Raw genomic sequence first — 130,524 nt, 5'->3', positions numbered from 1 at the left:
AAATAAAGGATCTGGTATTAGTATGCCTACATGAGCTTTGATATCTGGTCTGATCCCCTACTTATTTCTGCCTGATCCCCTAATTATTTTGAGCAGTGTATATTAGTGATATAAATATCTGTATCATCAAAAGTAGTATGGAGTGTGTAGTAAGGGATGATTTCATTAGCAGTCAATTAACACTTGAGCAACTACATAAAATTCTATAGTCTCGTTGTATAGAGCAGAACGAGGTCTATTAAATGGTATAATATTATCATTGCAGCCTCAATAGTTCGCAAGATAATGTAGTTTCTCTACATATAAGGATCTCCTGACCTCAAAGCGTCAACGACTTACATTCGAAAACATAGAAATATTGAGCGTAATAGTATAACAAGTTGTTTGAAACCCAGCAAATGCCACGTTTACTTCCTAAACATAGGCGTGCGCACGGGGGGCAATTGCCCCCCCCCTTATCATGGGCGTCCGCAATTTTCCTCTACGCAGGGACAAGCAGGGCATTTTTCCATGGGGCATATTACCCCGATAATAGTGTTGCCCCCTCATAAAACACCACTTGAATTTGAAATTATCGCATTAATATAAATCAAATTATACGTGTGAAATATATACTTAAAGGTTGACATTCGATTTCTAAAGGGGAGGTGTGGCCATCCTTGCCCCCCCCCCTTCCAGACGTCCATGTTCTTCCTACATTATTGTGCTTTCACCTAGAAATTTAGTGGAGATGAATCTTATCGCCGTTATTAAACGATTAAGTATTTTCAACCCGCTTAAAGTTCAAAGCAACTAAGGAGATGGGGGTATAGTGGTGCAACCACAAAGGGGCAATTGCATTTCCCCTCCCCACATACATAACACAACAATCAAAAATTTACTCCAATCCCTGGTCTGAAATTATGTGCTTTTGTTGTTCCACCTCCCTTTAAGGGATCCACGTGTCTAGTCGATCCAGCCTCGCCCCCTGAGTCAATTCTCCCCTCACCACCACCCACCCCTCCAGAAACACCCTCGATTGCCTCGTCAATGACTTATCTAGGATCCCCGGATAGCTATGACCATTTCCCCACAGACTCCCAAATGGAGACACATATCCACCCCCTTCAACACCCCTCCCCACCAGACACGCCAGATAGCTATGACCATTTCCCCACAGACTCCCAAATGGAGACACATATCCACCCCCTCCAACCCCCCTCCCCACCAGATAGCTATGTCCATTTACCCACAGACTCTCAAATGGAGACACATATCCACCTCCTTCAACCCCCCTCCCCACCAGACACACTAGAAGTCCATTCGAATTCAACAATGAACCCGGAAGCAACTCCCTTCTGTCCAAAATCTAAATCACCAACTGGAAACAAACCCGACAATATCCAACTTCGAACGTCACATAACCCAGATTCTCTTCAACCCGAAGAAGATACAAAAGTAAGGTACCCAAACTTCACAAAGCCTATTATGATGGAAATAAAGAACCCGGACCCACCGGATCTCCCAATTTCCCCGATTGATCCCACCCGAATATATCAAAAGTTCGAACTAAATCTCCAATTAAGTCGACTTGAAGAAAAGGAAAATCTAATAACCGCGCTCCGCCTGCAATCCCGCATCCGGAAGTCGTGGACAAAATGCTCCTAAGATGCAGCAATATCCCGGTGGACCCTGATAAACTGCATGAATTATTAAAAATAGCATTTGGACGACGAGACCTAGAATTAAATTTGGAAGAAGTATATGCAGATTTTGCTAGGAGTCATGGAAGAGTTGTACAGAATTCGGCGAACCCATGGCCTTTATGGACCTCGGTAGTACGTCATTAATTAAGGAACACGAAAACAAACTGAAGATGCTGCAGGTAAACCTGAACGGTGCGGTGTTAGCGACTGAAGAAATCTTTACATACGCTAGAAACAATAATGTGGACATGCTATTACTCCAGGAGCCATATTTCCTAAACGGGAAGATGATCCATGCCCCTATTGGAGCAAGGGTAATATACAATCAAGACCAAAATACAAAATCTGCAATAGTGTCACTTAACAAGGCTACAACCATTTTGAAAATTGCACACTTTTCCGACACGCATATAAATTGTATAGAAGTAAATCATGGCAAACTAAATTTTATAATAGTAAATTGCTACTGCCAATACAGCCACAATATTGAAGTGTATACTGCCCGAATCAGGAATGCCTGCCTATCGTATTCAAATCAAAAACTGCTCTTAACACTGGACAGCAACGCTTCCTCTCCCCTATGGTTTGGAAAGAAAATAGATAATAATGGAGAAAAAATGATGAATTTAATAGCGGAACTAAATTTAATAATAGAAAATATTCAGGGAAATCCACCTACATATAGAGGACGAGCGGGAGCAAGTAGCAATATTGACTTAACATTGACAAATAACAGAATGTCGAAATTAATAGAAAATTGGATGGTGCATGATATGATCACAACCAGTGATCATAATGTGATCTCCTTCAATGTGAGATTAGAATCACCACAAGCAGAAATTGACCAACCAGCTCCGGCGTACAATTGGAATAAGACCGATAAGGAGATCTTACTCGCTAACATCAACTTACCAAAAAATCCCGGACCATGGAAGAGTACAGATGAATGGGCGAAAATTCTAACAAAAAATCTTCAGGTCGGAATAGCGGCTTCAACACCGAGAAGATTACACAATACCCGGAAAAAACCCTGGTCTACAAATCTCACCAAGCTTAGAGCCAAAATGCGAAACTCCAGAAGGCAATACCAGAAAACAAATATTCACAACAGAGGAGTATATTTAGAGGCATATCGCAGGGATAAAGCCCGCTACGCAGCGGAGCTGAAGGATTTTAAATACAAAAACTGGTGCAAGTTCGTTAAAAACAACCTGGAACGGGACAAGTGGGGATTACCCTATAAAATAATGACAAATAAAATAAAAGTAGAAGAAAGTATTACAACACTAAGAAAACCGGATGGCTCTTTTACAAGAGACATGAAGGAGACAGGAGAATTGCTACTACATGGATTGCTGCCGGATGACGAGGAGGAAACCGACAACGAAAAGAACAAGGAGGTTAGAACAAGCTGCAGACAATGTCCAAATTCCATACCCATTGTACCGTTCGAGCCGGAGGAGGTCATTGGAGAATTGGCAACTATGAAAAATGGTAAAGCACCAGGGCCAGACGGAATTCCTGCAGAAATTCTTAAACTATCCGCCCCCGAAACAATTAACTTCATAACGGCCCTGTTTAATTTGTGTTTGATTCGCAAGGAATTCCCTGCATCATGGAAAGAGGGAAAACTTGCCGTAATTAAAAAGGAAACCAAGAACGACGAAAAAAGTTTGAAGTCGTATAGGCCCATCTGCCTCCTCAATACTATAGGGAAATTATTCGAGAAAATGTTAAACAAAAGATTGCAAGACTTTCTAACCATGTGTGGCAACACAGGTAGCCAGTTCGGTTTCACAAAGGGCCGATCGACGGAAGATGCAATAAACGCCCTGAAGGAGGAAGTTACAAGATCAAACAAGAAAATAGTTGTAGCTATCTTCGCTGATATCAGCGGCGCCTTTGACAACCTCTGGTGGCCTAACCTGTTTCAGACTTTAAAGAAAATAAATTGTCCAGGCACACTGTTTCAAATTTTGGAGGACTATTTTAGAAATCGCAGGGTCTCCCTGAGGATAGGCGATAACAAACTAACAAAAACCACGACGAAGGGATGCCCACAGGGCTCAGTGTTGGGTCCTCACCTGTGGAATATTAACTTAGAACCTTGTCTTCGTACCCTGGGTGAGAATCCGGACGTGGTCAGAGTTATAGCCTACGCGGATGATATCGTCCTGGTCTGCGCTGACGACTCTAGAGCTAAGGTGGAACGCAAGGCAAATAATGCTTTAAAAACCTTGGGAGACTGGTGCAGAGACGCTAAACTAGAACTGTCGGCAGAGAAGACTAAATATCTTATCGCTAAAGGCCATCTTAGCACCAGCAGGAATCCATCCATTAGGATACTGGGATCAGCTATACAGAGATCGGTCAACTTTAAATACCTCGGCGTGACCATGGGAGAGGGTATAAAATTCGGAGAACATACCAAAAACATTACAGCAAAGGCGGAAATGGCGATGGGTAAACTCACCAGAGTGGCATCCCAACAGTTTGGCCTGAAACCAAGCACAATCGAAGCATATATCCGAGCAATATACTACTCCATTGTGACTTACGCAGCCTCTACCTGGTTTGAGAGTCTAGCTTTGAAAAAGAACGTCAGAGTTCTCAGGGCTTCTCAACGAAGAATATTGCTAAGAACAACAGGCGCGTTTGGAACAACTTCCACAGAAGCATTGCTAACCCTGACTGGACATCTCCCTTTAGATTTAGAAGTAAAATGGAGGGCGGGTAGATACTTTTTTAAGAAAGGAAATGAAGACAAAATGATCTCCTGTATAGGAAACTTCACCCCAACCCTGCATGAAATGAGAAAATCCCTGTTGGACAGATGGCAAGAGGAATGGAACAATGCCGAAAATGGGAGACGGACATATACCTTTATCCCGGATGTCCGAAGCAGTACACAGACAAAAATATTTCATACAGGGGGCCTGTTGCATCTTCTAACAGGACATGGACCGTATGGCAAATATCTTCACCGAATTGGCAGTGCCCTGGAACCGAAATGTACCTACTGCGGAGCTACGGAGGATTCTCCCGAGCATAGAGTCTTCTTCTGCCCAGAAACAACTGACAGGATCAAAACTTTGCGAAGAGAACTTCCTACGTTTGATATTAGAACACTTCTATGCGAGCAGCAAATTCAAAATCTGAAGATCTTGGCTGACGAAGTCTCAAAAGAAGAAAAGAAGAAATTCAACACACGACACCGTAACACGGCCCCCACAAACAGCCAACAAACACCGGAAGAACCTAGGAGAAGTGCGAGAATACAAAGGCAAAGGATCACCCCGGCCCTCGAGCAGGAGAAAGAGAATGATGAAGAACAATGAGGCACCACCAACTGTATCAAGAAGAAGGCACTACGTGGTATCAACTGGAAGACGGGAAGCCGCAGAAAGAAGAAGAATTCGTCCTGTTCGGATGCTAGGGGAAAAGCACAAAGATTATTTGTTGAGAGTGGCGGAAGCCAGGTTAAAATATATAGTAATTAAATAAAATAAAAATAAAAATTTAAAGAAATATGGTATGCTGGTATTCCAGCACCCGGTGACGTTGGCATTCCAATGTCTAATCTAAGCCCCAAACTAATTAACATCAAATTAAACAAGCACTATATTATTATTCATTTAAATTATTTTTATTCAAATTCTAACACTCAAAAAAAAAACAAAAAAAAAACAACAACTTAATTCACTGTATGTCATATAATGAAGATCAGAGTGTACCCATTTTGATCGACAAATTAGCATTTCAATATTGTTTTATTTTATTTTTTATTTTATTTTATTGTTGTCATACCTTATTTACTCTTTTGTACAATTAATATTAACTTTAAAATATTTCAAACGCAACTCAAGCTACATAAGTCATGGAATGAAATAGGAGGAGTAGGACGAACCGACAGGGATAAGAACACCTAGCCTCTGGGGTGAGCAATCTCCCAAGCAATAAATTCAAATAACTAAAGGTCCTCAACCTATTGCGATCTGTCCTTGGCGGTTCGTCTTGCGGCATGGATTAAACATACTATAGATTCCGGGAGTCCGGAATCCGGATCACAGTGCATACATAAAACAAGAAAAAGAATGTGAAAAGAAATAAAATAAACATAACTAAATAAAAATGACACAATTATACTAAAATATAACTATGTGCTGGTATCTGTGAAGACCACTAACAATACTGTAATGTGTAATTTGTGACTTGTAATTTACATATAATAATCAAATCACTGTATTGGGAACCATGTATATGTATGTGTCTTATATATATTTTTTTTTTCTTTCTCTTCTTATATTTGTTTTATATATATATATGTGTACTGTAGTAAAGGATAATTTAAATAAAGGTAGTGTGTGCAACAATAATTGGTGAACCGTAATACGAGCAACTGCCGTCCCAGTTTATATCAGAGGCACTGGGACATGCGCATACCCTCGAATGTATGCGGGTGGAGGTTAGGATACATTCGGGGGTTCCCCCATTATTGTACATCGAGAAATAATCCTAATGTTCGGCGCTTCCAATCAAGACGAATCGCTACATAGTCGACGACGCGAACAAGTTGTTCGTTCGTCCCATGGGAACGGCGAAAACCAAATTGATGATCTGGGAGCAGATGGTTAGCTTCTATGATCTCATGAAGTCGTCGTTGCATAACTCGTTCAAAAAGCTTGCTAAGATGAGAAAGCAAACTGATGGGACGGTAATTGTTGGCATTTTGTGGATCCTTACCAGGTTTCGGAAGTACGATGAGTTTCGCCAATTTCCACTGAAGTGGAAAGTAACCAAGCTTCAAGATGTTTGTAAATAACTTCGCCAAAAAGACGTAGCCCTTACGGGACAGATGCTTCAGTGCAGCTGGCGGTATCCCGTCTAAGCCGGCAGCAGAGTTGTTTTTCAATTTTCGTGTTGCATTTGCCACCTCGCGAGGCGAGACAGGTGGAACATCCAACGACGAAGGCTGGCGTTGAAGACGTTGGAAAGCAGCATCGACGATCAGTTCTGTAACAGCGTCATGAAGATCATTGTTTGGTTGAAACTGATCATAAAAATGATCGGCTAGAAGCTCAGCCTGTCTCTGGGGATCCATAATTGGGCCTGCAGGGCTATTAATGGCCGTCATAGTAGGCTGTTGACGTTGATTTAAATTACGATCAATCTTCCAAAATGTAGGATCAAGCTCTGTCAATTGGCCAAGTTTGCGATCCCATTGGTGGATTCGTTCACGGTGTAAGTATTGATGAAGATGACGCTGAAGGAGCATCCAGTCTCCCCGGTGGATGGGCGATCTGGAGCGATGCCATCGTCGGCGCGCCCAACACACAAGTCGTGTTAATATATACAAAAATGTTATATGTAATGTTGTATATAACATTCTCCGTCTTGCCTCGATAATTATTTATCTCCTGAAATTATCGTCACATTATTGAAGAAGACAAAAACCTAATTTTATCTCGTGCAAACTGAAAAATTTCCTGGGGGAGGGAGCTCGAACCCCTGATCCCCACCTTGGATACGTGCCATTAACAATAATAGGGTTATAGAACATTCTCAGTCTCGTCTCGATAATTATTCTCCTTAAATTATCGTCACATTATTCAAGAAGTCAGAAACCTAATTTTATCAGTGTAAACTGAAAAATTTCCTTGGAGAGCGGGCGGGGGGGCCTCGAGCCACCTGATCACTACCTTGGATACGCGCTATTAACAATAACAGGCTTATAGAACATTCTCCGTCTTGCCTAGATAATTATCTCTCTCAAATTATCACCATATTATTCAAGAAGCCAAAAACCTAATTTTATCTAGCGTAAACTGAAAATTTTCTGAAGGGGCGCTTGAGTCCCTTGATTCCCACCTTGGATACGAGCTGTTACCAATAACAGGGTTACCAATATTACCAGAACAAAGACACCACGCGTTAGCGTAACGAAGAGATGGGGAAATATTGCGAGATTTTTATACGCGTCAAGAAAAATTGATAATAATTATTTATGCGAGTTTACACACCATATATATTAGTTTTGTCCAGTGCTGGGCGATTGGGTTCTAAAACTACGAGATCAAGGTATCAAAAGTGGAGGGGGGCAAGGACAGTTTACTTTCCCCTTTATACATATTGGGCCCGTTCCGAAAGTCGCACGAGTTTAACGCGTTAAACGAGTTATGGTAACTGACCGTTCCATAAGTGCTTCCGTGCGTTTCGTGAGTTTCATTATGCTGTCCCAAAAGTGGCATTCCGTGCGTTTCGTGCAAGAACGAGATTCACCAAACGCACGGGTCAGGATGCTGGTTTGTTCCGTGAAAATCGTCTGCTCCTTGCAGACAAAGCGCGTGCTGATGGATTCAAACTGCACTAGTTCGGAAAATGTATTATAATTTTAACAGATAGCGATATGAAGCAACATGCACAAGATAAGTATGCCTTGACCGTTCTTAGAATGTGATTAAAATGAGTAACAGTGGCCATAATAGAGTTTATTTTTGCCATAAGGACATTCCTTCCGCTGACGCCATGCGGAAACTTTCTCTAAACAAAACGCTGCGCCTGCGCTTTCGCCTAGTGTGTCCCATAAGTCCGTAAAATAACTGGTTTCACCAGATTCACGAGCCCAGTTATTTTCGTTGAATGCGTTCGTTTCGTTAAGACTTTCGGAACGCACCCATTGTTTACCATAGTACGGCAACAAAAAGAGTGGGGCAACTCCCCCCTCACACGGCCCAATCGCAGCCACTGGTTTTATCTCATACCACCTGCATAGCATTACCATATTTACTTTTCCATTTCATGAGCCATGACAACCAAAGTGACGTGTGTTTCATTTCACATGTAAATTTCTGTTCCACTGACGTTCCCATAGCCATGCAGACGAAAAGACGACGAACGAATGCTGCGCCACCAAGCGTTATTTCTCTGAAGCTAATTTTCTGGCTTACTATTGGTCGAAACTCTAAGATATGGCATTGCTGTTTGTAAAAAAAAAATTCACTGCCCCTATTTACAGCGAACAGCAAAAGTAGACTGTCGCGCCATCTGATGACAGACGTGGGTACTGCAATTTTCAAGTCCAGCGATACGGTCTGATAATCTCCTTTGTCTATGGTAGAAGTTGAATTTCTGTGATGTTTGAAGGCGTATTTCTCAAGAACCAGAACAAATATCGCAGAGATATTTTGCGCAACATCATTTTTGTGTCATAATTCGAAAACTGAATGGGTTTAAAACGTTTTTTTTTTTTAATTTTGGTGTGGAAACGTGAATTGCTCATTATTGAACTTCTGAAGGGTTGAACGAAACTTTCAATTCGTCTGAAGAAGAAAAACTTGAATCGAATGTCTGTGAATGAGCATTAAGATTCTAAACATTAAACATATAGAATAAGAGGAAGGAAAACTTTTGGATTCGATTGTAGTTACAAAAAATTAAGTGCCAAAAGTCGTATAGATTGAACAGGTAATAAGTGCTCAATAACGTGTCTCACATCAATGGACATTTCTGCTCTAACCTAAAATATGATTTTTAACTATCACTGCATGCCATTCATTTTATATTAACGTTGTGCAAAATAGTTTGTGTTAATAGGAAATAGTTTGCGAGAAATTGGCCTTACAAGTTGTGCCAAATTGATGCTGTACGTCACGAAAACCGAACGGCCTCTGATTGTATAGTTATGACTAGAGCCCGGAAGTTCAGGCATTTATTTTCGTTAAAATAGGTAGGCAAAAAGGCATTTATAATGTGGAAAATAGGCACTAAAAATGAAAAAAGGCAAAATAAACCGAAAAATGGCACATTTGGAAGTCGTTTACTTTTATCTATAATTTCTGGCAACATGTTAAAATCTACATTGGGAAGAGCATTTCAAATGGTAAAATTTTCGTATCCCCAAAACGTATTTCTTCAATTTTACAGGAGAAAGTACTTACCGAAATGGGTTTATTTATACTTTAGGAAGGTCTTGGAAGTTTGCTTTCACCTCGTTGAAATTTTTTTGCCAATAAATCATGTAATTTTCGACATTAATGTCACTCCGATGCACGAAAGCTGTTCCCTTGATGTCCGTCTACTACGTGAACCAAATATTTGCGACCGTTTCATGACGTAACAACCGGTCAGTGTTTCCAAATGCGTGGTTTTGTAACTGTGTAACAATTCTAGAACGTAAATAAACATGAGTTACTGTTCATCATTTCTGATTACGAACTTGCGACAACATGACGTGCACAGGATCAGTGGCGTGCTCAATGTGAGGTTGATGGGGGATATAATTCCCCCCCCCCTTTCGCCCAGTATCTCTTAAGGCTATTTATGAATGGTTCGTGGGGCTATTTATGAATGGTTCGTGGGGCTATCCGTCAATGGTTCGTGGGGCTATTTATGAATGGTTCGTGGGGCTTTATATGAATGGTTCGTGGGGCTATCTGTGAATGGTTCGTGGGGCTATCCGTGAATGGTTCGTAAAGAATTTCTAATTTTGAAAAACAAATTTAACTATCTTTCCTAACTTAACAGAACCTAACCTAACCTTGCCGGGCATGGTTCGTGGGGCTATTTATGAATGGTTCGTGGGGCTATCCGTGAATGGTTCATGGGGCTATCCGTGAATGGTTCGTGGGGCTATCCGTGAATGGTTCGTGGGGCTATCCGTGAATGGTTCGTGGGGCTATCCGTGAATGGTTCGTGGGGCTATCCGTCAATGGTTCGTGGGGCTATCCGTCAATGGTTCGTGGGGCTATCCGTGAATGGTTTGTGGGGCTATTTATGAATGGTTCGTGGGGTTTTCGAACCCGAAAAAAAATATTTGAAAAACAAATTTAACTATGTTTCCTAACCTAACAGAACCTAACCTAACCTTGCCGTGCATGGTTCGTGGGGCTAATACGGTATTTATGAATGGTTCGTGGGTCTATCCGTGCATGGTTCGTGGAGTTTTCGAACCTGGAATAAAATACAAAATCAGTAACACGAAAGTAGGTATTTTTCTATGAAGGAGGTTGCAACACTGCATAACCACTGATCATGGACTACGCTAGTCAAGATTTCTCCGCCATATCACGTGCAACGCAAGCGAAAGCGAACAAAATAAAAATACTCATTATTTCGAAAATTGAGATTATTTGCGTGGAAAAAACGAAACGCGAAATAGAAGAATCCATACGAATGCAGAATATGTAAGTATCAATGTGAAAAATACGAAAATAAGGGAATTAGAGACGTTTGGTGGTTACCGAAATTTTAATTTTCAAATTTCTCCGTCTTGATTGCACATAACTACAAGGTGTTTTTTTGGAGCGATTTTACAATACCGGGAATTTCTCCATTTTGTTTGAAATTTGGCATACTCACTAAATTAGGGCTCCTAATCACGAATCTGAAGTTAAAATTTGGCGCTCACGTGTCAAACTTGCAAAATAAGAGGGTCAGTCATCGCAATCGACAATGCACAATTGCTCATTATTTATCGCAAGATTTTCCGTTTCAAATACTTAAAGAACGAGATATATATATATTCCTGATATTACTACGACACTAAAATTTTTTAACTATGTTTCCTAACCTAACCTAACCACACGCCAATGGTCCGTGGGGCTAGCCATAATTCAGGAATTTCTATACGTGAGCGCCAAATTTTAAGTGCAGATTCGTGATTAGGAGACCCAAATTAGTAAGTATCCGAAATTTCAAACAAATTGGAGAAATTCCCTGTATTGTTAAATTAAACCGTTTTTTTAATTACTTAACATTCATTGATAGTAGTCTGTCAGAGAGAATGTTTTTCATAATAGAAAATGATATTTCTACTTCGACAGAAGTTATTGGAGCATACATAAAACAAGCTAATGTAGCTGGATGCATTTCGGTAACAGCATTTTCACCTTTTAGAATATCACAAATTGTTTTCAATTGTTTCAAGTCCTCATTTGCACTCACTACCCGTTAGCACTTTTCCGCAACAGCTGACCCCTTTTCTCCTGGCACTTCCATCATCTGCTGCATAGATTCCTCGTACATTTTCATGTAATGCTACAAGGTCTTTTTTTTAAGTTCTGTAATTGTCTCTGGGAATGTACCATAATGTGCAAAAATAAACTTGAATAGCACAGGAGTTTTTTCACTTCACGAATTGAAGTCGCTTCATTTTCTGGAAGAGAATCTATCACCTCACTGATTTTTTCAAGGTTGTTAGCATAATATATAGCTGCTGATATCCAGGTTCCCCATCTGGTCAAGACTGGTTGCGGAGATAAACTAAGCTCAGATGCAACTTCCTTAAATTTTCGGGTTCGAGAGGGAGATTTCAGAAATATCTTCTTTGTGTTCGAAATCAACCTGTCCACTTGAGCAGTCAATCATGCACAAGGAAATGTTAACCGAAGGGCAATATCCTAACTGAGCATGAAATACATTTTTCTCCTTCAGCAATGTTGAAACATGCATGAGTTCAATATTACTTAAATAAGGCGAAAATTATTCACATAATAAACGAAAGAAAAATAAATGCCAACGACGTTTTTTGGGAGAAAAATAATTTATATACACATTTTTTTTTAAAAAATGGTCAAATTTAATTGAAAAAGGCATTATAATTAAAAATAGGCAGTGGGGTCCCAAATAGGCAAAATGAAAAGGCTTCTAAAACATTCGAAACAACATGAGAAACGTATATCCGGAAAAATTTTATCAATATATGCAGTAGATAAAAAGAGGCATTTTGCCAAACTTCCGGGCTCTAGTTATGACATTCTCGTTCGGCAGTGAACTCTATAGTGTGCTTAGCGCTCTAGAATGTGCATCAAATCTCCTGCATATGGCCTTGAATGGCTGAACAGCACCAGCGAATCACAGACGTGCGGCATTGCCTTGTTCCGTGACAAGGCATTTCGCTCAACCACGCTGTCTCTTTTCCGTGTGAGATTTCGATATGGCACCGCTGCAGTTTTCTGCTATTGGCTATCGCCATATGTAGGAGATTTGACGTGCACTCTAGAAATCCATCACAAAGGCACTCGTTGCTCCTCTTGTTTGTAACGCTGAATATTGACGAGGATTCTCTGTGATTTTCTAAATTAATGTTTCGATTATGACATGCGAGAGATGTACGAAAGCCAATTCCGGCAATCTAACACATGCAAATGCATTCACGGTAGCTCCATATTTTGCACAACTGATAAGAGGAGCGAAAGCAGCGAGTTAAGTTTTGCAAGGGATATTTGACATGGTGTTTACTTTCATCGACAGCTTACTCAAGATCATTTAATATTATTCTGTTGAAAGATTTTTCTCAGTAGCAATCATTTCTAATTTTCAGTTATTATTAGTAGTGCTGGTATTACTGCAGTGCAATAAGTTTACCTGAAGAAAAATGTCAGCATCTTTTTGCACTATGGTATCAAATCAATGTTTTTTTTTTTTTCTTGTTTCTTGTTTAGCTGAAAATAAATGTATGTAATGCAAATGAGCGTCAGGAAGGGTGGGAGTTCGAACCGGTCTGTTGACCAGCTCCCAGAAGTTGGCATCGTTCATTTCAAGTTAAAGAAAACCGAAAGTATATTATTTTTATTGTGAATAATAATAACGGAAATTAATTTCAGTTAGATATTATTCCAACTATGGACATTGCCAGATTTTTTTACTGGAGCTCAAGAAATTATAAAACTTGAATAGTAGAAATAATAACAATAATAAAAATGTTATTTACAATGATAACTATTATATACTAGTAAAAATGAACAGATAAGTGAAAAAGTTATTTCATATATTTTTTGTTCACATTTCACTCAGTGTACTAAAATTCACAGTTATTGTGTTTGTTATTAACATTTGCATACATCATTCACGAAAAGGCTGTAAAAGGTAGGTTGAAATTTTACTCATAAGGTTTATGTTGTGACCTCTCCCATAAAACTATAGGTTTTTGGAATATTGAAAACTGTGGAAATATTTATTTCTTGGATTAAATGGGAGAACATGGAGATACAACTTGGTTCCTATATTTTCCTTTAAAGTTTTTACTTTTTCTCCTTTAATCTATGTAACACACTTTCTGCTGTCGCTATATTCTGTTCAAATACTAACTAACTGATATTTATATCTCCTATTAACAATAAAATTAACAAGCTTTCTTTATTTTTCTACTTGAAATGAACGATGCGAATTTCCAATGGGGGGGGGGGTGCATCTGACTCCCCTCCTTTCGATGCCCATGATTCCAGCAGAATAATCTAAGTAAGAAAATGCGTGAGGTCAAAAAGTTGAGTTTAAAATGCAGAATCCATATTTTTATTATTTAATCCAAGGAATAGGTGGTTCAAGTTTTCAAAATTCAAAAATTAGATTTCTTATGTGAGAGGTCGTACTATATGACCAAAATTTACTCCTAACTTAATTCTTTTCTTGAAAAAGACTTGTGAATGTAAATAACAAAATATAGTACTTTCCATTTCAGTACACAGCCATTCTTTTGTAATGGACGTGACACATACACAATGTAAAAGTATTAAAAAATACACTAATTAAGATTTATATCCATTTTAATTATTTAGAAAGGTTGTACTCACTGAAATGTACAGTCACACAAATTGTCATGTCAAATACTTAACTGTATTTGATTTTATCTGATATGAAAGAGTTGTAATGGACGTGATGTGTAAAACACACTGTAATGAACATAGGGTTGGGTTTTCCATAGTTTGTTAATTGGACATACAAATTAACTGGTAAATATTTGTTATAGTAATGTTAATATGTGCTCTTTTAAGACTATAAAGTATGACCTGTTAAAAGTTTTGATTTCTTCTTGCGAAATGTTTAACTTTGTAACGGACGTGACAAAAAAAAGTGCATCATTTATAATGACAGTTTTTATTTGAAAAAAAAAACACTTTAATATTATGTAATACAACCTTGTATGTAATAAGAATATAGTTATACATAGTTGCAAAAGTTTAATACTACAATTCTAGTGAATTAACATAAAAGAAACAGGTCTGGGAAAGAGATTAGGCTACATTCTGCTAGTTATGGACTATTTCTGATTTAATAAGCAGGTTGAGTAACAAAAAAAAAAAACATTACACCTTTGTGGATGCTAGGTCTATAGACTATTTATGTTTTTCTCAGCACAGGTCGTAACTTATCACTTTTCTAAAATGTTAATTCTGCTTAAAAATTGGTACAGAATTCTGTCTCCAACTTTCTTTATTTGTAGCTCAGGCAGTATTTTGATTATATCCTTAAAAAGGATAATTTTTTCACATTCATCACTGATTTTGAAAACTTTGCCTCGATTGTCATATGGTTTTAAGAAAGTTACATTAACATCACCATCTTTCACATTGCTTTGGCAAACAGCCACATAGCGACATTCATTTTCTTTATGACTAGTGAGTTTGACCAGCACATAAACTCCTGGAAATATTTTATCATGAGAAAAAGAATCACTGTATTGTAAAATACTCAGATTAGTTTCATTGTCATACTCCATTTCATTGTCCAAGTCATTATTTCCAAAGCTTTCTTCACTGTCAGATTTGTCACTGTTTTTTACTACTTTTTTCACACTCATCAGGCTTCAAAATATACACTTTTGTCATCAGGTCACCACTAGGTTTACCAATGAGGATGTTTTTGTTGTCATATGCCTGGAAATGGTGCATTGAATTGATACCAGTTATTTCTGCAAGAATCAGCCATCTTTTGTCCAAGAGATTTTTGTAAGAATCCACTTCTGACTGAGAAACATAGAGAAGCTGTATGCCTTTGCATTTTTCATCCGCTAACTTGAAAAAAAATCATAGGGTGAATAAACATAGCTTCTTCTTCCTTGAACTTCTCTCCATACACTTCTCTTTATTGAGCCTCTGACACCATCAACATTCCCCTTGCCATGTCCAGAGGCAAAAAAATTCCAGTGCATCGAAACTCCAAAATCTGCTTCTGAAAAACACACACTAGACACTGTATATCAACTTTTAAATTGTCCTGCACAGTTTTCGGAAAAAACAATGATGTGATCCACTGATGGAGCTATGTTTCATTTCACTTATTATTGCCTTCATTAAAACCCAAACAGAATTCTTGGAATGGTTCAGGTCATCACTTATAACACCAAAGCTGTACACTTGGTCAGTGTGCCATATACAGCAAGTAAATATTGCCACTTGAGAGTGGCTCCAATGAGCGCTTTGAATCTCATCTTGCTGGATTAAAGAATAATTCTCTGCAAAGTTAACTTGCATTACCGCTTCATTCTTTATACTTTTCACATTTTCTTTGCAGGATTCAAAATAAGCAGATTGAACCCGTTTTATGTAAGTATGAGTTTTGAAGTCACGCAACTGTGAATTTAATGATATTATTAGCCTGTGCAGTGATGTGCAATTCTCAACTAGTTGTGGTCAGTTGTCTACATTCTTCTAGGGATGGCCAGATCCGGATCCTGGTGGATCCGAAATCCGGATCCTAAGATTTTTCTAATCCAGATCCGCGGATCCGGATCCATTTTGCCATCCCACATGCGCTTCTTTGGAAAGTAAGAATGTGCTTATAACATATTGTTACCTGCTAATATACATATATATATATATAATATACATACATACATACACACACATATATATAGTGTGTGTACGCGCGTGCGCGATTTGTAATTAATTAATACACTTACAAGGGAGGTCTAAGTCTCCCCCTCCGATTTCCATGAAACTTGGCAAGTGTATAGAGGCCCCCCCCCTCAAATGTCAAGATGAGGAGAAATTGAAGTGGGGATCTCACCCAAAAACCACGTAAATATGGCATAGGAAGAAACAGGCGACATAGGGCGCCTCTATCCACCTGCCAAATTTCATGGAAATCGGAGGGGGACACAGTGGTCAGGTGATCCCCACGTCAATTTGTCCTCATCTTGACATTTGAGGCGGGTTTTGCCCCTTAAACAGTTTTTTAGCCGAAACAAAAAAAACAACATGTATTTCTTCCTTTGGGCCCCTCTATACACCTGCCACGTTTCATGGAAATCGGAGGGGAACACAGGGGTCAGATCCCCTCTTCAATTTGTCCTCATCTTGACATTTGAGAGGAGGTTGCCCCCTAGAACAGATTTTTAGCCGAAACAAAGAACATGTATTTCTTCATATGGGCCCGTTTATACACACACCTGCCAAGTTTTATGGAAATCGGAGGGGGACACAGGGGTCAGATCCCCACTTCAATTTGTCCTCATCTTGACAATTGAGTGGGTTTTGCCCTGTAAAACCATTTTTTAGCTGAAACAAAAAAAAACACGTATTTCTTCCTTTGGGCCCCACTATACACCTGCCAAGTTTCATGGAAATCGGAGGGGGACACATAGGTCAAATGCCCACTTAAATTTGTCCTCATATTGACATTTGAAGGGGGTTGCCCTCTAAAACAGTTTTTTAGCAGAAACAAGAAAACACATATTTCTTCATTTGGGCCCATTTATACACACACCTGCCAAGTATCATGGAAATCGGAGGGGGACACAGGGGTCAGATCCTCACTTCAATTTGTCCTCATCTTGACATTTCAGGGGGTTTTGCCCCCTAAAACAGTTTTTTAGCTGAAACAAAAAAACACGTATTTCTTCCATTGGACCCCACTATACACCTGCCAAGTTTCATGGAAATCGGAGGAACACAGGGGTCAGATCCTCACTTCAATTTGTCCTCATCTTGACATTTGAGGGGGGTTTGCCCCCTAAAACCGTTTTTTAGCTGAAACAAAAAAACACGTATTTCTTCCATTGGGCCCCACTATACACCTGCCAAGTTTCATGGAAATCGGAGGGGGACACTTAGATAACCTCCCTTGTTAGTCTTACACTTTGTAATTATTTAACACTGCATATATTATAATGTTTTATTTTAATTTGTAAAACTGTAACTGTAGAACAATTGTATAATTTTTGTATAACATTTCTATCTTGTTATATGTGTTAAAGGTTTCATCCTGGAATGGAATGTCTCACATTTTTGTGCACGAGTGTGTTAGCCGATGCGTAGCAAAGTATTTTAGGAACAACGCTTGAAAAAAATTCTTGTAGGACTAACTAATTAAAAATTTCTTTGTAATCGAAGATCATAATACCTTTTAAGGTGTGGTAATATTATAATGGGATTGAGATACGAAACTCTCGGATCCAGATTTTCGGACCCGGATCAGGATCCGGAATTTTCAGATCCGGATCCGAAATTTTCGGACCCAGAACTCTCGGATCCTGATCCAGATCCTTTTGGCCATCCCTACATTCTTCCACTCCTTCCATTTAATTTGTTTCTGTAAATCCTCTGCTTCAGGCAAGAGGGTTCTGATATCATATGTACATTCATTACACACATTAAGCATGCATTTTTTAACGTCTGTGTCACAACATACCTCATTTAACACCTTGTTAGTTTTTGAAAAACAGGCTGCTTCCTTAGACAGTGTTTCAGTCATAAATGTAAAATTTGCATGCTTAATGCAAACACACACTGTGTGAGGCATATCACTACCCGGGAGCACATGTTTTGGACGTAAGCTATAAAACTTACTTTTTGAAATTTGGTCATGTGGATGCAGCAGTTTATATTCTTCATAGGCTTCGCCAATACCATTACCATGTGTCTCAGTTGGTATAAACTGCGTTTACCAGTGACAGGGTCTTTCAATGATTTTATGTCTCTTTTCCCAGGTGCTTCACGACTTTTTTTATTGCACTGGAGAAACTCATTCACCCTTTTAAGACAATCTGATTGAATCTTTGTTGGTCCAGTTTTCTTAGCATTCACAATATCCTTCTTTAATTCTGAACCTAAGTCTTCTCTTACCAGTTTTCTAATTATTGCTACCTTCTTAGTAGGACTGTTAGGTAATCTGTTTTTTTTTTTTTTTTTTTTTTTATTATTATTACTGCTTTGCCAAGTGTTCTTGGACTTTTGTATGAACCAAGCTCACTCTGACCACCATTTTGAATCACCTTCTTTCTTACTCTATACAACCACTGTCGTTCTTTATCTTTCTGCCTTTTTTCAGCTAACAGGTTTTTTTTATTTTTGGTCAATTCATTTTTTTCCTTCTCTCTTACTTTCCTCTTCCTCAACTTATCTTTCTCCAAAGAAGCCTTACATCGCTCTTGATTCTTTTTTCTCTCTTCTCTACATTTAGCCATTCTTGTCTTGTTGGGAGTGGGAGCCATAATCTGAAACAAAACAATAAATTTAGGACCAAATAACCTAAAATAACATTTAACATAAACATTTGTTGCAATGTTGAAAATTGGCGCTCCCCCATGGCACAGACGTAGCGTCATTGCCTTGTAATCAAGGGGTCCCGGGTTCGATACCCGCTGGAGGCACAAGTGTTTCGGATCCCACTTTAAACTGTAGGTCCAGTCCCAATTAGCCTTACTGTGCATAAAGTGGACTTAAAAAACACATGTTGAAGTTGGTCAGCTCCAGCTGGTTTTGTTTTTCAAATAGATTTTAAACCTAATAAAAGGTTGTTTTATTATTAAAACATGTTAAAAATAGGTACTATCACTTTTCATTAACAGTTTAATACCATTTTGAAGTATGTGGAAAGTTTTATTTGTTTGTAGCATAATTGAATCTGAAGCTCTGCTATTAGTTGCACATGGTGTTTATAGTTGAGTGTTGTTAATTCAGCCTCATTAGTTCTTGTATCCATGCATTTATTAAACAACGTATAGTTTTGAGTATATAATTGCATTTTAATTTATAGAAATATTTTTTTAGGTTAGGTAGGCCTACCTATTTTATGAGACATTTTAGTTCTATCTTGTATGGTCTGAAAACTGAATTAAATCTTATCTCCCAACAACAAATAAATTTTGAATTACATAAATAAAGAAAATTTAGTTGTAATGTTACAGAAATATGAAAATCAGGCCAGAAATATGGACCCTGCTCTAAAAGTAATTAAATAAGAGATAAATAAATATGGAAAACAAGCAAGAAATGTAGTTTTTTTTGTCACGTCTGTTACATTAAAGTTTGTCACGTCCGTTACAGGATTTTCACAGGTAATGCTATTTTATACAAAACAGAAAACACTAGAAATCAATAAACAATGCACATAACCCCACTTCTACCAAGAATCATTTACATCACATTATTAGGGTTGTGTGATATAAACTTATTCATGTTTTTTGTAACGGACGTGACATTAGTTGTTTTTTAATTTTTTATTAAGAAGGGGAAGATTTGTTCTTCTCCTTCTTAATAAACAAATAAACAGCTTAATACTTACATAAATCAATAACTCTTAAGTGTAAGCAATACTTCAGACATCAATATTTCTTCATATATCTGAGATCAGCTCACTGGATGATTTGATTATGTTCAGCAGTTTACAAATCAGCTGATTTTAACTCACAACTGATCACATCTCAGTGTTCCAACTTCACTGTAAGGAAATGTGATGAAAAATAAAATTAAATAACAAATAAATGCTTGAAATAGTTATTCTAGATTATTTGCTGCTTAACTATGCAGTTTATATGATATTTTAAACAGTTTTCAATTTTCTCTATGAGGTGTATGTTATAAAAGAATGGCTGTACACTAACTGTATTTGATATGCAAATAAATAAATAGTTGCCCTGCATATTCACTCATCTGGTGGACCGAATAGAACAGCCTGTCCAAGGAAGGATGTAATAAAATTATTATAGAAATAAAAAAACTTTTATTTTATTAGTTTATAATAGTTATTGTTGGGCAATAACAATCATAACCATTATTATTATTATTTTTAATGTTTTAACTTTTATCAGAGCCTGAACCTCCTCCTCCATCCAAAAATTTCTTGCTACGCCCATGGTAATGCACTACAATGTAATCAAATATAACAGTATATTTAGTAACTTGCACTTTTACATAGCTTTCACAGACTAATTTCATTGAATTTGAATTTAAAATTTTGGGTGTCAGCACTAAGGCTATTTTGCACCCGCCACATTATACGGGGTCCAGCCCCTTATCGTTACACATAACAACTCTAACGTTGCATAACTAAGATCATAAAATATTCTGACTTTCGTTAAAAGCTGAGACTATAAAGGAGCACTCAGCACAAATAAGGACAAAACACAGGACAACACAAACAAAATTATACTGACCAAGGGGCCATTTGCCAGTGCCTCGTTAGTCTGCAGTCCAGGGTGTACTATGTGGAAGTGAGGTTCACTATTGGGTGCACTATGTGGAAGGAGCACCCCTTACACCCCACCAATTTCATTGTTCTTGTAGCTTATCATCAGTGGCGATGATACATTTTTATGTAGTCTTCGCAAGATTTGCCAAACATCAGCGTCGATCTTTCAGCAGAAAAGGGGGGGGGGGGCACAATATTTATCTGCAATAAACGCCAAAGTCACTGCTAATTCAATGTAAAAGCTCATACCACAGACCTTACAACTACAAAACACACAATTCTATCCCATACGACAAGAATTATTAAATATGATGGAAATTAAAATGCAAACACCTCAATTGTTGCATTTAAAAGTAATTCGTTCACCACCAATGTCCTCTTAACAAGTGGAAATAGCAAACATTCGAGTGTGGTTCCCAGGATTTTCGAAGAGGGGGGGCTTACGTGTACTTTTTAGTAGTCATTCCTGAAATCCTCATTTTGCCATCTCTTCCTGCCTTTTCTTTCTTTTTTTTTTTGAAAGAATAGTGAGCCTAAGCAGAATTATGATCCTCACCACCCCTCCTTGAGCATGCCACTGGACACTCGGAAGAATCTTGATGACTCCAGACAAACCCTACAGTGGCTGTAAACATGGGCATGGATGCTGAAAAAAAGGGCTTGTTATGACCCATACTAGTATGGGGGATAGTATAGGTCGTTGGACCTGTCTGCCTGTTCGGAAGCATTCGGCTGTTCTTGGCACGTGCAGAGACCAGAGGGATTTGCATCATTCTGCGATGAGCTGGGCCAACGAACACCATTGCCTTCAGTAGGAAACTTTTCTGGAGGGTTCGGCGCGAGGGGTAGTACTGGAGCCTGATTTCAATGCGCTAAGATTAGCGAATCTCTTGCATATTTCAAGCTGTTTTATGCTGTTGCTTGGCTTATTTTGCACAAATATGCGAGTATTCTGACTTACTATTTTTACTGCTTCTCTAAAATATATAAAATTCAATATTTTTATTATTTTGCTTGGTCATCACTGCATCTCTTAACATATCATTCATGTGCCCTCGCCATGTAAATTGCACACAAACAAGTCATCTGTTTTTGTTTTTTTCATTCGTGGGAACATTGAGGAATATCATATTGGAGCATCTGGTACTCGTATTTGTGCATAATGGTGAAATATTTATTTTCCACTGTGATATTCACTACACTGACCAGCTATAAAATTCGGGCTGCTCTGCTCTTTTAACTCACAAGATGGAAACATGTTTTGGCACAGGCAACAAGAAATCTTGTTTGTAATGTTAACTCAGCAGAGAAAACTGTTGTAAACTCTGACTTAGTGCTTGCTTAGTGGTAACGACCATTTCCTGTTCTAGTACTTACGTATCTATTCCAATCCATTATCTTATAGCAAACACAGACACGTCCTAACACCTGTTGCCAAATTTCCCTACATGACCAAACAATCAATTAGGCCTAGTGCTTGGACAAGATCCAACAACTTTAATAATCAGCCTCCCAAAAGCAGCCAGTAGGGAAACAGGATTTTGTCAGGTAACGGTTCCAATTGTTTTATGATTAGCAAAAAGTGGCACAAGAAGTGAAGTAAAATAAGGCAAATCAATCAATCACTTCCAATACGTGATCGTGTAATATCTTGATTTCATCGGGAAATGCTTTCATTGTTATGAATTAGCAGACCCAGCTATAATAAAAATATCCCTAAATGCTTTTGTTGTTAGGTTATATGGGTCAGCTAGGTTATATGAGCCAGCTTTAGGGTTCTGAACACACAATATCTGTTAAGATGCACAAAACTTCCTTCAAGGTTCAGACACAAGTTATCTTGGACACTCAGAAGAAAAAATAAGATTATGTTTCCATGTAATTCAGAAGATTTTTCTTTTACATCAAACTCTAAAGAAAAGATAGAAATTCTGTCACAAGATGGATGGAAAAAATAGTGAAACATTCTTAAAGTTTGTATATGGCTACGGTAGATATATTGTACACAAAATGTGTAAACATTTGAAGTAAGACAGTAAAATGTTCTGATAATCACAAAAGATTTCTTCTTATCTAATGTAAAATGTTGTTGGCTAACTTGCATTCTATTTTATCATGCACAAACTTTTGGCGAGATAGTTTTTAATAAAATTTTGAAATTAATTTTGAGATCCCCGGCCGGTTCAAATCCGGGAACTTTTCTAACTATGGAAGTGGCCCCGGCGCCCACCCAGCGTTGAATAACATGGGTACCTGGGGGAAACCCTGGAGGGTAAAGGCAGTCAGGGGCATGATCCTGATCACATCACTCCCACTCACGACCGGATTAAGAAAGTGTGGGGCATTACCCCCACACGCCCTATACACCTTCATGGCATGGTGCTATGCACAGGGGAGCACTTTACTTTTTTTTTGTTTATCATATTTGACATGACATGTCAGCTATATTTTATGTTGTTTTTTTTAATGAATTTTGCTTTGCATCGAGCTTGTGCTCATCTGAGTGCTGCCTTTGACTTGTGCCAGGCTTCATTTACTCACTTTGGGAACCAAATGTTTTCCGTTGCTCCTCAAAATATCACATTTGTTCCTCGTCCGCAGTAAGAACCATCACCATCTGTAATTGTGTTACAGCAACAACGCCGTAATTATTGTAGTATACAATGGAATTTAGGTGTACAAATTTGCAAAGAAAGAAAACATGCATGCATGCTTTAGCCACTACATCAAATACTAATCAACTTTTCTTAGGCTTCTATAAAAACATGTCAATGAGAGTGATGACTATTATAGTAACTTACTTAATTTTTGTGTATTTGTGTTACTTAGCATAGCTTTACTACCATTTTTGACCAATCACGAAGATGAGGATGAATGATGATTACTAGGGAAAGGAACTTCAGGTAAATAAATGTTTTTTCTGCGATAAGATAGAGACCCTCATTTTTGCAAAAATTCTGATCATAGCCTTATATGTCAACACAGCAAATTTTATTTTACATAAAAACACATATTTTCCAGTTTTCCGTATGTAAATACATATTTTGCGAATTTTCATTTTAAATACATAAAATCGCTCATTGACTTCATCTACCTCGAAATCCTCGAAGGAAAAATGTTTATTCTCCCCACCTCTTTCATATCGAGAGTGCTAGGTTTGTTTTGTCTTTGAGCACCCTCGCTGGCAGACTTCTGGCACCTCGCCTACGATCCTATTGGGAAAAAATAGCTGTGAGTAGCTGGGGCTGGCTACACGTAACGATAGCAAGGCTTTTTAATGAAGCAATGCAGCTATTGTGGCCAGAAGGCATAACATTTGACAATGTTCTTCTCTTGACAGATGCTGCAGCTTACATGCAGTGGTCTTGCCGTTAGCTACCCCAAAATGGTGCACGTTACATGTGTCGCGCATGCGTTGCATAGAATATGTGAAAAGATAAGAGCTCTTTTTCCCAATGTCGATAAACTGGTTTCAAATGGGAAGAAAGTTTTTATCAAGTCGCCTAGAAGAATATACATTTTTAAACAAAAATGTCCTGAGGTTCCCCTTCCCCCTACACCTGTAGTTACGCGATGCAGATGTTATGCCCAGAACTTTGAAAAAAATTGTATCTGTTGTAAATGATCTCGACAAAGAAGAATTCTGCAAGAACTGTTGATGGAGCCCTCCTTAAAAGTCGAATTGGCATACATCTCAACAAACCTGTCCATTCTCTCTAATTCCATATGAAAGCTTGAATCGTCCGCGAACACTTTGGCAGCTTCCATTGGTAAAGTCCGTATAGTAGAAACGAAACTGAAAGAACTCACTGGATCTAAATGTCTAAATGTACAGACCTTTTGGGGAAAAACCAAGGTTTTCAAACATTGTGCCAAATTGCATGTGTTTTGGAAGGAGGTGAAGTAGAGGAAGAGGAAGCTTTGGAAAACTTCAGCGTTAGTGACATTTCGTGCTTCAAATATGCAAGAATTGTTTCTTGTGACGTGGAGCGATCTTTCTCACAATATAAATGCTTTTTAGAGATAATCGTCACAGATTTACAATGGAGAATTTGGAAAAAACTATGGTGATCCGCTGCAACTCTTCCAAAAAATAGGTCGCTAAGAGGTAATCATTTAGAAACTAATTTCAGGTGTTTAAAATGCATGTTATAGTTTGTTTTTGTTACCAAATGTTTTTATTTTTGTCACATATTTTCCTGTTTTTATCACATATTTTCAACATTTATGACACATAAAAAATAAATATTTCTGAGTTTTTTAGCACATAAAGTTCCGTTCCCTAATGATTACATGACACTGGTGAAGGGACACTCGCAAAGAACACATGGCTGACGATTTAACCAGTGGACTTTAGTGGCAAAAATCGACCATTTGTTGAACTGACTGCACTTTATTTTTGCAAGTTTTTACCACAGTCAACAAGCACATGTTTTGAAATTTGAAATGAACAAGGATTGTTCAAGGCAGGTCAGTGGGATACTATATTGTGTACAATACTCCAAGTTACAATCACAATTAACTAAGTGATGTGTGTAAATGTGACTTTCCGGCTTCTTCATTATAGGCAACATCCCATAAACCCTTTGCATTGATTATTTTATTTTGCTTTCTATGGTAGGCCTATACTTTACTTCCACTGGCTAATGTACCATGCATAGGATGCAACTCCTCAATATCACTCATAATAAACAGAAAATCAAATAACCTTTACTCGAAACACCAGCGAAAATTAAATCAATCTCATAGTGCAGGGCATGAAGTGTCGACTGAGCAGCTTAGGACAAGTGTGGCAACCCTGGAGTGCCAGGAGGGTCAAGGCGGCAAGGAAAAACTCTAACCCTCTTTAGTTTACTGAACTTTTTGACATGGCACTCATGCATCTAGATGGTTATGCAGTGTGACACCAGCTCGTCTATTTTGTTGATTTGATATCTGCCCCATTTGCACTATGTTCCAGAGTGCTGTAATGTGTGATGTGGGGTCACGTATTGCATGCGCTAAGTAATGAAATGAATGTTTAAAGCAGCAAATAGGGATCTGTTGAATCTTATGAATGTGAATACCACTATCCATCTATTTGGTTGAACATCATTACCTTGTAAAATCCTGATACTGGGGCCCACCTGCACTGCACAGTGTGTCAAAATTTGCAGCAACCTAGATGGGACTTCTGAGAGTGTGTCCTTGACTGGACTTTTTTTGTGGTATCATAGTTCATGAACATGTATTCAGATCTTTCCTCTACATTTTCGAAGTGTGCCAGCTCTCCCCTTGAGGAAGAAAATCATGCCCATGTGTTTAGTTCATATATTTATTTATTGGAATTTTGTCCTCTCGTAATGAGCTGTGCCCCTTCTAAATTTTAAAATTATTTTCTCCTATTAATGCACTATGTAGATACATAAACTATGTTGAGAGAGAATGTATGATGATGCCTCATTTGTATGTGTTATAAAAAAATCGCAACTAAAAATTCACATTCTTGTCTGTGGGAATTGCCCTTTGTGTGTTGGAACTGTTTGAAAAATATGAAGGAATCGCACACAAAATTCTTATTATGTTACGGTTGATTATGATAAGAAATTGTAAGAGTTAACAGTGTTGTTAGAATCCATATGGAGTACCATGGTTTTGGCTCACCCTGTACTTCTGCTATACTTTTCGTTGATAACTGTTTGTTTAAAAATTTGTATATATGTATATAATTTTTTATATTCTCTCAATTACTGAAATAATAACAATAATATAGCATAACATATCCACCTGTATTCCGTAATTAATTTTCACTACATTTTTAATTTTTGAATATACTGAGTGAGGATATGATTCAAGGAAATAAGAAACAAAATCTGTGCAGTGGTCTCTTTTGTCTTGATGGATACTTGCATTTATTGAAAATGTAACTGATGATTTTCAGAACAAGAATGGATGATTTCCAAAACCTTGCAGATGTGCAAATATTACAGACATTTGAAAGTTTGAAGAAGGAGCTTATGGCAGAACTTTCTAAATTGGCCAAATCAAGTCAAAATGATGCTATTCATTCTAGTGCAAGGTAAGTTGCATTGATGCTAGATGTATTTCAGATTTGACATTCTTATTCGACACATGTATTTTATTGCATTTATTGTTTTACATTCTAATAATTGTAAGTAGAGAGTCGATTTTGACTCGGTTTATTTCGTTTTTCAATTCTGCTACATTTGGCAAATCTCAAAGATGTGGATGAGTTACAATATGATGAGGAGGCATTCACACCCATGCCCATGCTGGGATTGAAGCCCAGGATTACTGACATCGTAGCATGCTCTGCTAACCATTAGGCCACAGATGTCAGCAAGATAGTTGATGAATACTGTTTTGAAGTAATATAAACAGCTTGTCAACATACAAAAACGTCAAATATTATCAACATGAAAAATGCATCGTGGGTAAATAGTTTATTAAGTTTAAAAGCCATGGTAGTTCAGTCGTTAGGGCATCTGACTACAATACAAGAGATCCTGGTTCTCCCGAACCCAGCAGCGAAGGACCATGATTTTTTCCACCTGTTCAAGAGTCTCTGGCACCCACCCAGCATCATATAAAGTGGGTACCTGGAGGAAACTCTTGGGAGTAAAGGCTGCCAGAGGCATGGTGCTGATCACATCACCCCCACCTTCGGCCATGATCAAGAAAGTGTGGGGCCCTAACTTCACACACCCTATACGCATTCATGGCATGGTGCAGAACACAGGGTAGAATTTACTTTTGCTCTTTTACTTTGAAAGCTAGATGACCTTGGGTTATTTTTTTTCTCACCAAGTTGATATCCGTGTTCAACAGTTAACTTATTTCCATGATCTTAGTATCATTGTGGCTGCTTTTTTATTGGATAACTAAATTATGATTGTGCAGCACAAGCTTGTTGTCTGATTTGTGGTATTAATATTTAAATGTGAGCCTTATTTGTTGCAAAAGTATTTATTCACATTTGTGATTTCATCAAACTCCTGTGTTTTCATCAGGAAACAGTGCAGAACAAGAAAAAATAAATGCTTTCAAAGTACATTACAAGACACGTCGATAAAGTAGTTAGTACCTGCTTAGTAAAGTTCTGAAACAGCTGTTTTGTTTGTCTGGTGACATGAAGCTAGACTTTGCCATGGAGGATGATTACACTTTCAGACAAGAGGCCTACAATTTTAAATGACTCCTCTGAATCTCGTCATTGACTTAAAATTAGCTTTTACATTGATGATTTTACTGTAAGGCATAAACTCTGTCCCAGAACATTGTCTTTGTTCTTCTTGTTGGTTCGCATAACCACTTTGGTACATGGGAAATAATGTAATACTGTTATTTTAAGTGGTTTTCATTTTTTTCTGGGAACTTTTATTCCAGTTTCCCATTACTTGCTCAAGCTTACATATAGACACACACAACCTTACCTGAGCACATGCTGAGATAAGGCACAGGATTATAAAAGTGTAATGGAAAGAGATGAAGGAAAATAAATAGAATAATAGCAGAAACGAACCAAATCTGCACAATCAGGGGACAGAAAGTGAAGAAAAATGCAGGGCAAAATAGAGCAAAGTGGCTGAAACAAATAGCAAAGCACATAGAAAATAAATTAGTTAAGTTTCCAGGGCCACATTCAATTTTCATCACAAAAGTGGAAGATTTTAACTTGTTACACTAGTTATAGAAAAAATGGAGGTCAGAAAGAGGAGGGACACAGGATGAAGGGAAGGAGAAGATACAATAAATTGTGACACCTAGGGAGGTACAGCAAAATGGGAAAACCAGATTTCATAAGATTGAAAAAGGGGACAAACTATAAACTCCCTATGGGGTGTAGTGACTAGCCATGCAAAGTTGTGTGTGTGTTTGGCTTGGTGTAAGCTACAGAATGTTCTGGAAAACCATAAAATGTGTGAACTAAAGTAAAAACCACTTAAAATAAGGATCGTTTTCTTGTGGAAAGGGGGAGGGAGAGCTTGGCACTTCAATTCGGTGGGAGAAAGTGGATGGTGCTATGCCATGCATTGCCCTTTTTTCGCGAGCATAGAGTAGGTAACTCAGGTTTCACCTGTCATGATGCGGGACAGATCGTCACTATTAGCCAAGGTGGCAGAGAGCTTGCGTATTGTTTCAAAAATGTAATTGCATCTGCCATGTAACTTTATGTTCCTCATTAAGTAGGCATGGTGTGACTGCTAATGATGTCATGCATTATGGATTACAATACATTTAGAAAATATTTGTGTAGTTCATCAGTGTTGACATGCCAATCATGCAGCATGAATTCATCCACATTATGCAGTATTTCATCCTTAATAATGGACAGTTGGCCAGAACATTCTTCATCATGGAAATTTGTCAATTGCTCTTTGAACTTCAACACAATTGTCTCACTGTGGAATCGTCCATCACCATTAAACTTCATGCTTTGACAGTGAATTTCATAATTTACAAATTTTAAGTTTGCAAAAACCGAATGGCAGCTTTGGATTCACTCTTGACAGTTTTTCAATACCATGATGCAACTTGCACAAAAGTAGGTAAATGCATAACTGAAACAGTATCCCCCACTAGTGGGCTGGCTGCAGAAGTCTTGGACCATGATATACAAGACTTGTATTTAGATATGAAAAATGCCTCTGCCATGCTTGCCTATGTAGAAAGATAGGTCCAGGTATCTACTCTGAGAATAAAAAGTTTTTCATATTAGGGGAATAAAGGGCACTGTTGATAATAAGATTTAATTAAGTTACTAAATCATTTCCATGAAACTTACTTGTAAATGTTCTATTCATTTTGTTGGGAGCATCGAGTTCCCAAGTGGATAGTAGCAGAGGCTACCAAAATTGAACATTTATAAGTAAGTTTCACAGAAATAATTTAGTAACTCACTCACGTCTTATTAAAACGTTTTTGTTCTAATAATATCTTTCATTCTTTTTTATTACGAAATTGGTACTATTTTCTTGACATGCCTCATATTAATGAGTATTTGATTTGAGATAAATTCATATACTTCCATGTCCACTTTTTTTAATGCATTCTTTCAAACAGAGAAGTGAACATAAGAGAAGTTATGAGGTGGGATTGTATTGTAGGAATTGTATTATTGAAAATACATTGTAAAGTTGCTGCCGTGTACAGCATGGATTTAAATTATGGAATTAGGATGGAGTAAAATAAAATTATGAAAATCCATGAAGTGGAGCCTGCATTCTTCACCATGTAGTGTATTATTGTGTTTAGGCATGGTATCAGGTCATTCCTGGATGTGCCTCAGTGAAATGAGGTACAGATTTCAAATTTGGAACTCCCTGAACCACCTCTAGATGAAGGAGATTGGGAGATGAACTAGGCTGATTGCTACCCCCCTCCTTGCTAGGTGTTCTCGGCCCTCAGCTATTGTTGTTTTACACAAACAGAACAAACACAGGTGCCCTGTAGATGGTGCCAAACACCACAGACAATTTGGTTTGATGTTGATAACGATAGGAGGTGGCAGAAGATTCAGCTGCCTATCGAGATATGTGTTGTTCTCTGGACTCGAGCTGACTTCTCAGCTTCTTGCTGAGAACGAGTACAGTGGAACTGTTGACTTGTTGCCGCCTGACAGATTCACAATTTGTTGGTGTTACAACACCGAAGCATTCACCTTGCCTCAGCCTGCCTTGTCCTTTGTTATGCATCCCCCTCCCCCTACAATACCCATGCTCCTAAGATCACACACACTCCATGCAATTTCCTCCCCCAGCTATAATACCAAGCATTACCAGCTCTCCCAACCAGCTCATGGCAAGAGCAAGGCATGGCCACAGCCTGCCCTCCTCTCCAACCAAACGTCAAACACATAATCTGCCAATGCTCCAAGTGATGTTGCAACACACTTCTGCCACTTGGTGGCCCAGCAGCAAACAAACTGCACACAGTAACAAGCCTGTTACAGGCTATACAGCTAGAAAACAAACTTGAGGCTTTATGTCACACAGTGGAAATCTTAGCACAGGAAATACAATGAACACTAATCAATTTCAAACCTGGCCTCCTTTTTATGGCTAGGGTAACAGCAACTGTAGAGGTTTCACACACAGTGTAAGAGATAATTTCATATCTTGGGGGGTTAGAGATAACAACTCATTCAGGGGCAACAAATACACAGTTTTCACAATGTTAATTTTTTTTCCATTCAAACCACACCACAGGGCTTTTGCAGTTCCAATAATGAAAGCAAGGAGATTTAAACTAAAATCTTGTGTGAATCAAGGGAATGTATCCCCATGCAAGGCAACACAGTTTCTATCGTTGAAAGAGAAACAATGTTTTTTCTACCTTCAAGCAGCACATGAAAAAATAAATATGCTGACCAAGGCAGTAATTTATTTTATTAAAAACATAAACTAAACGTAACGTTTCAACCTTCTAGCAAGGTCTTCTTCAGACTCTGTATCAAGTACAAAAGTATTTTTTTCATAATCATGGAAACAAGGCTTAATGGTGTTATAATTCAAGCACATGTAAAATAGTACTCCTCTAGAAATCATGATTGACAAAGTCAATTAGATTAGTATTTGGCCTGATCATTTAATTCCACCCAATCAAAAAAAATCAAATGCACAGTGTCATCAAAAACATTGCTGGTAATAGACTTTCTATTTCAGAAATGTTAATACTTGCCCTTCACATACGAAAATATAAGTGGATTTATTTATGTTTATTTTACTTCACTTTTCTGCCAATTTAGGCTAGTTGTGAAGATGGGGATGAGTGAAAAAATTGATAAACAGTTACAAACACGCATGCCCAGACTGGGATTCCAACCTGGGGCCACTGGTGTTGGGTGCTAACCACTCTGTCATGGGACCTGGTAAAAATATAAGAACTCTCACCCATTCAGATTTGTGATATCCAAAGAACTACCACCTCTCCTTGGTAATGGACTTCTTGAAGACACATAAATGCGACATTTCCATTAATACTAACTCTTAGATACTCAGGCCATATTGCTAACTGTAACCTGCCCACAAAGTCAAACACCTACATCATCCTTTATGTATCTGCTATATCCTTATACAAGGAAATGTAGCTTGCTGAACAACTTCATCATTTGGAACAATATATTTTCAAGAAGTTAGTGTTTCTCTTTATTGTCTTCTCCAACACAAAATACCTACCAATCGCATAAGAAATCGCATTACATGGTCACAAAATTATGGGTTTAAAATACTGTATACTAGTTTTGTAAAATTTTGGATGAAGACTATAAATGATGAACAATTATTGAGATAGTTACTAGAGATGATCTGAATAAAGAGGAGGGCGTCAAGGTGATCCTGATATGTCATTAATGCACCTTCCATTCCATACCTGTAGATTTTAACACCCAAATACAGCACTCTCGGTTCCCTGATGTCCACATTTTAAACAATACATCTGCAACAAGCCACATAGCTGCTGCCAAGAAACTGCAACCAACGAGGAAATTTTGACAATGGTCTAACCATTCTATGCCAAAATACAGCATTGTTGCATAGCAGAAAGTCATGTCACCCAACCACTCTCTTTACTTATTCTGAATTCCAATAATTGGCACCCATCCAACAACCAGACAGCAGAAAGTAGCACAGAATGGCCATGAGCACTAGCGCTTCACTTGGGCTTGAGACCAATATCAACAATACCTCACATTCTCAGAGGGGACTTTGTACAGTGATGATTTTAATTTCTGTCAATGGTGAGGTGAACCATCAAAACCACAGGTACTGACTGACAGCAACACTCGCTGAATGGAACAATAAGCTTCTGGTGTGGTGTGGAAGATGAGGCACCTTTGTTATTGGACTCATTTACAGTGACATTACCCTAAATATTTAATTCTTTCCTGGGAATGCTGCAAGAACGCTTTTACATTTCGAGTGTAGATGGCAGTTTCCTCGTGTTATTTCCAACAGGATGGGGCTTCATCATATTATGGAGCAAATGATATTGAATTTTTCATGTTCAATTACTTGGTTATTGGATTGTCCAGCATGGATCATCAGATGATATTCTACTGGATTTCTATCTTTGGGGTCATCTAAATGCCCTTTGTTACGTTGCAACAATGCATGACAACACCACCTGCAGTAATACATCCTCGAGACCTGTAACACTATTCCTCCACATGTTCTCATGAGTGTACATAACAATTGGACAAAGCACTTTCTGCTTTCTGGTTAGCAGAAAGGATAACGCTGTGAATACATCATTTTGCTGCACATCACATGATCCTTTTGATGTAGTTGTTTCAATTTTGTTCACAACTGTTGGAGCACACCACATATGGCAAATCTCATAGCAGAAATGATTTTCTGAGGGGGGAAAACTAGCCTAATCCGATATATCATTTTGCCCCTTTCCCATTAAAGACTTGATCTGAATCCAAGATGGCAGAGTTCCTTGATAATACACTTTCAATTATATATATATATATATAGTAACCTTGAGAGTAACAGATTGCTGCCTGTCGTTTTTTGATAATCAATATTTTTATAATTATACTTTCCTGTCTGATAATTTCAGTGATTATATATCATCTGGCAACAGAGAATTGGAATGTGAAGAGAAAGTTAATTGTACAAAATCACAGAAAATTCATAATGATGGATACAATTCTGTATTGGAATTGCCAAAGTCCAGCTTTTCCTTAAAAGCAGAAGACATGACATCAAATATCAAATGCGATATAAGAGAAGAGCACGACATGTGTGGAAATGTATTGGATAATATTGGTCCTGTGGTACTTGTGGATTCAAAACATGATATCATTAAAAACATAAATATTGAGGAACAGTCAGTTGTCTGCAAAGAAAGGGAATATACATTCAAGAGAGACGAAAGTAATTATGACACAAAGAATGAAGCCACAACTTTGTCTCTGATAAGAGAAGATGTAAAGCAAGAGGAGGATGTGAAATATCATGGTGAAGAAATCCCAACTATTCATACTGAAGAGGGAAATGTAATGAGTCTGACAGATATTGATTTCAAGATCCCAGTAAAAGAGGATGATAATACCAGGTAATAAACTATCTATTAATTTCAATGTAATACACTCAATATGAACGTTTCAGAAATGTGTGATGGATTTAAGTCATAATCACATTGAGCAACTTACAGATAGAGATATTTTAGTTGTACTTGAAAATTTGAATTGTCTCATCTCCATTCCAACTTGCACTACTTTTGTTACAAACAGGATATATCTAGTCAGTATTGCGGTTCTCTTAATTATTTTTTAGTGCATATCTCAGTTGCCCTGGGATATCACGTAATCTTTGGTGGCATCTCCTAGCATGTGTGAATCAGATACTATGAAACATGACAAGGAAAGCAATGCCTTTTTATGATATTCATTGTTATAGTTTCAGTTTGAATTGCATAACAAAATTTGATAATGACCTAGAAACATGCTGTTGTGCTCTACATAATTTTGTTTATGTTCATCATGAATCACAAAGATACAATACCTTTTTATTTTATTTATGGTTATAGTTATGAATGCATAAGAATATTTTATAATGACCTACAAGCATGCTGTTGTACTGTATATAATTTTGTAACAGAAGGAATAGCAAAGTACAACAAGTGCTGACAATCCTTTTTGAAATTATGGTCTACACAAAGAAAATCAAAATTGCTCATATTCACTTAATGTTTAATTTGTAATAAAGTAATTACTGTGAATCTTCTACACCATGGCAGTGCAGTCTTAAGGTGCAAGTTTTTAATCTGTCTACGAGACGTACACAGGTGGGACTGGTGGTCACCCACCACCATCATAAGGAAATTGATGAGCTATGAATGAGTAATATAAGTTAGTGATAAGGAAACCTACAACAATGACCCAGTTTTGTCGTGCTCACCATATGTCACCCTGCAACTGGTTGGATGATAATGAGGCGGACAGTCTGTAGGTGGCCACTGGCCCACATGGTCTGTTACATCACATTTTATTACAACGAATGTACAACCTTTATGGATGGTAAACAAGTCTTAAGTATTTCAATATAGCTGCTGGTATCTGAATGTAAACAGCTCAATATATTTCCTTATGTTCAATGAGAAACAGTTCCAGGTGGGCTGTAGCACTAGATACAATATTCTCCCCTCCCTCAAGCTGGTATTTCTATTACATGCATTACTTCCAAGTGTGAGAGTCATTCTTATGTTTTATGTTTCAAAGTCACAGTGTGGCAGGTTAGCAAACAGTATACTTCTTGGAAGAAATTTTTCAACGGAACATGCAGGCTCGACCAGGATTCAAACCAGGGTAATGGTATGGTATGCCAGAGACCTATGTTCAAGTCCTGATCGAGCCTGCATTTTCACTGAAAAATTTCTATGTAGTATACTTTTTATCCACAAGAAATTTCCAGGTTAAAATTCAAGAGCGTGAGATCAAGAAAGGCAGGGAAATGAGTTAGTATCCATCATCACAAATCCACTTACCATTCATATATATGTTGTTGGTAATGTACACCGTTTTCACTTCTTTTTTCTTTAATTACAGTATCCCTAATGTTGAAGTTAAGTAGCTCTACAGTAGAACTCCAAGTGAGTTTAAGTACATTTCATAGTATACAGTAAAAAGCATTTGATAACTAGATTTTGCCTACTAAAAACAGTATAAATTTCCAGCAGGATACAGTTATATATTGTACACATGGCACAATAATTAATCATATTAATTACTATAAGGGTGGTGCAACAATATTATAACTTCAATTAAAGGAGCGCTTCTTTGAGAGGGCAACACTATTAGGAGAAAAATATGAGTAGTACAGGTGCCCCACTTGACAAACCGAAATTGATGCACTTGAATTTATCTTTACAGTCATTACCATGTAAGGCACCCCAAAAATGATGCACCCAGTGTTGCCAACCCCTCCTGAAAAATCACCTAACATCTTTAATGTTATATTATGGTCTAAACAAACCTACAACTAGGAGTTGGCAACTCTGTCTATGACGGGCTGATCTTCAAACCTCCCACCAACTCAGCTCCCTTTCGTACCATAAACCAACCTAAACATAACTGGCAACCAACATTGTGTAGTCTTCTATAACCTCATCAGCATTGTCAGTTCATATTCTACAAGTCGATCTAACCTAATCGATGTTGTTGTGACCCTGGAACAGTGTGACCATAACCGTGATCTTACAAGAGTGTTCTTGCGATTTTAATTTTATAGCAAATACTCACAGGTTACGTGGCTTCATTAATATTGTTGTCTCATCTTGTGCTATGTATTTAGTCAACCTACAAAATTAGTGACTTGGCAATACTGTCAAACGCCTTCAAATGATGAGTCTTAAATTTCAGAAAAATTGATTGACTACATTAATCTTATAGGGACTCCTCTGTGCTTTTTTGGTTGTTAACCCGACTGTTACATATTAAAATAACCATGCCTATCAACCTGTTTGTCTTTCGAAATAATCAAAATCCAACTCGTGATCTACGAGGATTTCGAGAAGCTGCAAGGCACCATAGTGCACATCGAGGATGCTCTCACCATCATCAAAAATGATCTGGAAAACGTACACGAAGAGCTGGAAACCAAACTGCCGGGAATCAGGGACACTCTGGCCAGCATCCAACAGCAGATCTCCAAGCTTGAAAATCTGAACACAGAATCAGAGTTGTTGCATTTCCATCACTTGATCGACGACATACAGACTAAGTTGGAAACTTTGCAACAATCCACCCTCACCCAGGAGGTTATCACACAACTGCAAGAGGGCATACGCACTGGTGTGGATGCCTCCGAGTTGGACACGGTGAAAAAAGCTTTAGAGTCGCTCCAAAACACAGTGGCCACCCTGTCTACCTCGCAGGGACTGAAAAGCGTAAAAAGGTCTCTCAACCGAATACTCAAATCCGACGACATCAAAAACATCCAAATCAAAATTGAATTGCTTCAGGAGGCTGTTGCAATTTTGCCCACCAACCAGAACATCAGCGAGCTATAGAGCGACCACAAGGAAAAAAACCTTGGACGAAAAGTCCTCGCGCAGCTTTCCCTTCTTTCGTTCAGCTCGGGCCATAAGGTAACATGGCCCACTCTCCCCCTCCCCTCCCCGCGGGAGTACGACATACAGGAGTCGTGGGTCTGTGCAGGTTGTTTTGCTTGTGGTTCCACTATGCATGGCTTGTTCATGGAAAGTAGGACCCAGATCCACGACCTTGCAGCCCAGAGCTCCAAGTTGACCGTGGTGGAGAGCCTGCAGCAGATTATTGCCACTGTGAAAGAGCAAATTAGCAGCATCAAGGCGAGCCAGGATTTGGCCATAGCCAATTTCAGCAAGCAACTTTGTGATTTGACAGAAAAAAAGAGACTTATTGTCGACGTGTAAATCAAGCCCAGCTACAACGTTATTGTCCGTGCTATTGAGGAAGGTATGGATTTCGGTGAACGGTAGATTGGAGGACGTGGAGAGCGAGGTTTGAACCAACTTGAACACCCTGAACGGTCCACCGTACGGTACGCATGAAACCTGCCAATGTGACCAAGTCCGATGAGGTGCGATTGATCTCCACTGTTTACTGTTCCAAGCATCGACAATCTCAAGTCCACAATCGTCATCGAACTGTACATAGTTAAAACAAAGTGTTCCCGTTGCCCTTCAATCCGGATGATAAACTGTACATGCTGACTTCAGCCAAAGCCTATTGGTCATTGCCTCACACGACCCACTACCCAACCATGACTGTGACTATCATCGGTGACGAGCCTAAAATAAGAGGAGTGAAGTTGGGTCGATTTCACCCACCCTGAAAGTTGCGAGACCACCTATGCCGAAGATGCCACTCAAATCATCGGCATCGAAGTGGGTGACAAGCTGTACATAGAAAACCCGGCATGGTCTGTGGCCTGAAATTCCATCCAGGCCATATTCCTCTTTTCGCACCATGTCTAAGCAGGCCATTGTGGACAAACTCCACAAACCCGCAAGGTGCAATTACTTGCGATTACCGGTGGTCACCAAAAGCATAGACAACCTGTGGCAAGTGGATGTGGTTGAAATGAGCAGCGGTAATTTAAAAAAAACCTGCACGAAATCAACAAGGGTCGAAAGTACCTCATGACCATCATAGACATGTTTTCCAAATACACAAGGGCTCTACCGCTGAAAGCCAAAACTGGTGCCTGTGTTACGGAAGCATTCAAATCTATTTTCGAACAAGGTGCTAGATTACCATGCTACCTGCAAACAGACAACGGAAAGGAATTTTACCATTCGATATTCCGACAGTTTGTTCAAAATCACAGAATCCATCATTATTCGACCTTCTGTGACCTGAAGGCCAGCATTGTAGTACGCTTCAATCGAACTTTGAAACAAAACATGTGGAAACAATTCACGCTCCAGGGTAACTACACTTGGGTTGACATGCTGCAGGAACTCATGAACTACTAAACAACTCGGTCCACCATACAGTACACGTGAAACCTGCCAATGTGACCAAGTCCAATGAGGCGCGATTGATCTCCACTGTTTACTGTTCCAAGTATCGACCTACTACCAAGAAACCATAATACAAAGTAGGAGAGCAGGTGAGGATCAGCAAGTTCAAGTGCACGTTCACTAAAAATTGGAGTACGTCACTTTTCATCGTAGTTCAAGTCATGCCAGGAAGTCGGCACACGTATCTAGTAAAGGAAGCTTGCAATGACATTTTGAAAGGGTGATTCTACGAGGAGGAGCTCTCGAAGACGAAACATCGGGACGCGTACCTCAACAAGAAGGTTCTGCGCAGGAAATGTAAGAAGTTATTGGTCAAATGGCTGGGTCTCGAGGAAAAAAGCTGGATCGACGTGAACGAGGTGATCGTACAACGAGTGCTTGGGACGTGATGAGGCGACTGCCCGATTCTTCCTCACATCACTCTAGGGAAAACCGAGTTATTGACCGATAACATTCGCTGCCTCATCGTCGGACCTTCGGTATGTGGGAAGACAACGTTGGTCGTGGATTGGAAGAACAGGCACCTGTACATTTTTCTCCAAAAGCTTAGGGCAACATGTTTCTCCAAAAGTTTAGAGCAACCCAAGTATCGTCAGCTTGCAAAATTGTACGAGGGCCTGGGCATAGCCACGTTCTCTTCTGAAGTAATACCGCTGGTTCGCTGCCTCGAAAATTTGGTAGTTGTCTTCGACGACGTGATCCTGGAAAACCAGAACGAGATTCGTAACTTCTTCACCCATGGTCGTCACAGAGGAACGGAGTGTTTCTACCTTGCGCAGACCCTTTCCAAGAGTCTCAAGCATATGCTCCGGGACAACGCCAACCTCCTGTGCTTGTTTCGTCAGGATGCCACCAACCTCAAGCATGTTCATGACGACTATGTGGGTGCAGATTTGAGCTACAATGACTTTCCGAAATTCTGCGCATTGTGCTGGAACCGGGACGATTTTGGATTTGTGACAATCGACATGACAAGGAAACCGAATGATGGAAAATACAGGAACAAGATCAACGACTTGGTTAACATTGTAACATTGCATAAACGTTGCAACGTGGTATAAAAAAAAACATGAACAAACATAACATCCAAACAATGGCGAAACGCAAACTCGCAGACGACAACCTGACGCTGCGCAACTACCTGGCGAAACGGTTCAAGGGGCGGAAATCCGAGAATCGTGGAATTTACAAAGAGAAAAAGTGCCACGACCAACCTATCTTCGATGACATCAGCGGACTCGGTAAAGAAATCAAAGATGTCACCGAGCAAAACAAAGACTTAATCAACGAGCTCGTACCGTTCATTGCTCGAAATTATGCCATAACCACACCAATATCCAGCATTCACACTACTCAGTTCAAACTCGCACCAGGACCAAAACGTAAGGCCCTAGGAAGCACCTCTTCGGACAAGCTAGTCGAGTTGGGTCCATTGGCAAGGGATTACCTAAGCACCGAAATTCGACAAGAACGAGATGTTCGGATTGTACTTTTCGCAACATCTTATTTATTCGTAAACTTAGCAACATTCTACTTCGGCTCCAGGTGAGAGTAGCCAACTTTGAGTTGGTCCTTCCACTAGAGGAAAAACGCTGTGGTGGAAGGTTTTCAATTTTGCACTTTCCATGAATTTAGAAACTATAAACTGCTATTATAATACACAATCAAACAGAAATAATAAATTGCAAAAAGAACCTTGAGGAACTTTTACGATTCTGCTTGCTCGACTTGAAATTAGAGGGGTTTGAAACACTAAATTCAGTTCTTCTTCACCTGGAAGAAATCGCCATCAATTTTGTACAGAAAGAAGTAAATTTGTGAGGAGCTTATGAGACATTTTATTTACAACACCTTGCATAATATCGAACAGTTCTCAAAAAATAATATTTTTCACGACTTGTCCAGAAAATATGCTTGGAACAAACGAAGGTGGGAGTCTTCATCAACGTCAACATGTTTTTAAGGGCACAACATTGTCAAGTTAACGTAGAGCAGTTGGTTAGATGCTACTATCCTTATTTTTCGTCAAGCGAGAAAGGTCACGGGTTTAAATCCCACACTCTCCTCTTTTTGGTTTGCTGAACAGAGACCGTTGATATTATAATATTTAAGAAATGAATCTGATGTACACTTGAGGGACGTCCCTTCTGCGCATTTCCCCCCTTAGAAGTTGCAGATTTCCAGGATTTAAGGTTATAAATTATTTTAGTTATTGTTCATATGTTGTATTAACACACACATACTGATTAATTCACAAATCACATAAATGTATTCAGGAGCAATGTAATGTTGCTGAAGTTATGTATTGGTTATATTCTTCACTGACACCTAAAATATTGGTTATTTCCATGTACTAAACAAACAAAAAACATATACAGTTATGTTAAGTAGTGATTAGAGAGTGCATTACTGTAACGAAGAAGAGAGTTTAATGAGTTCAAATTTCTAAGATTGGTAATTTTATGACCGTTCCTTCATAATGACTGTTGTCAATCCCCTAACCACCATCTTACCATGCGTCTAAAACTAAGAGTAAATCGCCAATTAACATAAGTAAATGGTTATTGTGACGGAGGGTGATGCGATAAGAAACAACTAATAAGTATTTATATAGTTAGTGACAAACAAAAAAATTCAAAACCTCAGAATGATCATTCATTCTCTACTGCTTTGTATCTAAAATGTTTGTCTTATTTCAGCAGAAAGTACGAGTATCAGATCTAACAAACTCTTCCCAATAATTTTGCAATAATCGATACCACCATCACAGACTTAGTTCCACTTAACTTGATTCAGCGTATTCCACGTGGCATATGACTTCCTCCTATCATCAAAATAACTTCCTCTTACTATTTCCTTCCACCTCGTGAAATACAGAGACCAATGTTAACTTCTTAGCACGGTATATAAACTTTACACACAACGATATACTCATGAAAAAAATCCTGCGTAGGTGGAGAATCGAACCTACGACCTCCCTCGTGAGAATCAAGCATGCTTGCTCTTCTCCAGGTAGATCATGTTTAAATTTGCTACCAAATTCACACATAATGTCATGTTTATATTTTTCTCATGGCAATTTTTATGAGGAAACGAAATCAGAAAAATATCTAGAAAAGCTGAAAGGGAAAAATGATGAACATTTCTATTGGGGTTTGTCATATTTTGTAAATTGTGTGTATATTCCGTGTTTTTAATAAACAATCTTTTAGTTACCAAGTATTTTGTTGTTTGTTTAAAGCACGAACAGGAGAGCGAAAAGGAATCATTTGAACCAGACCCTGGTTGCCAAGAAACTTCAGCTTTTTTTTTTTCCAAAGGCTGCAGGAAAAGAGAGAAGAAAGGGATATTCATCGTATGAAATATAAAATATGTCTGAAATTTAAAAAATGGTATACCTTGCAAGTGCATCCTAACGAACTTCAAACTATGAAAAACATATTTTCGTGGTGGAAAACTGCAAGTCATTTTCAAAATATGAAGCTGACTTTTTTCTATATTATAAAGTGGAGATATGGGACGATACAATCCCTCAGAAAGAAAAATTTAAGTAAGCCGCCTCCTTCCCTCCAACTTTTTCAATGGTCATTGTTAGTAATTAGGGTCCGGAAGTTGATGATAAATCAACTTTTTTTCTGACCTTAAAAACAATGCTAAATCTGATATGATGTCAGTTTCCCTTCAGTTAGAGCCTGAAAAGACTTTTTACTTTACTTTTTTCTTCGTGTTTTGGTCTTTTTTGGCTATTAGTTTATTTGTCAGTATTTTTAACAATTTTTATTTATTTTTGAGGTTTATTTTTCTCCTCCCCTGCTTTCTCGTGCATTTTAAATGCGTTTACTAGTAAAAGTTACATATTTCAATTTCTTGACATGATCCTTTTAGCAAATTCACCATGAATCAAAAATACGATCAATGGAAAAGCATAATATTATTCATAACTGAAATGGTTGGCAATGGATTAAAATACTTTTGTGTGAAGTTCTTTGAGGTTCTTTTGCTGGACACTATTACCTTTAATCTGTGGTTTTAAAGTAAACTTAGTCACAATATTAAATGAAATTATACTCTCTTATACGGGAAGCAGAACTGTATTTTTGTATGCTGGCCGACTTCAGTATCGTAGAAGGCCCACTCTGAAAGGAGATGAATTGGTTGATTTGGTACTTTAAGTCCACTTTATGCGCAGTAAGGCTAATTGGGACTGGACCTACAGTTTAAAGTAGGATCGGAACCACTATGTGCTTCCACCGGAAAGGAGATTAACGATTTATCGTATCAATCCATAATATATTTTATTTAAAGCGCCTCTGATGCTTCATGGTGGCCAGGGCATTCACTTGTATATCTCAGTTGTCTCAACCTCTGAGGTATGTAAATAATGCAGTGTTGTGCTATGCAAACCTTCCTGAGGTATTCAGGATATAGGAAGTTCCATCAGCCTATGGAGTCAGCTGTTTGCATAGTGGCAGTAAAAATCAAGATTTGGCATGGAGGAAGGTCTCCATGGCCTGGGGAATATAGAGGTGAGACAGCCTGAGAAGAGACTGACTTTTAATTTGGATTGAGGAGAGAGAAGAGCTTAGAAAAAGGATTTGAGGAAAAGGGAGGAGAGGCGCTGGTCAACCTGTAACAAAGCCTACAGAGGACTTTGTTTATTTTATTCTTCGAAATTATCTTCATTCGTCAGATAGACAGGTTATTATCCTATCCCAGCCATGATTCAGGTTCAAAGGTTCATAAAATCCAATGAGTGACCATTGTCTTTTCTAGTTGTTAGTTTTGCTTGTTAGGGGTTTAGTTATAGTTGTGCCTTTTGCACTGATAAGCGTTAACTCGTCATGTTAATGACAAATGCTCTCATCATCGCAGATGAAGGATGAATAAGTTACATCACCCATTGATTAGTTGTGGAAGTAACTGGTTCTGATCCCATCATTCTGTAGAATGACACGTTATAAAGAAAATCCTTAAGGTATATTTTACGTAACCTTGAAGTAAATAAAGAAAACTACACTATCTCTTACGTTAGTTGCTCTCTTCCCCTTTGCTTCAGTGGTTTCAATCACCAAACAACTGGCTTCATCGACTTATTAGACTACTAACTCTTCTTGTAATTTATAAAAAAAAATTAAGCTTTCATTTTTACAGGAAAAATTATTTTATATATTTTTTTACAATTTTCACATCATTTTATAGGTCATCATTTGAATTATTTTAGGTCACCAACTTCCGAACTGTAGTCATCATGTTTAATCCTACAAGCATTTCTCAGATATCCTACAGACTCAAGCAAACACCTAAAACTTTCCACTACACCACAACAGAAATGTGGTCTTCATCCTTCAAACTGAGTGCATAAAATAACGTGAACTGTGTGGTGTAGGGGGATTGCTTGCGGAATGGAAGGTCGTGGGTTCAATCCTACTTCCTTGCAAAATGTTTTTTCGGAAAGTAAACGCCTTTGGACAAAACTTTTTTTGGATATTTTCGTTGATATTATGCGATTTACATCCGGCATTTCCGGATGCGGAAACATGCGATGTAAAGTCTGAGGTAGGCATTTTAAATCATTTAATATAGCCTAATATCTGTGGTTGTATCATTTGAAAAATCCGACGTATATTTTATTTCTGCAGTGAAGAGCACAAAGAACATCGTATTTGTGTGTATGTGTGTGTTCTGATATATATATGTGTGTGTGTGTGTTGTTGTTGCTGTTGTTTTAAGTATACTGTATGCACAGATAGGCAAATGGGAACTGGACCTACAGTTTTAACAAGAATCCGAACCACTGTGCAATGAGCCTCCACGTGATATAAAACCCGGGACACATTGATTACAACATCCTGTTTAAGAATATGTATGTATGACATAAATATTTAATGTGTGTTGCCAAAAATACTGCCAATCACAAAAATCAAGAAGTTGAGTAGAAACATTCCCGAGGTATACATCGCATAAATATTTATAGTGATTTAATATAATCTTATATTACATTATTACTACACTTCATACTCAGTAAATAACAATAAAAAAATAATCAGGAGTGGGTGAGATTTGAACCTACGATGTTCCGTTCTTGACGAATAAGTAAAAAAGACGAACATCTAACCAACTGTTCCAGGAGGTTACTAACGTGAAACTCTCTAAAACACGTTGCTCTCAGTTGAAAGAACATTTTGCCGGAGTTCCGAACAATTTTTCGCCACAGATCAGGGAAAAGGCGCACTTTGTAGAATCGTCCGGTATTGTGCAATTTTCATTACTGTAATTTTGCCTAAAATCGAGAAAATAAATATGCTGACCAAGGCAGTAATTTATTTGATTAAAAACATAAACTAAACGTAACGTTTCAACATTAAGTTTAGTTTATGTTTTTAATAAAATAAATTACTGCCTTGCTCAGCATATTTATTTTTTCATAATCATGGAAACAAGGCTTAATGGTGTTGTAACTAAAATCGAGACAAATTTTCTTCATTGTATTCGTATGTGATGTCAGTTTTCTCCAGGTGGTGGAGAACCACATCAGTGTTTACAACTGCACATAAATTCCCCTATTTTCAATTCAGAACAAATACTCTTAAAAAGAATATCAATATTCGTATTTCCAATTTTTGTTTAATTGCGTATTATAAGGGTTTTCCAATAAGGGCGGGTCAATGTTGAAATGGAATAAAACAAGCTGTCTGTGAGGTATGAACGAAATTTTTTTTATTTGAAAGGCCCATGTATGCCATTATGTATGGAATTTAACATCGTTCAAAGGTCCGCCGTGGCTTCTCACAGTGGCACGTATCCGAGTGGTCCAATTTTTAATGACTTTGCTGCATTGATCCGGCTGAATTTGAGCGATGGCATGAGTGATGTTGACTTTAAGGGCATATGTCGATTGTGACTTATTGGCATAGACCTGCGACTTCAGGAAACCCCACAAGAAAAAGTCTAGCGGGGTCAAACCGCACAATCTTGGTGGCCAATTCACGTCACCTCTGCGAGAGATAACCATACCCTCAAATCGTTCATGCAGAATGTCCATCGTGGCGTCCGCTGTGTGGCACGTAGCACCGTCCTGCTGGAAACACAAGTCGTCTACGTCCATATCGTTCAATTTGGGCCAAAAGAAAACTTATCATCGTTATGTAGCACTCGCCGTTGACGGTGATGGCCTCACCAACGTCGATTTCAAAAAAGTACGGACCAATGATGCCGCCGGCCCAAAATCCGCACCAAACAGTAACTTTTTTGTGGATGCAATGGCCACCTGGTGAACCTCATGTGGGTTGGCGTCGTCCCATATACGGCAATTTTGTTTATTAACATAGCCATTCATCCAAAAATGCGCCTCGTCGCTAAATATGATTTTTCGGACAAAATTGGGGTCCTCTTCCAAACGCTCCGAAGCCCAGTCAGCGAACAAACGGCGTTGTCTATGGTCATTAACTTTGAGCTCCTGGGTCAGTTGGATCTTGTACGGGTGTAGGCCCAAGTCCCGATGCAAAATTCGCCAAGTTGAAATCTGCGAAAGGCCGAGTTCTTGTGCACGGCGAGGAATTGACTGCCTCGGGTTCTCCTGCACACTTTCACAGACCGCGGCGATGTTCTCAGCCGATCTGGCATTCCTTTGACGTACGGGTGTTGGCTAATTGTTTACCGAACCGGTGGTCTCGAATTTGGCCAGCAAACGTTGGAGAGTCGACTTTGAAGGGCCACCGCGTCTGCCGTAAAATGGGCGCAATGCGCACAACGTTTGCACTAACGAACACTCATTTCGATAATAAAGTTTTATCATTTGGACACACTGCTCAATCGTGTAACTTGCCATGGTGATTTGGCATCAGTGCCTGAAAAAGAAACAACAGATTAGACAGATGCCACCAAAACAGCATGGCCGCCACAGGCTGCCAACATCGACCCGCCCTTATTGCTTCATGGAATGTGAAAGAATGAAATAAATTCACAAGAGCGTTTTAGTTTAGAAAGAAAAACTGTTACTAAGTTGGATACTATTTGTGGACTCTGAAGTGATATGTTGCCAAAATTACGAATTCTGGACTTTGAATTGTTTCAGGGCGGTCAATTAAGATGTTGCGAAGAGTACCCAACCATTGAACTCAACGAGGGTGTAGTTTGGAAAATCGGAAAATCGAAAGTCACGTTCGAGGGTGACGATGTGAAAGTCAATGTGGGCGAGAATAGCTGGCCCAGCTATCCGGTCACGATGGGACTGTGGGAGCTCATCACCAAAAAGCAACCCAAAGATTACACGGATGAGGATTAACAAAGTTACACAGAAATTTTGATCACGACGGACGCCCTGTACAAAAACAACGATGCCACGCAGAATCACGTCGAATCCAGCAGCGGCGAAAGTGCAAGAACCTCATCATACCAATATGCAACCAGGTCAAAACTGGCAGCGGTGTCAAACTCTACAACACTCAGCCCAAGGAGTTTGTGTGGGTGGACGATGTGAGGAAGCTCGTGGGCAGTTTGCTGGTCATCGCAGGCGAAGAGAATGCTGGCAACCGTAATTTCCACAACGAGAAGGTGGGCATCGTGGACACGATCAGCTCCAAGCTCGCCAACTTAATCATGAACGACAGCAAAGGCATAGGTTACCTCATCAAGATCATCAACACTATGCCTCCAAAATTTTGGAACGTGGCCGAGGGTCGAGGTCTTGTGAAGGACATCATCTACAAGCTGCCTTCGAGATGAATATGCCAGGTTACCAGTACTGTGACCCTGGTACCAAACTCGAACAGCGACTGGAGAGAGGCGATAAAGGCGTGAATTCTCTGGAAGATGCATGCAAAGATCACGACATTACTTACAATGCTCACCGATCTCGACGCACGTCACGATGCCGACAGGAAGTTAGAGCATGCAGCTTTCGGGAGACACGTCAGCAGAGATGTTTCGCTGGGTGAACGGGTTGCTGTGTTAGGTACAATCATCACTATGAATACTAAACGAAAATTGGGGTTGGTACTGTAACTAAATAACACCCCGTGAAAATGGCAAATCGTATAACTCGAACTGCTGCACAAGATTTTTGCGTACACGTTCGACGGAGGTGAGGGTGTTGCGAAGCTTATCGACTTAAGCAAAATAGCGCCAGAATTTCGTCCACCGTGCGAGATGATTCTTATGGACCATCTTCGCAAAATAAGCGATATGAAGAGCTTGCAGAATCCCGTTGCCCTTTTTCAGGCTGCAGGCGAAAAATTGGCTGATAGGATGGACGAGCTTCATGAGGCGAGGGAAGGAAGACTATATGGACGATTGGTATGAGTCAAACGCGGAAACAGACAGCATCACCACACACCTCATCGCATTGTCTAAGGCGCGAACTTTCTTCCTTGCCTCCCATGATATATAAATAACATGCCATCACCATGAAACCCAAGGGTGTCGTCTACCAGGTGCCATACGCGGACCTTAAGTCTCTCGGAGCTCTTGATGGGTTGCTCACCAAAAACAGAGGGAGAAGAAACGTTCCTGCCTGATCAAGGACCACGGAATGAAATTGCTGCTCAGTACCCTCAGTTAAGAAGGTTGCAGCATTCGCGAAAGCAGCAGAAGACTGGAGGTTTCATATTCAGCATGCTGGCTGCCCTGGGCGCCGTGGGTAGCTTGGCAGGAGGTAGTGCCGCCATTGCAAAGACCGTCATCGACTCAAAGAAGAACAAGGCTGAGCTGAAAGAGCAGAAACGCCACAACCTGGCCATGGAGAAGAAAGGGAAAGGTGTAGGCAGGAAGCGAAAAACCAACCTTGAAGCCCTGAGTATTTTTTTTTTTTTTTTTAAAGAAAAAGAAGATCCGCTGTCCAACCTCGACATTGAATCTCTGATCGAGCCACTGTGAATGAAGCACTAGAAGGCCGTTTTTATGTCCGATTCCCTACCCTTCGCCGTGAGGAATAGAGTGCGGTGTGGTCAATCTGGACAGTTACGAAAATCCTATTTTTTGCTCAATCTCATTTTTGGAGCCTCATCTTTGTAGGTATGCCATGATCTTACGTGATATAACTTAACCTATTAACTTTTTTACAGCCTTTTACGGGTTAAAATAACCTACAAAGTGTAAAAATGGTTGTTTCCACGCAACCCTTGTAGGTGGACCTAGTATTTAACCTCAGTTGTGATATATTTTGATGATTTTTTTGTTGATTTTATAGCATTTGACGATGTTCTAGCCCTATTTTTTGCTCAATCTTATTTTTGTAGGTGGTGGGCCCTCAACGTAAACGCCTACGATGTATTTCGGGGCTTTTTTGTAGGTGGTGGGCCCTCAGCGTAAACGGCTACGATGTATTTTTTATGATTTGTGAGCCCCCCTTTTTTCACGATGTATGTCGAGGCCTTGGTTCAATGCCCTCCACTACTTTTGAAGGGGGCCCACAGTGGGAGGGGCTTGCAGTGTTGTCAACTTACTCCACAAAAATGTCACCATATGATATTTCACAGGCGAAGCTAACCTACAAATAGAAGTTGGCACTACTCAGTATTGTCATACATTTCTATAGTATAGTGATTTTTTTTTTATGTGAAGAATGTTTGGATCTAAGGTCAGTGTAATTTTTATAGAATTATCCTTTTTTTTTCTTGTATCTAAAACTGTTCAGTCACTCTTTCATTCTTGACATACACAAAAGTTTTCTCTGCAATAAGAATAACGCTACGTAGAGTATCGGCAGGCAAGGCGCCATGGAACTCGCACAAGATTTTGATGTTGGTACGATCGTAACAACCACCTGCTTTCTCTTCGATGTGTTAATGACGAACATGGGTCTGCGAGCTATGAACTCATTGGGGTTGTAGTACACGTCCACATTGCCGGAGGTCACTCTCTTGTAAGCTGTGTATGTCTCGTACAGTTTCAGGTAGTCGTTGTTTGCAATGTTCAGGTTGTAGTTCTCACCTGGGAATATCTCGTTCCTACCATTTTTGAGGTAGATGTTCTTGATCTTGCAGTTGTCGAATTGACTCGATTCTTTTTCTTGGTTGTTGTCCTTCGCTGTCTGGAAGAGCACGACCACAAACTCTGGCATATCGTACCGGATGCTGTTAAACTGTGTGGTCACGTCAAGTTCAAAATGGTTGCCGGAAGCAGGTTTCTGCACGCACTGGTAACCGTAAAACTGGATGGGTACTTGGGGATTCTTCAAAATGTCTGCTTTGTACTTGAGAGCGTAGTTAGTTTCGTATTCCACTACGAGCATGCGCAGCTCCATGAACTGGATGCACTTGGAAGGATCGGGTAGTGTGTTGGGAAGTGCTGAACCGTCTGCACTCAAGGTGCTGTAACGCATCAGCGCATTGTTGTCGTTTGCGCTTCTGCGAAAAGTGACGCGCAAACCACCCTTCCACATAATCTCTGTGTAGTCGGAGAAGAAGCCACGAAGCAGGCGCATGGGAAACAGTACTGTGTGACTTTGAGTTTTGATTTTTGTACCTGCTTCGAATCCCCCTGCCTGGTAGTATGCTGCATCGGTCTTGGAGAGTTTCAGTGTTCCCACAGCTGTAGAGGTAATCCCGGGGTAGTCAACCCTATCGATGATGGTGCCATGCTTTCTAACTTCCACCTGCGAGAACAGGTACGGCACAAAATTATCTACAAGTCTTAAATTTGCATTGGCAAGGAATGCTTCGCCGTTGTCTCTCTTCACAACATCAAACTTGATATAGAAATCATCTCTGTGAGGGTGAATGAACCCGTCCACGTCGTATTCTATAACTCGATTCGCTGCATTGAGGTTAGCAAACGTGCGACGATTGGGTGGGAAGGACTGCAACTCGTAACTTTCGATTTGCTCCATAATGGTTATTTATTATATGTTAATCTCCACGACGGCAGTGGTCGTGGCTCCTGCAAAATCAACCACCTCTCCCTTCTCGTTGGTAATTGCCAATTCTATCTTGTCTATGCGATTACGAGATACAGGAAAGTATATCGGTGGGAAGGGTGTGTAGATATTTGGCTCCATGAACTCAGAGTTTGGTTTGAACGTAGCGATAATACCTGTCTGCTTGTGAATCCCTGGGATGCCGTCCGAAGATTTGGTGGTCATACCTTCTGCCACATTGCAATGTATGTTCGGAGTCTCGATGGCTAGAAATTTAGGATGTGCTTGATGCCAGGTTCGAGCTTTGTGTTGTTCTCGAATCCCAAAAGCTCTCCGATGGTACCCAGGTCTACGGTTTCCGTGGCAGACACCAGTTCCACCCTGTGAGTTACAGAATTTTGCGACAGCAGTACACTTCTTGGCAATTGAGCCTGCAAGGTAGACATATTGTACTGGCCAGGGGTGATGCTGATTTTCTCGCTGCCAATTTTGATGGTATTGTTGTGTACCGTCACATTAGGTATCAGGTACATGCTGTAGAATGCACGAAGAGCAATAGATTTAGGATAGATGATATCGTCATGCAATGCGAGTTTCAGAAGCGAAGTCTCGCTTGTGAGATGGAATACTCCCATACTGCTTCAGGTGCCACAATGCTTTCTGGAAATCCTCGATTGTTGGGTTATTTAATTGCGAGAGGAAGACAAGCATGGAAACGCAGAGATGGCCACAGTTCACATCGCTGAGACCCTGGATGCGTTCGTCATTGTAGTAGAGGTTGACAACACTGAGATACTTTACCAACCAACCCTTCAGGTGGCATGCCTCCGAATGAATCGAAAACAAATGCTTTGTTGTTGTTGGCTTTGAGATAGCATATCCAATGTGTACCTGGATTTTCGTAACTGTCTAGGTTAACCACACCACACTCATTTTTCTTCACAACAGAGGGTAGAGAATCACATGAAAACGCCCCTGAAGTGCTTGATCCCCAACGATTCGATCAAAGATTCAATATCGAAGTTGGACAGGGCCTCTTCTTTTTTTAAACTTTTTCAAAGCTTCGAGGTTGTTCTTTCGCTTTTTTGGTCACACCTTTCCCCTTCTCCACAGCCAGGTTGTGGCGTTTCTGCTCTTCTAACTAGGCCTTGTTCTTTTCTGCATCGATGACGGTCTTGGCAATGGCGGCACTGCCTCCTGCCAAGCTGCCTACAGCACCCAAAGCTGCCAAGATAGCCGGGATGCTGAATATGAAACCTCCAGTCTCTTGCTGCTTTCGCGAACCTTGTAACCTCCTTAACTGAGGAATGCTGAGCAGAAATTTCATTCCATGACCTTTTGCCAAGCAGGAATGTTTCTTCTCGCGCTGCTTTTTGGTGAGCATTCCATCTAATGTTCCAAGAGACTTGAGGTTTGCGTAGGGTAATTGGTAAACGACACCTTTGGGCTTCATGGTGATAGTATGTTATTTATATATCGTGAAAGGGTAAGAAAAAAATCTCTGCTTTGCCTAATGCAATGAAGTGATGATAGGTTGGTTATACAAGTTGCTTGCACTCAGTGCCAGGTTCTCGAGGTTGTCTATTGACGCGAGATCGGTATATTTTTGCAGCAGCGATTTAAGCTCGGCGTCAATTTTGAGTACAGTGTCCAGGCACTGAGACTGCAGGCTGGCTATCTCGGTCTGGAGGCTAGAGTTGAGCGTGGACTGCAGAGCTTGCAGGTCGCTTCGCAGCTTCTTCACCCTGACGTCAAGCATTAGTAGCTCGTCGCCATGATCATCTCGCTTGGTGTGATCAAAGATATCATTAGGCATTGTTGCTATGGTTATTTATTATAGGGTAGGTGATTTTCATTTCTATAAAAAGAGGGATGAGTTTATCGTAGTCGTCCAAGAGCTCCACGTACATGCGATCGCCAGCAGATACATCGTACGTAGTGGTACTCTCCATCCTAACATGCTTGATGCGATAGATGTTCTTCCCAGAGGAGACTTTGGCCTCCCCTTTGTTCTCGCGATTCATGTTGAACTTAAGTTTGCCAGAGATGGGGAACTTGTAATAATTCAAATTGTTGTTGAATACATAGAAAGTTTTGCTGCCCACGTCATCGTCGTACTGGGTCAGGATGTTTCTTGAGATGAATAATGAGCAAACCGTTGAGTTTAGATAGTAGGGACGGCAACAGGTCCAAGTTCGGAGGTGGTGATGATGGTGCAGTTTGGATGGGTACCCCCATAGCTTGCTTCCTGAAGCCAAACAGGTTCATAGGCATGGTTATTTTATATGCTTGTGTTGATAGAAATATTGCCAGCTGTAAGGTTAGTTGCATGTAAAAAATTAATGTTTTTTTTTGTATGATATAATAATTGATTTTTTTTGTATGTGTACGATGTTTCTTTTCTTTAAGTGCATTGTATGCATTTCTTACTACTATCTAAACGATAGTGCCCCCAAGGCAACGTGTGGATCCCACAAGACAAAATACATATTTTATCATCATGCGGATCTAATGCTACTTTCCTAACTTTGTTTGTTGTAATCACATGGTCTAAACTTTGGATTCTTTTTTCCAATCGTAGCTCTGGCTTCAATGTCTTCAGACAATCAATATAGTTTTGAAATGAAAGTTTGTTTTGTACAGTATTTTTACCAACACCTTTAGCTTTCTTCGTGATGCTGCTCTCAGTTCTTAATGTATACATTTTGGAACGCAAACCGGCAAACTCGAGAATGATGTCACCGTTACACTCGTCTTTTAATTTACCTAGAACTCTTTTGTTACTAGATGGAATTGCAAATCTGTTCGGTTGAGGGTAGGAAGAAGTATCATAATAATCAAGCAAGGACGGTTTTTTTACATCTTCATATAGATTGGATGTTTTAATGCTATAAATAAAACTGTCCGTGTCGGTGGAAAGTAATGAAATGCTATCGTTGTGTAAAGGATGCATAACATTGTAGTGAAATTGAAACATGTGAAGTTTCGATAAATCTAAAACTGTTGCTCCCACATAAAATGGTTTTCGGAATGTTATTACTTTTATATCTAGATTGAAGAGTGACAGATTCTCGTAAATTTTTCGTGATTTAAATCTAGGATCAGCCGCCCACTTACTGCATTTATTTTCATATGAAACCAATCTCACGTTCACGTGATTTCTCACGTTCTCCATTGTCTTGCCATATACAGCTTTATTCATCAATTTGAAAAAATCTTTGTCTAAATCGGAAGTGGCAACTGTTCTATGTTGTGTGTTTGTTTCAATGTATGGTTTGAGCCACTCGGAATATTTAAACCTGAGGACTCTTCTAATATCCAATACCTTAACACCCATCGCAATCAAAAACTGTAGACTTTTGTAATGGAGAACATATCTTTCTTTTTCTCCAAAGTTAATAAAAGCTTGCGTTGATTAGAATTAGGTGGACATTTAAGTTCGGGTGCTGGTGGTAAATCGGAAAAAATATCATGCAAATTGTCTGCAACTTCAATATCCACTTTTGCAAAAAAACCAAATTCACAATCGTCAAAATCAATAATATTAATGGAAGTTGGTTCTATCCATTCGAAACCTCCATAAGGAAGTTTCTGTACCATAGCATATCCATAGAGATTATTAACGTCGATGTAAAAAATGTAATTCGATGGTTTATTCGCATCATATTTGTCTTCCATGTGCATGTTGTTGGCTTTTGCATGTCTCTGTGCACATTGTACCATCCCACCTCTCTCGATGAAAAGTAACATGTCTACATCTGTTAATAATTCTAACTTAATTTTTGTTTGCAACAACATTGCAGACCACGCTAACCTCGGGAGGCTGAAGAAATACGCAGGGTCCAACTTGTAAATAGACATTGACATTTTCCTGAATGCTTGAAAAACATCCGCAAGTATTGTTACGTCTAATTTCAAGTATGCGTTGTGATAATCTTCGAATGTTTTACATTCTAGTTTATTCCACATCAGTTGTGCATGTTCGTATTCTTTGTCCGTAATTCCTGCTGTTCTCAGTTCACAGAAGAATTCTTCTTTGAGGAGGGAGAGTGTCGTCATTAAATTTAGATTCATTGTTTAGGTATTCATACGGATAAATCCCTTTACTTCTAATCAGTTTTATATCTATGTTGGGAAAACTAGCTTTCGTAATTTTGAATTGTTTGTCACAGAGCTTACTTGCTAGAGCGTCCAAACTTGCAGAGAGAAATCTGAACGAATCAAGAAGCCTCATCTCTATGGTTTTGTTTCTCCTAGAAATCTTAACTTTCTTACTTATAGAAATGTATCGTTCTTCATTTTGAGCAAGAATATCTATTTTTTGTGTGTCATATCCAAGTTTCCGAATTAAGACTTGAAAATCGTAATTCGATCCATTATGAAAAAATATGGGGACAAATTTGGGCTTTTGAATTTTGAGATTGCACTCATTACAGATTCCGTTAATGAAACGACCGTCTGTGTGCGAATGGTGAAACACTACGATTCTCGTTTGTGAAGTATTGATTGCACACTGGACACTCGACAGTTTCATCAAATATTTTTTGTTGCTCTGTTGTCAACAAATTCATCGGTTTGGTTATTTTCAAAAAGCTGCCAATTTTCTCAACCTCCTCTTCCTTCTTTTCAAAAAAGTGTTCGATAACATTCGGTCCACGTTATACATATGGTTTATTTATTTCATCTTGTCGTATGACAATGTAACCAAAACTATTTGGTTCATGAAGCTGGTATGGCGTTGTGTAGGAAATTTTTGGATTTGTTTTGCAGGAGGACAGTGGCTTCAGAAATGATTTAACATCTGCGACGATAATGGCTGGATGTTCAAACAAAGCCTTGCACATTTTGAATTCTTCGACTTCGTTCTTTTTGAGCATCAAAATTCGAGCTGGTTTGTTGACACCGCAATATATTTCATGTTCAACACGTTTTTCAATAGCAATTTGCCGTGCGGTATATATTTCGTGATTGAATTTTCTTCCATCATTAAACGTGGTCAAACACCTTGGACAAACCTCGATGTAATTTGCATACATCGTTGCTTGACTTCTGATTAGTCGTGATAGTGAACGAATAAGGCAGTAATGGTGAATATTGTTGTTTGAAATTAAAAGAAGATTAATTATATGAGCATTATTATCGTTGATATCATTTATCCTGATGGGATGCACAAGAAGTTTTTCTGACGTATAAGAATATACATGAATAGCAATGCGTTTTCCATCAGAGTCTTGTACGCGCGACTCGAACTTTGATATGTCTGACAATGCCACGGGGTATTCAATGCTAGACATTACATTTTCAAACTCTGTCTCGTACTGCTTGTAATGATAAACTTGCTCTGGATGATTTTTCCAATGAACAGGATACAGAGCTGACAAGATGCACCAAAGAAAGCATTTTCAGTTATTATTTTGAATATTTAACACTGCTTTCTTGCTTCGAATGTTCGGTGGTAGAGGACGGAACTCGATGCAGAAAAAGACATGAATTTGTTCACGTAAACGGTTAATGTATGAGGACTACCACATAAAGACCATCCCGACCCCTTAGCCTCGAAAGTGTCATGTTTCATAATCAACTCATTTGAGAGATTAGAGTAAAACTCGTCCAAATTTTCAACATCTGCCAAATAAAGAGTGTGGTTTTTGGTACGATGATAAAAAACTTTTGCTGTACCATCGACTTTCTCATATTCGGAACATAAATCAACGTATACTTTTATGGAATTATTTTCAAGATTTCTTTTCAAAGTATTCAGTACAAAAGTTTTCGCTTCACGCGAGAAACTAGGAATGTCACGGCCTGCTTCCGACGTAAATGATAAATCCTGAAGTCGATCATTAAATGCAGACCTAACTGGTTTATATTTATTATTTAATTTAATTTGTTTTGGAGCAGAAGCTTCAGCTTCAGAATAATCAATTTTTCTTTTCAATGTTCCTTCTCCGGTCGATGGTTTGCAAATTTTCAAATGTCTACTTAGATTTGGAATGCTAATTTCTTTTCCACATTAAGCACAGGCTTTAGAAGGTAACAAACGATTTGCTCCGTTCACCTTGTCTTATGTATCGATAAATTATTCTTTGAAATTAGTTTCCCACAAGTGACACATTTGATCTTATCCTTCTTACGAGTAAAACAGGTAGGTGATTCCATTTTTTATATGCTTTAAAATATGAGCAAACAAACGATAGAAATTTCAGATATGTTATTTATATAAAATTTAAAATTTTTATATAAAATTTAATGGGATATCACCAACTTAAAATTCAACCTGATAATACTATTCCCTATAAAAAAAACTCTATGACCTTACTAGGGTTTTTCCGCCAAATTATATGCTTCTAGTCTCCTATACTTTGGTGGAGCCCGTTCAGGTTCTATCCCACGCGATGTGGGTTCCTCTGCCGATCCAGCAAAGGTGAGAAATCAGCACTGTGCTCTGACTTATATAGATTTATAGAGCCAATAGAAATCTTGCTTACTTAAACCAATCAGAAAACACCACGTATAAATTATTAGCCAATCAAAATCTATGTTTTTTAGCTATCATATAAAAAAATGCAAAATATCCCAGTTTCAATTCGATCCATCTGTCTGATGGATCGAAGAAACCGACAATTAGTATATTCTCATATCACTGTATGCTTGCCCCCCCCCCCTATTAGCACCTCTTTTGCTCATTTAATTTTCACTAATTGGCAATTTTCTTGAAGAGGTCTAATAGAACAAGATACGGTGGTATGAGAAATATGCAAATTTGAAGATATTTTAGCGAATTACGCCGGCATTAGCTAAGTTCGTGTTGCTAGAAGGCCTTCGTCGTTGCAAGTTAGCTAACCCATTCACTAACAAAAAGAGTTAAAAATGTTGACGTACTAAAAAAAAATGACGTCCCCCTCAAGCATTCATCGACTTCCAACATTTGCACATAGATGGCTCTGTTGTTGTCGCTTATCAAATATATATATATATATATATATATATATATATATATATATATATATATATTGTTGTCGCTTATCAAATATATATATATATATTTTTTAATATCTCTAAAACGGAGAGAAACAGGCAAATTCTGTTTGCAGATTTCTAATGTCCACTCGAAGATAAGTAAAAGTATGAATACAACCTATGCTCGGAAATTAAAGATTCTTTGTTCTGAATTTGAAAATAGGAAAATGTATGTGCATTGTGAAACACTGAACATGTTCTCATCCACCTGGAAAGAATTGCGGTCACATTTGAATGCAAGATGGCAAATTTATGGTGATTTTATGCGAAATATTTAGTAAAGATACCTTGCACAACACCAAACGATTCTGCAAAGTGTGTCTCTTCCTTGGTTCTTGGCGAAAAAGGGTTCGAAACTCCGGCACAATGTTGCTTCAACTGAGATTAACGTGATTTAATGAGCTCTTTGTTAGCAATCTCCTGGAGTAGTTGGTTAGATGACTGCATTTCCGTTTTTTTACTGTTTCCGTGAAGATCGAAACATCGTAGGTTCAAATCCCACCCTTTCCTTATTATTTTTTCCTTTTTATTTATCGAGTACGAAGTGTTCTAATAACGTAATATAATATTATATGATATTACTGTCAATATTTATGCGATGCATGCTCAGTGGCACCGATTGGGTTTCAAAACTGATGGGGCAAGGTGGGAGGGAGGGGGGGGGGGGCAGGCAAGGACAGTTTCTTTCCCTTGGTAGATAATGTTTAGCATAGTGCTGGGTCATCTGCCCCTCCACACTCCATAATCGTCGCCACTGTGCATGCCTCGAGTAATGCTTCTACTAATGTTTTTAATCTTTCAGTGATTGGCAGGATTTTAGGAAATACTTTTCCTTTCATTCAGCTGTTATAAGTTAACACATATTAAGAACTTACATGTCCACTTTCTGCATCCGGAAATGCTGGACATAAATCGCATAAATATCAACGGAAATATCCAAGAAACGTAGATAAGCATTCTCGTCCAAAGCCGTTTACATCCCGAAAAAGATTTTGCAAAGAAGTAGGTTTGAACCCATGACCTTCCATTCCATAAGCAAACGATCCCCCTACACCACACGGTTCACGTTATTTTATGCACTCGGTTCGGATCCCACTTTAAACTTTAGGTCCAGTCCCGATTAGCCTTACTGTGCATAAAGTTGACTTAAAACACCAAATCAACCAATTCATCTCCTTTCAGAGTGGGCCTTCTATGATACTGTAGTCGGCCAGCATCCGAAAATACAGTTCTGCTTCGCGAATACCAGAGTGTAATTGCATTTAATATTGTGACTAATTTTACTTTAAAACTACAGATTAAAGCGAAAATAGTGTCCAGAAAAAGAACCTCAAAGTAGATCTTCACACAAAGTATTTTAATCCATTGCCAAACATTTCAGTTAAGAATAATATTATGCTTTTCCATTGACCGTATTTTTTATTCATGGTGAATTTGCTAAAAGGACCATGTCAAGAAGTCTAAATATGTAAGTTTTACTAGTAAATGCATTTAAAATGCATGAAACAACAGGGGAGGAGAAAAATAAACCTCAAAAGTAAGTAAAAATGCAACAAAAACTGATAAAAATACTGACAAATAAACTAAAAGCCAAAACAGGCCGAAAAATGAAAAAAATGTAAAATAGAAAGTGTTTTCTGGCTCTCACTCAAGGGAAACGGACATGATATCAGGTTTAGCATTGTTTTCAAGGGTCACTAAAATAGTTGATTTTTCATCAACTTCCGGACACTAATTAGTAATTATGACCATTGAAAAAGTTGGAGGTAGCTTACTTAAAATTCTTCTTGATGAGGGATCGTATAGTCCCATATCTCCACTTCATAATAAAGAAAAACATCAAGTTCATATTTCGAAAATGACTTGGAGTTTTCCACCACGAAAATATGTTTTTCATAGTTTGAAGTTCGTTAGTATTATCTTTCAAGGTTTCCATTGTTTTAATTTCACACATATTTTATATTCCATACGTTCCTCTCTCTTTTCATACAGCCTTTGGAAAAGAGCTGAAGTTTCTTGTCAAACGGGGTCTGGTTCAAATGACTCCTTTTCGCTCCCCTGTTCCTACTTTAAACAAACAACAAAATACTTCATAACTAAACAATTGCTTGTTCAAAACACGGAATTTTTACACAATTTACAAAATATGACAAAACGCCAATATACGTGTTCATCATTTTTCCCTTTCAGCGTTTCTCGATTTTATCTGAATTTGTTTCCTCATGAAAATTGCCATGAGGAAATTATTGATATGGCATTTATGTGTGAATTGGTTTCTTCAAACTGGTAGCAAATTTTAACATGAGCTACCTGGATTAGAGGTAGCGTGCTTGATCCTTACGAGGGAAGTCGTAGGTTCGATTCTCCACCTAGGCAGGATTTTTTTCAGGAGTATATCCTTGGGTGTAAAGTTTATCCACCATGCTAAGAAGTTAACATTGGTCTCTGTATTTCACGAGAGGAAAGTAAATAGTAAGAGAAAGTTATCTCGATGATAGGAGGAAGTCACATTCCACGTGGAATGTGCAGAATCAAGTTACGTAGAGTTAAGTCTGTAGTGGTGGTTTCGAATATTGCAAAGTTAGTGTGGAAAGTTTGTTATATCTGATACTCGTACTTTCTGTTCAAAGAAGACAAACATTTTAGATACAAAGCAGTGATGAATTAACGATCATTATGAGGTTTTGAATTTTTTGTTTGGCACTCATTATATAAATACTTATTAGTAGTTTCTTATCGAATCGGGCTTCGTCGCAATAACAATTTACTTACATCAGTTAGCGATTTACTCTTAGTTTTAGACGCATGGTAAGATGGTGGTGAGGGGATTGAAAACAGTCATTACGAAGGAACGGACATAAAATTACCAATGTTAGCAATTTGAATTCATTAAATGCTCTCCTTCGTTACAGTACTGCACTACATCACTACTTAACATAACTGTATATCTTTTTTTAGTATATCGAAATCAAATAATCAATATTTTAGGTGTAAGTGAAGAACAAACACATTTTTGCATCCTGAATACATATATGTGATTTGTGAATTAATCATGATATGTGTGTTAACACAACATATGAACAATAACTAAAAAGAAAAGTTTTAACTTTAAATCCTGGAAATCTCCAACTTCTAAGGGGAAATATGCGAAGAAGGGACGTCCCTCAAGTGTGCATCGGATCATTTTTTAAATATTCTAATATCAATTGTATCTGTTCAGCAAACAAAAAAAAAAGAAAAAAAGAAAGAGGAGAGGGTGGGATTTGAACCCGCGACCTTTCGCGCTTGATGAAAAATAAGGATATCAGAGCCTAACCAACTGCTCTACGTCAAATTATTGACGTTATACCCTTAAAAACATGTTGACGTTTATGAAGACTCCCACCTTCCTGTGTTTCAAGCACATTTTCTCGACAAGTCGTGTAAAATATATGTTTTTGAGAACTGTTCGATAATATGCAAGGTATTGTCAATAAAATGTCGCATGAACTCCTCACATATTTGCTTCTTTCTGCACAAACTTGATGGCAATTTCCTCCAGGTGGAGAAAAACTCTATTCAGTGTTTCAAAACCCCCAAATTTCAAGTCGAGCAAGCAGAATCGTAAATATCCTTCAAGGTTCTTTTTTCCAATTTATTATTTCTGTTTGATTGCGTATTATAATAGCGGTTTATAGTTTCTAAGTTCATGGAAAGTGTTAAATTGAAAACCTATCACCGCAGCGTTTTTCGTCTAGTGGAAGGACCTACTCAAAGTTGGCTACTCTCAGCTGGAGCTGAAGTGCAATGTTGCTAAGTTTACGATTTCGGGACTTAGAATTCTTTCGCGGCGGTCAAATAAGATGTTGCGAAGTGTATTAGTCAGTGTTGCCAACTTCTATTTGTAGGTTAGCTTCGCCTGTGAAATATCATATGGTGAAATTTTTGTGGAGTAAGTTGGCAACACTGCGAGCCCCTCCCACTGTGGGCCCCCTCCAAAAGTAGTGGAGGGCATTGAACCAAGGCCACGACATACATCGTGAAGAAAGGGGGGCTCACGCATCATAAAAAATACATCAGCCGTTTACGCTGAGGGCCCACCACCTACAAAAAAGCCCCCAAATACATCGTAGGCATTTACGTTGAGGGCCCGCCACCTACAAAAATAAGATTGAGTAAAAGATAGGGCTAGAACATCGTCAAATGCTATAAAATCAACAAAAAAATCATCAAAATATGTCACAACTGAGGTTAAATACTAGGTCCACCTACAAGGGTTGCGTAGAAACAACCATTTTTACACTTTATAGGTTATTTTAACCCGTAAAAGGCTGTAAAAAAGTTAATAGGTTAAGTTATATCACGTAAGATCATGGCATACCTACAAAATGAGGCTCCAAAAATGAGATTGAGCAAAAAATAGGGCTAGAACATCGTCGAACGCAATAAAATCCATAAAAAAACATCAAAATCATCAAGATATGTCACAACTGAGGTTAAATACTAGGCATACCTACAAGGATTGCGTAGAAACAATACCTTTCCATTACTCACGGCACTGTTATCGATCGAGTTGACTACCCTGGGATTACCTCGACCGCCATGGGAACGCTGAAACTGTCCAAGTCCGATGCCGCTTACTACCAGGCAGGGGGATTCGAAGTGGGTGCGAAGATGAAACCCAAAGCCTCATGGTTCTGTTTCCCATGCGCCTGCCGCCCGGTTTCTTCTCAGACTGCGTGTAGATCGTGTGGGAGGGTGGTTTGCACGTGACGTTTTGCAGAGTCGCCAACGACAACGATGTGCTACAGCACCTTGGGTCCGGACGGGACCACTCCGCTTCCAACCACACTACCCGATGCTGCCAAGTGTCCTGTAAGGTCCATGGAGCTGCACATGGCCGTGGTGGAATACGAATCGAACTACGCCCTCAAGTACAAAGCCGACATCCTGAAGACTTCCCAAGTGCCTATCCAGTTTTACAGTTACGAGTGCGTGCAGAAACCTTCTACCGGCAATCATTTCGAATTCGACGTGACCACACAGTTTAACAGCATCCGGTACTACGTGCCCGAGTTCACAGCCGTGCTCTTCCAGACTGGGAGGGACAACAATCAGGAGAAAGATTCCAGCCAGTTCGACAACTGCAAGATCAAGATCTACCTCAGAACGCCAGGAACGAGATTTTCCCGCGCGAGAACTACAACCTGAACATCGCAGAAGACAGGGACGAAACGTGGGTACCTGGCTTTCAGGTTGCAATTGTTGCACCAATGGCCGACGTAATTGGCATCCAAATGGTCATGGTGGTAAACTTATTGGTGCAAACAGGACAGGCAGTAGTAGCTTCCTTGTGCCTACGCTGATCGTCCAGAGACAGCAGTAGCATAGGCTTCAGGTCCAACAGCACCTGTCCTATCTTGATGGCCTCCACAACCATCCTCTCGAGGAAGTGCTTAGCTGCGTTGGGACCGTGATACACAAAGGGCTCAGGGACAATGCGTCGGTCTCGCCACACCACAACATAGGCGAAACTCGAGGCCTCGTGGAGTTGGTAGGGGCTGGTGGAGGAAACATCGGGGTTGGGGTAGCAGGTAGACAGGGGTCTAAGGAAGGCCTCAAAATCCTCGATGATAATGGTGGGGTGCTCTACAATAGCATTCTCCATGTGGAAACGCTCCACAATGCCGGGTTTGGGTAAGACTGCCACACACGGCTTGTTGGCACTGCAGTAGAGCTTGTGGCGGGCAAGCTTCTCGGCGGCGATGTTGGGACCTCCACGATTGTTGAAGGTGGACAAGCACCTGCAACAGACCTCTATATAATGCTCATCCCTGCTTTGGGTCGAAACGAGCCGGGAGAGGGTATGAATGAGGTGTAATGATGACTGGTTTTGTTCTTGATGAGTAGGAGATGAATTTCTTGCGCATCATCGGCATCTACGTTGCTCACCCGGATGGGGTAGACTAGGTTTGTACCCTCGATGAGGCCATAAACATTAACAGCGAGTCGCAGGTCCAAGAAGTCTCTCACATGGGTCTCGAACTTGGGGATATCCGAGACTTTCATAGAGTAGTTTATCCCGATCATTGCATCCTCCAGCTCCGACTCATAAGGCACATAGTGACTAACTCTGTGCAGTTGGTCTCTCCAGTTGACCAGGTGCAACGCCGCCAGCACAGACCAGAACAGCCTTCTTGGCCTTAATGTCGGGTGGCAGGTCGACGTACCTGGAACCAGAGAGGGGCGCGAAGTTGATCAGTTTGACACAAAGTTCATGGGGCTCGTCACGCACTGAACCACCCAATCCCTTAGCCTCATGCTCCTTCTGCTTGGCTACCATCTCCTCAACAAACTTGCTGTAGATGTCCTCCAAGTCGTCGGCATTCACCAGATACAGCGTCTTTGCCTTGGTGTTGTGGCAGAAGGAGTATATCTCGTCGGTTGGCTTCTTGTACTGGCTTCTTGTACGCACGTTGCAGGATTTGTCCGAAGTTAGGACCAAGTCCTCTAACGAACGCTCGAAAGTTGATCGTGTTGTTTTTGCCACTGGCTTGATGCATTTGGCAGATGGCGCGTTGAAGGGGGTTGCTTCTGCGTTCCTCTTGGTCGAGGTGGATGGCTGTGATATAGGTATGTCAGCGCTCTTGCAATTGAGTTGGTGCTGCTTGATATATGCAATTGTCAAGCTTTTACCACACTCAGGACACTGTTCGGTTGCAGACAAACTCTTGCCTTGTACGCAATCACGACAGTGTCGCACAAAATTAGAACTTGAAACACTTTTTTCGCACGTACGGTAAGTCTTCATGAGGCGCATGCTGCACAGATTTTTCAGGGTATGTTACTTTATACACAACAAGCAGTACAGCAAAATGCAACAAAAACACACAACCAATATTTATATACACATTTTCAGAAACATTTTAAGTCACCAGGCACCAAAAGCATGCAGGCCACTTGCTTCTTTGTAGATCGCACCTAGCAAGTCGGCAATAACTGATGCATCATATATCTAACACTTGCACTACCGCCTACCCTTATTTTATACGCGCATGCATAAGCACCCTCGAGTCGATAACTGACACCAAGAAGTGTCCTGGTTGCTTGTCACCTATACACTACAGCCTGCAGGTCAGTAAGAACTAATGCAATATATAGCTAATGTGCATACTACTAAATTCCCCTTATTTTATACACGCTTGCAGAAGCCCCCTCGAGTCGATAACTGACGCCAAAAAGCGTACAGGTTGCTTGTCACCTATACACTATGGCCCACAGGTTGGCAAGAACTCATAAGACATATAGCTAATGTGCATACTACTAAATTCCCCTTATTTCATACATGCTCGCAGAAGCACCCTCGAGTCGATAACTGGCACCAAAAACCATTAAGGTTGCTTGCCATTTACACACTACAGCCCACAGCTCGGTAAAGACTGATTCAACTTAAAGTTAATATGCATACTGTCACATTACTCTTATTTAATAATGTCCGCGCGACTGCCTCAAATCGACAGGTACCAAGAGCATGAAGGTCACTTGTCACCTATATACACTACATCCCACAGGTCGGTAAGAACTGATGCGACCTAGAGCTAATATGCGTTCTGCAGTATTTCCTATTATTTTATACATACTCGCAGGAGCGCCTCAAGTTGGCAAGCTCTCATGTGAGAAATCTGTAATACGCCAAACCCCCTATTTATATACACATTTTCACAAACATTTTAAGTCGCTAGACACCAAAAGAATGCAGGCCATTTGCTTCTTCATGCACAGCCCCTAGCAAGTCGGCAATAACTGATACATTATATATCTAACACTTGCACTACCGTGTACCCTTATTTTATACACGCTTGTAGAAGCAGCCTCGAGTCGGTAACTGACACCAAGAAGCGTCCAGGTTGCTTGTCCCCTATGTACTACAGACCGCAGGTCAGTAAGATCTATATAGGTAATATCCATACTGTCACATTACACTTATTTATACGTGTCCGCGCGATCACCTCAAATCGACACGTACCAAGAGCATCAAGGTCGTTTGACACTTATACAAGGTGTTTCGTAAGTTCGTTTACAATGCTTGGGAGGTGATTGTACGAGTGAAAATAAGGTGAAAAGTTCATGTAATGAAATTCCGGAAACTGTTTTGTTGCCCCGTTACTGACGTTTGAAAACGTGGGAAAATAATTTTCCAAAGTGAATAATGGCAAAACGGGTGGAGAGAAGTCGTCGGTGTTGGATGGTCCACTTAGAAATTGGGTACGCTCTTGTCAAAAAATCGTGCAGCAATGTTGTGCAATGTCGGCGCAAGGGATTACCCAAAGGACGTGAACAAGATGTTGACGGAAGTGGGGTGGGTGTGCGTTCTGCGTGAGCTGGTATCGACGAAAATTGGCATGTGTTGAATGGCACCAAAAAACAAAGAAAATTTCCTGAGCGAAGGGCACCATGACGTGAAAACGAAAAAAACGAACTGTCATAGGTTGCATACCCTGAAGTGCAGATGGGTGTCCATGTGATCTGACGTTAAGTACCACATTTCCCGCTAGGGGCGCCAACAGTGTAGGTTTCCTCATGAAGGAGCGCACGTGTGTGTGCCATTCGTGCTTCAGGTGCTGTGCCAGCAGCAGGTTGTTAAACATTCATGGTTGAATGGAAAGACGTGAGGTTCTTGGACAGTAATGTTGGGCAAACATTTGACCTGGCAGTGTTACGTGTTAATTCTTAGCCACAGCCCATCGTGTTCTGTGAAGTGTACTAGTGTTAACGGCCATAAACACTTGTAGCCCGGTGTAAGGGATGGCTGCATACATGTCCCAAGAGCTGGCGGACATGCATCTGATTTATGTGGAGGTTGGAGATAATAGCCGTGCTGCAAGGCATCTGTATGGGGCACGTTTTCCAAATAGGGTGTTACCATCGCACACCGTATTTCAAACTGTAGACACTCAACTTCGGGAAACAGGATCAGTGTTGCCACCTCGTCGAGAAGTTGGACAACTGCGAAGTGTGTGAACACGATGGTTTGTGGAAGATGTGCTAACTGCAGTGATGGATCATCCAGGCACCAGTACGCACGCACTAGCCCAGGAACGAAACACCTCCCATGTGAATGTGTTGCGATTCCTGGCAGAAGAGGGGATGCACCCGTACAAATTGAAGAAAGTGTAAGACCTTTTACCTCGGGACTTTGGCCAATGGTTTGTTCATCAAATTAAAACTATCCCCAATTTTCAGAATACGGTACTATGGACTGATGAGGCTATCTTCACGAAAACTGATGTGTTCAATAGTAAAAACAGTCATGTGTGGAAACATGAAAATCCACATGCACTGCTAGTGGCACATCATCAGCACAGATTTGCAGTGAATGTGTGGTGCGGGATACTGCATGACCATTTGATTGGACCGTACATTCTCCCTGTTCGCTTATGTGGACCCACTTATCAAGTATTTCTCAGTGAGGTTTTGCCTGAACTACTAGAGGACGTGCCTTTGGCACTGAGACAAATACTGTGGTTTCAACATGACGGTGCACCCCCACATTTCGATCGGAATGTGCGCCATTTCCTCAATACCGTATTCCACAACCAGTGCATTGGCAGGGGAGGGCCTGTGCCATGGCCACCTCGATCGTCTGATATTACGGCCCGGGATTTCTTCCTCTGGGGAGAGATGAAACGCCTTGTTTACGAAACACCTGTCGTGTCAGCCGAGGACCTCGTTGCCCGTATCAATGTAGCTGCAGCATCGATTGTTGTTGTTGGGTCGCACTAAACAATCCTTGTCGCCTCTGCTTGGAAATACATGGTGGACACTTTGAAAACTGTCTGTGATGAGGTTCCCTTCACATCTCCATTAAGCATACTGTGTGCCCTTCAGGGTATGCAACCTATGACAGTTCATTTTTTTCGTTTTTACGTCATGGTGCCCTTCGCTCAGGAAATTTTCTTTGTTTTTTTGGTTCCATTCAACACATGCCAATTTTCGTCGTTACCAGCTCACGCAGAACGAACACCGACCCCACTCCCGTCAACATCTTCGTTCGTGTCCTTTGGGGAATCACTTGCACCGACATTGCACAACATTGCCGCATGATTTTTTGACAAGAGCGTACCCAATTTCTTAGTGGACCACCCAACACCGACGACTTCTCTCCACTCGTTTTGCCATTATTCACTTCGGAAAATCATTTTCCCACGTTTTCAAACGTCAATAACTCGGCAACAAAGCCATTTCCGAAATTTCGTTACACACTCGTACAATCACCTCCCAAGCGTTGTAAACGAACTTATGAAACACCCTGTATATACTACAGCCTACATGTTAAACACCCTGTATACACTACAGCCTACATGTTGGTGAGGACTCATGCGCGACCTAGAGTTAATATGTGTTCTGCAACGTTCCCTATTACATTAATATTCATCCGTGCGACTGCCTGCAAGAAAACGTAATTATATATAGTCAAATTATAATCACTATAAGTCGAAAATCAGTAACCTCCTATAACACTTTTATCTTTATACAAAAACACCAAATGCATATACAATCAAGTTATAGCCATTAAAAATCGAAACTCGATAACCTGCCATACAGCCTCTCTCCCTATACAAAAAACAACTAATTCATATACAATCAAGTTATAGCCACTAGAAGTCACAATTTGACTACCTCCATGCAGCCTTTCTCCATATGCAGAAATACGCACGCATACAGTCGAAGAAACCTTATTTATATTATATCCTCTTATTTAATTTCCGAAATATTTCAAGTCTCGTATGGACCCCTTGCCCCTTATACAATCGAACTATAGTAAGTACAAGTCACAATTTGCTAACCTTGCATACATACAATTCCCTTTACATAAAAAAAAGAAAAATGTCCCCCAATTCCCATATTCCTTATGTCGGCATATCTGTTCTCATACCCTCTTTTACCTGTGTTGCTCGATTAACTTTTGCTAATTGGCAATATTTGGAAGAGGTGTAATGTAGAACAAGACATGGTGCCATAAGGAAAATACAAATTAGAAATATTTTAGCAATATTATGTTGTCTTAAATTAGCTACGTCAACTCTAGGGTACCCTGTCACTCGTCTTCAGCTAATTCTATTGGTAGAAGAAGTTTTAAAATCATTACGTACTGAAAAATGTTGACTTCATTTCCAACTCCTCCCAGTACACATGCTCAAATTGTATTTGCGTTTTATACTAGATTGTGCTCGCAGGATCCTCATTCTTCAAACTGATACTATATCTTCTTGCTTCTTATACAGTCAGATTATCAAATTTGCAATAACAAAATCAGTTTTAAGTTAATTTGCCTGGTTTTTTTTAGGATAACAAGACTAAATACAATTCAAAATAAAATATAATATTGCATGTGTCTGAGTCAAACTGGGAAAACCTATCTCTTGTAATGAAGCCAGCAACACTTCACTTTCTTTCACGCATACGCTAACATTGAAAATGCATTTGTATATTCGCTTTGGATTTTAATTTAAAGCTGCGTCCACAGCCTAGGACATACTTGTGATATTTCATCCAGTTGCCAAAAATAAACAATATTTGTATGCGTTACTGGTCTTGGACTGAAAAATGGGACTCAATACAGAATCTTTATTCACTTCGTTTTTTGCTTGCATGTAACAGGAAAAAAGAAGGGGAAGGCAATTATTGTGAAGGTCACCACATTGGAACGAGTGTCACAGTATCATGACCATGTGATGTGCACTGCTGATTTTTCAAGAAGTATTTTTTTTTTGTCAATGCACAGTGCTGTAATCATGTTACGACACAATCATTTGTCACCTATCAGCAATTTGTAGTGGTTTAATTGTTGTTGAATACATAGAATGTTCTGCCCACATCCTCGTCGTACTCCGTCAAGATGCTATTCAAGTGTATAATTAACAGGTCATTCAGGTTGGTTAGCATGGAAGGCAGGAGTTTGTTAAAACTCGATGATGACGTTGTAGGCTGGACGGGCACTTCCATGGCTTGCTTTCGACAGCCAAACAGGTTGATAGGCATGGTTATTTTAATATGTAACAGTCAGGCCAACAACCAAAGAAAGCACAGAGAAGTCCCTATAAGATTAATGTAGTCAATCAAGATTTCTGGAATTTAAGACTCATTTGATGGTGTTTGCCAGTACTGCCAAGTCACTAATTTTGTAGATTGACTAAATACATAACACAAGATGAGTTGACAATATTAATGAAGCCACGTAACCTGTGAGTATTTGCCATAAGATTAAAATTGCAAGAACACTCATGTAATGAGTTACACTGTTCCAGGGGCACAACATCGATTAGGGTAGATCGACTTGTAGAATATGAACTGACAATGCTGATGAGGTTATAGAAGACTACACAATGTTGGTTGTCAGTTATGTTTAGGTTGGTTTAGGGTACGAAAGGGAGCTGAGTTGGTTGGAGATTTGAAGATCAGCCCATCATAGACAGAGTTGCCAACTCCTAGTTGTAGGTTTGTTTAGACCAAAATATAACATTAAAGATGTTCGGTGATTTTTTCAGGAGGGGTTGGCAACACTGGGTACATCATTTTTGGGGTGCCTTACATGGTAATGACTGTAAGGCTAAATTCAAGTGCATCTTTTTCGGTTTGTCAAGTGGGGCACCTGTACTACTAATATGTCTCATTTGTAAAACTTTTTGAAATCACTTTGTTTTCCTCTCCCTGGGAAAAATCATCTGGACATCTATTCAACAAGCTTCCTTTCAAACTTCCAAACGTGTCATTGTTGTGCTAATCAAGCAAAAATGAAGCAAGTCACTAGTATTTTTCATTTTTATCGTATATGCCCACTAAAAATTGATTGGTACTTGAGGTAGTAGATGTAGTGCTGCCATCAACACCTTTAGAGAGATTAATACTGGTGCCGCCCCTGATCTTGAACATACACTTCATTATTCTCATCTTCCAATTCACACTTTACTGATGACTGGGGAAGTGCAATATGACTGATTATTTACTGGTAGCAATTATTGTATACTGTAGGTGATGATAGCAGAATTCCTTGTGGTATAAAGTATTTCTCAAGTGACTGAACAAGATCAGCAACAATCAAAAAATTCATTTTTTCTATTCTTTACCCAGCTGGAAATTTTTCCAATTTGTTTCGATAAATCAATTAGAGTTTTTAAACACATTATTAGAACCGATTGGTCAATTGGAACCAATTCCTCAATTGGAACTAATTGGTGAATTGTAATGAATTGGTTTCTAATGGAAATTTTTTTATTGTTTTCAATATATTCCTTATGCAAAATTCTTATTTATACAATGTGAATGTAATATGAAACAAAGAAAATACATTTCTGGTAAAACCTGTGATATTTATAACTTAGAAAAACTTTCACATACAATTTTTTTCAAATATATGAACACGTTTTTAACTCTGTATCTTCATTGTGTTTCACACACTTATAGAAAATCGAAAAACATGCTGCTTCAGTTGTTCTTCCTTTATATATGCAAAACCAACAACAAATTAGGTTGAACATAGAATCTGACCCACAACACTTGAAAAACCGATTATGAAACACACCACGTCGAGATCAACTTAGTTGATCAAAAGATTGCTAATTTTTCCAATTGTATTATGTACACATAAGATTAAGCATGGAAATTTCATATTGCAAGAAAGAGGAACTGCTATGAACATTTATTCCAACTTCTAGCTGCTATAAGGGTGAGTTGGTTGTTAAGAATGAGTTCTATAGGTATTTATTAAGATAAATCTGACTTCAGTAGTATTCATTCATTCAATTGTGCTGTTTGTCAATGATATTTGGAATCACAGGAAATGTGGTATCAAGGATTATACTACATATGCTTTGAGTCAATAAATGAATTTATAGGATATTGATTCTACGATATATGCAAACTTACAAGTAGAGGTAGTTGATACCTTCTACATAATACTTGGTATCAGGCCTATTATTTTTATTAATTTAACCACAATAGGAAACCTATTTTGACGATGTTTTTGTCGATTTTATACTATTGCAACTCTGTGATTTTTCACCTCGTACTTGGTACGAGTGGTACGAGGCCTATTATTTTTATTAATTTAACCACAATGGAAATGATTTTATACTATTGTGAATCTCTGTTTTTTCATCTCGTACTTCGTACGAATGTCATAATTGCTTACGAGTTAAAGTACACCTACACCCATCTACACCCACCCACAGTCACCCACACCCACCTACACCTATTTACTTCCGGTCTACGTCTGGTCTACTTCCGGTCCACTTGACAGACACTTGTGAGTGAGTTTTTCCAGGTTTTTTTAAGTATACACCCACGCACAACCACGCCCACCCACGCAAATTTACTTTCGGCCTACTTCCGGTCTACTTGGTTGGTTATGATATAATGTGATGACGTGTTGTTTTCTGATCGGTTGGATTATGACGTGATGCGATGATGTGTTGTCTTCTGATTGACTCACTGTTTCTGATGATTTCAACGCGGTCCGCGATTAGGTTATTTAAATGCGAAAGCATTACAGGTCAGTCAGTATCGTGAGAGTGTTTGAAGAGTGCGGACGTGTTGTTGCAGTGCTGCTCATAATTTTTTCATGTGCTAAGCACAGGGTGATATTTTTTTTAAATATATGTGCTTATTAATTTTTTATACTTAGTACAAATATATATTCTATATATAATAAAAAATAGCTAATATAAAATAAAACGTCATGAATATTTTTTGGTTTAAAAAGTAACAACATAATCAGCCTGTAGAGAGAATTCCAGTAAACATGGATGTATTTAGAGAAATTTATCATCAATTGAAAGGGTTATTTCTCGTTCACTTGAATGGTATTTGGTCTCATGTTGACGAGGATACTGGAAAGCACTTATTTGTATTTATTAATAACTTATCATGATATAAGTTACATGTTAGTGGGAAAATTCAAATAAATGTTTCTCCACCGAATGCGGCAGTTTTGCACATAGGTCGAAATTTGTATAGAATTAAACATAGCACATTACTTCCTGATACGTCTTATGATGTGGAAGGTGGTGAATTTTTGTATGCTGAGATAATTGGAGAGTATGATAAATTGATTCCTCTGTTTATCGAAATCAGAATTATCTATCCTCTTATTAATATATAAAATACCTAAAAACAAACAAAACCCATGGATATATTTGGTAATAGAAGGCGACAGGAGATTCCAGATAATTCCAGCGAGATTGCTAGTTTAGATGCACGTCTAAAGAAACAAATCAGATTTACTCATATTACAGAATTCGCTACATCTAAATATTCAAGCAGAGATTACAAATCTTCAAACTCAACTGATTGATCCTATAGTAAAAATTGATGGAGAACTCAAATCTTTGCTTGAGAAATATACTAATATAGCTTCAATAGATAATCTTCAGAACTTAGAAGAGAATATTGCCAACTTGAAAAAGGAACTTGATAAATTTAAACAAATCCAGAGAACGAATACCGAACAGCTGAAACAGCAATTAAATGATCAGGCAAATAGTATCCATACCGAACTGCAAACCATCCAGAATATCAAAATTCAAGAAGAATATGAGCAGGTAAATGCTAGTATTGCTAAATTGCAAGAACAGTTTCAATCTTTCGAAGTTTCTACATTGCAAAGTATCAAATCTGAATTACAGACAGATGAACTGCATACAGCTATAACAGAAGTTCAATCGAAACTACAGACATTGGAAGATTTTATCAATAATTTACCTTCATCTTCTGAATTAAATGCTATTGCTTGGAGCGTTGCCGGCATCAAATTACAGTTGGAGACTTATGAAGATTTTGGGAAGATACAAGGTACCATAGCTCACGGCAACTATGAGAAATGAGCTAACAAGTGTACAGGAAAGTCTGGAATCGAAACTGCCTGGCATTACTGATATTCTAGCTATAGTTCAACAGCAAGTCACTAAGCTTGAATACTGAATTGAAACTTGTGGAAAATTTACAAGTGTCAAATACTAGCTTGTCACCAATTTCAATATCAAAAACTGGTAATTGTTCGTCGTCATGTACTTTATATTTATTGGTATACTCATCCCAGTATGCAATAGGTATTTGAATTGCCTTGTATATACCATCTTTTCGCACTATAGTAAACTGAGGAACTTCAATATGTTTTCCATGTTTTAGAAAACTAAACTTCAGAAATCGTAAACTACCATCAACAAAAAATTCATGTACCTGAGAGTACGGATATAATTTGTAAACATTGCCAGCATTGGCGTACGTCCAGTGCCCTTGAGCATTTGGAACACTTTGTAACCTAACAATTTCCATAGAATAAAATTGACGAGCATGTACGTCATCTAGTCTGCCTAATACCGGTTCCAAGTGTTCGTTGATAGTACGAACCAACTCATCGTAGCTAGGTTTGATTTTTACATCAACATACAGTTGTTTATATTCCTCTTTGAGATCGTGAAGTTGAGTAGCAAAACCTGATAAAGCATATTCTTGACTTGCTTCAAGAGTAGTAATTTGTAACGTAATATTAGAAATAATCTCCTGTAAATTTTCCACAAGTTTCAATTTAGAACTCTGGGTAGCAAGATCGTGTACTTGACTTCTGATTTCTGTAAATAATGCAGGTAGTTCGTTAATTATTTTATTGTTGGGGAGAGTAGCAACAGTTTCTCTGATTTGCGCAATTTCTGCTTGAATGTTTTTGATATCCTCAGATTTTAAAATTCGATGTACTGTTCTCCTCATAGCTCTGATTTCCTGAGAAGTAGGCAAAGCAGCTACAGTATTCTGAAGTGTGGTAAAAGTTAATTTTATAGCATCGAGTTCTGTTGCATCAGCTGCATTTTTCAAAATTTCTTGCAGTTGCGTTATGTCATCCTGCGTATGTGTAGACTGTTGCAGTGTCTCTAATTTACTCTCAATGTCGTCAATAAGATGATGGAAATGCGATAATTCTGATTCATTATTCAAGCTTAGTAACTTGCTGTTGAACTATAGCTAGAATATCTGTAATGCCAGGCAGTTTCGATTCCAGACTTTCCTGTACACTTGTTAGCTCATTTCTCATAGTTGCCGTGAGCTATGGTACCTTGTATCTTCCCAAAATCTTCATAAGTCTCCAACTGTAATTTGATGCCGGCAACGCTCCGAGCAATAGCATTTAATTCAGAAGATGAAGGTAAATTATTGATAAAATCTTCCAATGTCTGTAGTTTCGATTGAACTTCTGTTATAGCTGTATGCAGTTCATCTGTCTGTAATTCAGATTTCATACTTTGCAATGTAGAAACTTCGAAAGATTGAAACTGTTCTTGCAATTTAGCAATACTAGCATTTACCTGCTCATATTCTTCTTGAATTTTGATATTCTGGATGATGGTTTGCAGTTCGGTACGGATACTATTTGCCTGATCATTTAATTGCTGTTTCAGCTGTTCGGTATTCGTTCTCTGGATTTGTTTAAATTTATCAAGTTCTTTTTTCAAGTTGGCAATATTCTCTTCTAAGTTCTGAAGATTATCTATTGAAGCTAAATTAGTATATTTCTCAAGCAAAGATTTGAGTTCTCCATCAATTTTTACTATAGCATCAATCAGTTGAGTTTGAAGATTTGTAATCTCTGCTTGAATATTTAGATGTAGCGAATTCTGTAATATGAGCAAATCTGATTTCAGTATCTTTAGACGTGCATCTAAACTAGCAATCTCGCTGGAATTATCTGGAATCTCCTGTCGCCTTCTATTACCAAATATATCCATGGGTTTTGTTTGTTTTTAGGTATTTTATATATTAATAAGAGGATAGATAATTCTGATTTCGATAAACAGAGGAATCAATTTATCATACTCTTCAATTATCTCAGCATACAAAAATTCACCAGCTTCCACATCATAAGACGTATCAGAAAGTAATGTGCTATGTTTAATTCTATACAAATTTCGACCTATGTGCAAAACTGCCGCATTGGGTGGTGAAACGTTTATTTGAATTTTCCCACTAACAGGTAACTTATATGATGATAAGTTATTAATAAATACAAATAAGTGCTTTCCAGTATCCTCGTCAACATGAGACCAAATACGATTCAAGTGAACGAGAAGTAACCCTTTCAATTGATGATAAATTGCTCTAAGTACATCCATGTTTACTGGAATTCTCTCTACAGGCCGATTATGTTGTTGCTTTTTAAACCCAAAAATATTCATGACGTTTTATTTTATATTAGCTATTTTTTATTATATATAAAATATATATTTGTACTAAGTATTAAAAATTAATAAGCACATATTGTTAAAAAAATATCACCCTGTGCTTAGCACATGAAAAAATTATGAGCAGCACTGCAACAACACGTCCGCAATCTTCAAACACTCTCACGATACTGACTGATCTGTAATGCAAAACTCTTTAAATAACCTAAGCGCGGACCGCGTTGAAAACATCCGAAATAGTGAACCAATCAGAAGACACCACGTTAGATACGGGTAATCATAATATTGCGAAACATGATGCAATAGTTTACCCTTACGAGCCCTCACAATGTTGCGTAATAACTTGTTTCGACATGATGCAATAATTTACCCTCAGGAGCCATCGCAATGTAGCGTAATAACTAGTTGCGCAACATGATGCAATAGAAGTAGAGCAGAAGTAGACCGAAAGTAAATTTGCGTGGGTGTTGGTGGGTGTGCGTGTAGGTGTGCGTGGGTGGGTGTAGGTGTAGGCGTTACGTACTTTAACTCGAAAAAAATTATGACACTCGTACGAAGTATGAGATGAAAAATCACATATTTGCAATAGTATAAAATCGACAAAAACATCATCAAAATAGGTTTTCCATTGTGCTTAAATTAATAAAAATAATAGGCCTCGTACCAAGTATGCATTAGAACGTACATGATTACACTACTCTTACAACTTGAAATTGTCTTGATTTTCCAATTGGTTTCAGTTGGGATTTCAGTTGAAACCAATTCAATCCAATTGAAATTCCATTTGGATCCAATGGCAAATTCCAGCTGGGAACCGCTATCCTTTTTCGTCTCTTATCATAATCATCACATTTTTCTGCATTTTCTTGCTGGCCTGGTATCTACAGCACAAGTACAGTCTGCACACAGACATAGCAGCACAATGAAAGGAATGACTCCTCTACATGTCCTGCTAGGGAGCAGTTCTTATTAGTGTGGCCAGTATAATATGTTTTACACTAAAAATAAAAGGAATTCTGTCATGTCAAAAGGTGTTTTTTTTATATCGAGTTTTCCACAACACAAAGTTACTGTAGATGTGACATTGATGATAATCGTCATTCCTTGTTTTGTACATTAACATCCGAGTAAATTTCATGTCATTTGTTTTCTAATTTTTTGAAAATAAAACTAAACTTTATTTTTACTTTTAATTTTAGAGTCGAAGAGAATTTCATAATGGTTCTTAGTAATGTTTTGGAAGTTCTTTGAACAAGCTTTCAAATAAGGGAAACCTTAAATCTCTATCATTTTTTTTGATTGATTGTGATTTGAAAATTGAAATATTTTCGCTCCAACAATTTTTGACCAAATCATCTGTTCGTGAATTTGCAACATCGTAACAAATCAACAGAAAAGCAATATATTTTACATCGTCCTTTAACATGTTTCTTTCAGCAAAATGCATAATGGTGAGTGGAAATTGCCTGTCTAAGTTAAAATGATCCGCTTTTATTGTAATTTGTAACATCCATTATTACTCATCATTTCTTCGTTATGGAATGTTTTAATAAGGATAAAGTTTGCCATGGAGCAGAATCATGTGTAGAAAGAATCTTATAATTGTGGGAATATAAATTTTTGTAAGTCCACGTCTATGTAAAATCACACATTCATATCAAGAAGCTGAAATTGACTAGAAGATGCCGAGTTTTACTATATGCTATTTTCTTGTAATTTATTGAGTATATTGAATCAATTATTTCCAGGACAAAAGAAGAAAATTTAATATTGCCTGTTTTAAGAAGAAATGTTGAGCAAACGTCAGCAATCACATATGTTGTTGACGATCTAGAATCACATTCCGCTGGATGCTCTGCATACATAGGAGATAGCATTGAATTCAAGTCAACATTCTCTGATGCGAAAACACTTATATCAGATTCTTTGAATGAAAATCATTACAGAAAAGTTCGTAATCGAAAAGACGTAATTAATAACAAACCTAAAAACAATGAAAACTTTTATTCTTTCCATTGTGCTCAATGTGTAACATCATTTACGACGAAACTACAGCTAACTTATCACATAAAGAAACACGATGATTACATTTCATTACAAGGGAACGAACTGAAGAAAACACTTCCCCAAGAGAAAATCCAAAATAAAGAACTTGCGCATGTGGAAATTCCCCCATATGGATGCACTAAATGCAAAAAGACGTCTAATCAAAGTGCGAAACTGAAATCTCATTTAATTCAAGATGAGGTTAGCCTATATGATAGCACTCGTTGCAAAAAGATAATTAATGAAATTGGAAATTTGAAAAAACATTCTAGAGTTCACGAGGGGTATCGCCCACACCAATGCCCTAAGTGCCAAAAGAGATTTTCTAAAAAGGAACATTTAAAAAGTCATTTGAGAATTCACGACGGAGTTCGACCATACGAATGCCCTCATTGCAAAATGAGATTTACTCGGAAGCAATATTTGGTAATACATTTGAAGATTCACGATTTAATTCGTCCATACGAATGCAATCATTGCAATAAGAGATTTTCTAGAAAGGAAAACCTAAAGAGGCACTTGAAGATTCACGACGGAATTCGTCGTCCAGGCGAATACCCTCATTGCAAAAAGAGATTTATTAAAAATGGGAGCTTGAAAATACATTTGAGGAATCACGACAGAATTCGTCCATACGAATGCAATCATTGCAATAATAGATTTTGTGAGAAGCAAAATTTAGCAATTCATTTGAAGATTCACGATGGAATTCGTCCATACGAATGCACTCATTGCAATAAGAGATTTTCTCGAAAGGAACACTTGGAGAAACATTTGATGATTCACGACGAAATTCGTCCATACGAGTGCCCTCATTGCAAAAAGAGATTTACTAAAACTGGAAGCTTGAAAACACATTTGAGGAATCACAAGGCAATTCGTCCATACGAATGCAATCATTGCAGTAAGAGATTTTTTCGAAAGGCACACCTGACAACGCATTTGAGGAAACACGAAGGAATTCGTCCATACGAATGCCCTCGTTGCAAAAAAACATTTACTCAAAATGGAAACTTGAAAAAGCATTTGAGGATTCACGACGGAATTCGACCATACGAATGTCCTCATTGCAAGAAGAGATTTACTGAAAAGGGAAACTTGACAATGCATTTGAGGATTCACGACGAAATTTGTGTCCAAAGGAATGAATTCATTGCTAAATGAGATTTACTGAAAGTGGAAACTTAAAGGGCATTTAAGGATTGAGGACTAAAAGTGGTAAACGTTGTAAGTGCCAAAGCGAAAGTGGAATTTAACGTTTACCACATTATAAAGCATGGCACTTACAGTGTTTACTAATTTTAGTCTTCGATTCACGACGGAATTCGTCCATACGAATGTACTCTTTGCAAAATGATATTTACTAATTCGTCCTGACGAATGCCCTCAGTGTAAGTGTTTTTGTGAAACTTTAAGGTTGAGAATTTATTTCCGAATAGACGAAAGTAATTGTCCGTATGCATGCATTCATTTGCATTTACTACAAAAGGAAGTTGAAGCAAGATACGAAAATTAATTTAAAGTTGTTGTAGGTATACTATGAAATAACTTGAAAATGTTTTCCAAAGGTGTAAATAACACACTGAATGCATATAGCATTTACTGAGGTGGAAATTGATGAAAATCCATGACCCACAGATAGATGAATGTGCATAGTAACAATGCTGAGCTAGCAAGGGAGCTTCTTGTAAATAGCCTGTTCATCCGAACATTCCTCTCTCTCACAATTTTCTGTGTCAGTGTGTGGGTGAATGTGTGTGTGAGAGAAAAAGTTAGTTATCGTGGTAGGAATCCTAGTTTTATGAGATGATTACTTCTATTGTGATTTTAAATGTGAACATCGTTTCAGCATTTTCTATTCCCTGAAGTTCGTATTCACCCGTTCTGTGTGCATTGATACTAAGTATTATATATTCATAGAATACCAAAACGTCATCCCGCAAAACTGTGTATTTCCAACTTGGTTAAGTACTGTATTTTTTTAGGATCAAATAAAATAATGAAATGTGACCTTTTATATGTGATCAGTCAGTGAGATTATTCCCAAGATATATTAGTCAATTATTTTTTGCTTTTTATTTATTACACACACAGTTCAGTGTTTCTCAAAGTGATGTAGCGTCGTTGCCTTGTGATCAAGTGGTCCTGCCCAGTCAACAAGGTAATGTTGCCACAACGTTGTGGCAACGTTAGCCCCTAACATACCTAACGTTGTTACAACGTTGAATGTATGTTGATACAACGTTGTGAAAACGTTGTGTCAACGTTTCAGGGTCATTTTTTTCAACGTTGCTGCAACGTTGGTTGACAACGTTGTCACAACATATACTGAACATTATGTAGCAACGTTAGGTATGTCAGGGGTTAACGTTGCCACAACTTTTTTGCAACATTACCTTGCTGCCTGTGTAATTTATGAATATAACAATGCATATTTAAAATATGGTTATTTCGTATGGTAAGCTATTAGCAATCTTGCCAATCCATTTTTGTATATAATACATATGCGTAACAGGAGAAACTCATGTTTGTAACGTCACAGTTTCTCTTTACATATTATAAAAACTTTTCCTGCTCCACCAGAATAGGCAATTGTTAGTCTGGAGATTGTGATGAATTGACCAACCTCTAACTACACCTGGTAATAAGTTTCTTTTTGTAGTACTTACCTCCTGATTATATAGTCTGGAATAAAAATATTTATCATGGGAGTTTCACTTGTATTCAACACATTTCATTTTCTGATCTTCCTTACAACTTCAATATTCACACATCTTTCGAAGGATAATATAACACATTTTTTCACTAATTACAATCGAAAGTATCCTTATTTGTGTTACTAAAACTTATGTTTGTTTTGCATTTGAGTCGCACTGCCATCTAGTGTACGCTGTAGGAAATATAAGGTTTGGTGGTCAGTGCGTACACAAATTCAGATTAAACAAAACACTCCGATCTGACGCTTGTGGCGCTCATGGTGGTGATCATCCAAACTAAAGCGGATTCAGTGGAATGTTTTTTTGCAACGTTGATGCAACGTTATCACAACGTTGTTCCCCTACATACAACATTCATCATAAATACAACGTTGTGGCAACGTTATCACAACGTTGTTCCCCTACATACAACATTCATCATAAATACAACATTCATACAACGTTGTGGCAACGTTAGTGTGTTGACTGGGTGGGTTCAAACCGTGTAGAGGCACATATGGTCCGGATCCCACTTTAAACTGTAGGTCCAGTCCTGATTAGCCTTACTGTGCATAAAGTTGACTTAAAATACCAAATCAATCAGTTAATCAACAGTCGCAAAGTGATGTCTATGCTTCTAGGAAAATTGTATATCTTAATTCCTTTGGTTCTTTTATAAATTTATAACATGTAATTCTTGGAAGACGTGCATAAATGTGCACACACATGCATAGATAATCAATAAAAAAATGTCAATTAATAAATTAACATAAAAGTCTATTGTATCTTACACCAAATGTTATTCACAATAGGAATGGCATGCTTTCAACTATTCAGTATAACTTGGTATATTTGAGAATTTCTGAGGTGGGTGAGTGCATCAAATTCAGTTGATAACATTCATTAATTGGGAGAAAGACTGATGAGAGTGTGCCATCAAGCTGATGTTAGTCTAAATGATTGTGTACAAAAAGAGAAAAGTTATAGTGTTAATTTGATTTGAAAAATAATGTATAATTTATGCACGAGAAATGTTGATAGGAGGCAATTGATCATAACTCTCCAGAACATTTTATTGTGACCATGAATTAGACTCTCTAGTTTGTATAGCCTATGGTACAGTGTAAATGAGCAAAGGTAAAGAGTGTGATTATGCAGTAGGTTGAGTTTGGTAGTGTTTGTGCATTCCACAGATGAGATTTATGAGAACTCCAGGATCTTGTACCTTCTGTTTTTTGATGGAACACAAAACACATTCAGTGTATTGTTACACATTGTTCCTTAAACTTTGATCCATCCATTTCACATATTCATTAAATGACACTGACAGTAGATTTTTCATTCTTCTGTCAAAAGTTAAGAGCTTAACATAATCTGTATGTGATGGATATAGCCTGCCCTTGCTCACTCAAATTGTGCATGAGTGCCGGGTTATAATCTCACCATATATCTCGTTCACGTGTATTGTAACTACCAGTTTCAAATTCCAATTGCTAGATGTTACGCTTTCTTCGTTGATGAATTCTAATTGTACTTATGTTGAATTACATCATTGCATTTTGATTATACTCTTGAAAATAGGAATGAATAATTTATATGCACATTGTAGAAATTCATTATGAGCATTTAATAATATAGTCACAATTTTGAAACCGAAGAAGTTTTTAGTTTATTTTTCATAAATTATTTCAGGGTGTCTACAAGTCAAGAAATAAAGAGGTAGTTCAAGAAATTATGCTTTTGGTCAAGACTTTTTCCTAGTTTTTGCAGTATAGTATATACTGTTGTTATATACCTGTAGTGGGATTTGATAAAATTGAATAACTGGAAATCTAAAATTCTATTGGGTTGTGGTTAAGATTTTTTTTTGCTTTTTTTAATTACATTCTTATATGCATAAGGTTTGGTAAAAATATTAAAGTTAAGTGACCAATCCCCATTCAGGATGATGTTTGAAGCATTGATTTTTACATGCATTAATAACTAAAACTATTCTAAATCTCTTGTTAAATACAGCTTCAGCTTTCATCTTAACCAGCCTTATGGTAGGGGTTTATCATTTTAAAAAATATCTGTTTTCGTCATTTCTAACTATACCTAAGTAGGAGGCTACTAAATTAAGAAAAACTCAAGAATTTTGGGTTTGTTATTTCAATTTATAACTTTCTTCTCAAAAAATGGTTAGAGAAAATCCTTCATAAATTTGAGAAAATGTGTATAAAATGATGCATTTTTCATACAGGGTACGAATAGAGGATAGAGGATATCAATTGTAAATACTAACAAATTGAACAACTTATTTTCGTTGGTTTTCTGAAAAGCATGACAATGTGTAAGTAAGTTTGGACTTTCTCGTTCGTTGCACTTTGAAACTGGGGTAGCAAGCAAGTGGAGGAACATCCCAGTATTAGCCTGATGCAAGGAAATTGAGTTCAACCAGATTGATGCTTCAGTAAAATAAAGGTATGGTTGGTAAGCTTCAAGTTCATCAGATTCACCAAATGCCTGCTTGCAGCTGTAAATAGCCATTTTGTTCAACTAAAGCTTTTTAAAGCAAGTCAAAGGCAGCACTCAGATGAGCACAAGCTCGATGCAAAGCAAAATTCATTCAAACAAAACATAGAATATAGTTGACATGTCATGCCAAATTTGTTGTATGTGTTTTCAAAATTAATTTCAAGATTTTATTAAAAACTATATCGCCAAAAGTTTGTACGTGATCAAATAGAATGTACGTTAGCCAACATCATTTTACATTAGATAACCAGAAAATTTTTGTGATTATCAGAACATTTTACTGTCTTACTTCAAATGTTTACACATTTTGTGTACAAAATATTTACCGTAGCCATATAAGAAACTTTAAGAATGCTTCACTATTTTTTCCATCCATCTTGTGTTACAATTTCTAAATTTTTTTAGTTTGATGTAAAAGAAAAATCTTCTGAATCTCATGGAAACATGTTTTTATTTTTTCTTCCGAGTGTCCAAGGAAGTATTTCAATTTTAAAATTAGCTCATAATATTCTTAGCATTTTTTCCAGACTTTTATTGAAAGTTGAAATTGTTGCTTATTCACAACACTGTAGTATATCGCATGTCATTGACTGGACCATTTTGGTGTTATCAGCTTTAGATGTGACCACCAATGCTATACATATATTATAGAGCTGGCAACATTATGGTCCAAAATAATGCAGAAAAATTTAATTCCCCAATAGAAAACTTGTGTCTGAACCTTGAAGGAGGTTTTGTGCATCATACCAGATATTACGTGTTCAGGTGTTGAAAGCCTTTTTGGACATTATTTTAATCTTAAGAGCCCTAAAGCTGACCCATATAACATAACAACAAAAGCATTTAGGGATATATTTAATATAGCTGGGTGGGCTAAATCATAACAATCAAAGCATTTCCCAACGAAGACAAGATATTACATGATCATGTATTGGAAGTGATTGATTTGCTTTATTTTTCCTTCACTTCTTGTGCCACTTTTGGCTAATTTGCGAAGGTGGGGATGAGTGATGATATGATGAAATTGATGGATAGAATGGACATTCAGAAACATCCATGCCCAGACTGGGATTTGAACCCAGGACCCCTGGCATCATAGTGCAATGTACTAACCAATCTGCCACAGGGGCTGGCATGTATTGGAAATATTTACGGAGGTAATTTAATGATAATATCCCTAAACCTGATGTGGCTAACCTAACAACAACAAAAAAAAGCATTTAGGAATATGTTATCCACATGAGAATAAATGCACACTGATGTAAGCTTGATACATGCTAAATTAAAGTGCATGTGCATCCATGTAACAGGCAAGACCAATTCGTAGATCATGTGCATGCACAGTTTAAAACTTGGTGAAGCTAGTTCCTCCAATTAAACCATCGGAACTTCGGAATTAATTTCTAACGTGTTCACAAACTTCAGCATAACATGTATGGAGGTGTATTTAAAAATGCTTTATAATGAAGCCATTGTAGGAACCAGTGTGGAACCACGGCGCAGAACGATTATTTTGACAAAAAGCCCAAGTTCCTTTGTTTTATTGCAATTTCATCATGCTTGAAACGCCTTTTTCTACAGGGTTAGATTTCGATTTACATCTGTTAAAACATCTGCGGAGTTTTAGCAATTACTTAAGATTTTGTTCAATATATGCTTTCGTGGTTAGGTTAGGCAGGTCAGGTTTGGTTCTCTTAGCATTAAAATAAAGTCCGTACTAAGGTTCTGATTTACTTCTACATTCATTCCCACTAGTCTACGATACTTACTGTCACTTGTGAAGGGAAAATACTTGTCCATGGGATGCATGAATGCTTGCGTAAGGTAATATTAAAATTCCTTTTTTCAACATGAATAGCTTAATAAATCCAAACAGTGCTCATTACTTTAAAGAAGGTTCAAATTTCGTGACAATTATTTCCAAAATTCTACGATAATTAGTCTTTCTGGTCTTGGAATTTGAAGAAAATCATAAAGCAATAGGAACCGTTACCTGACAAAAATTCTGTTTCCCTACTGGCTGCTTTTGGGAGGCCAATTATGAAAGTTGTTGGTGCTTGTTCTAGCACTAGGCCTAATTGGTTGTTGGCCGTGTAGGGAAATTCGGCAACAAGGGGTCATAAAGGCGGTTACCACGACGGATATAAGAGCGGGGTGCCTGTAATAACATAGCACCTTCAGGCTGAAAGAAAAGTTACCATTTTGGTCTCGCTGCAGAACATGGGCTGCTTTTTTCCTCTAAATAGATTAACAAAATCTATATCCCCTGAAAGTATGTACCTTCTACTTCCATTTTCTGGTGTTACTCTTCCGATTACTATTATATTATTGCGCATAAAAAATGTTTTCCTGCTGCTAAAAGCAATGCATTTCTCCATTCCTTCGCATCCATATTGTTTACACCCAGTTGCTGTCATTTGTTTCGGGGTCCTCCTCTCCGCACAAGAGTTTTGCTACCTTATGTTCCAACGTCAGGTGCCTACCAAGTTAGATTAGTTCCCATTAGCATAAATACAATGAAAAAATATTCTTTGGGCTAAGAGAACCAAACCAAGCTAGCCTAAAATAAAAATGCTTCTTCGCGTGACGTCAGAACACACGGTTGCTTAAGTGTTGTGCAATAAGTGAGACCCTTAATTTCGCTGAATTCGAGTTGATTTGTTGTTCCGGATTCCACCCAAACATGCATTGTTTCTTTCATTATTTCAGACGAGGGATGCTTACAAGGTTAGGTTAGGCCTGTTAGGTTGGGTTCCAATAGCATAAATACAATGAATTTTTTTTTTCCTGCTACTAAAAGCAATGCATTCTCTATTCGTTCGTGTCCATATTGTTTACGCACAGTTACTTTACTTATTTCAACAAGGAATGCCTACAAGGTTAAGTTCTGCCTGTTAGGTTTCATTAGCATAAATACAATGACAAATTATTATTCAGGCTAAGATAACTAAACCTAGCTACCTAACAACGTAGGCATTTTTTGCTTTCACTAGATTTGTGTAGGAATTAGCGCCACCATGTAACTTTTTCATTTCAAGAGCGCGCAACATGGATACGTATTTCTAGTTTGTTTTTTTTTCAAAGAAAAAAAACGTTTACTATCCTTCGGACACCTATAACTTCTGAGTTTCGTCAATTTTTGACATTCGTACTTACCTACCTGCTTCGCAGAATATTCCGTGAATGGTTTTTGGGGCTATCCATCCCCGAATCGGTGCAAAATTTAAACAAAAAAAATATTTTCGTTTAAAATTTTTGACTCAAATTTCCCACAGATTCCGGGCTCCGCCCCTGGGGTAATTGACCTACCGCCCCCACCCGCTAACGCGGCCCCGCCTCCCCAGTTTTTTCTGTAGACTCCCTGTTAAAGGCATGTTAGAAATTGGCCGGAGTTACCTGACCCCAAACTTTTAAATTTGAAGAAATCCGTTTCCAGGATACGGAAAACTTGCCTGAATTTCACACAAAACACCTCCCCGATGTTAGACAATACTACAGGAACATATTACGGTAAGTCGTTTCTTCTGTAGAAATCTGTCCGAAGGATAGTAAACTAGTACCTCCAAAAGTTTTCCTTGTCTCTTATTTTGTATGTTTAGAATCTTCGTGGTTGCTCATTCAGAGACATTCGATTCAAGTTTTTCTTCTTCAGACCAGTGTTGCCAATCTCCGAGTGCAGGATTTCCCTTTTACCAGTGTAAAATTTCCCTTTTTCGACCTAAATTTCCCTCGTTTTTCAAAACTCATCTGAAGCTGTATCTTTGTATTACTATAACTGTTAATAAGGACCGTATATAAGGGGGTTTAGTGGGTTCAAACCCCCCATTGAATAAAATACTATAAACTGATCATAGTTTCATAATATAATTATCCTAAAATAAACATTTGAAATTTAAAATAAAACACTAATATGTTGAAAAAATCCCCCTCCCAAAAAAAAAAATCGTCTGCGGCGCAATGGTTGTCGGACTTCGAAACACACCCATTGTCAAAGCTTAGCTAGGAGCCTGCTATTAATATTTTTTTTTACGCCTGTTTTGCTTGAGGAACAAACTTTATTATTATTATTATTAAATGTTTATGAAAATCATAAAAGTTTGAAGTAATGGGCAGCCACTCAATACGAAATTTTTTCACATGTTTCCCAGATATCTTTTCATCGGCAGATAAATCCCCACGACGTTTTCTTTTTTGGGAGTTGCTGGTAGCTTCCTATCAGTCACCTCTTCCATTCTCCTTGCAACGACACAGGACACACAAAGTCACACACACAGCCACTAATACACGTTCTGAAATGATGGATGGAACAAGGAAAGAAGTTGAAAATCACGTCCCAAATTCTTTCCAGGTGCAGCGCGGCTCGTGCCTTGAGGCCTTCCTAGGAAACGTGACAAATATAAGACTGACCTGTCAAGGTCATCTATAACAGGGAGAAAGAAAGTTTACTGAAAAGTGTCACCGTTGCTAACTATTCATTTGGAAAAGTACACGCTGAAAAAAATATTTTCGAACTTTTTAAAAGAATGAATCGAAAATGTGAGTTTAAATTTCCCTGTTTTTTTAGCTATTTTTCATTAAATTTCCCTTTTCCCTTTTCACCCTCAAATTTCCCTGTGCCGAGGGAAATTTCCCTGCTTTTGGCATCACTGCTTCAGACGAATTGAAAGTTTCGTTCACCCCTTCAGAAGTTTAATAATGAGCCATGAACATTTTCACTACAACATAAAAAAACAACATAAAATACGATATAAACCCAATCTGTTTTCGGATTATGACAAAAAAATGATGATGTGCAAAATATCTCGGAGATATTTGTTTTGATTCTTGAAAACTACGCCTTCAAACATCACTGAAATTTACCTCCTACCATAGACAAAGGAGATTTTCAGACCGTATAAGTGGCCTTCAAATCGAGCTGCACTTGGAAATTGCAGTACCCACGTCTGTCATCAGATGGCGAGGAAGCGATTCAGTCGCCAACTGGAGTTCCCTTCACCACAGAAAGGTCGGGAAGGGTTGTGAAACAGGATTTCTGGAAATGAGAGGGAAATATATTTCGTTTTCTGATTTCATGCAGTTCTTGAGTTTACGAAGTGCGGATTTTGCCAGCCTACTTCACCAGGGTCCGAAATCATTGAAGATTGGTGAGGGCGGGGAGGAAGATTGTAGTCTACACAGACACACACAAGTTATACATATTATGTACAGCACATTCGGTTTAGCCTGAGCTGTGGCATGCGCAAAGCGGAAAATGTTTGTCGTCTGCAGATGACGTCACGAGACTCGTAATAGCAGTGTTGCAATTGGCTGAAGTTACAATTCTACTAGACATCAAACTGGAATACGCCTTCAAACATCACTGAAATTCACCTCCTACCATAGACATAGGAGATTTTCAGACCGTATAACTGGCCTTCAAATCGAGCTGCACTTGGAAATTTCAGTACCCACGTCTGTCATCAGATGGCGCGGAAGTCTACTTTTGCTGTTCACAGTAAATAGGGGTGGCGACTCATTCGCTAACTGGAATGTGACACCATAGAAAGGACGGGAAGGGTTGTGAAACAGGTTTTCTGAAAATTAGAAGGAAATATATTTCGTTTTCTGATTTCATGCAGTTTTTGAGTTTACGAAGTGCGGATTTTGCCAGCCTACTTCACCAGGGTGCGAAATCATTGAAGATTGGTGAGGGCGGGGAGGAAGATTGTAGTCTACACAGACACACACAAGTTATACACATTATGTACAGCAATACAATACAATACAATATATTTATTCATCGTTAGACATTGTACAATGCAATAGATGTCGTCAGTTATTGGTTACATATTTGTTATTGTATATATGTAAATATATAATTATATATAGAGAGAGGGATTACATGGAACTCCAATATGTTATAGATACTAATATGAGAGTATATGCATATATAAAGTAAGAGTACATAGACATTAGACAATTATAATATTAGTGACGATGAAATAATATAAATATGGCAGTGGCAATATACACAACAATAATTCATAAAACAGGAAATAAACAATACAATACATTCTAGAATATTAAATCATTTTTGGGATGGATTTCAAATTCTTCTAGATTGTAGAAGACCTTTTCTTTTAACCAGGGTTGAAGTACACTTTTAAATTTTTTAAGAGAGACACTGTGAGCTGCTTCTGGTAACATGTTGTATAACTTAATTCCTAAATACTTGTAACTATTTTGTGTTTTACTTAATCTGATTGATGGTGTGTCGAGCTTGTAACAGAATCTTGTATTGTGTCTGTGCACAGTGTGTCTTGCGTTATAATTATGTACATTTTCTTTTGTATACACTAGACAGGTAAATATATATGAGCTTGGCACAGTCATTATCTTTAGTTCTTTAAAGGGATTTTTACAGGAAACAGACTGATCAAAGACTCCTGCCATGCTTCGTAAAGCTTTTTTCTGCCAGATAAATACATCCCCAGCACCAGATGAGTTTCCCCACAAGAGAATTCCATAAGTCAGAAGGCTATGAAAATATGCATAATATGATTGCAGCAACAAGTCCTTGCTAATGCATGTTCTAAGCTTTTTAAGTAGAAATACCACCCTGGCAAGTTTGGAACATAGGTGATTTGTTTGTGACTCCCAAGATAGTTTGGAGTCTAAGTGTAAACCAAGAAGTTTTACAGAAGTCCATTCATGGCCATTTCCTAATGTAAAAAATATTTTCTCTGTTTTATTTTCATTAATTGTAAGTTGATTTGTTTCAAACCAAAAAGTGGACCTTTCCTCTATTTCCTTATCAAGCTTCTCAACTGTAAATTTGTCACTCCCCACTGTAAGGAATGTGGTATCATCTGCATATAAAACAGTCTTATGAGGAATAATATTAGGTAAGTCATTTATATAAATATTGAACAACAATGGGCCGAGGACAGAACCTTGTGGAACTCCATTTTTTATATTTAAGAATTCTGATTTTATGTTGTCTACAGTGACCATTTGTTGTCTATTTGATAAGTAGGATTTTATTAGAGCAAGTTCAGTTTCTTTGATGCCATAGAAGTGTAATTTTTTTATTAATATTTGATGGGAAACAGAGTCAAAGGCTTTACTCAGGTCGATAAGTGTTGCACTTACAGAAAGTTTGGATTCAAATGCATCTAACACTGTGGAAACAATGGTTTCATTCGCTTTCACAGTGGATAAATGGGCTCTGAAACCATATTGTGCACTTGTATATAAATTATTATTTGTGAAATAGCTATCGAGTTGATTATATAAACAGTGTTTAGCCTGAGCTGTGGCATGCGCAAAGCGGAAAATGTTTGTCGTCTGCAGATGACGTCACGGGACTCGTAGTAGCAGTGTTGCAATTGGCTGAAGTTACAATTCTACTAGACATCAAACTGGAATACGCCTTCAAACATCACTGAAATTCACCTCCTACCATAGACAAAGGAGATTTTCAGACCGTATAACTGGCCTTCAAATCGAGCTGCACTTGGAAATTTCAGTACCCACGTCTGTCATCAGATGGCGCGGAAGTCTACTTTTGCTGTTCGCAGTAGATAGGGGTAGCGATTCATTCGCCAACTGGAGTTCCCTTCACCACAGAAAGGTCGGGAAGGGTTGTGAAACAGGTTTTCTGAAAATGAGAGGGAAATCATGGCCGTAGGCAGGAAAAAAATTCGGGGGGAGTTCATTCATAATTGTTCCCATGGGCGTCGCCAGAAATTTGAATAATAGAAATAACAACAATAACTGTACAATAATAATTAAAATTTCATAATAATAAAACAATTTTATTCATAATAATAATACTAATAATAATAATTATTATTATTGTTATATCCTTGAGGGGGCTTACTCAATCCAGCAGATGAGTGAATATCCAGCACAAGTTTATTTTTTTTGTTTTTTACGTTTCATACAGTGTGTACTGAAATTCGCAATTATTATACTTCGTCATTAAAGTTTAGATACCTTCAAGAGAAAAGCTTTAAAAGTTAGATTGAAATTTTAGTCATAAAACTTTTGTTGTTTGACTTTAAAATTATTTTTTTGGAATTTTGAAAAGTGTGGAACCAGTTATTCTTTTTAAAAACTTAGTCTGGTGCATGGATTGTAACCTCAATCGCGAACGTAATGCGCTACAAAACTGAAGATCCTAGGTTTGAACTCCTATCAAGGGGGATTTTCGACTTTATCGGACAGGGAATTTAAAAGCTGGAAAGGGAAGTTTGGGACAATCATAAGGGAATCTTCAGTCTATATTCCTTGTGACGCAAGAGCAACGCTGGAAAGATGACAACAGAAGTGAAAATGGAGGGATCGCGGGTGGGCTACGATTCTGAGAATAAATCCTGTTTCACTCAAGTTTCAGAATTCCAAATGTATGAAAATTCTAGCTCGATCGTTTCAACATTGTCTCCATGTATTTTGGTGATGCTTCGAAAAAAAATTGAAAATTTGTTACAGATTTTGGTTTCTGAACTTCCATTAATCCAACATGTCAGAAGTTTCGGGGGGGGGTTTGAACCCTAGAAACCCCCCTCTAAATACGGCCATGAGGGAAATATATTTCGTTTTCTGATTTCATGCATTTCTTGAGTTTACGAAGTGCGGATTTTGCCAGCCTACTTCACCAGGGTGCGAAATCATTGAAGATTGGTGAGGGCGGGGAGTAAGATTGTAGTGTACACAGACACACACAAATTATACATATTATGTATAGTAGCGAAGCGTAGTCTTACGAAGGAGGCAAGCAATGTTTCAGTACAACAAAACATGTAGTACAACGACATGCCGAAGGGAAAGATTCAAGGTTTATAGCCTTATTTACCCAGTCGCTGGATTTGTCAAAATATCGTAATAAAGTGACTGTACTAAAAATAAACCATATGATCCGCAAACGTCACATTTACTTTTTAAAAAAAATGCAGGTAACGTTATTCATATGATATTAAACGTTTTGCATATGCGAACTTTCCGCATACGACTAAAGGGAGACGGAATTTCTTACTTACTTATTAGTACCTTTATTTGTTCATTATTATTTAATATGGTCAAACGGTGACCAAACCGATTTAGATAAAAAAAAAGGGAATCATTTGATTATTTTACGCTGCATGATGTAATTTAGTATTTTTGGGCACCCTAAAAACCGCATTGGAGTAACTTAAACACTAAATAAAAAGTTAAACACAAACAATAAAAAATTCATTTCAAAGCAAAGAAACACATGCATAGACGATGTACTCACCACAATAAATTTCAAACTCTTGGTCCATTGGATGCCACCCTTAGTGACGATATTCATACTCCATTCTTCTTTTCTTCTCTAGAAAATGTTTAAGCACACAATCGTAAAATTTAGTTTCATCCATTTTGAGTTCCTTTAATAGTTCCTTCTCAATGGACAAATAAGCAAGGGCTGACAACCTTTCCTGACCCATGCTGTTCCTGGCGAATGTCTTGATACGTTTCAGCGTTGAAAACGATCTTTCAACTGACGCTGTTGTGGCTGGTATAGTCAGTACTAGCAGACACAGTTTGTGGAGTTCGGGCATCACTTGTTGTAATTCGTTGTTTACAATGTACTTCAAGATGTCCTTTACACTCTTATTGCGGAAACAATCCCAAGAATAGGCAATACTGAGCTCGGTGTGCAACAAGGTTTTGTCAAAATGCTGGATGTACAGTTGCATAAGCGATGAGAAGGCAGTTTCTGGAAATGTAGCAGCATACATGCGAAATTTCCCGCTATCGAGCAATTCAACAAATCGTAGGGCCTCAAGGTTTTCAAAACGTGAAGACAGTTGGCTTGTGATGTTGTCTATAACTTCACAATATATACGTTGGTACTGAGATTTTGTGTCGCCCGCACTTCACATCAACCGTTCCTAAATACGCGTTCATTCCGATAAATTCACAGCACAAAACACGAAGCAACAAACACTCACACTATCCCACGCGCTTTCCACAACTGCAAATGCAAGCATCCACACAAGATCACTTTGAAAATCTCTGAAACAACATAAAGTGATACCAACCTATTTCCTTAATTTTATCCGTCACAAAGGAAAGATATATCAGTTTGGAGATAAAAATTACGCGGAGGAATCAGAATCATTTCAGCAGAACGAGTATGTACATTAATATTTAAGTAATAAAGTGTCATTCGATGGCGTGCCCGGGGCGAAGGGGGGGGGTGGATGGTAGACATAACCCCCTTTTGGCCCAGTATATCTAAGAAAAAACGTCAAAGGAAGGAAAAGATGACAAAATGGGGACCGTAAAAAGACCCTGGGAACACCACTTGCGTCATAATAATAGAACTTAAAACATATTCGGGCCTCCCCGATGGCACAGTGGTCGTGTCGTCGCCTTGTAATCAAGGGGTTCCGGGTTCGATACCCGGTGGAGACACAAGTGTTTCAGATCCCATTTTAAACTGTAGGTCCAGTCCCGATTAGCCTTACTGTGCATAAAGTGGACTTAAAACAACAAATCAATCAATCAATCATTAAAACATATTCTAGTGCTCATAATATGCAGAATGTATACGATTTACTTCTATGCCATGTACAAATATCAGTAGATAGTTCTTTCTCAGATAGCTTTATTTTCACCCCAAGTTTTATTCAAAAGCAGTCAATTTATTGATTGTAAAATTTGTGAAAGAGCTCACTTGAATTACTGCGTAAATAATTTGGCAGTTGCAAACACTGGTAGCGGTCAACACTTCTGGCGTAATTTGAGCTGGACCGACCAGGAAGCAGGGTGCAGGACCAAGGTCCGTCCAATCTTCCCTCCCTCCCTGAGAAAACTCTTCACGGGGGTGCAGAAATTCCACTGCCCCAACTCCCAATGTCAACTTTTTTTACGCGTTTTACATTTCGCGAAATCTAAAATAATTTGTAATATAATATGATATATATGGAATTTAGAACAGTGATAATAACTTCTTTTAGTTATTTTATGACTAACAATTATTATTATATTTGCGATCTTGTTTACGTTTTCATGAAGACAAATATTCGTTACTAGTTTTTGCTGGCAACGTACCCATAGATGAATCCTTCTGCTTTCGGTTGAACTCGGCTATTTTCGGGAATCACGCAAGCTCGGAAAGCACAGCTTTTCGTAGAAGCTTTGTGGACGGGTTCCACCAGAATTTCACGCTTCGCCATGTGACTCCTTCGGAGGCCTTATTTTCCCGCAGAACGGCTGCAAGCATTGAGGCTCGTGCTTGCTACAGAGCTGCTGGGGGAGTTTGCGGCCGCATTTTTTCGCGAAATCGAGTGCGATGGAAACTAAATACGGTTAGAACATTAAGTACATTAAATGATATTCGAATTATGCAAGCAGTGCTTGCATTGCTTGTACTATATCTTCGCCTCTGGTACAGCACATTCAGTTTAGCGTGAGCTGTGGCATGCGCAATGCGGAAAATGTTTGTCGTCTGCAGATAACGTCACGGGACTCGTAGTAGCAGTGTTGCAATTGGCTGAAGTTACAATTATACTAGTCATGAAACTGGCTAAGGCTATATGCTGTTGTATAATTAACAAAATTACTTACGAATCTAAAATAGGACGCTATCCTTCATGATCGTGAAATTCGTCAATTGTTCTAAGAATAACACGCTTGTGAAATTTGTCCACATCACTTTAAATTCCTTTCTTTTGAGGCCGAGTGGTTAGCACATCACGCTGGGACGCCAAGGGTCAGGGGTTCGAATCCCGCTCGGGCTTGGTTGTTTGTGACTGTCCATTCATCAATTTCATCATTTCATCACTCATCCCCATCTTCGCAAATTAGCTAAGAGGCACAAAACGCGAAGTAAAATAAACTAAATCAATCAATCAATCCTTTCTTGTGCGTGGTTTGTTAGTCGTTACTAAGCCCTTGTCAGTTATTGTCATGCGATCATTTTCGTTTAAGATGCGTTTCAAAGTACTTATTGACACACCAGTAGCCGCGGAAACACGGTTTTGCACTTGCTTAACATTCAACGTATGACTATTGCCAACTTCTTTCTTCATAAACTTATGCACATTAAGGTAAAATCTCTACTCTGACAGCGAATTACTTTGCTTTCTTCAATATTCTTTCCAGTTTTCACCTCAGCTTCCATTGAATAAAAACCTAAGCAACATAGGTCAACAATCGCCTTACTCCTGGTAACACGATCTGTCCCGATTTTCCTCCCCCCGCCCTTCCAGAGATCGAGGATACTTCTATCTCTGAGGTGGTTTAATCAGTGGTAGTGTCTGCTGCCACGTTCTTTTTCTGCTGGAACCTCAAAACAGATGCGCGTGGCAGCAGACTCGGTCTTTGTTTTATCGTGATTTCATCATGCTATACATGCAATTACGTCTGTAACACATACTGTGAAGTTGTAGCGATTACTTTCACAAAAATGTTTTAAGATTAGGTCCCTTAGCATTCTTCTAATAATCAGTGGCGTAGCGTTATAGTACGCCCGTACGCCCGGCGTTCCCAGATTTAAAATTTCAAAAATTGCTTAAATGCTGTGATTATAAAGTAAAACGTAACTAATTTCATATATGTTTGACCTTCATGGCATTATAATAGCTATTTTTCGCGATCCGCTTGCAACGCTCCACTCTCAACACTCGTTCTAGCACCTGTTTTCAATGTCTTTCCCGGCCGGACGCCGATCAGGTTCGGCGTACAGGACTCTATATTCCTTACTGCCTTTCTGGAGGGAAAGCTTCGATTTCTACAGCAAGCGCGTAAATGTTCTCTCTTACGCCAGCGTACGGAGGAGAGAGGTCTACCGTGATTGGTTCATGTGACCCTTCCTGCCTTCTGAAGCAGATGACAGCGGTAGAATTGGTAGAATTCCTACCCGGTTCTTCGCTCTTCGCGCTCATGCAACTCGTGCTATGTGATGCTACAATACGCAATATTGACTGACGTAACTTTACAAATCTCAAATGTACTGCTTCTTAATGGCCACTGCATTGTATGATTTATCGCACGAACAGCGGTGTGCATTAGAAACTAAAAGATCAACACAGTTTTTGTCAAGTAAGTTGGTGAAGTCCTCGTGGTAGAAATTCAGCCTGTGGCTGCTCTACCACTTAACCCGCAAAACTATTAATTTTTTATTGTATTTTTTTCGTTATTATCCAACTGCTTAATATTGTGTCAATGGAAATGTTTAGCATTCATTTGAAAACTCTTAACATCGAATTGTCTCTGGACAAAATTATTTTAAAATGTTTATCAGCATTCTCAAGATGTAATAAACAGTGGTCTGAATTACTAATCGGCACTGTTACGTCAGTAGAGTATACGATATTTGGATCATCCACTCTGCTTTGCACAGTGCGCCAAGACGACAGAGGTCCCTGGTTCGAATCCCGGCGTGAACACGGGTGTTCTTTGTCAGTGTCCCTTCATCAATATCATCACTCATATTCATATTCGCAATTAACCAAAAGTGGTAGAAAAGCGAAATAAAATAAACCAAATCAATCAGTAGTTGGATCATCCACAACAATGACGTCTACTGTTGTGCAGAGGCGCTTATGATTCAGGTAGGTTTTTAATGACTTGCGTCATGCAGAAAGGTATAAAACTCCAGAGTTCAAAACATTTGTGGCGTAGTGAGGGATCTAACTAAAACATACATGGATGATGTTTTATTGAAAACCCATCTGACTTCAGGCAAATAAACAATACCTGTGGCGACTAATACCATAAGTAAATTATTAAGCAAGAAAGGGCCGACCCTTCCTTCGGACTTGGCGTTCCCACCCGAAATGTCCATGCTACGCCACTGCTAATAATAAACCTAAACGCTCTGGTAATTAGGTTAGGTTCTGTTAACCTTAAAATAATATCGCCAAATGCTTTCTAAAGAAAAATGTTCTAAATTATCAGTACATTCATACTCACTAATAATAAACTTGCATTTCTCTCGTTTTAATCTGTTCATAAGATTTGTAACATCCTCTTAGCAGACGAATTACGTGGCAGGAGCAAATTTGACGCTTATTCTTACTGCTGACACGTGCGTGGCAGCAGACTCGACCTTAGTCAATGGGGTTTCACCAACAAAACAATCCACTGTCATTCTTTTCGTTGAACTATCATCTTCTCAAACTGTATTATGATTAACAGTTACATTGTAATTTCGTAAGTTGGATGTTAATGAGTGCCTACCGACTGCGAATAAAAGATCATAAATGTATAAATAAAAACTACTGTTCTAGGTTAGGGTAATCTGTTTGAAGTTTGATAAATTTAATTATATTAATATAGCATTTCAAAAGAAACCTAAAGGTGAAAATGAACGTGTGTTTGCTATAACAATTTTCCTCAACAAAAGAGAACAGTTCACTAAATGTACACCATGCATGACTTGACTTGCTTTGCCATGGCAATTAAATAATATGTAAATATTGCAAGTCACTTCCTTTGGCACTGGTGTGAGTGTGATACTGCAAACAAGTAACCTAATGTTTCCAAATAATCACTGACAAAAAGAAGGCACGTATAATGTTTACCATTTACCAGTATGCTTACCGGTCATGCATATGTACAAGGGACGTTCTCAATTGTTGTGTGTTTTGAAGGGATGTGCGGGACAGAAATTTTTGGGTCGGGACGAACATTTTTTCAATCCCAACATTCGGGACGGGAAAAAATCGTCATTTCCCGACAAAGTCGGGAATTATCGGGACAAGAAGTGTTCGAAATTTCCCGAAGCTCTGGAAATCTCGATTTCCACAAGTCATCTTCACTTTAAGTGAAGTGATTTATTTTGCATTTCAAACTACCTTTTCCCGTAAGTTTCAAACACTTGCAATGCTAAAAACGTCGAGAATTAACGACTTTTTAAAATGAAATTCGGTATTTCCCGAGTGCCTTGACAAGACTCATCAGGATTCCGCACACCCCTAGTGTTTTCCTAACTGGAAATTTTCCTATCAGTTCCGATAGCCAATATGAGTTTTTAGTAGGGGTGTGCGGGTTCCCGAAAAGTCGGGATTAGGATCGGGGAAAAAAAATTCCCGTCCCGATCCCGACTTCGGGAAATGATTTCCCGATTTTTCGGGATCCCGAATTGTCGGGAAATCCCGATATTTAGGAGAACTCCCGACTCCTCGGGATTCCCGACTTTTTTAGAAACACGACAGCTTGCGAATCCCGAGTCTTCCGGATTTTCCGACTTGTCGGGAATCCCGAACCTTCGGGAATTCTCGATCTTTCAGCAAAATTAATTCCTCGGGAAATCTTGAGAGGTCGGGAATCTCGACCTCTCGAGAATTCCCGACTAATCAGAAAGCATGACCGTTCGAGATTTCCCGACTGCTCGGGATTTCCTATTGGTCGGGAATCTCGACTTATCTTGCCAATCCCCAAGAGTTTGAAAAATGTAGAATATTATAGTGATATATGAATTATATGGAGAACTGCTGAATGACTAATGCATTCAAAGCTAAATTGAGGGTGAATTTTGTACTAGGAGAGATGGCCAAGAAATTTCAGATTCGGATTACACGGTTGCCAAAATACCCGGACTCGGATTCTTATCCTAGAACGGGGTACCAGTTACTCCATATCCAGATACTAGAACCGGGTACCCGAATTTCTATCTCAGAACCAAGGACGTATTTAGGGGAGATCCAGCCTATATCAAGTACTAAAATTAAATAATGCAAATATACTCTGTTAGCATTTGTTTTGTTGTATAATTTCCTCTTAACATATTGGAAGACAAGGATTATATTGGGATTATAGGGCTTTGAGACAGGAGGACGTATTTAGAACGTCGGGATCCCCCATAAGATTTATTAAGTACGAAAATTAAATAATGCAAATATACTCGTTTAGCATTTGTTGTTTAATTTCCTCTGAACGTATTGGAAGACAACGGTTATATTCATGTTGTTTGAAGGACTAATTTAGGGGGTCCAGGGGTACGGACCCCCCGAAAGACTTACGCAGTACTAATAATTATGTAATGAATTTAGCATTTGTTGCATAATCGATGGTCATTAATTTCCTATGAACTTTTTAGAAGGCAAGAATTATATTGAGATCATACGGCTTTGAATGACATTACAAAGATAATTTATGTACACTATTATCTACTCAAAATAATGTGCATAAAATTTTAATCAGAAACTTACTTTTCTGCAACTACATATAACATCATTTTTGTTTCTCGATAAGTATTCAATTATTAATCTACTTGAAATTAATTTCATTGCCAGGGAACTTGTTTTCATGTAAATTATTCCGATCTTAACTTCAGGTAAGCTACGTAATGAATATGCGCTGTTATATCTCTATTCTCATAGTCTTTTTACCTAATTGTGTAATAAAATATAATATTAATTTATGTATTGTAATTGGTATTAATTTGATTTGATATAATTATTTTAATTTAAACATTATTATTATTATTGAGACACTTGGTCCGGACCCCTACCCCCCGAATCATATAAGTACCTGCTCAGAGCAGAATACTTCGGATTATTGTATGCATTTTACATAAATGGTACCTGACTATTATATCAATATTATCCAATTTTCTATCACTATTGTAAGGAAATATTATAGTCGGTAAACCCACGTATTTACGCCACTATAATATTTTGAATCCATTGCAAACACAATAAATGTATTTCAAAACGTAAAGCACCCCATACATATACATGAAGGAACATTGGGGTATGTTGGGGTAGGGCATCACACATTATATAACTCTACCATTTTGACGGTGATGTGATCATCACTACACTCCAGCAGCATTTACCCTCAGGTACCCATTGAATTGAGGCTAGGTGAGCCCAGAGCGGCATGTATGCTGGGACAAGGCCGGGAAACATTCGGACCTTAGATCATCCACCCGGGGAATCGAACCCGGCTCCCCCGCGTGGAAGTCAGGCACCCTACCACTTCTTTAATATTTTTTTTAAATTAAGGGCCCTAAGCGGCAGCTTTCCCGCATACAAACCTTATATGTATAATTTATTCTCAATTCTCGACTTTTTCATTCAGGACAGATAGTCGGCCTCCATGTCAGAGTGGTTAGCACAGCACGACGCCAGGGATCCCAGGTTCGAATCCCGACCTGGTCATTGATGTTTGTGAGTGTCCATTTATTAATTTCATCATATCATTACTCATCCCCATGTTCGCAAATTAGCCAAGAGTGGCACAAGAAGCAAAGTAAAATAAAACAAATAAATCATTCAGGACAGACAAACAACATCCATGTCCGAACCAGGATTCGAACTCGGAACTTCTGCCGTCGTAGCGAGCTGAGATGACCACTCCACGCCAATAAATACCACCGCGGCTCCTTTATTTTATTCTACAAATTATTCTCCGCATATTTCATGCGCTTTCATGCAACTTTATATCAGGTGCGAATCCACGGAAGGGCGAAAAGGGCTATCGCTCGTCCCAATTGCCAGGTTTTCGGATATATTATTATGCCTTAGTAAGTCCACTTTACGCTCATGATAAGATCATCGGAAGTGGATCTGCAGGCTCTGTGCAACGTGCTTGAAAACGGGATCGAACCCGAGACCGCTTGAGAGAATACATTTTTGTTTTCCTTGTTTGTTTACTTTACTTGCCATCTAATGTTTCAGTTTACCGTTGCATTTGGAAGAATTATGATAACTACATACAATAATGACCATTTATTCCAGCCCTAAATCCATGTTTGTTGCAAATCCATTCTCCAAACTCTAGAACGTGTAAGTCAACTTGGTTGATTTGATTGATTTGTTTTATTTCACTTCGCTTTTCTGCCACTTTTGGCTAATCGCGAAGATAAGTATGAGTGATGATGAAATTGGTTAAGGGACACTCACAAGGAACACCCATGATCAATGACGGTGATTTGAACCCGGATCCTCGGACGTTGTGGCGCACTGTAATAATCACTCCGGCATGGAGGGGAAGTCAGCCTTGTTCCTGTTTACTTACAGTACTATGTCTTGTTTACAAATCGGTCCGTAGACGCACCTTGAAAGTGGCATCGTTTATTTCTAGATACAAAACAACAGGAAGGTTGTTAATTTTTTAGCCAACTACCAACTACATATATTATGTTCAAATAGCCAAAGTAAAAATATCGGGAAAAAAAGAAAAAAATGGAACCATATTGTACAAACCAATCCAAAGAATAAACGGTTCGACCGTTTCCAAGATTAGAGTTTTATGCGATAGCATTCAACATTTTGTTGTACTTGGAAGGTGAACGTTAATAACAAAATGGAATAACTATGCATTTCAGTACACTTACTGGATGAAATGTAAAGTTAACGGAAAGCGACTTGTGCTGGATAATCACTCATCCCCTAATAATAATAACAACAATAATAATAATAATACTCTAATAATAAAAACTGTAATGAGATTGTTTCTTCATTAGTTTATAATGGTCATTTGGCCATTATTGTAAAAATTATTTATATTAATCAAGTTTTATCAATGGCCTGACAACTCTCCTACAAACATTTCTAGTAACGCCCTAGGCCTGATCATATTTTGTTATAACTTTTACCCACCTCAATCGAGGAAAAATGCTTACATGTTAGAGAAATTCTACTAACAAAGTTTGTGGCGTATAACTTTTCACATCAAAATTCAATTTGTGTGATATCGAAATAACACAGCTATTAACACATTTCTTTAATCTAATACAGTGTGGCTCAGTCAGATCATTATCATTACTATTATTATATGTTTCAGATATAGCTGTATATACATCCATGACACGTCTGGGACTCGAACCTCGAACTTTCGGCCAGTCAACCATTCAACGCGTTCTTAAGTTGTGACATTTTATCGTATGGTCCTAAGCTGGTGAAAGCGCGTAGCTTCAATAACAAACTCGACAAGTTCCGCATTATTCAACTCGATTCCATTAATGGGCTTGATTTCATGTCGAGGCTCTGTAAACGCTGGTTTTCCAGTCATCTCGTTACTATTTTCAATATATAGGACAATATATCCCTGCATAATGCTACTTGCAACTAGAACAATTGGTAAATGCATATCTACACCAAGGACATATTTAGGGGGGAGGGTCCGAACACCCACGAAAACTTATTAAGTACTAAAATAAAATAACGAAAAAGTACATTTCAGCATAATGCTGTACTCGATTGTACTGTAACTATAATGGATTGATTTGGTGTTTTAAGTCCACTTTATGCACAGTAAGGCTAATCGGGACTGGACCTACAGTTTAAAGTGGGATCCGAACCACTATGTGCCTCCACCGGGTATCGAACCCGGGACCCCTTGATTACAAGGCGAGGACACTACCACTGCGCCATCGGAGAGGCTTGTAACTATAATTATGGTTATTTATTTCCTATGAACTTGGAAGGCAAGGGTTTTTTATTATATATTATAAAGGTAAAAAAAAAAAAAAAAAAAAACAGGTAAAGTGCTCCCCTGTGCATAGCACCGCGCCATGAAGGCGTATAGGGGGTGTGGGGGTAACGCCCCACACTTTCTTGATCCGGTCGTGAGTGGGGGTGATGTGATCAGCATCACTCCCCTTTACCCCCCAGGGTTTCCCCCAGGTACCCATGTTATTCGACGCTGGGTGGGCGCCTTAGCCGCTTCCATCCTTAGAAAAGTTCCCGGTTTTGAACCGGCCGGGGATCGAACCCGGGACATTTAGCATGGTAGTCAGACGCGTTACCGACTGAGCCACCGCGGCTTATTATTATTATTATTATTATTATTATTATTATTATTGTCACCTCCAGAAATTTGGACAATTCTTTTTTCTTCTTCTTTTTTCTAAATTGCAAACGGAGTCCTCTCTGGCAGTGATCACCCTGTACGCTCCCTAAGTAGATTTTATTTCAGGCTTACCTACAACTTATATCAGAGCATGCCATATGTAATTCCTAAGAACTTTGCAACTGAATAGTGATCATAATGGGACCCCTGTTAGATCCCTGCCTGTGCACATGTGGTAATAAGAACTTTGAATAAGGGCATTCTTTGCCAACACCATACTGGGAAAGTTGAAGGTTAGTTGATGTCTAACCGCCCCAGACACATACAAATACCCCTTTGGCTCCGCTAAAGTGATAACTCTCCGGCGTAAGCACATGGGGCACAACAGGACCCAAGCCTAGGATATGGCGTCATCAGCACACATATGGCTTAACTTCCTTTTATTTCCTATTTGTGGTTTTGCCCTCCATTCCGCCACTATCCCCCCCTTTTTGACCCGTGGGCGAGCACTGCACAGAGCAAGGAACTTCCCACTTGCTGATAATCTGACTTTAAAACGTCATGCTCGAAGCTTTTGACTTCAGTAGTACCCTCATCGATACCTTCACCAGAGACGATCGCTGAGATTCTTCGGTGGTAACCCTTCTTACGAAGGTAAGAATAATCTTCTGTAACCCTCTAATACTTAGTATGGTAACTAACTAACTTCTCCCGGGGATAGACTCCCCTATATCCCAAATATGGCACACTTTCTGCCCATACACTACCGCCCATACAAACACCAGCATTTACGCTAACACACACATCCAGAATTAACTAGGATGATAGTAAGTAACTTCATTGGTATAATGACACACCTCCGTTGCTAGGAGAGCTATGTTTGGATCAAACGAACTAATGTCAGAAGGGCCATATTTGTACGCCTGCCCTTATATCATTGTTTACACTGTAGAAAGTGAAGGATTCATATCCATTAGCATAGCATCTTAAAATGTAATCAACCCAAAAACCCCAGGGGTCAATGTAGTCATATTGTAAGCATTATTAAGCCTTAAAAGCTTGTAGGTTATGATTCTTGTATCACATCTTATTTTTATTCTTTATTTGTTTTGTTGCTTATTAAACTATAAAAATCCAACATTTTGCTTTATCTGTTATCCCCCATGATTTCCAATATTATATGAGTCCACAGTGACTGCTGTTAGCCTAGAGGTTTACTTTAAGACAAAGACCTAAGAAGACCTGGAGCAGTCGTGAGTATGAAGGCACTCCTGCCGCCACAGGAGAAAGAGACGAATAGGATTATACTATTTAATGTAACTATTCCCCACACACGTACACATACACTCCCATCTCTTTTGGAATACCTCTCGCACTTACACTTTTCCCCCCTTTCTTTGTTGCTATCATGAAGTCACTAGTTTTATAACTTTATGCACTAAAATAGGCAAGGCTACTCCGTAGGCATATCGGAGAAAGGTATGTCTCCTACTCTTCCCGTGAACTCCGTATATGGATAAGCTAGGTAGATTAGAGTGACCGGCCGACGATCCCCACCACACAGGTACGCCCCTGTGTGCCTCTGTCTCACCCCAGGACGTGACATTATTATTATTATTATTATATTAAGATCATACTGCTTTGAAGGATATGCGCACTACTATTCCTGATAATATGCATAAAATGTTAATCAGGAACTTTCCTTCTAAAGTAAATCAACAGCAACTATTCTTTTTAATTTCGATAAATATTCAGTTCTTTATCTATTTACATTCATTTTCTTGCTTTTATACAAAATTTTGTGATCTTAAGTACACGAAAGCTGGATAACGAATATATGACATTATATCTATATTATTATACCATCTTTTTACGTATTCATGCAATAAAAATTCAACATTAATGAATGTAAATATTAAAATAATATTTAATTTAAATTTAATTATAACAATCGTTTTAATTTAAACATTATTATTATTATTATTATTATTATTATTATTATTATTATTGAGATACTTGGTTCGGATACCTTCCGAAATATATTTCTACCCTGATAGATACGTGTCTGGTCCACACAACTTTCCATAAGCAAATTAGAAGAACGAGAGTCTCAGAGTGACCTATTGTTCAGCATGTGTCTCCTTCTTGAGCGAAAGAGGCTGAAAACTTCCAAACGTCAACAATGCAAAACCGGATATTTTGGGAATGATTTTTGGAACTTGACCGCAATTCCTTCCAGACAGAAGTCGACCGTGCCTTCAAGCCAACCGCGAGTGGAAGTGTTCTGGCAGGAGGGAGAAAATATCACACACACACACACACACACACACACACACACACACACCATCACACACACACACACACACACAAACGCACACACACACACACACACAAACGCACACACACACACACACACAAACACAAAACGAAAAATAGTGGATCCAGAAGTTATAGTTGGAAGAGACGAATTTCAGTCGGGTTTACCACAGCTCATCCAGAATCTATAATACTTTAACATACACTTGATTGATTGGTTTGGTGTTTTAATTCCACTTTATGTACAGTGAGGCTAATCGGGACTGGACCTACAGTTTAAAGTGGGATCCGAACCAGTATGTGCCTTCTCCATTATAGAACTCGGGACCCCCTTGATAACAAGGAGACGATGCTACCACTGCGCCATCGGAGAGGCCTACACTTGCACTGATTTGTAAACAAGACATAGTATTTTAAGTAAACAGGAACAAGGCTGACTTTCCCTCCATGCCGGAGTGATTATCACAGTGCGCTACAACGTCCGAGGATCCGGGTTCAAATCACCGTCATTGATCATGGGTGTTCCTTGTGAGTGTCCCTTAACCAATTTCATCATCACTCATACTTATCTTCGCGATTAGCCAAAAGTGACAGAAAAGCGAAGTGAAATAAAACAAATCAATCAAATCAACCAAGTTGACTTACACGTTCTAGAGTTTGGAGAATGGATTTGCAACAAACATGGATTTAGGGCTGGAATAAATGGTCATTATTGTATGTAGTTATCATAATTCTTCCAAATGCAACGGTAAACTGAAACATTAGATGGCAAGTAAAGTAAACAAACAAGGAAAACAAAAATGTATTCTCTCAAGCGGTCTCGGGTTCGATCCCGTTTTCAAGCACGTTGCACAGAGCCTTCAGATCCACTTCCGATGATCTTATCATGAGCGTAAAGTCTACTTAATATTAATGTAAGGCATAATAATATATCCGAAAACCTGGCAATTGGGACGAGCGGTAGCCCTTTTCGCCCTTCCGTGGATTCGCACCTGATATAAAGTTGCATGAAAGCGCATGAAATATGCGGAGAACAATTTGTAGAATAAAATAAGGGAGCCGCGGTGGTATTTATTGGCGTGGAGTGGTCATCTCAGCTCGCTACGACGGCAGAAGTTCCGAGTTCGAATCCTGGTTCGGACATGGATGTTGTTTGTCTGTCCTGAATGATTTATTTGTTTTATTTTACTTTGCTTCTTGTGCCACTCTTGGCTAATTTGCGAACATGGGGATGAGTAATGATATGATGAAATTAATAAATGGACACTCACAAACATCAATGACCAGGTCGGGATTCGAACCTGGGATCCCTGGCGTCGTGCTGTGCTAACCACTCTGCCATGGAGGCCGACTATCTGTCCTGAATGAAAAAGTCGAGATTTGAGAATAAATTATATAAGGTTTGTATGCGGGAAAGCTGTCGCTTAGGGCCCTTAATTTAAAAAATATTAAAGAAGTGGTAGGGTGCCTGACTTCCACGCGGAGGAGCCGGGTTCGATTCCCCTGGTGGATAATGTAAGGTCCGAATGTTTCCCGACCTTGTCCCTGCATACATGCCGCTCTGGGGCTCACCTAGCCTCAATTCAATGGGTACCGGAGGGTGTGTTGTGCTGCTGAAGTGTGGTGATGATCACATCACCTTCAAAATGGTCGAATATGTGATAATGTGTGTGGCCCTACCCCAACATACCCCAATGTTCCTTCATGTGCTATATGTATGGGGTGCTTTACGTTTTGAAATACATTTATTGTGTTTGCAATGGATTCAAAATATTATAGTGGCGTAAATACGTCGATTTACAGACTATAATATTTCGTTACAATAGTGATAGAAAATTGGATAGTATTGATATAATAGTCAGGTATTAGTCTTGTACCATTTATGTAAAATGCATACAACAATCTGAAGTATTCTGCTCTGAGCAGGCAAGTATCTAGAAATATGTTTCGGAGGAGGGGGTCCGAACGAAGTGTATCAGGAATAATAATAATAATAATAATAATAATAATAAAGTTTAAATTAAAATAATTATATCCAATCAAATTAATACCAATTACAATACGTAAACTAATATTATATATTATTACACAATTAGGTAAAAAGACTATGAGAATAGAGATATAACAGCGCATGTTCATTACGTAGCTTACCTGAAGTTAAGATCGGAATAATTTACATGAAAACAAGTACCCTGGCAATGAAATTAATTTCAAATAGATTAATAATTGAATACTTATCGAAAAACAAAAATGATGTTATATGTAGTTGCAGAAAAGTAAGTTTCTGATTAAAATTTTATGCACATTATTTTGAGTAGATAATAGTGTACATAAATCATCTTTGTAATGTCATTAGTAGTGCAGGTGGCCCGGTTCTGCGCCCTCTTGTGAGGAGCTGAAGTGAGGAGCTCGCCTTAATGGATTTCTCTCGTAAGGCATGAGCTCTATTTGATGGCGCAGTGTTGCTAGCTCCTTACTTGAAAAAATCACCAAGGTTTTTGGTCTAACCTAACCTAAAACAAGGAGCTGGCAACCTTTTTCTCGCAGTGTTGCCAACATCTTACTCGAAAAAATCACCAAGGTTTTTTTTTCTTGGCCTAACCTAACCTAAAGCAAGGAGCTGGCAACCTTGCTTGAGGCTTGCCTTACAGTGCATAAAGCAAGGTTGCCAACCTACTGGTGCTTTTGCCATGGCTTTTTACAAAAAAAAGAGAGAGAGGAGAGAGAGAGGGAAGAGTTAAACAACCGACAGCCTACCTACAGCTTTTTTTTCTTGGTCTAACCTAACCTAAAGCAAGGAGCTGGCAATCTTGCTTGAGGCTTCTTAATAGTTTGCTCTTGTAAGGCATAAGCTCTATTTTCTCGCAGTGTTGCCAATATTTTACTCGAAAAAAATCACCAAGGTTTTTTTTGTCTAACCTAACCTAAAGCAAGGAGCTGGCAACCTTGCTTGAGGCTTGCCTTACAGTGCATAAAGCAAGGTTGCCAACCTACTGGTACTTTTGCCATGGCTTTTTACAAAAAAAAGAGAGAGAGAGAGGAGAGAGAGAGAGGGAAGAGTTAAACAACCGACAGCTGCCAACACCCACCCTAACCTAACCTAACCTAACCTAACCTAACCTAACCTAACCCACCCTAACATAACCTAACCTAACCCACCCTAACCTAACCTAACCTAACCTAACCTAACCCACCCTAACCTAACCTAACCTAACCCACCCTAACCTAACCTAACCTAACCTAACCTAACCTAACCTAACCCAACCTAACCAGGCCTAACCTAACCTAACCTAACCTAACCTAACCAGGTCTAACCTAACCTAACCTAACCTAACCTAGCCAGGCCTAACCTAACCTAACCTAACCTAACCTAACCAGGCCTAACCTAACCTAACCTAACCTAACCTAACCTAACCCACCCTAACCTAACCTAACCTAACCTAACCTAACCCACCCTAACCTAACCAGGTCTAACCTAACTTAACCTACCCTAACCTAACCTAACCTAGCCTAACCAGGTCTAACCTAGCCTAAAGCAAGGGGCTGGCAATCTTACTTAAGACTTGCCTTACAGTGCATAAAGCAAAGTTGCCAACCTACTGGTATTTTTGCCATAGTTTTTTACAAAAAAAGAGAGAGAAGAGAGAGAGGGAAGAGTTAAACAACCGACAGCTGCCAACACCCACCTACAGCTTTTTTTTTTGCTTGGTCTAACCTAGCCTAAAGCAAGGAGCTGACAACTTTGCTTGAGGCTTGCCTTATAGTGCATAAAGCAATTTTTACCAACCTACATATACTAAACAAGGAGAGCCGGCAACAAATATGTACTGCCGTAAAAGAGAGAGAGATGGGTGGATGGCAATATAGTATGTGCGTGCGTGTGTGCGTATAATATGTAGCATTATTAACTAGAGTGTGTTGGCAATTTACTTACAACTAAAAAAAATAGAGATGCCAACTTTGCTGTAAGATAAAAAGAGAAAAAGAGATTTATGGCTGGCAACAGTGGTGAGCGAATGTGCCTTATCGTAATTTTCCAACTCCGGCAATGTTTGTATATCGTGACCTTTGTAAACCTCTCTCGGGGGAACGATGTGTCACACATATACACACATACACACGCGTGCGCGTGTATTGTGACGCAAGCCAACAAACAAAATAATAATAATTGTTGTTTTTTTAGGATTCCTGGCCCCCATAACCCCGCCAGGAGTGCGTGGTGCTCAACCAAAAAAAGTAAAGTTTTTCCCGTACGGCCTTCGAACGTAAAATTGATTGACGTGGGGGCGAATCTCTTCGGGGATGTTTTTCAATTTGTATATTTACCCGTGCATACTATTTATTATTAATTTAGCCGTGTTCTGTTTGGCATCTATTTCGAGCAGTTTGCCCGGCGGTAAAGTCTTATTGTTTTTTAAATTTTTTGATTTTTTACACAAGGCTATGATCTTACGGATGTACGTGGTGTTTAGCGTGTCCTGTGAGAAATACACGTGAAGATCAGCTTCTGTGCAGCCGGTTGGATTCGTGACGCCGCGATAAACATCAACTTCCGTGCCGGGCAGAATGCCCGTTCCGGCGGCGTGGAATTTGTGTTGAAAGGGGAGAGGCCAGCTGCCACCATGATGCTCGGGTAGAGTGACGTAAAGTCCAATGTCAAAATAATCTCATCTTCTGTTCTGTTTTTGAGTGCCACGTTCATGTGAGGGTACCGTAACCCCAGACCAGCTTGTGGTGGTACTCGAGATGCTGTCGTGGGAAACACAAACATCGCTTGTTCTGCAACGCTTCGCTGAAATAGTAATGCAAGAGATGCAAGTTGAGTTGATGCCCTCGAACCTGGTCTGCTCGCAACACGAGTCTGTTTTTCAAAAACACACGTCCCTCACAAGCATTGAATCCTGTATGTTGTACTGCAACAGATTGTTTATTTTGTTTTTCTCGTAGAGCGTCTGCACGGTTTCGCCCTCGGGCATTATCTTCCCCCCACCAGGTTGAAGTACAACGAAACGTACTTCAGCGTGTACGAGGAGAGGTTCCCGAAAAGGTAACGCACCACTTCGATGCCGTCCAATTCGAGTTTCGGACGACCAGAAAATCAGAGGCAATATTGATACGGCCTAGTGAGTTGGCAATATTAGTAGACCCAAATGGAGAGTTCTACGACCGAAAATGAGGCTCGGTGAGGCTCGCCTTAATGGTTTGCTCTTGTAAGGCATAAGCCTTATTTTCTCGCAGTGTTGCCAACATCTTACTCGAAAAAATCACCAAGGTTTCTCTCTACGTTCCACTACGAGTATCAAATTTGCTGCTGCGGGGAACGCGTATCCGCTTTTCTTCTTCGCCACGTCGAATTCAAGGTAAAGGTCTGCTCTGTGAGGATGAACGAACCCGCCCCCTACGTCCACGTCGTATTCGATCTCTCTGTTCGCTTCGTTCAAATTTCCGAACATAGGTTCTATTCATATTTTTACTCACGTATAGGCGTACATGATGAATCAGCAAACATATTTTTTCTAAGTTTTACCGTTTCCAAGATAACCCTATTTCCGGTTGCTATTTTCGATTTCCGAGCATAGGTTCTATTCATACTTTTACTCACGTATAGGCGTACGTGATGAATCAGCAAACATATTTTTTCTAAGTCTTACCGTTTCCAAGATAATCCCACTTCCGGTCGCCATTTTGGATTTCCGAACATAGGTTCTATTCATATTTTTTCTCACGTATAGGTGTACATGAAGAATCCGCAAACAGATTTTTCGCAAGTCTTACCGTTTTCAAGATAACCCCACTTCCGGTCGCCATTTTGGATTTCCGAGCATAGGTTCTATTCATACTTTTTCTCACGTATAGGTGTACGTGATGAATCCGAAAACAGATTTCTCCTAAGTCTTACCGTTTCCAAGATAACCCTACTTCCGGTCGCCATTTTCGATTTCCGAGCATAGGTTCTATTCATACTTTTACTCACGTATAGGCGTACGTGATGAATCTGCAAACAGATTTCTCCTAAGTCTTGCTGTTTCCAAGATAACCCCACTTCCGGTCGCCATTTTGGATTTCCGAACATAGGTTCTATTCATACTTTTACTCACGTATAGGTGTACGTGATGAATCTGCAAACAGATTTCTCCTAAGTTTTACCGTTTCCAAGATAACCCCACTTCCGGTCGCCATTTTGGATTTCCGAACATAGGTTCTATTCATATTTTTACTCACGTATAGGTGTACGTGACGAATCCGCAAACAGATTCTTGCTAAGTCTTACCGTTTCCAAGATAACCCTATTTCCGGTCGCCATTTTGGATTTCCGAGCACAGGTTCTATTCATACTTTTTCTCACGTATAGGTGTACGTGATGAATCACCAAACAGATTTTTCATAAGTCATGAATTGGAGGGTTCTATGACAACCTATATTAATTCTCGTAAGAGAACAGAACGTGTCCTACGGGGCAAGTTAAGGGGCATGTGCATGGCCAAAGGGGAAGTTCCTTTGCGCGCTCAAGCATGATTTAATTTTATTATATTTTCAGATTGACCACAAAACAAGGTGTTGACAGGCAGTGTGTATATATATTGTAAGAAGATGTTTCATTATCAACCTCTACTTCTTGCAGTACATCCTGGACACAGCGTTGCAGGTTAACAAAAAACCTTTGGTCAGTATATATTTTTTTTCTTAAAACTGTTCGGTTACTCGCTCGTTCCTGACATCATACACAAAAGTTTTCTCCGCGATGAGGATGACGCTACACAGAGTGTCGGCAGGCAAGGCATCGTGGAACTCGCACACAATCTTGATGTTGGTGCGATCGTTAACAACCACCTGCTTTCTTTTAGATGTGTTGATGACGAACATGGGTCTGCGAGCTATGAACTCGTTTGGATTGTAGTACACGTCCACGTTACCGGAAGTCACTCGTTTGTAAGCTGTGTACGCCTCGTACAGTTTCAGGTAGTCCTCTTCTGCGATGTTTAGGTTGTAGTTCTCACGTGGGAAAACTTCGTTCCTGCCATTTTTGAGGTAAATGTTCTTAATCTTGCAGTTGTCGAACTGGCTTGAATTTTTCTCCTGATTGTTACCCCTTCCTGTCTGGAAGAGTACGGCTGCAAACTCGGGCATGTCGTACCGAATGTTGTTGAATTGCGTGGTTACGTCAAATTCGAAACGATTGCCGGAAGCAGGTTTTTGCACACACTGGTAGCCATAAAACTGAATGGACACTTAAGGATTCTTCAGGATGTCGGCTTTGTACTTGAGAGCATAGTTTGATTCGTATTCTACCACTGGCACGCGCAGCTCCATGGACCTTACAATACACTTGGCAGCGTCGGGTAGTGTGTTGGGAAGCAAGGTAGTCCCGACCGGGCCCAAAGTGCTGTATCGCATCAGTGCGTTGTTGTTGTTGGCAGCTCTGCGAAAAGTAACCCGCAAACCACCCTTCCACATGATCTCCTTGTAGTCCGAGAAGAAACCGGGCAGCAGACGCATGGGAAACAGTACTGTGTGACTTTGAGTTTTGATTTTTGTACCTGCTTCGAATCCCCCTGCCTGGTAGTATGCTGCATCGGTCTTGGAGAGTTTCAGTGTTCCCACGGCAGTCGAGGTAATCCCGGGGTAGTCAACCCTATCGATGACGGTGCCGTGTTTTCTAACTTCCACCTGTGAGAATAGGTACGGCACAAAATTATCTACGAGTCTTAGGTTTGCGTTGGCAAGAAATGCTTCGCCGTTGTCTCTCTTCACTACATCAAACTTGACGTACAAATCAGCTCTGTGAGGGTGAATGAATCCATCCCCGACGTCCACATCGTATTCTATCTCTCGATTCGCTTCGTTAAGGTTGGCAAACGTGCGACGGTTGGGAGGGAAGGACTGCAACTCGTAATTTTCGATTTGTTCCATGATGGCTATTTATTATATGTTAATCTCCACGACGGCAGTGGTCGCGGCTCCTGCAAAATCAACCACCTCCCCCTTTTTGTTTGCCACTGCTAATTCTATGTTGTCTATGCGATTACGATATACAGGAAAGTATATCGGTGGGGAGGGTTTGTAGATAATTGGCTCCATGAACTCAGAGTTTGGTTTGAACGTAACGATAATACCTGTCTGCTTGTGACTCCCTGGGATGCCGTCAGAGGATTTGGTGATCATATCTTGATTATTTTTTACAGAGCAGTTCGGGTAGGTTGTTATTTATAGACCCCACCCCAATTTTTTTTTTGTTTTGTGTTCATGGCGATGGTCGTACCTAATGCGGCGACCCGTTCGCCCAGCGAGACGTCTCTGCTGACGAGTCTCCCGAAAGCTGCGTGCTCTAACTTTCTGTCAGCATCATGACGTACATCGAGATCGGTATTGGTATTGTAGGCAATATCGTGATCCTTGCATGCAGCATCCAGGGGATTCACACCCTTGTCGCCTCTCTTTAGTTGCTGTTCGAGTTTGGTACCGGGACCGCGGTACTGGTAACCTGGCAAGTGCATCTTGAAGGGTAGCTTGTTGATGATGTCGTTCACGAGACCTCAACCTTCGGCCACGTTCCAAAATTTCGGAGGTAGGGTGTTGATGATTTTGATGAGGTACCCTATGCCTTTGTCGTCATTCACAATGAAGTTGGCAAGCTTCGAGCTAACCATGTCCACAATTCCTACCTTCTCGTTGCGAAAGTTGCTGTTGCCTGCATTCTCCTCTCCTGCAATAACCAACAACCTGTCTATGAGCTTGCGCACGTCGTCAACCCACACAAACTCTTTGGGCAGGTTGTTGTAGAGTTTGACGCCGCTGCCTGTTTTGACCTGGTTCCATATCGGCTTGATGAGGTTCTTGTATTTTTCGCCGCTGCTAGATTTGACGCGATTCTGCGTAGCGTCGTTGTTTTGGTACAAGGCATCCGTCATGATCAAAATTTCCTTGTAACTTTGGTAATCTTCGTCTGTGTAATCTCTTGGCTGCTTTTTTGGTGATGAGTTCCCACAGTCCAACCGTGCCGGGATACCTGTTCCAGCTGTTTTTCTCACCCAAATTGACTTTCACGTTGTCACCCTCGAACGTGACTTTCGATTTTCCGATTTTCCAAACCACGCCCTCGTTGAGTTCCATGGTTGGGTACAATCCGAAAACCTCGTTTTTCTCGAACTAAACTCAACGGCCTGTTGATCAATCAATTTTCGGAACGCTGCTCTTCTTGCTGGAACAGTGACGATTTCGGATTCGCGACGATCGACATGACGAGGAAACCCAACGACGGAAAATACAAAAACAAAATTAACGACTTTCTAAACGTTGCAACGTTATGAGAAACGTTTCTCATAACGTTGCAACGTTTAGAAAGTCGTTAATTTTGTTTTTGTATTTTCCGTCGTTGGGTTTCCTCGTCATGTCGATCGTCGCGAATCCGAAATCGTCACTGTTCCAGCAAGAAGAGCAGCGTTCCGAAAATTGATTGATCAACAGGCCGTTGAGTTTAGTTCGAGAAAAACGAGGTTTTCGGATTGTACCCAACCATGGAACTCAACGAGGGCGTGGTTTGGAAAATCGGAAAATCGAAAGTCACGTTCAAGGGTGACAACGTGAAAGTCAATTTGGGTGAGAAAAACAGCTGGAACAGGTATCCCGGCACGGTTGGACTGTGGGAACTCATCACCAAAAAAGCAGCCAAGAGATTACACAGACGGAGATTACCAAAGTTACAAGGACATTTTGATCATGACGGATGCCTTGTACCAAAACAACGACGCTACGCAGAATCGCGTCAAATCTAGCAGCGGCGAAAAATACAAGAACCTCATCAAGCCGATATGGAACCAGGTCAAAACAGGCAGCGGCGTCAAACTCTACAACAACCTGCCCAAAGAGTTTGTGTGGGTTGACGACGTGAGTAGTTGTATTTACGGTGGGATAAACTCGAGAAAGGAAGAGCACCTCTCCAGCAGATTTGCTATACTTAAAACAAGCTCAACATGGCCATATGAGCTTTTTGCTCTAGTGTGGCACTCTGCATAATTCAAGATTTTTGTAAAAAATGCCCTCGGGAATTTTTCAGAAAGGAAGAGCTCTTCTCATGCAGATTTGCTATACTTAAAACTTGCTCAACATGTTCATATGAGCTTTTTGCTCTAGTGTAGCACCTGCTTAACCTAAGATTTTTGTAAAAATGCTCTTCAGAAAGGAAGAGCTCCCTCAGATTGATTTGTGCATACTTACAAAAGTTGCATCAGCCAGATTTTTGTCCATAAACTTGTCAAAAATTGATATATTTTTGGCCACACCAGAAATTAAGCCAAAAACCCATACATACACACATACATACACACTACCACCCATATACACACATATTTACTTCCAGTTTAAGTTTAATTGATAAACAAGGGGCTCTGGGTTCGAGTCCTGATAGATTGAAATACATGTTGCAAAATAATATCTCCACACGTGAGATTTTGAGAATAATTATTCCTAGTTGATATACAACTCCCAGATCTGAAAACCTGGTAAAAAGTGTTTTACAACAATATATTGTACAAAAACTGAATTTCTCAGTTTCCTTATTTTCTCATGTTTTATAACCACTTGCTCAATACAATATGAGAAGAGCGGGTAAGCATAATTAATTGCCTCCATGCCTTGCTGGCACGCAAGAGATAAAATCTACACGCTAGAAGGGAACATTAATGATTTTTCTGTACGATTCACTGAAGGGGCCATTAATCTTTCTGTGCGACAGGGGAAAAAGTGTAACATGTCTGCAACATGTAAAAGTGTAACAAAGATTATTGAGATAAAAATACATATTTTCACACAGTGGCAATGAACTGCACCCCCTTCATGCTGAAAGCAATTCTATTCTGATAATATGAGCCTAGGCAAAGACTTAGAAAATATTATGGCAGTTCAAAATCCAATTTTGTCTGTATAAGGGTCTCAGAACCCAGTAAAATGTGGGCATATTCCATATTGAGAAGTATTAATATTGTTGCATTGTAATCAGGGGCTTTGGGTTCGAGTCCTGATATAAGATTGAAATATATACAACTGCCCACACATAAGATATTCACTGCTAGCTGATAATACAGTTGAGGTTTCAAAGCTGGTAGAGTGTCTGGGGCCTCTCTGACAGCAAAGTGTTGGTATTATTGCTTTGTAATCAAGGGGTTTCTGTGTTTGAATCGGATCTCTAGAATTGCTCTGTGACCCGCTCATTTCTTACATCATAAACATATGATTTTTCTCCTATGAGAATGACACTACAAATGGTGTCATTGGGTAATGCCTCATGGAATTCACAGATAATTTTAATGTTTGTCCTGTCATTCACCACAACTTGTTTTCTTTTTGAAGTGTTGATTACAAACATGGGTCTATGTACTTTGAATTCATCTGGTGTGTAATACATATCCGTATTGCCTGTAGTGACTCTTTTGAAAGCCGAAAAAGCCTCATATAACTTGAGGAAATCATCCTTGGAAATGTCTAAATTGTAATTTTCTCTAGGAAATACCTCATTTCTGCCATTTTTAAGATATATGTTCTTGATGTTGCAGCTATCAAATTTACTTGAATTTTTTTCCTGATTGTTGTGTCTTCCAGTCTGAAACAGTACCACTACAAAATCAGGCATGTCGTATTGTATGCTGGAGAATGAATTTGTGGCATCAAATTCATAATAGGTACCAGATGCGGGCTTCTGTACAGATTGATATGTATAAAATTGCAGAGGAACCTGTGGATTTTTTAGGATATCAGCTTTGTGTTTAAGAGCATAACTGGCTTCATACTCAACAACAGGGATTCTTAGCTCCATAGTCTGAATAAGGCACTTGCCTGCATCAGGTATGGTATTAGGCAGAGCTTCTCCTGTAGGGTTTAATGTGCTGTACCTCATCAAAGCATTATTATCATTTGCAGCTCTTCTAAATGTAATTCTTAACCCGCCCTTCCACATAATGTCTTTGTAATCTGAGAAGAATCCTGGCAACAGGCGCATGGGAAATAGCACTGTGTGGCTCTTAGATAATATTTTCTCACTAGCTTCAAATCCACCGATTCTGTAGTAAGAAGACTCTGTTTTGGATAATTTTAATGTGGCCAAAGCTGTGGAGGTAATGCCGGGATAATCTATTCTGTTTATAACAACACCATGCTTTCTGATCTCAATTTCAGAGAACAGATGCGGCACAAAATTGTCTACCAATCTTATATTAGAATTTGCCGGATAATCTGTACCATCGAGCTTCACAACATCAAATTTGATGTATAAATCTGCTCTGTGAGGGTGTATAAATCCATCCCCTACATCAAGATCAACCTCAATTTCTGTGTTGGGTTGATTTAAATTTGCAAATGTCCTCCTGTTTGGAGGGAATGATTGTAGCTCATAACTCTCAATATTTTCCATTGTATGTATTTTTATTTAAATGTTAATCTCTATGATTGCAGTTGTTGTGGCTCCAGCAAAATCAACTAATTCTTCTTTTTCATTAGTGACCATCAATTCAATGTAATCTATTCTATTATGGCACACAGGAAAATATAATGTTGCGGATGGATTGTAGATGATTGGCTCCATGAATTCGGAATTAGGTTTGAATGTTGCAATGATGCCGGTTTGTTTGTGAGTGCCTATGCCATTTGATTTGGTGATCATACCCTCAGCCACATTACAGTGAATATTCAGAGTCTCTATGGCTAGGAATTTAGGTATATTCATAGCAGTGTGTTTGATGCCTGCTTCAAGTTTTGTGTTGTTCTCGAAGCCTAACAGCTCTCCTATAGTACCCAGATCCACTGTTTCTGTAGCAGATACAATCTCTACTCTGTGAGTGACAGAATTTTGACTTAACACTACACCTCTGGGTAACTGAGCATTTAGAGTGGACAGATTATATTGCCCTGGAGTGATGACAATTTTTTGATCCCCAACTGCAATTGTGTTGTTGTGGTGTGTAATATTAGGGATTAGGTACATGCCATAAAATGCTCTGAGAGCTATTGTTTTGGGATACACTATGTCATCATGCAATTTGAGTTTCAATATTGAATTTTGGCTGGTGAGATGGAATACCCCCATGATGTTTTAAATACCACAAGGCCTTTTGAAAATCTTTAATTGATGGTTTATTTATTTGAGACATATATCTGAGAACAGATAAACACAAATGTCCACAATTAACATCTTTGAAATTTTGAACACGGGCATTATTGTAATAAAGATTAGCTGATTTTAAATATTTTATTAAATTTTCAGGTGGAACACCTCCAAATGATTCAAACACAAATGCCTCATTGTTTAAATATTTAAGATAACAAATCCAGTGAGTGCCCTGATTTTTGTACTCGTCCAAATTAACAATGCCACACTCTTTGTTGAGTGGTTGTTCCGGTAAAGAATCAGACATGTACACACCTCTAAAATTTTTGATGCCCAGTGGCTTGATTAAAGCTTCAATATCTTGGTTTGTAAGCGGCTCTTGTTTTTTTTAAACTTATTCATGGCTCTCTTAACACCTTTGCCTTTTTTCTCCATGGCCAGGTTATGGCGCCTCTGCTCATCTAATTCTGCCCTATTTTTCTTGGCATCTATTACTGTTTTTGCTATGGCAGCTGATCCCCCGGCCAAGCTCCCAACAGCCCCGAGAGCAGCTAAGATGGCAGGGATAGTAAATATGAAACCCCCCACATGTGATTTTTTTCTTGATTGTTGTAATTTTTTTAATTGGGGGGTGCTAAGCAACAATTTCATACCATGCCCCTTGGCAATACAAGAGCTTTTTTTCTTCCGCTGCTTTTTGGTTAAAAGACTGTCAATAGTTTTAAGAGATTTGAGACCTGCATAAGGTATTTGATACATAACACCCTTGGCCTTCATTGTAGGTTTATTATATACATATTTACAACCCCCACCCCAGTTTTTGTTTGGTGCTCATAGCTATGGTGGTTCCCAATGCTGCTATTTTTTCACTCAAAGAAGCATCTTTGCTTACAAATCTGCCAAATGCAGCCTCTTCCAATTTCTTGTCTGCAACATGTCTCTTGTCAAGATCAGAATGTGTGTTGTATGCTATGTCATGGTCTCTACAAGCAGCATCTAGGGGATTTACACCAGGATCCCCTCTGTTTAATCTATGATCCAATTTTGTGCCTGGACCACAATACTGATAGCCTGGAATGTGTAGTTCAAATGGCAGCTTGTTTATAATGTCATTAACCAACCCCCGACCCTCAGAAATATTCCAAAATTTAGGTGGTAGAGTATTAATAATTTTTATGAGATATCCAATCCCTTTAGGGTCATTCACTATAAAATTAGACAATTTTGTGCTTATCATGTCCATAATTCCAACTTTTTCATTGTAAAAATTGTGGTTCCCAGCATTTTCCTCCCCAGCTATCACCAATAACCTATCCACAAGTTTCCTGACATCTTCAACCCACACAAATTCTTTGGGCAGGGTGTTGTATTGTTTGATTCCACTGCCAGTCTTGATCTGTGACCATATGGGCTTGATTAAATTATTGTATTTTGCCCCACTGCTCGACTTAACCCTTTTTTGTGTGGGATCATTGTTCTGGTATAGAGCATCTGATTTTATTAATATTTCTTTGTAATCCTCATAATCTTGCTCTGTATAGCTGCCAGGCCTTTTCTTAGTCATCAGTTCCCACAACCCAGGTGTGCCGGTGTACTTAACAAAAGCACCTTTTTCTCCAAGTCGAGATTCTGAATATACAATTATATCATCTCCCATAAATGTTACTCTGAAATTGCCAATTCTATGAATGATGCTGCCGTCAAGCTCTGTGTCAGCATATAAGCCAAAGACCTCATCTTTATTGTCTTTAGGTGTGGTTAAATATTTTTGAGCAAGAAGACCCAATTCAATAGGATCCTGTGTAGCTTCAATTCTTCTAGGAGCAATAGGACTAGGTGTATGATACTGGAAAGTGGGGTGAATGGATAATCTAATATGTTCCTAGCAGCTACAGGTACCAGCTCTGTGATCAAATTTTGATTTTGCTCTGTAACAGTTTTGATATTCTTACCTAAATTATTAATAGCATCAATTACAGGCTGTTCTGTTTGTTTGTGTTTTTCATAAATTCCTCGGTTCTGTGATTTCCATCCCTTAAATCTTTTTACAAGATAATCTCTTAACTTAAGATCGTCAATGATTGGTCGTTTCATGGTTGTTTATATACGTCTCTACGTCTAGAAAATCGTTGATTTTACTTCTATATTTTCCAGTATTGGGTTTTCTTGTCATATCAATTGTGACAAACCCATAACTGTCCTGATTCCAGCACCTGCTGCAAAACTTGGAAAAATCATTGTAGCTCAAGTCCCCACCTACATATTCATCATGTATGTGTTTGAGGTTGGTATGATCTTGATGAAACACACATATAAAATTGCTGTTGTCTCGGATCAGCTGCTTCGGTATTTTAGAAAAAGTCTGTGCCAGGTAGAAGCAATCAATGTTTTTGTGTCGGCCCTGTGTAAAGAAATTTCTAACCTTGTTTTGATTATCCAGTATAATGTCATCAAACACAACAACAGAATTATCGAGACATTCATGGAGTGGCTTAACATCTGATTCAAAAGTGGCAATATCCAATCCATCATATAGCTTCATCAGCTGCTGATATTTTAATTGTTCCAAGCTCTTAGAGAAGACATACAAGTGCCTGTTTTTCCAGTCTAACCAGTTGGGTGCCAATCAACCATTAGTGTAGTTTTACCACAAGCAGATGGCCCAACAATAAGACATCTAATATTATCAGGCAGCAAGTTGCCATTTCTCTTATTCTGTTGTTCAGGTTCTGGCAGCCTTTTTATAACATCCCAGGTGCTCATATTATCACTTTGTCTGCATCGATCCAGCTGTTTTCCGGATGACCCAGCCATTTGACAAATAACTTGTTGCCTTTTCTGCGGATGATTTTTTCTATGAGATATGTGTCAGGCTGTTTAGTTTTGCTGAGTTCTTGTTCATAGAACCTGCCTTTGAGAATTTCTCCTCGGTGATCTTTTATTATATATGTGTTAAGGGTCCCGGGTTTAACTTGAACCACTGTAAATAATTCGGTGCTCCAGTTTCTTGTAAAGCCTCTTTTGAATAAGTGCTTATATTTGCTGATTCTTACTTTATCACCCACCCTGTATTTGGCCTTTCTTGTTGTTGGCTGGTATCTAGGATAATAAACAGTGCTGATCAATTTTTGCTCATCAGATGAAGTTACTTCAGAGGGTTTCATGTTGATTGTGGAATGGACCGAGTTGTTATTTTTATGTAGAAGTTCTGGAAGAATATTAATCCATTTATAATTACCTTGAAGTGTAAATTGTTTATACATAAGATTTTTTAAGGTTCTGTTGAATCTCTCTACAATTGAGGCTTTGAGGTCACTGTAACTCGAGTAATGTTTTATTGACTGGCTTTTAATAAATTGTTGAAACACTGAATTATAAAATTCTTTGCCATTATCTGTTTGCAAATAGCGCGGGGATCTTCCACTCTGATTGATGATTGTCCTGATGGCTTCTGTAACACATTTTCCAGTCTTGGATTTGAGTGGCACAGCCCAGGCAAATTTTGAAAATGTATCTATTACAGTGAGTAGATACTTGTAGCCCTTGTTGATTTTGTCTAAGTTTTTCAACTTTCCACTTGACAACTCAATCAAGTCGCTCTGCCATAAATCATCTATGCCCTTTGTGACTACTGGCAGTCTCTTAAAATTATGTCGGGCTTGTCTGTGTAATTCATCAACAACTAGACATAATATGTAAACAAGAATATTGCAACTATGGGGTGTTCAGCAGCTGAGACTGCAGGATTTTCTAAATATAATTTGTCCCCTATTTGTATTTTAAATTCCAAAGTGCCATCATCTTCAGTATAGGCTGTTTCTAATGTATTGGGGTCTGTAAAATCCTCTAACTCTACACTGGTGACCTTTGCTTTGTTCTCAGCATTTGTTATTGATAAGGTGGGGTAGTGGTGTGCCTGTGGCTGATGCCAATATTTGATCTTGATTGGTCTCAATGTGCCCCCAACAAAAAATTGGTAATAAAATTGTGCAGGGGACAGCATATATATTTTGCCACCTGGTGTAAATGGTGAATCATATTCTTTGTTGGGGATGCTGTACAATTCAAGAATTACTGTATGTTTTGGATTCTCGATTATGCCTGTTATTTCTTTTTCTGCTGTAAGCAATCTGCTTGTTACAGATTCAAGGTGCTCATTGATGGTCCTAACAACATCATCATAGCCTGGCTTGATTTTTATGTCCACAATAAGTTTCTTGTATTGTTGCACAATCTCTTGAAGCTGCGTGGCAAAAACAGACAGAGCATTTGCTTGATTGGATTCCATGGTCCCTAGCTGTTGCTTGATATTGGCTACAATTTGCTGTAAATTTTCAACAACTGCAAATTTTGAATTTTGAGCAGTAAGATCATGGACCTGTCTTCTGATATCCTCAAACAGGGCATGCAATTCATTAATATGTTGATTGGTTGGTAGAGTGGCCACTGTCTGAGTGAGTTGTTTGATCTCTGTCTGGATATTCTTGATATCTTCTGATTTCAATATGCGATTCACTGCTCTCTTAATATTTTTAAGTTCCTGTGATGTGGGAAGATTTGATACTGTATTTTGCAAAGATTCAAGTGCCAATTTTACATTGTTTAATTCAGAAGCATCAGCCACATTTTGCATAGCATTTTGGAGCAGGGCTATATCTGCCTGAGAGGGTGTGGATTGTTGTAAAATTTCAAGTTTTGTTTGGATATCATCGATCAAGTGATGAAAATGAGACAGTTCAGATTCAGTGTTGAGGTTTTCAAGCTTTGTGATCTGTTGCTGGACACTAACAAGGGTATCTACAATCCCAGGCAGGCGAGATTCTAGTACATTTGCCAAATCACTTTGCACTGCTGCTATTGTACCCTCAAGATGGGTTATGGTACTTTGAATTTTTCCAAAATCTTCATATGTTTCAAGTTGCAGCTTAATATTTGCTACACTCCGAGTTATTGCATTCAAAGCATCAGAAGATGGCAAATTGTTCATAAAATTTTCAAGCGTCTCAATTTTTTCTTTAACCTCGGCTATGGCATTGTGCAGAGGATCCAGGTTAGGTATTTGGAGTGATTGAATCTGTTCCTTTAGAGTGGAAATCACTAGATCAAAATCTTCTTGTGATTTTATGCTTTTGACAATTGTTTGGAGCTGTGTCTGGACATTATTTATCTGCTCTTCCAATTGTTGTTTCAATTGCACAGAGTTGTTAGCCTGGGTCTTAAATTTGGCTTGAAGAGCTGCTACAGCCTCTTCCAAACTTTGAAAATTATCTAATGTGGCCAGATCAGTATATTTCTGAAGCAGCACTTTGAGTTCGGAATCAATTTTAAGAAGAGGGTCCATGCATTGTGATTGTAAATTTGTAATTTCTAATTGAAGACTGGCATTGAGTGTGGTTTGTAAAGCTTGTAAATCACTTCTTAATTTCTTGACTCTGACATCAAGCATCAGAATCTCATCACTGTGATCTTCATGTCTTGTATGGCCAAATATATCATTAGGCATTTTTGTTTTAGTGGTTATTTATTATAGAGTATCTGATTCTTAATTCTATAAAAAAGGGTATAAGCTTGTCATAAGATCCAGGGACCTCAATATATAAGCAGTCACCAGCAGAAACAGTATATACAGTGCCAGAAATCATGTTTGAGTGCTTAATTCTATAAATATTTCTCCCTACTGAAATCTTGACATCACCCTCAGGGGTTGTAATAAATTGCAATTGCCCACCTACAGGTAATTGGTAATGATTTAAATTATTGTTAAATATGTACAATATTTTGCCTGTTTCATCATCAACATCTGTAAGTATGCTGTTCAGATGAATAATTAACAAGCCACTCAGTTTAGACAGCATATCAGGAGAGGGTGATGGTGTTGGCAGGTCCATAATTTTGAACCCAAATAAGTTCATAGGCATGTTTATTTATTTCAAATCATGCTCTGTAATTGGGCATTGTTTGCCACTTTTCAAATCACAATGACCCCATGGTAAAGTATGTATGTCACATGATAAAATGCATCTCTTATCATCATGTGGGTCCAGGGCCACTTTTCTTACAATATTTGAAGTCAATAAGTGATCCTCACTCTGAATTCTGGATTCTGATGTTTTGATTGAATTCTGGGATTTGAGGCAATTTTTATAATCTTCAAATTCAAGATCTTTGTCAACAGCTACTTTGCCAATGCCCTTGGCCTTTTTGACAACAGCACTACATGTTTTAAAACTGTACATCTTGGCACTTAACCCAGCAAATTTCACAATAACATCACCAAGTGTCTCATCTTTTAACTTGCCAGGCACCTTTTTGTTGTGGTGGTGTTGAATCTTTGTATGTTCACTGGTATCAAAATATTCAAGCAATGCAGGCTGTGACATATCTTGATAAACATCTTCTGTTTGAATATCAAGAATAAAACTATCCGTGTCCATGTACAATAATTTTACACGATCACCATAAAAAGGTTTCAGCACATCATAATATAATATTAACATATGTAATTTGGCCAATTCCAATATCACAGCCCCTACATAAATAGGTTTATCAAACTTCATCTTTGTTTTCTTCATGTTGAAAAGTGCCATGTGCTCATCATAAATTTTTCTGTAATTGAAATTAGGCTTTGCAACCAATTTTTTGCTCAGGCTGGGGTCAGTAATTATTTTAACATCGGTATGTTTTCTGACATTTTCAATAGTTTTGCCATACACTGAATTCACCATCAATTTAAACAAGCCCTTATCAAATTGGCTCTTTGCAGATGTTCGAAGCTCTGTGTTTGTATCAATGTATGGTTTCAACCATTCTGAGTGCCTGAACCTTAAGACTTTTCCAACTTTGGTCACTTGAACACCATGTTTCATCAGGAACTGGAGGTTTTTGTAATATATGACATAATCCTGTTTTGGCTCCAGGGTCATCATGAGCTTCTTCTGTTTAGAGCCAGGTGAGCACTGAACCTCGGGAATTGGGGGCAGATCAGAAAATTTCTTGTGCAAATTATCTGGAATTGTCAGATCAACCTCTAAGATGAGGCCATGTTCACGGTCATCAAAATCCTGAAGATCCTCAATATTGAAATCTTCAACCCATTCAAGCCCTGCATATGGCAGTTTTTGCATCATAGCGTGACCATAGAGGCTGTTTGCATCTACATACGTTATATAATTTGATGGCCGTGCTGGATCATAATCAGGCAGCATAATAGCTTGTTATTTGCTCTGGCATATCTCTGGGAACATTGCACCATCCCCCCTCTTATACATTTCTCCATAAACAGATACATATCTTGATCGTGGATCAGATCCAATTGCATTTTGGTGTTCAAAAACGTTGCGGCCCATGCTAGGCCCGGAGCACTGTAAAAATACACTGGGTCCAGTTTATAATTTTGCATAGAAGATTTTCTGAATGCCTGCAATATATCAGCTAAGAGGGTCACATCAAGTTTTAAATATGCCATGTGATAATCACCAAATGTCTTGCATTTTAAATTGTTCCACATCAACTGGGCATGGTGATAATCATCATCAGTGATTCCAGATCCTCTGATTCTGCTGTAAAACTCTTCTTGTGGTGGCAGAGAACACTCATCAAATTTAGAAAAATCTGTAACATAGTCATATGGATATACACCCTTCCGCCTAATTAATTTCAGGTCCTGATTTGGAAACAAGGCACGTGTGATTTTGAATTGATCATCAGATAATTGAGTGGCCAGTGTAGCCAGGCCAGCAGATAAAAATCTGTAAGAATCAAGAAATCTTATGTGAATAGGAACACCATCAACTTTAATTATTTTGCTAATAGATATATATTTCTCATCATTTTCAGCTAAAATGTTTAAATTCTGCTTGTCAAACCCCTCGTACCTGATCAGATGATGGAAATCATAATTGGATGCTCCATGGCAAAATATGGGGATAAATCTTGGTCTCTTGATCTTAATATTACAGCTTTTACACAGGGCCTGTTTATATCGACCATCTGTATGAGAATGGTGATGAACCTTGATATTTGTATCTGAAAATTCAGAATCACATACCGGGCATTTTTCTGCATTGTTGAAATCTTCAATCTCTTCCTCTGTTAAAGGCAACATGGGCTTTGATTTTAATAAGATGTTAGATGCTATGTCACGGCACTCATTTTCTATTCTATGTGTAAATATTTTGATGGCATCTGGTCCCATGTTTGAATATTCTTTAGTAACAACACCATCCTGTACAACCATATAACAAAAACTGGAAGGTTCATGTTGTTGGTATGGTGTACTTGAAGATTCTTCGGGATCTGGATTGCAGAATGCAAAAGGTTTGAGGTTCGATTCAAAATCACAGACAATATATACTGGGTGTTCCAAGAAGGCTTCAAACTTTTTGAATTTGCAATTTTCACTTGGATTGGGCATCACCATATGAACAGGTTTATGATTCCCACAGTATTTCAGATGCTCAATTAACTTGTTTTTGGCAATTTCTGCACTCTCTTCCCGAACCCCATTCACCATTTTTTGACCATCAAATTCAGTTAAGCATCTTCTGCACAACTTAAATATTTTTTTATATTTGTCTAGTTGTGTTCTCACTAAAGCTTCAAGATTATGTATCAGAGTATAATGGTATGTATCATTCCCTTCAATTAAGAGCAGATCAATCGGAATAGCAGATTAATCATCAAGTGTACTGATTCTGAGAGGTGCTATCAAGCAATTGCCAGTGGAACAAATAACTAACTAACTAACTAACTAACTCTCTAGCCTTCTTAAACCCGAAGGTTCATGGCTGCAGCAACACAGGCCTTCCATCTGTCCCTATCTTGAGCAAGATCTATATACTCTTTTCCATCCCTACCAATTTCCTTTAGGTCCATCTCAACGTTGTCCCTCCATCTTCGTCTTGGCCAGTGGAACAAATAAATACATTAATAGATAATTGTTTGCCATTGATGTGCCTGGCCTTTTTTTCAAATTTATCAATATTCTGAACAGACATTGGATATTCTAAACCCTCCATTGCATCGTCAAAATCGTGCTCATGTTGCTTGTAATAAGTTATTCTCTCAGGATTTCTTGAAACTGGATACAAAGCAGCTAATATACACCACAAAAAGCATTTCGCGTCATTATTTTTTATATTGACCACGGCTCTTCTGTTTTTAATATTATCAGGTAATGGCACATAAGTGGAACCTTGTAATGGGCTGAATTCAGAAATATTAATATATAACTTGTGTGATGAACCGCATAGGCTCCATCCGGACTCTTTTGCCGCAAATTCAGAGTGTTTAGTGTTCAATTGTTCCATCAAATTGCTTATTATTCTGTCCAAATTTGCATTTGAATATACCGGTACAGTTTCTGTTATGTGGGGCTGTGTAAATTTTGTGCCATTTGGCTTCTTATATTGTGCAAACAATTTAAGGGTCAGTTTATAAGAGCCATTTTGTGCATTAAGAATTGCCTGGAGATCAGAATTTTTACTGTTCAAAAAATTCTGAATTCCACATCTTGGCTCTGATACAAAACGGTGATCTCTTAATTGGCCGTTAAAACTGCTACGGATAGGTTCATAGCGTGGCTGCTTTGCCGGTCCAGCATTAACAGGTGCTTCATGCTTTCTTTTCAGACCAGATGTAGATGACTGTACAGAGCAAGTATCTTTATGTGTATATGTGAAGTATTCCATGTTATATTTTCTATTGCATTTGGGGCAAATTATTGTGGGAGTTCTGTATTTATCTGGGTTACAAATTTTTTGGTGTCTGGCCCAATTAGAGCTAGATATATTTTTATTGCATTGATTGCAATATTTTTGATTCGGCATTTTTGCTGTTGTTTATTATATACAATTTCCTGGGTTTCAATTCAAAACTTTATACTGAATAAAAAATATCAGTTAAGTTCAGCTGTGTGATTTGTGTGTGTGTGTATGTGTGTATGTGTGTATACACTTAATATTTTTGGCTTTGGTATTTATATAAAATTTCCTGGGATTCAAATCTAATCTCTATGGATTAATATTATTAATATTAATCTTATGACAGGTTGTAAAGCCAATAGCCCACAAGTGGAAAAAGAGAATAAATATTCATTCACACTGACCCAGCGCAAATACCTGCACAAACATGCAAAACATGGGACAGCTTGACTCTAAATGTGAGTGGATTACAACAAATATCAGATTTTATATTGTTCAATATGAATATTTAAACCAGTAAGTATGAGAAGCACTGTAAAAACACATCTGCTCTCATCAGCCACGCTTACAATACTGGCTGATGCAATACTCGGGAATTTCTGTAAGTACTGGCGCTGAGGAGAACATGCAAACCAAAAATCAATACTACCGTCTCGGGAATTCCACACACTGACACAGAGGGGAAACATGCAAACACGGAGCAATTCTAGAGGGCTCTGCATATTGCATTGTTTTAATATTGGATAAGCAAATTGAACCTGGTTTCCAATTGAACTTAAACCTGAAGTAAATATGTATAGGTAGGTATGGATACAAGTTTATAGACAAAAATCTGCTTGAGGGGGGTTAATACTTTCCGAATTACAAAACTCTTGGGTTAGGCAGGTGTTACACTTGAACAAATAGACATGTTGAGCAAGTTTTAAGTATAGCAAATCAATCTGAGGGAGCTCTTCCTTTCTGAAGAGCATTTTTACAAAAATCTTAGGTTAAGCAGGTGCTACACTAGAGCAAAAAGCTCATATGAACATGTTGAGCAAGTTTTAAGTATAGCAAATCTGCATGAGAAGAGCTCTTCCTTTCTGAAAAATTCCCGAGGGCATTTTTTACAAAAATCTTGAATTATGCAGAGTGCCACACTAGAGCAAAAAGCTCATATGGCCATGTTGAGCTTGTTTTAAGTATAGCAAATCTGCTGGAGAGGTGCTCTTCCTTTCTCGAGTTTATCCCACCGTAAATACAACTACTGACGTGCGCAAGCTCATAGACAGGTTGTTGGTTATTGCAGGAGAGGAGAATGCAGGCAACAGCAACTTTCGCAACGAGAAGGTAGGAATTGTGGACATGGTTAGCTCGAAGCTTGCCAACTTCATTGTGAATGACGACAAAGGCATAGGGTACCTCATCAAAATCATCAACACCCTACCTCCGAAATTTTGGAACGTGGCCGAAGGTCGAGGTCTCGTGAACGACATCATCAACAAGCTACCCTTCAAGATGCACTTGCCAGGTTACCAGTACCGCGGTCCCGGTACCAAACTCGAACAGCAACTAAAGAGAGGCGACAAGGGTGTGAATCCCCTGGATGCTGCATGCAAGGATCACGATATTGCCTACAATACCAATACCGATCTCGATGTACGTCATGATGCTGACAGAAAGTTAGAGCACGCAGCTTTCGGGAGACTCGTCAGCAGAGACGTCTCGCTGGGCGAACGGGTCGCCGCATTAGGTACGACCATCGCCATGAACACAAAACAAAAAAAAATTGGGGTGGGGTCTATAAATAACAACCTACCCGAACTGCTCTGTAAAAAATAATCAAGATATGATCACCAAATCCTCTGACGGCATCCCAGGGAGTCACAAGCAGACAGGTATTATCGTTACGTTCAAACCAAACTCTGAGTTCATGGAGCCAATTATCTACAAACCCTCCCCACCGATATACTTTCCTGTATATCGTAATCGCATAGACAACATAGAATTAGCAGTGGCAAACAAAAAGGGGGAGGTGGTTGATTTTGCAGGAGCCGCGACCACTGCCGTCGTGGAGATTAACATATAATAAATAGCCATCATGGAAAGTAGTACAATCAGGCCGGTTCTGCAACCTCTTTTGGGGCTCAGGGGGCTCGCAGTGTTGCCACCTGCTTATTTGAAAAAATCACCAAGGTTTTTTGGTCTAACCTAACCTAAAACAGCAAGGAGTTGGCAATTTTGCTTGAGAGTTCACAAACCGGAAGTGGGGCTCAGGGGGCTCGCAGTGTTGCCAACTTTTTACTCGAAAAAATCACCAAGGTTTTTTTTGGTCTAACCTAACCTAAAGCAAGGAGCTGGCAATCTTGCTTGAGAGTTCTGCAACCGAAAATGGGACTCGCAGTGTTGTTAACTTCTCACTTGAAAAAAAATCACCAAGGTTTTTGTCTTGGTCTATCCTAACCTAAAGCAAGAAGCTGGCAATCTTGCTTGAGGCTTGTTTTACAGTGCATAAAGCAAAATTGCCAACCTACTGGTACTTTTGCCATGCTTTTTACAAAAAAGAGAGAGGAGAGAGAGAGAGGGAAGAGTTAAACAGCCGACAGCCTACCTACAGCTTTTTTTGTCTAACCTAACCTAAAGCAAGGGGCTGGCAATTTTGCTTGAGGTTTGCTTTACAGTGCATAAAGCAATTTTTGCCAACCTGCATATACTAAACAAAGAGAGTCGGCACTGCCGTAAAAGAGAGAGATGGATGGATGGATGGGAACACTACACGGGTTCAACGTCATCAAATAAAAATCGCCTTAATGGTTTTCTTGTAAGGCATGATTTCTATTTTCTCGCAGTGTTACCAACTCCTACCTACACTTTTTTTTAGTTGGCAAGGGCTAGAGAGAGATAAAAACTTATAGCTGGGAACGGTAATGAGCGAATGTGCCATATCG

General features: G+C 38.8%; 1 protein-coding gene across 3 annotated transcripts; it reads left to right on the top strand.

Annotated features, from left to right (window-relative positions):
* Positions 1-8,834: 8,834 nt before the first annotated feature.
* LOC145996889 (uncharacterized) lies at positions 8,835-79,448 on the top strand. Of its 3 annotated transcripts, none has more exons than XM_083133446.1 (5): positions 8,835-9,149; positions 15,975-16,006; positions 26,794-26,931; positions 33,438-33,935; positions 77,219-79,448. In XM_083133446.1, the coding sequence occupies exons 3-5, from the start codon at positions 26,801-26,803 to the stop codon at positions 78,678-78,680; spliced, it is 2,091 nt and encodes a 696-aa protein (XP_082989572.1). In that variant the 5' UTR covers positions 8,835-9,149; positions 15,975-16,006; positions 26,794-26,800; the 3' UTR covers positions 78,681-79,448. The 3 variants fall into 3 exon arrangements, with proteins under 3 accessions (XP_082989572.1, XP_082989574.1, XP_082989573.1); XM_083133448.1 differs by lacking the exon at positions 77,219-79,448 and adding an exon at positions 76,211-76,289; XM_083133447.1 differs by lacking the exon at positions 15,975-16,006.
* Positions 79,449-130,524: the final 51,076 nt, after the last annotated feature.

Source organism: Lepisma saccharinum, chromosome 13 (assembly GCF_977018435.1).
Source record: "Lepisma saccharinum chromosome 13, izLepSacc3.1, whole genome shotgun sequence".
NCBI lineage: Eukaryota > Metazoa > Arthropoda > Insecta > Zygentoma > Lepismatidae > Lepisma > Lepisma saccharinum.
The sequence above is the reverse complement of the archived record's forward strand: the minus strand, read 5'-3'. Positions and strand labels throughout refer to the sequence as shown.

Coding starts and splice junctions, on each gene's coding strand:
- LOC145996889 (XM_083133447.1), top strand. CDS start 26,801: ATGGATGATTTCCAAAACCTTGCAGATGTGCAAATATTACAGACATTT. Junction 26,932..33,437: donor GCTATTCATTCTAGTGCAAG/GTAAGTTGCATT, acceptor TGATAATTTCAG/TGATTATATATCATCTGGCA. Junction 33,936..77,218: donor AAAGAGGATGATAATACCAG/GTAATAAACTAT, acceptor AATTATTTCCAG/GACAAAAGAAGAAAATTTAA.